The following is a 139,630-nucleotide window of genomic DNA, read 5'->3' on the forward strand; positions in this document are numbered from 1 at the left end:
ATACAAAATGTATCTTGTCACAAAATACAAAAATTTCCGTCAAATGCTTGTCACACAAGTGTTACAACTTACAGTAACACTAACAAAGTCTGGACTGATTAAATGAAGAGTGGCAAGCGGAAAATACCTCATCTGACACAGTGAGGTTGATCACACCGAGCAGGTTGTAACACATTAAACCAGCCTCGGAAAACAGGTCATTGGTAGGGCCCGGCTTTACTTTCATAATTATTAGCAACAGGGCTGGTATTAAATCAAAAATTTGATTTGCTGCTGCTAGACTGAAGTTACTGATTTGAAAAGGCAGTGACACAGTTGATGTCTTACTTGTGGGTAGTGATATAACAATGGGGCCTCATAAACCCTAAAAGTGGGTGTGTTTTCAGTGACTCTCTGATTTGAATCAGTTAGTATTTTACTATGGAGAGAAAAGTCTTTTGATTAGTGGAAACAAGGTAATGATTAACAGCACAAAAGTAATGTGACTACAGTGTGGAATGGGAAATGTTTGTTTCCCCACCACCAAAAAGTAAGGTCATTGCACTGCATTACAAATTACATGAATTTAATTTAATTACATTAAATAGTAAAATAGATCTATTTTTCATAATGGCATTATTCATTATGAAAAGTCTTCTCATTATGAGAGGTATATGAGAGATAGAAGTGTTTCTATGAAAAAGGCATTTCATAACAATGACTTAAGATTTTTTTAAATTTATTTTGTGATTTTACTCGTGTCAGTATTTCATCATGTATGCATGTATTGATCTGTTTATTTGTTTGTTTAATTTTAGTCTATCTGATTTCATGTTTATCCTCCATATGTCAGTATCAGAAATGCAAATCAGCACATGGTGAGAGAGACCTGTGATGTCTGTGCTGTCGTGTTTGCTAGTGGGTGCCATGCTGCCACATTTCACCAGCTGCTCTTTTTCATACATTAGCACAGAAGCAAGAGGGCGGGCTGGCAGACGGTCTGGGGGAGAGGGCGGGTAAACGGGTGACCTGGAGGAGGGGGGGGGGGGGGGGACCGATTGGGCCAGCAGAGCAGCGTGCAGCCTGGTGAAGGTGGTGACCTGGGGAGGGTGAGTGGGTAAACAAAGGGGGTGGGGGGGGTTGTCGGTGAGCCGGCACGCAGATGACATCATAAATGTAATCGACTGTTCAAAGCTGAATCTGACTTCATCCACTTGTTGCTCTCCTCGGTGCCTTTAACTTTCTTCCACTGTACAACTGCACTTGCTTGGCAGACACCTTTCCCCAAGTCAATATATCACGAGTTACAGTTTACAGACAGAACATGGGCACTGCCACAATTTGTAGATGCAGTTTCTGGACTGATATTTCTCAGCTGACTGCCAGACATGGCCCAGTTCAAGTACTGTGCTCAAGGTTACAACAGCAGCATGCTACATCATATTTCTGCCCCCTGCCCACAGTTCATGTCACAGGGGCAACACAAAGTAATACAAAGCACAAGGGACAGGGGTCCACTTAAGAGAAGAAAAATTTCCATTCAATTATTCATTTATTTTTTATGATTTACAAATCAGTTTTGAACTGAAATGTTGTCATAAGAAAACATCTTATAAGCACCATCTCCAGCGGCCCTCGATGTTTCACACTGACTCAAAAGGGCACTAAACCACAAAAGAACTCTATTTTAATGCTATTCCTTGCCTTATATTTTAGTTAGCAGCAAATTGTTGGCCTCTAAACCACAAACTTCCACAAAAACCACAAAATTTCAAATAAACTTGCAATATGGCTTCATTAAAAAATAAAGGTTCTTCATTTTGGATTCCGACTGCAGTAAAGGTGAGAAACAATACATACAATTTTAAGAAAAACATACTTCATTATACTAAGTAGTCAGAAGTCAGAACAAGGAAGCCTATACTCTGTATTTATCATAAAGGGAATTTAGGTCTGTCACTAAAATTCAAAGTTTTGGAGATGTGAGACTCTCATACTGACCTGACTGTGTCATTTTAGCTTTCATGATTTTACAGAGGAGGGCTACATGATATATGGGGGGTGCTGACAGGTTCGAATGTTCAAATACTATTATCGGTTTAAAACAACAGAGAAAACTTTGCAACACATACAAGTATAACTGTTGCAACATATAAAGAACGCTTACATAACTGCAAGTTAAGAATTTTAAGTTACTTTTTTATCTATTATATATTCAAGTGTAGCTATTTATTTTCATGTGTCTATGCTTTTGAGAAGTTTAGTCCTGATGGTTCACGTTGAATGCCATGTAAATCAAGGTTGTAGGAATACCTCAACAAGAGGCAATTATGGAAAATAGTATTTCACTTATTTCTTCCATTCCATACATAATTGCCTTTAAAGGTTAAACACTGCAGAAAATAATTGTGCACAATGGTGCAAACAGATGAACTAATGTGTGGTCTCAATTGCGCTCTCTGTGGAATTCACATTTGTGAAGCAGTGATGAGCATCAGGAACCAAGGGCACTGCCACAATTTGTAGATGCAGTTTCTGGACTGATATTTCTCAGCTGACTGCCACCAGCTTCTTGCCAGGAGGGTAACTTCTGCAGGACCCTTTTCATTCCACACTACCCACTTCATATTCACCAAGGTTTATGGTAATTGAGCCTGCCAGCCCAATCTGCACTAATCTGCAGTGTGTGATGCCATTGCATAATCTGCAGGGGAAAGCACGACGGATTTCTTGGACTCCAGTTTATTTTCTTTTTCATTTTCAAGTGACGAGTTGGAATAACTGGCCGATTACAAGTAACTGCTAACTTCATATGATGGAAAAATCAAAGCTACTCAGGTTTAAAAAAATAGATCTATCTCTCTATTATACCAATACAAAATACAAGATGATTCAATGAAAAATAAATAAATGTTTAGAATAAATCTGAACATAAATGAAGAAATAAATCAATGCTGTTTATTTATATCTACATTTATTTATTGCTGTTTGTCTGTGTCCAGTATGTTAATGAGGCGGGCCATCTTAATCTTTGGTCGAGTACATATGGCTAGGCCTACCAGACAAAAAGCAACCAAAAACGCGGATCAAGTCTACTGGTTTTGCTACCAGTTTTCGCTGCTGGCGATCAGCCTGAGCTCCTCCTTCTGCAGCTGTGGTACTCTGACAGGTAAGATGGAAAAGATGGCATGCACATGCCAACAAAATTAAACTAAAATCCCACTAGCATAAGTGAATAAGGGGTATGTAGCCAGCCATTATTGCTGTTCTCCTAGGCTAATTTAGTTGTTGAAGTATGAGGTTTGAGTTTATTTTAAAAGTCTGATAATAACATAATATTTTTGTAGGACCACTCGCTTCAGAGCCACAGGGGGGCAGCCACAGAGCCACAGGTTGCTGAACTCTGAGTTAGACCTACTCATTTTCTCAACAGAAGCTGCAAATTTAGCAAGTCCACCAGAAGCGTCACCTAGGACGAGGTTCTTCTGATGCAAAAACTAAGGCTTCTGAATAGCTCATTTCGAAAAGATAAAAATCTTTCCATTTCATGGACTGAGTCATGTCCAGCCATGTCGCTGGCTAACCAGGTAAAGATCAGTTTACTGCATATCTTTGAAAAATGGTGGCAGTGTAGCATAGCGGTAAGGAGGCTGCTGGTTCAATTGCCCGCTGGGGCACAACTGCTGTACCTTTGGCCAAGGTACTTAACCCACAACTGCCTCAATAAATATCCAGCTGTATGAATGGATAACATGTAAAATTGTAACATAGGTAAGTTGCCTTGGATAGAAGCGTCTGCTAAATGACAATAATGTAATGTAATGTCTGTATTGACTGCGCTTGCTCTCTGTCACTCAAAAGCAAGTTAAGAGTAATTAAGCATACCCTTGAGGGTTCAATAAACAAATAATGTATAAGACCAGCATACATTATTATTTCACTGAAGGCAGCAATACAGAAAAAATGAACAAATGGACTAACAATACCTTCCATATTTAATTTTGTAATAGGCTTAAATAAAAATGTAACAATTCTTTCAGTTAAGGCCAATTTTTCTTACGTAATGTGTAGAGTGTATGTAGATGGACAAAAATGTCTCCCTATCTCTAAGGCCAAGGTAACGCCCACTCTGCAAACATACGCAAAATAAAATAACACAAAAACGAAAAATAAGTAAATACAGTTTATCATTATTATGCAATAATGGCCAAAAAAGGTCTATATGTGGAGGACGCGCTGGTTGCTGTTTTCTGCATATGCACATGTTGCAGCTGCTGTATGAGTGTACCTTGCGATTGTCTTTCCCAACCATCCTTATGGTCACCTGTGGGGAGCGCTGCCAGTCCGCAGCGCGCTGCATCAGCCGGGACACGGGTCAGCAGAAACATGTGGCAAACTGAAGAAACGGCATCAAACGTGAGACAGAGGCACCTGTTGTGCCGTTTCCTGTCATCACAACGTCTGGCTGCATAGAGGGAACCTATTCAAAGAGGATGTAATCTTAGTATATGTCACCAATAGATGGAGAAAGGAACCAGAATCATGTAATTGCTGATTCAATACCGCAGATACTTTGAATGGGAAAAACTCCACGTTTCAAAAGAGTCTTTCTTTGTCCGGGGAGGAAAGGCACGAGGCTCTCTGTGACCACTACCGCTGCGGAGCTGTGCTGTTTCTATGGCAACAGTAAGCCTTGGTTTTCATTTTTCAACGTGACTGCTGATAGAAGATACGCCCTTATCCAGTGTAGCATCGTTAGCAAGGCCGTGCACCGACTTTCTAGAGGGCAGGAGCTCAAATTTAAAAAACGGTATGTCTTAGCAATGGTCGATCTGACAGGAAAGGGCACTTTTGACTTTAGGACCAAACAAGTCGAGCCCTCCTACCCCCCTAAAGCGGGGAGCTACCACAATAAGTGCAGTAAACGGGATTTTAGGTTGTCCAATGTTTTGCTTTTATATGGATGTTTATTACCCCTGTTTGCATTTCATGGTTAATTCGGATTTTCAAGTTAATATATCTGTGATTGTTGAAATCTATTTCTCATTTTTGTTGTAAGCGAGTGAAGTTGTGGTTCATTTTTACAGGAAGGGCTACATCTTGATAGAACCTGTGTAGAGTTGTGGTAATAAAGCCAAGGCAACCACCTGTGCAGAGCAGTTTTCTTTACTGCAGGCAATTTTATGATTATTGTCTATTATTTTTGTTTGCTTGTCAGTTAGTCTGCTTGTACACTGTACATATTCTGCAATGCTCCGTGTTGTTAGAGAACCTGTTAACAAAGTCACAGTTTACTTAAACCGTTCTTCAATCTCTGGTCACCATCTTTGCCTCCTTACCTCTGGTGCACCGAACATAAATTTGCTATTATGTTTTTTCATCGAAGAGGGCCTTCATGAACATTTCCATCCGCTTCTAATGATCATTTCTCAACTTACTAACACAGCACTCAAAAGCTGTACTGTGAGATACTGGATGCATTGGAATTTAAGACAATATATCTGGCCAATAGGGGTCATTCAACTTTGTGCAACAGCAACTCGTACAAACACACATGTCCCGTAAGTTGAAAACAATCGACAAAGGTGTTCATAGACTGGATAACCATGATGTTAACCACCAAAACTCATGTCTCTGTTGAAATACATATGATTCTATGTTTAGCTGCAGTTGATGTGAATATCTGAAAGTCATTTCCTGAGTGCATGTCCATTTGAGACGCTATACTTGATGAAGCAGATTAAAAGAGAATTGAATGCTGAAGTCCATTTAGCAATTCTGCATCTCTCCTCACTTTGTGCTCCTTTGCTTGTTAGCTCTCTCCCTCTCTTTGTTGCTAGCAGATATTTTTATCGAGAATGACTTGCATAGCTTACAGTTTTCACAACTTCAGGAATTCAGGTTAAGTACATGCAGTGTGCTAGCCAGGATTTGAATCTGGAACCACACAAGTCCAGTCTCCTAATTACATTGCCTAACTGCCAACTAAAATGACCAACAGAGAAGGGCCATCTTGCTACAAATTCAGTGAAAACAGTAAGTCGCTGCTAACTGAGACCATGGAGACAGGATATATGTGTGCATATAAAGGTCAAAATGTCATTGTTTGTCCCAGGAGAATACGGTGATTGGGGAGAGGGGAATCGGGTAAATGTGGATTGCCTGCACAAAGGAAAGCACGTGCTAAAGAGTATAGCTAATGCTAGGAAAGCCTGGGCCAGTGCCTTGTCTTTAATCTGAATTAACAGTAATCCTTTAGGTAATGACATCTGCTCGCAACCCAGGTTTAAGTCCTCTGGTCGAGATCACACGTGAGATAAAACTATTAAGTATGGTGCTGCTTGGCATTGCAGAGGTGGGTGTGTGGTCTCTGGCCTCACAATGTTCTGTTGCCTTGTCTGTCCTCTGGTCTTTAGATCCCTCCAGGTGTAAGCATGGACTCTTTCCAGCCTTGGTTGGCTGCACTCTCTGCAGTGCCAGACTGACGTGCGTCTTTTGGTTTTAACTGTAGCCTCTTGGGTTCAGAGAAGGGAAAGAATGCAGCTGACTCCCAGGTCTTTTGGCACAGTGGGCTGAAAACATCTTGACATACATGTGCTGGTGAAGGACAGATGCATTTAGAACTCCTGGAATTTATTTATTTAAGCAGGAATGTCAGCTGAGAAGTCATTTACCCCTTTACACTGATGACCTACAGAAACAAGATGGGTTACTGCATATTCAATCAACCATAGGAGGGCTGATTCAGTGGCCAGATTAAGAGAGACAGGTTACCAGTTTGCCCTTTTCTTTCTATAAGTGTTGTGGAAGTCCTCCATGACCACACTGAGACAGTACCTCAGTTTACTGCCCCACTGAAATATACTACCTTGTAGAGTATAGTTTTCCCATCACTACAATAGGGCATTGGATTTTCATTTGGTCCAGGTGGAAGACCACCCCTACTGGTTTCCCAATGTTACCTCTCGCAACAGCCTGGGACTCCAAGGAGGTCTAAGTGAAGTAATATGCTTAATGAGAGGCAAAAAAAAAAAAACTTTGCCCTACAAGAAAAATGGCTTTCTGGTCCATTAAAAACCTCAGCTATACACCTGTGGGCTGATTATGACAGGACAAGTTCTGTCATAATGTTCATTATGGCATGTTTCCTGAAGGCCCACATTTCTTAAAGGTAGATTATCCTTGGGTGTGTCAAAGGACATTCAATCAATAAACAGTGGCTGCTCTTATCTCACCGGCACGTTGTGTAACAATGACCACTTTGCCAAAAGGCATTTATAAAAATAGATTTAACAACCAGCTACGGAACTGATAAACTAAAGTAAGTAAATACATCCTGTTCCAACAGTTATTAAACTTCCTCTTTGAAGGTGACAAGTCAATCAAACTGCAACACAGAGATATAATGAGCAGTCATGAAAGTGTAGTTCCAGACTGACTGCGTTTTTTCAGATGGCCCCTCTGTACATCTATGAGCCAAACCAGTTTCTCAGGCAGCCAGGCAAGGGTTTACTTTATGTTCTAATGACCTATTTAGAAACAACAGGTGACCTAGCCTTGTCTGTGCAGGACCCTTAATTATTGATGGCGGAAACATTAGGACTACACAAACGGTTTCTACTCAGTCCCTTCTCGGTCTGTACTTACTGTACAAAGTCCCTTTTAGAAAGTCATTTAGTCAGCTTGGTTTCAAGTCTTTGTAACTCGTACTGATTTTTTATTCTCGTTTTATGACTTATTTATATACCTGCCTGTTTTTTTACCGTTTATACTTTTGCATTTGTGTGTGCATTTGTGTTTATTTCAACTGTTTTTTTACTACCTCTTAACTGGAAAGGGCCCTAAGCACTTTGCACACAAAAGTCTGTTGTATAAACAATGTTTATTATGGTTATTATTGTATTCCTTGATGTTATTATCTGATGTAAACCAATCAGCTGTTTCCGTAACATTGTTGCCCTGCAGCCTTTATCAGCATAATTAGAGGAGATAAGCTAAAAGGGAGATATGGAGACTGAATGGATTGTGGTGTATCTGCAGGAGGGTTAACACTGGGGAGATGTTGAATCACAAACTCACAGTCTCATTAATCATCCTTTGTGTTCAGAGCCAGAAACGTACAGAGCAGTGATCCAAAGAAAAGGTATGGCGCCATCTAGTGGTAAGCATGAGAAACTGCAACATACACGTTGCAAGAAAACCAGTCCCCGCACAAAGGGTGATTTAATAGTATTTCAACAGCTTGGTAGGCTAATATTTTCAATTTCATAATATCCATCAAACATATAAAAACTTGTTCAGACACTGTTTTAACACATTTATCCACAAACAAATACCACTCACAGACTGCTTTTCATTATGAATCTGGAAAGACAATGGTATGTTTTAAGAGAGGTAATTATGTCTGTACATATAGATGGAGCTTCAGAGGCAGATGGACAGTGGAAATACATGGATGCTCCTGAGTTCAACACTGATGCAACATAAGAGACTGGAGCACAGCCTGTATGTGGCTCTTCATCCTATCTGTACTGCTGCTAAGGGTGGAGATGCATTAAAATTCAGATATAATGTTCTTCTGCGGGATAATTCAAACATAGTATACTCTTTCCATCATCAGCCTATGAATTTTGAGAACCAACAACAGAGACTCACTTCTTGCCTTGGGCAAATGTGCACTCATACCTACCATTTTGCACTTGAGGCAAAACTCAATCCAGAAGTACCTATGTTAAAGTGTTTACCTTCTCCCTCATACAGATTCTAAAGGCTCTTTGGTCAGTGTACCAGTTTTTGAAATCACAGGGACTAAAACCGGTAAGTAGAGAGGAGTATCTGAATGATGTGGAGTCAGTTACCCCACAGCAAGTTCCACTTCACTCTAGGGGTGTTCATTAGACACTACTCTCAAAACAGAGGAAAGCACTGCAGTGTCAAGGACCCAGGATTGATACAGCCTGTGTGGCAAAAAGCCAGAGAATGGCTCATTAAAATGTTTCATACTGTTATCCTTGATTTATACAACATGTTATACATTCCTCTCACCTTTCACTCAACATGGAAACAATTTTCACACTTTTAAAACAGTAAAATGATTGCTATTGTACCACATTTGTTTCTAATTTATTACATATATAGAAAAGTGTTGTAAATGGCACTGTAGCATTTGTTAGTAATGGAGCGCCGTTATTTCCACTGGCACTGAAAATGTTTATTACTTTGGAGCATGTTCCTTGTCCATGGGTCCTGTACGATTGTCCTGTACCTGAGCCACACATTGAGAGAAGAGAGGAACACACAACAGAACTGCATTTTGGTGCACAGAAAACTTTATTATCCATTTGAAAATGAAATCGAACAGTGAATGTGTTTTACAGACAGGTGATATCCTGTCGCTCAGCTGCAGCTGAGCGGCGCCCCCTGGTGGGACAAAACGGCTTGTGTCCTCCTCCTGCTGCTGGTGCAGTGCTGAAGCCGTTTCACAGTGGTGTGAAACGAGAGGGATGTGGACATCTGAGAGGCTCACAGATTATTTCCCTGGAGAGACAGAGGCCCAGTATCAATAATGAGCCTCCCTCCTCCGCTCACCGCAATCCAATTATCTAACCATCCTCTGAAGGGGAACAGGCCAACAACATGAGTTTGGACTGTCAATGATTCAGTTCAGTGATGATGTAACTCCCCTTTGGAACAGCTTTACATTGTCCTTTGGAAAGGCGACGGCTGTTTCGCAACTGTTTTGGGGGCGTCACTAGGTAAACCTCCATGACTGATCCAAACTTGCCATTCTACAGCTGCAGAGGACCAAGATGAGTACAAATGGAGAATTATGGTCTGTTCATCCGTCTACTAATAAATCTCCTAAGTGAGCTAATTGGCTCTATGAGTTTGACCCTAATCCTTGCTCTTGCGTATGTGGAGTATCTCTGTTACTCTCTCTCATGCACCTGCACACACGCACACAGACACACACACACACACAGATACACACACATACCCCACAAACACTCTCCATGGTTTCCATTTTCTGTTAAGACTGAAAGCAGCTGGTCTAATGCACTTGTCCTTCCCTGACCCAGCTCTTGTTTGAAACGACAGTGCTGGTCTCATAGGTCGCTGTGCACAATTACCACTGCAACGTCACTGAAGTGTTAGTCCATATACAGTAGTGCCAGACCATTTCATTCTAATGTTAGTCCATGTACAGCTGTTTATATATACTCCCAATAAAGGAGTGATGTGAGAATGTCACAGCAGGTCACTACATGATAACATTATTATTACTATGATATTTATTATTATTATTATTATTATTATTTTCATACAGTACTTTAAGTACTAGATTGTGAGTTGTTTAGACTAGATTGTGGCACCTGCGTGGTCATATGGCAACACAGTGGCTCCCAGGCACTGAAACTGGCTTTGCAGGCTTCCCGACGTGGTGACACAAGGGTGAGAGCGAGGAGAACATGAAACTGGGACCCGCACCTCCCAGAGACAGCAGCACCCAGAGCCACAGATCCGCCCATGTCCGTCCTTCCCACGCGAGCCGCCATCTCCCATCAAACCCGGCTTCGCAACACAGCGGGCGACCTGCCCGTGTTCTGCGTTAGCGCCGAACGGCAGAGTCAGGAAACCCCAACGCGGCCCATTCCCCGCCTCCTCCGAAGGCCGGGCCGTCATTGGGAGATGAACAGGGGGAAATAAAAGGGATGGGGGGGGTCGTCGCCTCGGTTAGTTCAACAGGAAATCGGGCTGCTGGTAGCCGAAGAGACTGAAGTCCCCCTGGAAGCGGGCGTAGAGGCGACGGACGTCCCGCTTGCTGATCCCGGAGAAGTAGCGCTCCACCTTGGTCCTGTTGTAGCGGGTGATGCCGGGGGGGATGGTGGGGTAGGAGACCAGCCGGTCGATGCCGGCCGCCTTCAGGATGTAGGGGGCGTCCCGCTCCAGGGTCTCGTGGTGCCCCACCACGCTGTAAGAGATGTCGCAGGGGGCGCACAGCTCCGCGTACGTCACCCAGTGGATGATGTGGTCGCCGAACTGGCGGTCCAGGCGGCGGCGGCCCGGGTCGCCCAGGTAGCGGACGAAGTCCTCGAAGCGCAGGCCCGTGCCCTCTTCCCGGTGGCTCTTGCGGTACTTCCGGATGATCACCGGGGCGATGTCATGCTTGTACCAGGGCTCGAAGCGCGGGTTCTGCAGGAACTTGTCCTTGAAGGCGGAGATGAGCCTCTCGAAGGGGTCCCGGACGATGAAAAATTTGAAGTATGTGTTTAGTCTGGAGGGAGGCAAATCGGGCATTGAGTGTCAGCCCAGAAACACGCTTTCAGATTTCACTAACAACTACCTATTCGCTCTTCTTGAATCTGGTCCTAGAGGTCGACAGTGGACCTGGAGTGTCAACAGGGCTGTAGTGTCTACAGGGCCACGCAACCCTGGTCCTGGAGGCCCAGTATCTTTACAGCTACTCAGCACTAGACCTAGAGGATTAGAGTACCCAGAATGCAACCCAAAACTCAAAGGGCATACATGTAACCTCTTCCTTATCACTTCCTTAATTTAAGTAATTGTCATTATATTAAACCCAGTTATCCCCCTACCCCCTCATCAGCACTGACTGTTTATGTAATCTAAGGAGTACTGGACAGCCTGCATAGATCCCACTCGACGGGACCAAGGTTAAGAATCCTGATCCGATTAAAGACAGAGAGGGCACTGTTTCATGTATGTTTCATTTGCTGTATCACAACAGGATGTACCACACAGCTAGATGTGGGTTAAAATTTCATATTTGGGTACTGGTAACATTCATCCTCTTACAGAAAATCACACAAATTTAATTGTAAGTGATTATCTCTGTGTAGTTTTAGTTGAGTTGACAAGCCATACCTGCCTTAGAGGCACATTACATGCAGGTATGTGACTACTTCTAGAAGCTCACCATTTTGTCAGCAGTTTAGCTGTGGCCATGTACTCAGACTGGTTCTTTATTAGATTTTTTGAAATTATTTTTTGTACATTTGCTCCTTGTTGTTTGTGAGAAGCACTGGCCAGCTTCTCCACACACTCACTGACTCATTGAGTCCCACAGTGACAGCGTTTCATCACTACTGGCACCAGAGGTCAGTAAAGTTGTCACAGCCGGTATAAGCAGAGGCCTCCTACCTTTTGGTGATTTCCTGATTACTCAAGGACGAGAGGCGAGGCAGGCCGTTCTTCTCGTGGTCGTGAACCACGTTCTCAGGAATCTCCTCCACTGTAGAAAAGGCTCCTGAAAACCAGAAGGAGGGCAGGAGAAGAGGAAAAAGGAGTGGTTAATTCTGTGCAGACCAACAGGGACCATACCCACACAGCATGTCACCTCTCCATCGACCCACATAGCTATCCTGGTAAACTGCTTCCTCGTTACACTATTGCTGCTGCGAGGAATCTTCAGAGGACCTTGGGATATAAGATAGGACAGCCACAAGCTAAACAATCTACAGCAGGTCTGCATTCTAGGCCTTTCTTGATAACAAAGGAATCCTTGTCTTTTTTTGAACCTGGTAGACTGTTTGACTAAATGTTCTATATCACCTTCACTCTCACACATACGCTTCCTTTCTTGAATGGTAATCTGTCAGGAGGGAAGACAACCAATCATCTGCACTTCTGTAGAGAATTGTCACCACAAGGCCAGACCTCTTACATCTTATTCCTTTTCTACTGTAGAGCTGAAACACTACCTTGTTATCCCTGGGTTACTGAGGGTTGCCTCAGTAAATATCCAGCTGTAGAAAATGGGTAACATGTAAAAAATTATGTAACCTATGTAATTCGCTCTGGAAAAGAGCATCTGCTAAATGCCAATAATGTAAAGTAATATTATACCTGGGTCATTATACCTCTTTCCATTTTATTCCTGACTCCATTCCAGATAGAAAAAAAAGAAAAAGGGTGAACTATTTTGTCATCATTTTTGTTATGCAGACCTATGTCAGCATGTGGCACAACCAGTGAAAATGCTTGATGTTTCAAGTACAAGGTTGAGTACTACGGCCCGGGTTCAATCCAGCTATGTCATCAGCCCACGATGAAAGTGGTTTTGTTCTGCCAGGGGTACATAGCTTCTGTCATGAGTGCACACCACTCTGGATGGATATAAGAGTAGAGATAAGATAAGATGCACATTCAACAAACAGCGGGACTGATTCTGGGAACAGAGGAGCATAATTATCCCCAACAATAATAAGGGAGTGAGACAGAATATTCAATTATTCAAATATTTCATCCATGAATATTACTGATGAGTTACCTGAATTGGTGTTCCAATGCTTGCTCATGTAAAAAGAATTTAAGGAAAGTCCTGCTTTATTATTTATCAATATTCACCAAGGAGGGCCTAAGAACCCTACTGAAAGTAATTTAGAATGTTGTTCTTTATCCTGTCTGAAAGTGAGGGACAGCAAATCTCTTTGCAGTTAATATATCTGCACATAAACAACTGCTGTTTTATATAGAGCTTAGTCAGACAGAGCAGAGTTTTAGGGGTGGGCGATATGGCAAAAACATCATATCACGATTTTTTTCAGGCAGGATCACGATCCACGGTCTTATCACGATTCTTTTTCATGTTGGTTTTTAAGACTATTTTGCAAGTTACTGAACAATACAACCAAACTAATTTCCCTACCATAAATCAGCTGTTGTAGCAAAAAACTGGACCTTTTGAATTTTGTGTTGAACCTTGTCGCGGCATTCAGAGTACAGCCGTGGAATGGCCGTGTTGGAAAAATGTTTGCGGCTGGGTATCTGGTACTGCGGATCTGTCAGTTTTGGACAATCCAGACCAGTTCCATGTTGAATTCTTTTTAGGGACCAACAGCTCCGCGTTGTCATCCATGCCGCTACTTTGCCAAAGAGGGAATGTGAAGGTACGTCACGCGGCCTTGCATGTTGGGACGGGGGCACCAAAGGGGGAGGGGAAGAACTCCAAGGCACTACCTACTGTTTGCTATTATTGGTTTATTGGTGTGTCTAAGTGGTTTTGGCTGACAAAACAACTTTGTCTGTATGAGCCATAGAACTGCAACTGATAGAATGTGCACTGTAGCACGATACTAACAATCTCTTTGTAAAGGCAGATCGTGGAGACATTTTAATCGTTCACAATCTAATATCGTCATATCGCACACCCCTAGTTCTACTGTTCAAATATTTGGTCTTATGAGCCATGGGGTATTTGAATATCAAACTAATTGACATGCTCTTCTGTATAATCAAGTGATATTTGTAACATCCGAGATCTGGGCCCTCACCATTCAGAACAATGAGGACCTTCTTCCACTGGGTGTTCCCCACTTTGGGCGTCTGGCAGAAGAGGATCTTGTGCTTGTCACAGACGAAGATGCGGTCCAGGACGAACTTGCTGACGGGCGTGTGCGTGAGGTTCCTGAGCGAGGCGTTCCTGCACACGCTGGCGAGCAGCTCCAGACGCTCCGCCGCCACGGCCTGCCAGTCTGACTGCTCCGCGGAGGCAGGGTCGGCCGAGGGCTGCCACATGCAAATGGAGGTCAGACGCACAAAGTCACAATACACAGTCACTGTAACGCACGCACCCCCGCACACACACACACACAAAAGCGCTTCTCTTTCTATGTCTTCCCCACTGTGGATACTGCGAGGGGGGAGGGGGGGGGGGGCGTGGTCTTACCATGTCGGACGGCTGAGGTTTCCGCTCCGACTCCTGAGCTGCCAATGATTTGACGTTCTTCATGGCAGAGACTGTCCAGCTCAACATCTCTGGCTTACCCCCATAGTCTGAAACAGAGTGAGGGATCACTGTTATGTCCCTGTGTGAGGGATCTTACTGGCTGCCATCAGCATGTGATAGCAGTTATCATGCTGGACCATGGAGTTTGTCTCAAATGAAAAACAGCTGAATATATCAGTGATAGAATGTATTGACCACAGTGTGAGTTATCTCTTTTACCCAAAAGGCATTTTTTTCCCATGTTCTTTTTCCTTTTGAAATTTTCAGGTGTGTATTTGCCCCATGTATGTTTGATCGGGCCTCAATACCTCTTGTTAATTGGAGCAAAATAACACACCTACCTCACTGCCCACTAGCTGAAACACAGCTAATTAATGCATAAAGATAATGCGAATCTTGAGTAAAATGTAAAGTGACACCATACACCTAGTGAGCCAAAAGTTTTGAGGTGCCTGAGTCAGTCCAGAAACTTGCCCCATTATGGATTATGAATTATGTCCCACAGTGTGCCTTCCAGGGCTGATGCAAAATTGACTGCTTCATTCTGGTCATTTTTCTGCTGGCAGCCCGGCTCATGAAGGCTACCAATGGGTTTTTAGGGCTTCTTGAGAAAATAATTAGGACTTCAAGACATAACAAATTACAACACCCACTCAGGAACAAGCACAGCATATGCGTGTATGCATATTTGTCTCACACACACACTGACTCTCTTCTATACAGAAAAGAGTCATTTTTTGGGCCAAATCAGTGCCCTAACATGTGCCTGAGCAAGGCCCACCTCAGTGACACGGATGGCTCTACAAGCCTAACGCTTTATAATTACCTGACGCTACAGGGGCACCTCAGTGTCTCCGTCTCCAGCAGACAAATTGCAGGTAATCTCACAGAAGAGGGCCCATTAAAAACATGGAAAGTGAGTTCTGAACATGCAAGGCTCACCAGCAAGTTCCCCCCATTGCTCATTTTAATTGAAGCCACTGGAGCATGCTCAGAGGTGGTGTTTTGAACATGAGTCAGGGACTTACTGAATAATTCTTAAGTAGGTTCATACCTACACTGGAGTCATTGTATGTGAAATGGGACTAACTCTGGCATGACCATCTCAGGTTTTCTTTAAAGTTCTTTAATGTATTTGTAAAGTAAAAAATCTGAACAAAAGCACAATATTGAATTCCCATCCTAAACATTTTTTGAGATAGTTTATTGGAGTACAACTTCTCTGCCACTTTTTTTTTTTTTTACCTACCTACCTAGGTTAGATATTGTCATATTTTGATCTACACAAGATCCAGACATAATGTTGTCATATTAAAAGTTTTGATGTATCCAGAAAATCGGTGTATATCAATTATTCAAACTTCAAAAATGTGATAATGAACATGCAGCACTACAGACTGTATTCTATGAACACTGTGATTCTCAAAGTAGGATGTCTTGCATTTTTGGAGATATTGCCAGCATTATAATGAAGAATGAGATATCAAGGCTATCAACAGAGTATGATTGTTAATACTATGTACACTTACAGTAGGCCTCTCAATAGTAACTTCTGTATGTAACTTTTGAGTCGCTGTGATTGCTTTAGCATCTCTGAGTCTGCTCTTAAGCTTATTATATTAGCCTTCTAGCATTTACACTGAAATACATATATATTTCATGCCTGGTGGATTCTCTTTTTTAAAGCTGAAGACTTGGTGCCAAGAATTCTTAGACCACAGAAGACTTGCCTTTGCTGTAGTTCTTAACTGTGCCCCCAACACCATCACACATTTATCCATGAAGTGTGACAAAGGAATGCCACTGCCTCCGTGCCAAAATCCTCTCTGTGATGACACTAATTTGCAAGATTTTTTTTACAGTTTACAAGCTGCAAGGGAAGGCTTGTTCCAAATATCTTGGCTTTCACATTTGTCTGGGTGGCCACTGTTGCTTTTGAAGACATCAGTGTTTTTTTTTCCACAGTAGTATATGATAGAAAATGGATGGTGGGTTGCTGGTATAATGGAGCTTTTCAGGAATAAATTGGAGGTAAAATGAACACTCCTCTGCCAGCTGGGCCAGCTCAATTATTCTCATATCCAATAACTGCTTATATGAGATACGTGGGAACCAAGTCTTGAAAATGCAGCCATATTAACATCAGCTGGGAGAAATTACCATGCGTCTAAAGAGGACACTGGAAAAGCTTCACATGTTTTGCTCACTAGGACTGCACAATATGTTCAATGGATCTAATAAGTGTAATTATACAGAGCACTGGCAATCATATTATATTTGCTACATAGCCTTGACAACTCCCCCTTTTATGCAAAGGGAAATATCTCTAAAGCTATTATGAAACCTGCCATACTCATACAATGTAGTATCTAGTAGTATAGTATATAGTACAGTATACATTGTATATATCTTACCAAAACATTTACAACAAAGAAATTACTTCTTAAACACTCCTAATTGTATTTTTGAAAAATGTAAAATGAATGTATATAAACTCCCAACAAACCTCGAAAGACAAAAATGTATCAGTACACACTAAAAGCTTAATTATGACAACAAGACTGTGAATACACCTTGTATATCACAAAATTGACAATGATGTAAAGGATGCAAAAATAGGCCAAAATTTGCAAAAGACAAATTCAACATACCACACCTCAAAAGTATTTTCCATGACGTTTTGCTGATGTTTGAATTGGAACATGAGAAGTGCATGAGCCACCTTTCCAGTTAACACGCCAAAGTGGGTGACCTGACAGACTCAGTGCCTTCCCCAAGACTGAGAACCCACAGACTCTACATTATGAGGGTACCCACATACAGACTTGGCGCAGCCTCAGAACTCAGGACCATGCACCCACAAACAGGAAGCACCCTCAGAACTCTATGGTCCTGCACCCACAAACAGGAAGCACCCTCAGAACTCTATGGTCCTGCACCCACAAACAGGAAGCACCCTCAGAACTCAGGACCATACACCCACAAACAGGAAGCACCCTCAGAACTCAGGATCTGCACCCACAAACAGGAAGCACCCTCAGAACTCTATGGTCCTGCACCCACAAACAGGAAGCACCCTCAGAACTCAGGATCTGCACCCACAAACAGGAAGCACCCTCAGAACTCTATGGTCCTGCACCCACAAACAGGAAGCACCCTCAGAACTCTATGGTCCTGCACCCACAAACAGGAAGTACACCCTTTCTTCATCAGGAGTACAATTGTGTGAGGAGAAAGAGAGACATTTTACATAGATTCCCAACCTTTTTCATCATTATCTTATTCATCAAAGGGTGTGCCCATGCAGTGAAGCCCCTGACATTCTCCTGTCTCCTGTCCGTGAGCTGTTGCACAAATCTACTCCTTTCCATATCCTATATATGCCACTCTACATGGTCAGAACTGTAGCAGTTTCAACGTGCACACCCAAATGTGTTCTGCTCTTTACTAGTAACGTGAGAGTAATGGCTTCATAAACCCATGTGGAGCTATCATGCATTATCAGTGACACTGATTCAAACCATGCTACCATGCGTCCACAGTCTTTTCATCTGATTCAGTGTTTTACAGTAAATGATAGTTTCATTCAAGGTGAAGCCTCACTCTTCTATGACTACTCTTCACATTGCAACTCTTGAAATCAGCTCATCATTCTATGTCTACACAACATCCTCACTGAATCCTTGTATGAACAAAAAACAACACATAACCATATTTTCCTGCTTAGCCCTTATCCATACTGACATACATTTTATATCTTACATATACTGTCACCCATCTATACGGCTGGATTTTTAAACGGGCCAGTTGTGGTCAAGTAAGTGGCTGAGTCAGCAACGTATCCGAGTACAGCAACAATTACGCTGCACACTGCCCCAAGCATGACGGCGTGTTTGAACACGGACGCTTACCATCAGGGACTCTGAAATTGAAATTGATGAATTTGCTGGCGAACATGAGGATGAGCAGCACCCAGCCGCAAGCTCCGACCAGCAGCCAGTGGTGCCGCATCGTGTCGGACATCAGCCGTCGGCCATGAGCACCGCACTGACACCTGCGCGAGAATGGAACGAGATGAGCTGTTGAAGCAGAACTGCATCGCTAAACATTTGATGAGATACGAGATCTTAAATTCCACAAACCTATCTTACCATTTATTATATTATCGTTTTCAGTGGCAGTAATAATCTACTATTCCAGACACGAAAAATTTACACGCCCATTTTAATGTGCCACTCTTTTCAGAAGAATCCTGTTCATTCGTTTCCATTTTATAGTATTTGTTTTTTCACAACAATTGCAATGTGGTAAGTGCCAGTTACACCTTGCAACTCAATGGGTTTAAATTCGTTTGGATGGCTGTCAAAGCCGATTATCTGAAGCTAGCTTGCTAGTAGCAACGCGAGTAAACAGACATGGAACTGTAGCATGCTGCAGTCATGATACAACGAACTGACAACCTCACTTCCGTGCAGGATATTTCTATTGTCATTTCAGGTGTTTCAACTTAATACGCTGTTGTATGCTTCGTAAAACAAACATACTGTACCTTAGCTTGTCTAAGCAGTTAAACTAGAACATAGTCCGCAAGCTAATTTAGGTAACGTTACAGCATCTAGCTAACACAAACAAGGAGAACCTGACAGGCACAGCGGACCCAAAACAGAGAAATGTAACGTTGTTCAGTCCGAACAGGGATGTTTACAACAGAGCATCCGGGTGTATCGAGTCGCCCCATTGCTATCCGCGAAACGTTGCATATTACATTCTGAAATCTTGTCTTAATTAGGCCGGGCACAAAGATGCATTCGAGTCCACTACCCGTGCTTATTTTGGGCAAGGACAGCAACTCCAGGCCCTGGATCATGGTACTCAAACACGCGCGGCCAGTCGCATTACATACATAGCTAGCTAGCTAACGAAAATCCCACTGAACAATTTTACACATCGCAATAACGCGCATGCAAAACATAACCCACAACTTAACTCCCACCACATACCTGCAAATTTACTATATTGTAACTCTCGCCAAAACGGATCGACCCATCTTTGCAGACCCCTGCTCATCTGTAGCCCATTGCGGAGAAGACAACTCAAGCTCCGTTGCATTTACGTGAACATGACCCAGAACAACGTCTCCCCCTTGTGGTAGAAGCCTTACCTACAGAGCTCATGATGAGGAAAAACTTCGCGGGATCCGAGAGTCAGGGACCCAGCCAGAGACAGACAACAATCAACGATTTATTAGAACATGTATACGGAGACAAGCAGATACTGTCAGCTTACAGTTCTAAGTTACTGACTCCAGGGGTGCCCCTCCCTGAGCTCCCTCCTTCCCTGAGCACCTTCCAGTCCAATTGATCTTTTATAGACCAAATGATGGCTCCAAGCCCTCACAACCTTGGAGAATTACACAGCCTTCTCCCCGGGGATCTTTCAGCTTGCATGGCCAACAGGACAGAAGAAGGGATGCTACCTAAAACCTTTACACCTAAGACATCTACCTTTGTGGAGTACCTATGATGACCTGGTAATGAGTAAATTTAGAAAATTTGATATAGATAAACATATAGATAAAATGTGTGCTTTGCACACACACACACACACACACACACACACACACACACATAAATTAAAAATAAAGATCTATCTATTCATCAAGGATCTTTATTCCAACACTCAGAAGGAAGAGCTGTGATAAAAAATAATCTGTCTACTGGAGCCAGTCATATAGATAACTGAATCATTACAGCATCTAGTTAAGTTTGCTGTAAAATTGTATTTTATGGTTTTCTGGATTGAGATATATTTCTTTGCCAGGATGTCTTCCACTCAAAGAACGGAAGTCAGTACGACAGCCACTGACAGCAAACTGGAGTGGGATACTCTGAAGTGCGTTCGGTGCGGTAAATTTGAAAGTTCTAAGTTGTCATTATATTGGTATCAATGCTTTGAATGCCAATGAGTCAATTTTGCAAATGTGTATGTACTGAAATATGAAGAACATATGTGCATATATTTGAATATATATATGTTTGGGGCTTTGTGGGAGAGTGTGAAATCGATCAAAGATGGGCAATGGCACACAAAGAATAATGACATGCAGCTGGTGGACACTAAGGAATATTAATACCTTTCTCTCTAGCTATGATCTTCCTTGGAGAATTTTAACTCTGCTTTTTTCTGCTCATTGTCTGTGCTCAGTGTGGATTGGACCTGAATATCCCTCCCCGCTTTTTTGATGGGAAGACGCTATTCATAGTCCATCATACTCCACCACTGGCTTTCTCTCCAGCCTATTTTGATGTATATTCCCAGATTTTTTTCTTTTCCACTGGTTTCCATGACTATATCCTACCCACCTTTTCCGGGGGTCAGGGGATGACTTGGAAGTTTTCCTTCAATTGGCCTGGGTTTTTTTTCAGTTATGATTCCCACTGGAAAATGTACTCTGACCATTACTAATCAGAATGGCAGAGGTAAACTGAACCTGGGCACTGTTTTTTTTCCCCCTTTCGTAACAAAAGGGATTCACACGTAGTGAAATGAGTAAAATTTCACAATTCTCTTGCAGACTTGTGAAACCTAGTCTTGAGTCAAGGCTCTGAACCATTCGAAGGCTGCTTGATGCCACAAAAAGTGTTGGGCCATAATGATCACTGTCCTTCTGGGTGATGTGTGGCATGGAGTTCCTCCCTTAAAGCTGTCTACCTTTAACGGCCAAATCAAATGTCACCTGAGAGGGTGGTCTGACGTCAGCCTCATCCTACTTGACGTGTTACATGATACAGTACATACATCTTGAGAACAATGTTTAATTATAGTAGCCAGAGAAACAAAGACTACACGATTTTCACAGAACAGTTGATTGTCTCTTCCCATGCAATACCTCCAGGCATGGACATAAAGTTACAGTTCATTTGTCAGGAGGCTTGTCAGTACATTTCATGTAGACCAAATTAAGTAGACCATAGTTTACTGCAATGAGAAACAAAGTTACCCTGGAGTCAACCTTTCCAGTTAACCTTTTCTCTCTTTCAAATAATAATAATCATACATTAATCACAGGAGAAAAATATGGGTGAATAGACAAAAACATATTTTTATATATTATCAAAATTCTTTGTAATGAAACTTTGTACAAAGTCAGTGGCAAGACCCTGACCATCTGTTTACTGTCAGACCTGGCCCTCACCCTGTGTTAGACCGCTGTGTGCGGTAGAGGACTGACCACTATAGGGCTCTGTTTAGACAGCAACATGGTTCCAGATGACTGTAGGAAGGGATTTTAAAATTAAAAAAGCACCCCTGTTCAGTACAGAAGACATTGTATGTATGCTGTTCAATAATGCTTTAAAAATCAGCCCCCTCCCTTTACACACCTCACACATAAACAAAAAAAATATTCAACACAAGAAATGCCAAGAAGACGTGGGTGACAATATGTTCCCTGTTTAATGAGAAAAAATGTAGCAGCCCTTATAGAAGAACAGGGCAGCTGTATGTTTCCCTTGAGTGGACAATGGAATGGAATGGATATGCAAATACGAGGCTCGCGCTTGGTGATCTCTACGAAAGAAAGAAATCATTGTCTCTGTTGGCTCTGCTATGTTCTTTTCACGGTTATTTGGCTACTGTGGTAAAACACACATTTGAGACTGCATTTTTACAAGGAAAACTGTCCCTTAGCATTTGTGAGAGAGACCAAAAACATTGGCAAACTCTGGTCTCAAAAGACCAGCACACTTCCCAGCATGTGTCATATGCTGTGAGCCCCCCGTTCTGCTGGAGCCATGTAGTTGCCAAGTATGCCTCTGAGAAGCATCTTAATTGACATCATCAGCTCCCTCTTCCATCTCCATAGCCTACTGTGGATTGCCAGTGCTGAATGGCTGGGAAGCATCACAAAGCCACTGGGTGCCATTGGTGAATGAGTATGTTGGATTCCCGTTGTCTGGGGCGTACTGGCAGCCATCACAACCTGATGGGCACAATGGTTTTGGGAAAATAACAGATTTTAAAGTATGCTGAAATTTCAACTTCCTGACAAACAAAAAAATCCTTTGCGATTCAGTATGCATTAGTGTACACATATGTGTTCACATGCGTATGTGTGTGCATGTGTGTCAGTGTACATGTGTCGTTGTGTTTGTTTGTTTTTGCGTGTGTGCATGTTCCTATGCATATGTGTGTTCATTGAGTGTATTTGAGCGTTTATGTGTGTGTATTTGAGCGTTTATGTGTGTGTATTTGAGCATTTATGTGTGTGTATTTGAGTGTTTATGTGTGTATTTGAGCGTTTATGTGTGTGTATTTGAGTGTTTATGTGTGTGCCCTCTTAGAGATCCTGCTCATCTCCTCAAGTGTCTGATATTCACACCCATCCCAGCACACCTAGAAAACCAGGAATCAGTCAATTTGCTGTGAGCACAGTACCTCTACAGCCAAATACAAAGTGTCAGTCCTACTGTCTCTCACATCAACAGGTCCATAGGGAGTGACGTCTACTCAGATCCATGGGTTAGCTTAGGACCCAAAAGTCAGTTAAGTTTGTAACCTGACCAGTCAGTCCCTGTTGTAGTTCTTGTTGAGGGCATGGAAATTAACCCCAAAACAGAAATTTATAGCGAAATTTACGCAGGTGTCACAGTAGTGTGAAACAGAACGCTGAATAACCTGACAGATGTATTAATAAAGATAAATCAAGAGTTTATAACCGAGCATCCTCTATAACCCTGTGCGTGTGTGTGTGGGTGAGTCAGAGAAGTGATACCTGTGACGTCAGAGGGAGACTGTGAAATGCCACTTGCTCGGGATGGGCACGCCAGAGATGAGTCTCACACGGGTCACATGTGAGTCCATCTCACATGTCTCCCTGGATCTCTTCATCTCCAAAAGAGACAGTTTTTCCACGCAGGACTAATTGGAGCAGTACAGCTAATCCGGTGGAACCTAGGATTGACGCACCATGGTAAATGAAGAGTTGGGTCAGCACACCCTTCCATTCAGATGTAGCCTGCACACTGATTTGGTAAAGGACACAAACCTTCCATGCCCCTACTTATTCACTGTAATTATTAACGTATCTTAACGGATTAATGAAGGGACCCTAATGGAGACATTGCATTTCACTTATGTGTTAAAACATGTACACACTTGTAATCTCGGCAAGTGTGTTTGGCACCGTTTCCATATGCCTCATTGTGTCCTGAATTTGTATAACATTTCATGGTGCTTTGTTAAATGCACTGTGTACTATCACTTTGTAAATTGCTCTGGATAGGAGTGTCTACTAAACAACAAATAATGGATGTAAATGTATGGTATATGATACGAGGAATGGAAAGCCCCAGGAGAGGGCTGCAGTGTTACGGAAAGTCATTGGAATAACAGTCAGAGTGTGAGTGCAGTAAGGAGCAGAGGTTCTTGAGGAGGTGAGGAATAGACACAAACGAGCTGAAGTGTTCTGGATTTCTTCACAGCACAATGATATTACCATATCCTTAAAAGACCAGGCTTCCTGGGGGGACACTGACACATACTGAGAACAAGTTCTTCCCAGTGACATCACCCTGCCTGACCAGCGTGATAGCCGCAGTATGACGCCTTCAATCAGCCAAAGCAGTGGAAGAACTTTTATTTAAGAAAAAATTCAAGTGTGACACTAAAAGTTGGCGGCGAGTCTTGTTGGAGTCTTCTTTCCAAATCACCACAGCTGTATTGGAGCAGCATACTGTGAATCCTCCTAGCAGAACATTCATGACCCCACCACATGTTTTGACCTGTCCCAAATGCTCCACTATACTCACGTCTCTGACAAGGACCAAACATTACCAAAAAAAAAAACAAAAACACTCAGTTTTTGCAGAAAAAATAAAAAATTTTTTGATTTTGATCTTTGTGCCTGATACAGAGTAAATTCAATAATGTGATTGTGATTCGTCTGTATAACCTGTACAGTATGTAGTGATGCTGGATGCATGCGTTCTATATAATGTTGACGAACACTGTTCAATGACAGCATCCTATCATAGTCATTTTATCCTCGGATTTTTCTTTTGTTTTTTAATACCCTGATACTTAAATATTTTAGGTTATGTTACATTTGTGAAAATGTCAGTATTGTGCTGAACTGTCCCAAAGGAAATACACTGAAGTCATTTAATCGTGTATTCTAAGTGGACCAATTACCGAGACAGATGTTTTTTTTGGATGGAAATGGTCGCTCCACGGGTATAACGGGGAGCCAGGGAGTCCAGTGCAATTGATTGGTTTCCTCTGCGTGGGAGATTTTTTTTATAACAATCGTTTCAATCGAGTCAAGTTCAGATGCCGAAGAGGTTTCAGTGTGAAGGCTGTATGTCACATCACCGTGAAAACTACACGCGTAGCCGAGTCTCCAGAAGCCATCAAATCAAGCCGTACAGCAGTCAAGAACTTCTGAGGTCATGATGGGTGTCACACGTTCGCAACTTTATTTCATCTTTTTTGTTGCTAATTACTTTGCTGCATGGCCAGAAATGACCGGTAAGAAATATATGTGTTCTGTATAAGAGATCAACTGCCTGATCAAATGCTCATTTTTATTGATACCTTTTATTGTTTCCCATGTAAGTACGGCTCCTGTCGCCAGACGCTGATGCTGAACAGAACTGTTGAAGGTTTACTCTAAGTTTATCCAGTAACTTAATATTATTACTGACGAGCACATAAATTATAAGATGCTCGCACAGTTGCATGTTCTGTTTGGTAATTATACCTGTTACATAATTAATGTTAATATGTACATATTAATGTTAGTGATGTGGAATATTTATTGATGTGTAATGATTGTGTTTTATTTATTAAACACAGCAAACAACGTTAAATATTCTAACATGCTGAATATTACGTTCGATAAACTGTTGAATGAATAGCGACGAAAAGAACCATTCGGTATAATTGCTACATGCATTTTGTAAGAAATAATAAATATACTGTTCAGGGTACTAAAATCCTTTAAAAATTGGGTTACTCGGTCCTTAACACAAGCTGTGTTAAACTGAAAGTCATTTTCGGAGTGTGTTTGACAGGAGTAAGAAAATGTAACCCTACAATTGCCATCGATTTAGTTAAATAGAAACTTAGTGAAAGCCACCAACACCTATCGATTCTATGTCTGCCCGCTTGGTTTCATTGTTCTTCCACAGACTGTTTTCCACATCCATTCGCAGACTGCCTGGATGATGTTTCGTTACGAGAGGTAGGTACAGGCTCGGTACCAGGATAAAATACAGAGGGGTACACAAAAAGTCATAAATACTATGTAGACATCAGGATATAAGGAGAGAGCAGCGAAGACAACAGCGAAGTCCGTCTGGTGGTGCAATGCACCCCTAAGCACCCCCGTAGCGCCGGCCCTGGGTGATTACATACACTTACCAATTTTATATGTTGTGCTTCTAGCAGGCAAAATTTATTTAGATGTAAATTTGAATGTTTTTTTTTTTTTTTTTACAGTTTTGAGACAGTAGTTTTGTATGTTTTTTCGATTCATTAAAATAACGTCAGAATGTGTTGCACGTGCGTGTGAGGAAGCGCTAGGTTGCTGTGAACCCGCATACTGTGGAACGCCAAACGGGGTGCAGTTGGTTAAATAAATGTTTTCTCACTGCTGTGCTTATGTAAATCTTGTGTTCTCACCACACAGACTGCTAAGAAAACCTGTTTATTCATATCAAGAATGTAAGACCTTGTTTTACATGCTCTTCATTAGGAATACTCTCTGTTAAACTGAGAAATTCAACTTTGCCGAACAGGATCTCATTTGACTTGGTCTGATAATTGCAATAATCTGTAAAACGAAGGACAAATTCCTCTCTCAAATTAAGCAGCATTTTAGTAGAACGTAGCCCTAGTATGTCTGTAATCTTCTATCCCAGTTAGTGCAGTTCAGCCCATTGTAACGGTTTGTATTTTGGTCACCCATCTTAGGTGTCTGACTCGCAGACAAACCCCTGTCGATTGATTTGGCAAGACCGGAATAAGGTAGGTGTGCATTTGGATTATTTTTCCAAAATAACTGCTTTCTGAAATTTTTCAAGTGCGATTAACATAATTTAAATGTGTTTATATTTGTATTCCAGGAGCAAAATCAAGATGTGTACAAGAGAGTGAGTGCAAGTATATTTTAAATTGAAATCATAACTACATTTTTTAAGCAGTAGGATCTAAACCTGACTTGAGCTTGTTCACTCTCTTTCCCTCAGTTCCTATTTCATTATTCCAAATCCCAGGATTCCCTTCACTCAGTACAGAGAGAGGTAAGCAATTAGTCCTTAGTGAATAGCTATAGAATATTACAGGGCAGCATCAATTAGTAGTTGGGCAATTGGGTGTGTTTCCACCAGGTGGTGGGTTCAAGTCCCAGGTAGGGAACTGCCATCTCTTCCTTGATCAAAATACTAAGCCCGATCACCTACTTCAGTGAACAGTCAGCTGTATAACTGGATGATTTTCAAGCTGTGTAAATTGCCCTGGATAAGAAGGTCTACCATGATAACAGTAAAGTTGTGTATTGGTCTATGCTGCAGTTGATTTTTTCCCTCTCTAGTCTCATTTGGTGCACCCGTTAATGCGGCTCTCCCCAAAACTGTCACAGTGGAAAAAGAAACGGCTCTTCCTCAAGGTAGGAATCATCTCCTTTTCATTTTAATTCTGCGTTTATCGTCTTGATGTTATAAAAAAAAAGCAGGTAATAAGCAACAATTTCTTTTTCTTAAGAGAAGATGAAGAAAGCAAGCTGTCTTCCCGCAGCTACGCTGAAAACAGGTAGAGCATTTTTTTCTCTTCCCGGGAAAAAAAAAAAAAAAAAAATTCTGTCAATTTGGGGTTACAAGATTGGGTACTAAGTATGATGTTAAAGATTAAGAGAATGTATAAAGGCAAACGGTGGACTTGTGGGATTGGAGCACTTCACGCATTAGTAGATATGATGAATCCAAACCAATGATGAACTTGGTAATCAAATAGGGCTGACGCATGTTTAGACGTGGTCAGCTGTGTTCAGTGTGTTCCATTGACCCTGCAGCCTTAGTAGATGTACTTCTGCACGCCTACTTTGTAAGTTGGCCTGGATAAGCACATCTGCAAAATGACTTAATGTATCTAGCTAAATATAGCCAGTGTACTGTGCTGTTAAACTGCCAACATGGATGTTTAGAGGAGGAATATTTTAGCCACCAAGTCTTAAAGGATTTAGCAGTACATTTCATCTAGGAACAAATTTACTCCTTGAATATTTTCCACTTGTTCCCCCAAAGCCTATTGTTACTAATCACATGAGGACATCCTGTGTGATACTCTGGCCACAAACCACACCTTTGTAAAGTGGGAGGGGGGGGGGGCGCGCAATGCGTGGTCGGGGGGGTTCAAATCTTTCCAGAAAAAGTCAGCCTCTTTCTCTCTCTGCAGCAATCCTGTGTTCCCTCAAGAGATGCGATATTAACGGATGTGCGTGACAGGACCAGACAAGCCCCATTTCCTGCTTCTCTTGAAAACATCTGATATTTTTCAAATACTGTAACGCTCAGACATAAATTCTGTATTGCTGAACCCATGAATGACCTGTATATCAATCTCACACTGAAAACGTTAACGAATGAAAATAAATTTCTCTTAATTGATGCTTGTTTGATGAGATGCTCTTCCTTATAACCATTTTTACTTTTGCCACACTTATTCAAGATGTGGAGGGCTGGACACTGTGTTTGGAATAGGGAAGGATGAGTTAAAACAGAAGAAAAGGGAATGGCAGCTGTCCGTATTGTCAAATGCTGTTTATGAAATGACATAATCCGTGGTGAACACTAAAAAATGGCGGTTTTAAGTACAGTGAGCAATATATACATTTTTTTGTTTCCTTTAAAATGTATAATTTCCTTTTATGTATTATGGAACCTACAAAATTAAGGTTAATGCATGGAGGTGTGACTTCCTCATATCACCTGACATCATTTCTTTAAGAGGTGTGACAGAGGGACACAGGTTACAGTCTCTTTTTGGATGGCAACTGCATTAAAAAGGATATGGTCAATTGAACACATGATTCAGCTTTGGGGCCCAAAAAAATGACCACTCTGATTTTAAAGTAGTCCTCCCAGATGACCAGATAGTTAAGCTTCAGAATCACAAAAATGGTGATATTACCAGATACACTGACAGATATGCAGCAATCAAAACCCTCCTCTCTAGTCAGTTTAGTCAGTTTAAATGACAGAGTCAATAATAGAAAGGGGGGTTCTATGAAGCCTCATCCTCTCTGGGATGATATCATAGGTATGAAAACCCTTTTCATACAGGACTGGGCCTCAGAGGTAAATCATATGCCAACCTGATCACTCCCCTTCTGAAAAGACTCCTGGCCGCTGGAGAAGAATCTTATGTTGGTGTCCTTGGTGACCCAGCTGTGCTGCCATTAAAAAAAACCGTTGAAGGAAAAGCATGCAGCTTGTTTCACCACCACAAGAGGGAGCCAGCAAATCAGACACACACACACACACAAACTGTCCTAAAGCAGTCTGAATCAGATGGCTAGTCATCGTCCTCCTCAGACTCGCTGTCCCTCCTGCTTGGGATGGAGCTTCGGATGGATGACATCAGTTTATCCTCGATCTGCTTCCTGGGGTTCTCCTCCAGGTCTGTCTTCACTGCTCCAGATTCCGACAGCCTCCACTCCAGCTCTGTGTATCAGAAAGGATAAAGAAGAGACTGATTATGTGACAGATGTATGGCAAGGTTTATCGTTCATCCATGTGGTAATGTATGATGAGTTAACAATCCAGATGGAAGCGTCAGTATTATTTTAACTTCATAAGAGTGTGTGTTCCATTTCTTTGGCATAAAGCTTCTACAGATGGTTTCAATTCCCACTTAGACACCTGGGTCTTCTGCCTAATGTGCTAATGGGTTAGAAAACAGTTCAGTTCTGAACACAACATACAGAGAGAATACAGCACAATACAAGTTTCACATAGACAGGACTTAAATCTCATGAGAGAAACATGTTAAGACGTGATATGATTCAAAATTCCCCCATCTCTGAATGGCCTCACAATTTGGCCTAATTAGACCTGATTGTGACTATAATTACCAACCGCAGTGTCACTTCTGTTGACAGAAGGCTGCTGTATGTTTGAGGAAAATACTTAACCTGATAATACTTACAAATTAACACCTTTAACATCCTGTAACCCTTTGATACACCTGGAATCAAACTGTGAGGCATCAGACTCAAGAGGATAACTACAGCGGTCCAACTAAGATTTGAACCTGCAACCGTCAGGTTTAGATTCCATCCTTCTCATCACTACGTTGCACAGACCCCTTGTGGTTATGCAAGTCACAATGTAATACAGTACTATATAAAAATGCCCTTACCCTCAACTTTTAAGTTCATGCCCCCGAAAACCAGTGGCCCGATGTACTGGGCCTTCATTTCGCCCTCGAAGTAGACGAAGACGGTGGGAAGGTTCCGGTCGGGATAGTTGGGGATGCAGGTGGTGGAGATGGACTTGAGGAATTTGGTCTGAGGAAACTTCCTGGCCAGCTGAGAAAGGTGCTGGTTTATCAGTGTGCACAGGGGAATGCTGAGTAGGAAGGAAACATGTTATACAATTTAAAAAGTCATGCAGAGAGGTTGAGCTGGCTCTTGTAAATATCATCATAAACACTTGGGACAGTCTCCCGCCTTAACACACTGCCCAAAAATATTACTATTTTTAATCTTTTACTTAGCAGATGCTCTTACGCAGGCTGACAAGGCTAATATGGCACAAATTTGACAGCACTATGTTCGGCACTTACGCCTTCACGTGTGGTTAGTGGCGTCCTGTTTGCAACCTTTTCATGCCAATTTATTAGATGCAGTGCGTAAGCCGCTCTGGATAAGAGCGCCTTCTAACTAACAATGTAATCACATAATACATTAAGTACATATCAAGTGAGCAGCAGCAACAACATCTGTACAGAATAGCCAGAACCACAGTAAACTGACAAAAACTGTGCTTAAACAGAAGCACGCAACTGTAAAAACAATCATGTGCTTGCGGCAGAGAACAGTCCTTTATATTTATTACTTACACCTCTGCACACCAACACAACGATTGCTGGCACATCCCTGTTTCTAGGCATGCAATTGTTTGAACAACAGTATACATGACACCATGAGTATGTGCAAATTTGTATGTTTGTATATTTTTGTTGTATGTTTTTATGGCAAAATGTTTTTGCATGAGTGTGAATGTCTGTTTGAGAGGAACCCATTCACCCCCCAGCAATGTATTTACATTAAAGTAAATTAAATATATTAGTGTAAAGTTATAGTAATATATAACGTATCTGCACAATACTACATTGGACCTATGACCCATAAAATCAATATCTTAAAGCACAGTATTTATACAGTCCCAAACAATGATACATTAGAGTAACAATTTTCATCACATGATCATACTCATAGTGACTAATAATAACCTGATAATAACCTGAGGTACAATACAATATATCAGAAATCACTTCAGGACTCAGTAATTTTGTGTGGTCAAAGTACTGAAGTCAGACTAGATTCATATTTAGTCAGCATTACAAGATGGTGAGCAAATCAGATTTCTGAACAAAACGTACATTTAGCATTATGTGCAATATAAATTGAATGGAACATCACTCCAATTGCTACAATGTTTTGTGGTTTTCATGGCAGCCACAGATCCAGCTCACTGAACTGAGTTATGTATTTGGACAGATCACTAGTAAATCAACTGCAGGGTCTTATTTGATTGTGTATCCCAAAGGGAATTCTCTTGTGCAAAATTCAAACCTTCTGGTCAGGTCCTGCACTTTGATGAAAACTAAATACCTGAAGAAACACTGATGAACACTCACCCCTGTTTGTACAGATGCAGCACAACCCAAATGCCCTGACCGGCTTTGTTTACTTCTTGCACATAATCCTGACCGGATATCTCCACCACCTCCCCAAACACGTTCTTTATTTGATTGGCTTTCCACTCTGCAAGTCTTTTTTGCCTACGGAAAAACAGACACACAAGGCACAATTCAGAACAAAGTCATCACTGCTTTCCACAGCCCTGCCTCACCCTGAGGGGTCTCACAGTGAAACGACCCCCACTTAGACCCAGTAACGCCACAGCGCAGAAGTGCTAACTCTTGAGGACACAGTACCAGAGACCTGGGTCCTTACGCACAGGAGGTATAGAAGTTTCATGTTATGAGCAGACTAACTTCCCCCGTGTAAGCCTTCTCACATTAAGTTCAGTATGTGGATTCTGCTACTCTTTCGCTGGATGTTAACATTCACGTCTGATTCACCACTGGAATGTAGTCTGGCAAGGTCTGCGTTGTAGCGCTGGTGTAATAGAGACCACTGACCTGTACATCTCGATCGCTACTTCGTCCTCTTCATTGAACTCATCCTCGTTCTCCTCAAGCTCTTCTAGAGTCATGTCTTCATAGGTTTTTACTGATCGTTCAAACAGTGAAAGAGAGACGTTTACAGGCACTTCAAATCAGGCCACATGTCAAGCTTGCAGTAACAATTACACCAGTACATTAACATAATACTGTACTTGATATAGAGTGCAAACAGGAACTTACCAACAGACTGCTGAAGGATCTGCTGCTCCTCTTCCTCTTCCTCCTTCGGCGTCTCCTTGGGGGGAAGGATGCCCTTTTTCCGGAGAATGTCATTCCATTCTGTATCTGCGTTTGGATCCTAAAGAAACGCATCGAAACCGAGATTTCACTGACAAATGCATTTTCTCAGTCATTACGTCTCCAGCACCAAGTATACATGCAGCTAGCTAACTAGCTAGAAAATGTTAGAAATTCAAACACTGCTGGCTAGCGACCACTGGGAACTGAAATGTAATATTCTTTTCTTATAAGTAGCTAGCTAACTACTTCACATTACAATTCAGACAAAATACAGCAGCTGAGTGACTGAGCTAACTAACCAACCAGCTATCCGACTGTTACTTCTTGTAACATTAGCCGTTTGGCTACCTGGACAGCCAAACAGGAAATGCTGAAGACAAAGAAAATACTATTCTACCAAAAAGTAAAACAACATTTCGACAGAAACCTGCATTTTGGTGGCTTATTTCAGCTGAGCTCGAAATCCCGTTCCCGTCCACCCAAACACGAGGAAGTAGAAGGACCGTTGTTGAGATTCTTCCGACGGAAAACAAGGCTCTTGTTGTAAACTACACCTAAAATTTTCCGGTTACAATTAACAAGGAGAGATGTTCCCAATGTAAAAAAACAGATATTACTTGTATAAATATTATTCAAAGTCTACAATGATCTCGTTCTGCACGTATTGTGTTTAATTTGCTATGGAGTGAAACGAAAGGGGCGATAAAAAGATGTTGCACCAATATCCGGTTTGTTTCACGCTATGTCCATATTAGGTCATAGAACGTTACATTCCATTTCTAGCAGCTGGTAGTTAAGCAAACAACAGCTGAATGTGGACGTCAGCCACTGCGACCTGTCATTCAGAAAGCAAAAAGACCCTTCTGCGAACACATATGAAAGACACATCTATATTCTTTGAGAAAACTGTAACAGTATATTTTTAGTGAAGGTTTTTTTTGTGCCTATCACTCATGTGCACATGCTTAAATTCAGTGTCCATTTCCGTGGTAGATTTATGCCCCAATGTGCCAAAGCTAAATGTCTTCAGTTTTTTAGTTTGTTTTCAATTATATAATATATTGATTTTATATTATTGAGAATATTGAGCTCAAACAATATATTAAACAAAATTAAATTATTGTAAATTATTCCTGTTTTGGTGTATTGCAATACATTTCTGCTTTTATTAATACATTTAAATGTATTTGTAATATAGTCTTGGGCTGGGAAATATATTTATCAGTATATTACAATATATTTAATTTGAATATTTTTTTTATTCCTTTGATCTCTCCAGATTTACGAATTTACTGTGTGAGGTGCCCAAGAGAAATTATTTGACAATTGGTGGTAGCTGTTTGGGGGCTGGTATCTATCTGAAGAGTTGGAATGTGTCTGTCTCTTTAAGATTGTGTACAATTAGGCTGCATGGAAAAACACTGCATGCCATCCAGGCCATACTGAGCTGTATTTAGAAACGCTTTCAATATGTGGATAACCAAGAGTCAGGTGAAATATTGCACAGCAGTTAGCATCCCTCTTGTCTCTATGTGTACTGAAAGAGATGTGATTTAAAAATAAAACAACTTCTTGCTCTGTAACATCATCACTTGTATGGTCAGATAAGACTATGGTTCAAATCAAGATTTAGTGCTAGCACCAAGTATAATACCCAGTCATAGAATTTAAACCAGAGGAGTTATATTCAGCGAGTGAAACAGATTTACATTAGTTTAAGTAGAATGAGAGGTGATTTGCCAGACAGTTTCATGTCAAAGTGCACCAGTATTTTGGAGGAGATGGAATATGTATCATAGAAATAAGAAAGACAATGGGCTACTCTCCATTACTACATATTTGCTTCGCAGACTTCTTTAGCCAAAGCAACTTGACATATTATCCATTTAAAAAGATAGATGAAACATTTCAGGTCAAAGGTCAACAGAACAGCAACAGTGCCCCAGCTGAGAACTGAACCAGTAACCTTTTTCCACTATTGCGCACTGCCAGCACACTCACACTGTGTAATCGACAGTGTATGTAAGACACACCCCCCGCACCCCCAGTCTGGTATCTTTTACCAAAGGTAGGGGTAAGTGACAGCTTGAAGTCATCATTCCTACAAAATCCCAGTCTGTTATACTCCCAGGTGTGTCTAATTCACATTTTACAAATGTATTCAGATATACTATAAAGTATTTGATCACAATATTTAAGTACGTATTTATTTGTTTATACAGGAAAGCGTACAATTCATATATCAATGCGATGTAGCGTACCCATGCTACCCAACTACAGGCTAGTTTTCACAAGTAGTTCCACAGTAATCGATGCCAATATATTATATATAACATACAATTTAAAACAACCCTTTCATGGAATCGTCACATTAGTACAAGAAACCACCATCACATTTTATTTGAATACTCAATTGACAGCTACATCAAACCTAAAAGGTAATTGGAAAGAAGACAGTAAAGTATTAGCGCCGAGGGACACTAATGCAGTATAAACTTAAAATTTGAAATGATCTTGTATATCTCTGAGAATAGTTAACTCAGATTATAGACCTGTGAAATATTCATACAATATTGTAAAATATTCATACAATATTGTAAAATAACCTTTATTTGCCGGATTTGGCTACAAATCGAATCAATCTGAAGGGATAGTTTGTTCAGTCAATGGATAACTAAAACATGCGGTTTCTTATCTTAAATTGTGGCAGATTTCACATTATACGTAGGCTATATAGCATCTCATTGTAATGGGTGAATTTTAAGACTTTGCACACCGCTATCTACCGGCAGCAATGCTACTATTCCCGACTATGACTCGATTTCTCTCTCAGACCTATTTACAATGTCTGCGTAGTTTGGGTCTCATATTTATTCACGTACTGCTACTCTTAGTTTGTCTTAAGTGTCTTTATTTTCTGGGATACAACGCAAAACCAAAATAAACAAACAGAAATATCCAAGACAGTCGCCAATCACAAAGAGCCATTGAAATCAAACTTCCTCCATATTTGCCGGAACTGTGGGAAGGAAAGCTTGGGTAAAATGCGGAAACCAGTCACTTGCTGTATACATTTTCACTCGGGAGAGAGCGAGAATATGATTCATTTGCGTTCGCCGCTGCGAAACCGATGAGATCGACCATGGGCGATCTGAGAAATCCCTTTTCTCCAGAAACGCTCTGATAGCAAAGCAGCCACAGTGGCGTGCACCTGAACTACAGTGCTACAAAATACGTTTTGCTTTGTTGTTTTCCTCTCTCTTCGCTGGAGAATGTGGTTGAATCCCGAGGAAGTTTTGCTAAAAAACGCACTGAACCTATGGGTGACAGAAAAATCCAACGCGTATTTCCTTCTACAGCGCAGGAGGGGGCATGGAGATTCCGGGGGGAAAATATCAGGTAAGCCAGACACCTCAAGAGTTGCCATCGGCGGTTGGAAAAGCTTCTGACTGTACTGACCCCATAGCCATTTGTAGCGATCATCGGCATTTTAACAGCGGAGAAACTTCCTCACATTAACGCAGCCAACTGAATAAGCGGGTGAGCTAAAAGTTGCAGAGGGAAAGTGTAGCCGCCCATTTTCAACTTACTGCTTTATCATTGTGTACTGTATTCAGTAACAACGGGATAACGTCGGTTATTAGGTTTAAATATTCCCTTGCGCACTGAGCTAGAGTTGCGTGTGTGTATAAAACGTGTGTACGTCAGTTTTTTCATCATTTTACAACAAAATATTCAGCCGTATGAGTGGCTAATATTCTAAACCTGAGCTCTGCAAGTTTTCTTGGGCAGGGGTGTCTTTCAAGCAAATCCTTTATTCTTTCAAGCAAGTCCTTTATTTGATAATATACACGCTGCACCTCGTAGAACAAAAGGCAGAATGGAAACATCAGAATTCTTTTACTGTTACAGTGTATGTTTATCCACCACCTTAATTTTAGGGTAAAAATTCAAAGATGAGGCTTACAGTAATGGTACTGACACTGTTCACACAAAGCCCAACGCTATACAGTATACATCTCCTGAAAGTATAGGACATTTCTTCAAAAGAGACCGTGGCTGATATTTAATTCACAGATTGGTGTTGCACAAATTTTCGACAGCTGACGCCACAGTTTATTCTGAAAGGTCTGCAAGTGCCTTATTTATTCCCCAGGTCTTACTGCTTCCTCTTTCTTATTGAGTGTTTTCTGTGCCGAGAAATGCCAAGGTCTTAGATCATTTTGTTTACCGTCACTTCTGTTATAGTAAACATGTAATTGATAAGCCATAAAGCCAAAAAAGACAGACTAGAATATATAAAGGGACTTTAAACATTGTGGCGCATAGAGTTGGTATCATTCAGAACAGCTATAAAAGCTCGCATTTGAAAGATGTAGGATGTGGTTTGGTGTGGCTGTTGAGTGGGCTGTATTTCAGAAACGTCTTATTTGTCTGAGCTTAATTTACCCACTGTGTACACATAGCGGTATGCGCGAGAGAGAAGGCAGAAGATTGACTACAATCTCCCACAGTGGCCTGGAGCTATTAAAACATGCAGTCTTCTTGTTCATTCTGTTCTGTTTCTTTAACCCTATTTACCATTTTTACCATTTATCAATGTGTCTATATAAGGCTGTACCATTAGAAACAATAAATGGTAAGGTAATTTAAAAAATATATAACATTAAGGCTGTCGATGGTGATATTCAGTTGTTAATGTGACTTATGAATGTAATTGTGATTTATGTCAATGCTGAAGTGCATCAATATTGAAATAGGTTGTTTGTAATTAGAAAGGTGTGGTCCAGTCCCTGTTTTGACCTCTTGATACTGAGTAGAGGTTGCCTGATCGTTAGTTCCCCCCTGTTTAACTCCTACATCAATGATGATGTTTTAGGCTTAGGCATTCTGTCATTCTTGCATTATACTAGTTGGCTTTTGCTGCTCAGTCAGATTGCACAAGTTAACTTGTGGAAGGTCTTGAATGGCGTTATGCCCACACTCACTGGGCTGGGAGTGTTGTTAGCCTGGTCTGACACTGTTGCTCATTTAACTTGATTGGATAGACTTATGTTCTATTGTGGGTCGCTCTGGGTAAGAGCATCTGCTAAATGCATGTAATGTGGTGTAATGTAATGTATAAAGGTTGCTAACTGAACAGCATTCAGAGGTTTTTGGATTTTTTTTAACAGCATCGTTGAGGGTGGGTCTTTATCATGTATCGGCCTTCCTTCCTGCCCAGGTTAACATGTAGCAGTTTCCCCACACTGCTGTGATGGTGGAGTGATGTGATATTGGTCCCATGCTGCCACAGAATGTTCCGTGTGAGCAGGGTCACGGTCTCAGCGGTTTTCATTATATGGAACAGACGCAGTTTCATTATGGGGCTGCTGGCATACTTTGTCTTAATTTTGCTAGTCACCCCCACACTGTAATAAACAGCTGTTGCATGACATTACATTACATTCAAATCTGCAGAAGGCGGAACTCTTCTGAGAGAACAAACCCGTCATGTTAACCGAGGGGAAAGCGAGGATGTCATTTGCCATCTTGCTGTGGATTCTTTTACAAACCCTAATGGCTGTTCATGATCATTAGAGCATTGTCTTCATTGGCTTAATACTTGCTGGAAAATAAGTGCCGAAAAGCATCATGGATTGTTCTCATGAAACTCAGCGAATGTAATACCACTTTATGGAGAGAACATTTTAGATGCCTCTCTAAACTGTTTATAATGAGAGGTTAAAGAAGGACTTTCCTAAAGAAGGAAATCAGCAATTATACTGGGACAAGAGAGACTCGTGTTGGAACCGTTGACACAAACAGAAAACGCATGACTCTGATTATATCTCTTAAAGGGATTTTGTAAGAACGTGAAATGGCTTCACTGTGGCACATCTATGTCCATGTACACAGTCAGCTGTGGATATCCATGCCATCAAGTTTGTGTCACTGAATGTCATGGGTTTTTACAGTTGTGGGCTTTTTCTCTCAGACGTGTTTTGACTACCAGCTAGCTTGTACCTTATCTGGCCAGCTATTGAAAGTTGTTCATAGAGTGCTTTTAATATTGATGTCTCCTTATATGGCTTTTTGCTTGTGTTGTACTCTGCCTCACTTGTAAGTCACGTTGGATAAAAACGTCTGCCAAATGAATAAATGTAAATGTAGTTGTGCTGTTTTAGATCTTGGGGGTTTTGACTGTGGAAGTGGATGTGCTCCTTTTGTTAGAGTATTTGTGATTAGTGTATACAATAGACTGATTTATATCAGGAGCAAGGTTGTCCATTGGCCTTGGAATAAGGTTTGGCTCCAGTCCCTAACCTCTTTAAACCTGTTCTCTCAGTGCTTGGCTCTCTGCAGTTAAAAACAACAACCGAAATAATGACCCCCATCACCATTACTTTAATGGGGAGTGTGTGTGCGCATCCATTTGCTTCACAGAGCAGAAATGAGTCAAGCTTCAGTATGGCCTCCTCCCGGCCTGAAGATCCGCTGAGAGCTTTTCAGTCTCCTTATGTTCTGTGAGGCTCTCCATCTGCAACCCCCATCTCTCTCAGTTTTTTTCATGTTTGGGGATTTTGTGAGTTGTGGATGTGTCTTAGTTATTTCAGGAAAACAGTCTTGTCTTGTTTCTGTATATTTTTCACATTTGTAGAGAAAGCACAGCTGTGACCACAGCTCTTGACCACTATCTCTATATAACACCACTCTCTCGCCCACACTCTGTAATCTCTCTCACCCTCCTCTCATTCTGTAACATCCATTTCTGCCTCTACAGCCCCAGGCTCTGTCATTCTGTAACCCGCTCTCTGTCTTTTTGGGTCACGCCCCTCTGAAGGCATGCTGGTTGGTGCTCTGGACACAGTGTTGGACTCCAACGCCCGCGTCACCCCATTCCGCATCCTCCTGCAGGTTCCTGGGTCACAGGTCAGCTGGGTCATTGCCAGCGGTAAGGTTACCCATCAGTCTCCATCTTGCCCTTGCAGAGTTGCTGTTTCCTCGGCTTGATAGGTTTTAATATGGGGCGACAGTGGCTCAGGAGGTAGAGCAGCCGACTGGGGATTGGAAATGTCCCTGGTTCGAATCTGGCTCCCCCTGGCAGAATGTTGAAGTGTACTTGAGCAAGACACTGAACCCCAAACTGCTCCCAGTGTATAGTTGGTACCTTGTATGGCAGCCTCTGCCACTGGTAGGTAGATGTGAGGCATATAACTGTAAAGTGCTTTGAGTACTCAACATGAGTAGAAACATGCTATATAAATGCAGTCCATTTAATACATTCATGCACTATAAAAATGTATATTTTCTCAATGCTAGTCTTGAAGGGCACAAGTGAAATGTACTACCTAATTCCTGCACTGTGGCCCCCCAGGACCAGGGTTGAGTAAGTCTGCAGATGTGCCCTTACAAGACCTCAGAGTGATTTCCTTGACCAGTGTTTCTTGCTGACCAGGTACTGCAGTTGAAGAGGTTAACCAACACTGGGACTGGCTGGTCCAGAACCTCCTTCACTCCCTTTCAGTATTTGAGAACAAGGATGACGTCACCAGCTTTGTCAAGGGAAAAGTGAAGGTACCATCACGGCAAGAGATGATGCTGATTGGTGCAGGGATCGTCTGATTTAGTCTGGCCTTGTCGCAGCCCATAGAGAGAGTCAAATTTAGACTTGGGGAATAACTCCCGTTTTCGGTTCCTGCTCTTCTTGCACCTGTGCTCCCATAGTCAACCACCTTTCACAATTCAGCAGGCTATTGGTCCAACAAGATATCTCAAGTATTGCCAAAAGTATTGTCAGGATTTGCACTATACAGTTATCATTGTTATGCATATTGTACAACAATAACTGTTTTTCTACTGCACTTCATACTGTATAATAGCAGTAGCCTTACCCTTGTTTATTCTTGTTTCATAATTCATTATATACTATGTATATAATCATAGCACAAGGATGATAATTTCTCCATCTCACTATTCTCATTTATTTATTATATGACAGCTACAGAAGTACTGCACAACGCATAATTGCACAAACATCTTTCTATTTGCTGTATTTTATACCTCTCTATTTATTTTATTCAATTTATTCTTTTGTTGTTTTTGATGTGTGCCAGACGGTGCAGTTGTGACACTCAAATTTCCTTCGGGATTAATAAAGTATTTCTTATTCTTATTCTTAAAACAATATGATTATGGACAATAACATTATTGTACAATGGCATTAAAATGGATAGATGGATAGATATATGAATGGTTTCCCTCACTTTCTCCATTTTTCCTCTCATTACTTTTCCCTCCCATCCTCTCTCTCCTTTCACTCCTTCCTTTCTGTCATCCTCTCTCTCCCACTTTCTCAGGGTCTGATAGCAGAGGAGGTGAGAAGTAGGCAGGCAGTGCAAGAGGAAGACCCAGAGAAGTTCCGCGAGGCGCTGCTGAAGTTTGAGATGCGCTTCGGCCTGCCGTCCTCTGAGAAGCTGGTCACACACTACTCCTGCTGCTGCTGGAAGGGGCGGGTCCCTCGACAGGGCTGGCTGTACCTCAGCATCAACCACCTGGCCTTCTACTCCTTCTTGCTGGGCAAGGAAGGTCCGTCACTTAACCCTGTCGCCACCCACGCCCATAACAGGCAGCTGCTACATTTTCCTCTCACAGTGAGCATTTTACTTACCCCTCTGCCTCCCCCCTCCCTGCAGTGAAAATGGTGATCCCCTGGGCGGAGGTGGTCCGGCTCGAGCGGGCCTCCACCAGCTTCATGACGGACACCATCCGCGTGACCACGCGCCGCCGGCAGCGCGACTTCTCCATGTTCCTGAGCCTGGAGGAGGTCTTCAGCATGATGGTGCGGCTGGCTGACATCACACTGCGCAGGCTGCTGGACAACGAGGCCTTCGAGCTGGACCAGGTCCTGCAGCAGCCTGCGCACATCACCAAGAGGTCAGAGGTCATCACAGTGAACAGGACAGCGGGGAGAGGGGCATGGACTGGACAAAAGTGTGGAGGTGTATAAGTGTGCATGGCAACAAGAGTGAATAAGATCATGGGGTGGGGGGGGGGGTGTTTGTGTGTCTGTAAGCCCACAGTGGCTAAACTGATTTCTCAGTCCCTGAGAGCGAAACTTGGCTTACCGAGCCAGTTTTAATATCACATGATGCAGAGCTCGTAAAGACTGCTCTGCGGACTTTGCCCTGAAGTGGAGTGTGTTCTCAGGAATTTACTTCCATGGCAACCGTGCAATTTGGAAAGATGGTGGAGGACACCCCCCTCCTTATCTCTGCAACTGTAATGATTTACAAGTCCCCATCCACCTCTGTGCATGCATAATGATTTACCTGCCCTGCCTTCATTTACTAAGACGGGAAAAGTGGTAGATTCCTGTCTAGACAGGGCTGGTATTTTGACTCCTTCATATCTTAACCAATATTGAAATTTTTAGCTCTCATTTAGTAAAATGTGTCATTGGAGAGCTTTGTCAGTAAGGAGTTTTGGCTGTCTTTCTGTATGTGCGTGTGTCTGTCTGTCTGCCCGCCCGTCCTTCCATCCGTCTGTCTGTTTGTCTGTGCGTGTGCATGTGTGGCGTGCAGGGTCCTGGAGCAGCAGGCTCTGAAGGAGTACGTCCTGGCACTGTTTTGGCTGCCCCGCCGCGAGCGCCTGCAGGAAGTGGCGGTGTGCTCCATGTGGACGCCCCACGCCCGCTGCCACACCCCCGGCACGCTGTACACCACCGACAGCTACCTGTGCTTCGCCAGCCGGGAGGAGGGCCTCTGCAGCCTGCTCATACCCCTCTCCGAGGTACGCCCACCCAGACCAGCAGTGTGAAGCAGCAGACTGACCAGATGGCTGTGGGTTTGAGTCCCAAGTAGCCCTGCTAAGTGAGAATCTAAGCCTTTGCCACAATGGCCCACACAACCATCTGGATTCACAGCACGGAGTGCACAGTGATCTGGTGCATATCATTCTTGAAGATTCATAGATATTTATAGCAGCAGTTTATAAAGATCCGCACTTAAAGATTCAAACATTTTGAAATACTTTTTCAGTGGAATGATCTTTTTCTGTTTATATACCTGTCTCTAACACATCACCGTAGGTGTGTAAATATTATAAATGTACACCATTTCACTGATGAAGGCAGTATATTAAAGCATTTGAGTTCATTACAAAATTCAGCTTTTATGAGTGTAGTTACCAAAATTCTTAAAAACATCTTTTTTAATCTATAGGTTAAAGTTAGACCATAGTCTCATTAACAGTAACTGAATATGAAAACTCTGACACATCCTTAGCATTCATTTTATTGTGTTATCCCAGAAACATGTGTGATGCACATTATATGCTAAAATGCCTCTGTGTGGACATGGCTAAGGAGGTTTATCTGTTAACCTCCTTGAGAAGACAGACATATCCTGGAGTGTAGTGTAGCTTGCTGTAGTACATAAGGTGGCAGTGGAGCCAATCTTATTGGAGGTTTATGATATGGTAATTTGATACCATAAACTTTCAAGTGTTTGCTGGTGTAAAGGAGTCACAGGTTTTAATCAGGATTTTTTTTATTGTTTTATTGGAGTATGGTTTAATTGGTATGTTTACAAACTGAAATGTTAAATGTGTACATTTTGTTGAAAAGCTGTAACTGCATGTTTATTACATTACATTTAAATGTAATGTAATGTAATCTAATGTTCAGTGTAACTTTTGCCAGCAGATTCCATGTGCTCTGCACGCAGTTCACAACACGAGAAAAAAGACCCTTGATGTGCCTTCCAAAGAGTTTAGGATTGGTCAAGCTGTATTTGAATGAGTGCATCATGAAAAAGAACTCATTACAATTACACTTTTCTTCCAAAAGATGTTAATATCATATGAACATTATATATTATGCAGCATGCATGCTTGACTGACCATGTGTCCTGGTGGTGTTAAGTTTTGTTAGATTTCCCTAAGTTCGTATTTGAACTTAGTTAGTGTTTGAGTTCAGTTCAAGACAATGGCCACCCTATTATCTGAAAGCTTAATGTATGAGAACAATCTTTGAGAAGGTCCTGGAAACATTTGAGACTTGAGAGTGACATGCAGGTGTTTGCTGTAGGTATTTTTACACAAATTCAAACAGAGCGTGTCTGTGTGACTGCTGGCTAACGTATAAATTCTCTTGAATAGAAAGCAGGTATTGTGGCTGTATGCTCAGTCAAGTTTAAAAGCTCAGTGTTGGGTCTTTGCTTCATAGTGTGTTGTGGTTTTTTCTCCCATGTTTAAACTTTCTACCACTCCTTTCAGCCCAGCATGGACTAGTGCAGTTAGAAAGTTGACTGTGCTTTGCTCCCTGTGACTTGAAGTTTCAAGGACAATCCATTTTCCATGACCACTGATAAAATTGGCCTTTATCAGTACATATCAAACTAGATCTGGCCCTGGAGAAAGGTTTTCAGAAATTAAACATGGGGACAGGGTTTTATTTGGGTACACTGGGCATATACTAGCATACTGTCCTTATATGGCTGACTGGTACAAGTTTGGTATCCACTGTTTGACACATTCCCTCAGCTATTGGTTTATTTTGTTTAGAAAACTTCAGTTGCCATTGAATGTAGTCCATGTTAGTAAGATGGGGACCCCGGTTTCCCAGAAACCCCTGGGTCAGTGTCAGAATTGGTCTCTGTGTTTTTTTTTTTTTTTCCCACAGAATTCTGTGACATGAAGCATGCAAATGCACTATCACCCATACCTACTGTTATCCTGAGACGTTCAGTAGTGCCATCCTGTTTCCCCCGCTGTCCCCAGGTGGTCTCCATTGAGAAGGCGGAGAGCACGTGCTCACTGCCCAACCCGGTGATCGTCAGCGTGCGCAGCAAGCGGGCGTTCCAGCTGATCGAGCTGCGCGAGCGGGAGGAGCTGGTGGAGAGCCTGACCAAGCGGCTCCGCGCCGTGCAGTGGAGGCAGGCCGTCTTCCGCAACAAGGAGCCGCGCAAGAAGTCCCTGGTAAGCAGTCTTACACAAGCGTCTACATTTACACATGGACACACATTTGCGTGCAGTGTGCAGGCACATGCACACACATGCATTACACAACAGGAAAAACAAACACACACACACATGCATGCATGCAGACATACACATACTCACATACACATGCACATACACACACATGGACATATAAACAACACCAAAAACAGAGACTCATACACACACACACACACACACTCTGCTCATACTCTTAGGCAGGTGTCAGCAGTGGAGGATCTGTGCGGCTCTGTACTTGGAGGGCTGCGATCTAATTCCCCAGCTCCCAGAGTTTCCTAACTAAATTAATTCTGTCAAGATTATGATTTGTTGAATGAATGGTTCACTGCTTAGCTGCAGTGACAATATAGTTTTTTAGCACAGCAAAGCTAGGTCCTAGAATCTCTCTGGTAATATCCTGCTGTCTGGTGGTTTACATAAAGTGCTTACATGTGATGATAATGTAAACATCACAGAAAGTCTTTTGTTATCCTTATGTGTAATTATGTATGTGGAAGTGTACTTCAGGGTTATGTGTAATTATTTATGTGGTTCAGATGTGGTTAGTGGTATCCAGTTAGTGCAGCTTTCCATGCCAGTTTATTAGATGCAGTTCAGTCTGGATAAGAGCATCTGTTAAATGGCAGTAATATAATGTAATATCTTGTAGTGTATAAAGTTTCTTAATCCCCTCATTGTTTTTTTTTGGCTCAGATCAGCCCAATGCCATACTACACCTTCTACTACGACACCATGTACTCTGAGGAGGCGGGGTCTGCAGAGAAAAATGTACGACAGGAGATGACCACAGAGGCTCTGATATCCACCTTCCATAACACCCAGCCTGACTCCCCCAGCAACAAGTCTGTGAGTACCACGGGGCTGAACACCTGCTGTTGCTTTGGCCGTGAGTATGGCTATCCATTATTGGCCAAATCTGTGAGTATAGCTATCTGCTATTGGGGATATGGTTGGATATGTTGGCAGGGTTTGCTCATTTGGCTGCTCTCAGGCACCCTGTGACTTGACCAGGGACTGTAGCGGGCTGTGTGAGTTGTAGTGCCAAAAACGGCACTTAGGTGCATGCGACTGTATTAGAGGAGTGTGTTTGTCTCAGACAAACGTAGAAGTTGTTGTGGTGAGATGGTTCTTGTGTACACTTGGCTATTACAAAAACAGGGTTGCATAAAAGGAGAAAAAAAGAATACATTCAATCCCCTACAGTTAACACTGTTGACTATCGTGCACACTGGAGCGAAAAGCACTGACGAGACTGATGAGCTTTTGGGGGGTCACCATTTTTAATGCCTCTTGGGTTGCCAGTTGTATAGAGACCAGTTGGAAATTTGACCAGAACTCTGCAGTTGTCACCCTTACGTGATAACTGCCAGAAGAAGTCAGGAACTCCTCATCTGAAAAAAGCCACATACTACAGCACAGTGTAACTGCTCTGGAGCACTAGATTTACATGGTCCAAAGGGAAGACTGTACTCTACTGGAATACCGCTAGCTCCAGTTGTGTTTTACTTATCTCGGATATCTTCCTTCATTATGAATTGAATTTTTGATCGTGTTTGTTTCTAATGCTTGTTTTCAAGTGTGTATGTCAGCAGTAGGCATTCCTGATCCTAGGGTGCCAGAGATGTCTCTGGTTTTTGCTCCAGCCATCCCTTAATCATATAATTGGATTAATTATTCTGCTAAATTAATGCAGGAGACCTTTATGCCAGAGGCACTCAGCATTTCCCTATTTAAACTGAATCACCTGCTGTAATTTAGCATAATTGATCCAATTACATATTAAGAGCTTGGATGGAACAAAAATTAGAATCATCTCCATGGCCACAGTTTTACCCCTGATGTACATTTAGTGTGTGTGTGTGTGTGTGTTGGGGGGGATCCTCTGTGTTAGCGCATCTTTTTGGTGTGTTTCTTGCAGAGCATGGAACAGGTGAAGGTGCGTCTGTGGGAGGACCACTTCTCTGAGTATGGCAGGGGGGTGCACATGTTCCGCACTGAGAAGATCCAGAAGCTGGTCGCCATGGGGATCCCAGAGGCCCTTCGGGGAGAGCTGTGGATGTCCTTCTCAGGTGACGGCTAGTGGCTGGGCCGTGGGATTGAGGGGCGGGTGTTTGGCTGCCATGGGAACGTGGGGCTTTTGGGTGTCATGAGAGGATTTCAGTGGAGCATTGATCTGGAGTCTGCAGTCTGTGTCTGTGATCTCTCTTTGCTCTGACATAGTTTCACTTCCTGATATAAGTGTTATATTTAGCTCTGTGAAAACTAAACCAGAAGCTGTTTTTTTAACTTGGTGGTTTAATGGCCTGTTTAACAGCATTGGGGTCATTTGTGTTCTCATAATCTTTTTGATTCATGCACTTAATTCCCCAGTTCTTCCCATTAAATGCTGTTTGCATTTGACACTGTTTGCAGGGAAGCCAGATGCTTAAATATATTGATTAGCAAAGTCACTTACTTAGGTTTTAGCGCTTTGAGAAGGAACTTTCTGTCAGATTGCTCATGAATGTTCTCAAAGAGAGAATAGCAGGCAATCTAATCAAAGGCTTGTTGCGTTTGCCAAACTGATTAAGTTGAGCCTCTGGTTAACAGTTCACTGTCTTCTGGTGTTGCACTAATTTCATTCCTGATGGAAATGCAGATGCTGCCTCTGAGCTAACGGCTCATCCGGATTATTACGCCAAATTACTGGAGGAGTCTATGGGACAGAGCAGCCTGGCCACAGAGGAGATTGAGAGGGACCTCCATCGCTCCCTGCCCGACCACCCGGCCTTCCAGAATGAAGCTGGCATCTCCGCCCTTCGCAGGGTCCTCACCGCCTACGCCCACCGAAACCCCAAGATCGGCTACTGTCAGGTACCTTGCATCTGGCAGGAGAGACAATTTGTCCCATGTTAGGTCCCAGGACTTTAGTTGGCCGGCCATGTGTGTTTTAGTCTTTTATGGCATTTGAAGAGAACTGACGAACCAGCAAGGAAGGCACATTATCACCACCGGCTGTGCTGGAGTTGAGTGCGGATCAGAGGATTGGAATTACTACACTCTCCTCCTATTGAGGGAGGAAACTATCTGTCAATCAACAGGCCACCCATCATCTTTCAGCTGCACTGGGAATTCCAGTAAATGAAAATTTTCTTGTTCCTGTTCTCCGGATTGTACTGTCCTGTCCTTCTGCACTGCATAATTACATGTTGTATGGGTTTAGGCTTTTGACAGTAATTACCTGGCCAGCTTTTATTTAAAATATGGAGCGAGGAGTGACTGAGGCCAGTGTGTGAGTAATACCTCACCTTTTGTACATGCTCTGGCATGTATATCTCGTGTGTCATTCTTTTTCATGTAGTGTTGATGTTGATCCTTCACTTCTTTGTCCCACAGCTCTAGCTGTATCCCATACGATGGGCTTCCCAACGGTCACCATAGCTTCAGCTATACTGAGAATGTCTTCAAATAAAATGACATATGAGGCCATGCAGGACGTGCTCTTGCACGCGCACACACACACACACACACACACACACACACACACACACACACACACATACAAATACAGATACACATATACACACACACATATACACACACACATACATATACATACACATACACATGCAAGCATGCACACAAGCTCTCTTAAGAGCCACTATTTTCAAAGATAAGCTGAGCTATTAATGTAGTGAAATCAGATCAAGACTCTCATTTTTGATGCAGTTGCAGTATCAACAATTAAGTAAACACCTCCCAAAACTGACCCTGTTAAATAGGTTGGTGTGCTGTTAATGTCTGTACATTAGGGTCACTATCAATTCAGTTCATCAGCCAAAATACATGCTATGACAATGCCTGCTAGGCTTGCCTACATAGGATGTTGCTTTTCCTGGTGTTCTGGTCCACATAGTATTGACTCTGATGCCAGTGTCATACACAGTGACTTTGCTGTTTGTCTTCCCCTGCCACTGAGTTTTGGTCTATTAACTGCTGTGTAAATTTTGGTTGTTTGTTTCTTTCCTATTGAGGAGTCCTTAATGCTGATTTATAGTCTGAAATGTCTCTCTGTCTCTCTGCAGTCCATGAATATCTTGGCCTCCGTGCTGCTGCTGTACTGCAGGGAGGAGGAGGCGTTCTGGCTGCTTGTGGCCGTGTGTGAAAGAATGCTGCCTGACTACTTCAACCGCAGAGTCATCGGTGTGTGGTCAAACTCGGTGCTGCCTTTCAACATTCAAACGCTCTTTTTGAAGGTGTTCATTTGCTATTTATAGGGTTACAGAAAAAGGTGCAAGGCATATGTGTGTGCAGTGAGTACTGTGTACTGTATTATGAAGCATGTGGTGTGTGTGTATGCCTGTGCGTGGTGTGTAGAGGTGTGTGCACATCTCAACACAAGCTCATTGTTGTGTGGTGAAACTCAGGCTCTCACTTGGCTGTGTTTGACATTCACAAGGATCTACTCAGATGTTTGTGGAACAGGAATAGCAGACATCAGCCTGGGAATGGTTTTATTTGAATATTGATTTTCATATGCCACAAAAGAGCTGGTTTTCTCCTCTGAAAAGAGACTATGCCAGAAACCTCAAGGCTTTGTGAAGTTGCTGCTTTTGAGCTTGTGGTGTGTGAACATAATATTGCTGTTAGAACTCCTTGTGTTTTGAACCATGTGAGGAGAAACTATTCCATAAGTATACGAAGATGAAGATTAAGTGACTCATTGTTTACCTGTCTTTCTTTGTGTGTGTAGGGTAATGTAAAACACACACACACACAGGTACTGCATACCTAGTGCATTCTGTATGTGTGTGTGTGTGTGTTTGTGTGTATGTGTAGCCCTTGTGTGTTTGTGTGTATGAGTGTGTAGTACCTGTATGTGTGTGTGTGTGTGTGTGTAGTGCCTGTATAGTTCTGTGTATGTGAGTGTGTTTGTATGTTAATGTGTGTGTGTGTGACCTCTGTTCCCTGTCTCTCTGGTGCCCAGGTGCGCAGGTGGATCAGTCTGTGTTTGAGGAGCTGATCCGGGAGCGCCTGCCGGTGCTGGCGGAGCACATTCCCGACCTGTCCCCGCTGTCGTCGCTCACCCTCTCCTGGTTCCTGACGCTTTTCATCAGCGTGCTGCCCTTCCGCAGTGCCATCTGCGTCGTCGACTGCTTCTTCTACCACGGCATCAAGGCTATCTTCCAGCTGGGCCTGGCAGTGCTGGACGCCAACGCCGCCGCGCTCTGCGCCAGCACCGACGACGGCCAGGCCATCATGGTCCTCACCAGGTCAGACCTTACCTGACTGCCCAGGGTGAAAGAGAGTGAGGGGTCAGAGTTTCCCCCCCTTCATGAAGGCACAGGCCACTGGCTGTGTAGTCTAGTGCAGGGGGCTGTATTCTGGGAATCCTTGAGGATTCACTCAGAGAAAAATAAACACACCAGTAGGTAAAACAGGAAATGTTTGACACAGAAGTCACATTGTGTTTGTGTGTGTGTGTGTGTGCCCATTTTATAGTTTCCTGGACCAGGTGAAAAATGATGAGGACCCCTCCCCCTCATTGCAAGGTCAGAGCACTGACGCAGATGGAGAGTCATTACCACAGCAAATGCAGATTGCTGACCTCATCAGAGATTCCTATGAGGTAAAAGCATCCTCTGTGTCTTACCAGGCTATGAGAGGGCATCTGTGTAGGTCAGCACTTCTCAGACACTGGGTTATGAAACAGCACAAGCCCCCAACCAAATAAGTTTCATAATTAAGCCGTGGGTGGGCCTTAACCTTAAAACCATTTGAGAAACACTTGTATGGAGAAAGGACTCTGGACTTGAGACTTTTGGGTTCCAATCCTATTTGGGACAGAGAAAGTATCATAAAGGATGAATGCTGGCTATAAATTACCAGGCCCATTGCCATGGTAACTGGTTCAAGGCTGGAACAGAACAGAGGAGCAGAAAGGGGAGGTTCCAGAGGAGCTGCTAACTCCCTCTCTTCTTTTGCTACCCTCCTTCTATTTCTCCCTTTTTTTCCCCTCTCCCCTCTCCTGCTCTCTTTGTCTCTCCTTTTTCATTGTTGCAGAAATTTGGAGATCTGACGGTACCACAGGTGGAACAGCTGAGATGCAGACACAGGATTCAAGTACTACAGGCGCATGAAGATACCACCAAGGAGAATGCTGTGAGTGGCAGGCATGCAGAGACACTCAAGATTCACATTCCCTATGCAGCGTAAAACCATTCGCAGCTCTGTGCAAATTTAGCTAAACCCGTATGTGGCTAGGACAAGCCCTGATTTGTGGCCCCAACTCCGTAACGGCCAACTTTGTGCTCTTCCATTCCTCTGCAGCCATCTCCTATCCCCTTGTCTCTGTGTCTTTGTGCCCCTGCAGCTCAGGGTTGTGACCCCTGATGTGTCCGTCTCCCCAGAGGACCTGGCAGATGTCTATGACCTCTTCAAGGTTTGAGCAACATCTCATTTCAGTCACCCCATTTGTGTCACTGTGGGGGGGGGGGGGGGCTCTTGAATGAGCAGGCGTATCTATAGCTCTGTGTATTGTTATGCAGAAGTGCCAACAGTTTGCCTCAGGTGTTGCTGACCTGCTGCTAACTTCATTGGCTGAACTGTCACTGAGGCAGGTCAATGGGAATGCCTCCTACTGCTCGGCAAACATGTAAGCTTTTGCAGAGCAAAGACACCCCTCTGAAATTCTTTTACCCTTTGGATTGCAGACGGAGTACTTCATCAACCTGTACTGGGGTGTGGGCGCGGGCGGCTCGCTGAAGCACCACGACCCGAGCCTGCCCTACGTGGAGCAGTACCGGGTGGACCGGGCGCAGTTCAAGAGCCTGTACCAGCTGCTGGCACCGTGGCTGTGCGGAGTCCACACCGACAACGTCGCCAACCGCACCTTCAACCTGCTGGACCAAGACCAGCTCTCCCTCATCAACTTCCGACAGTTCGCTGGGTGGCTGGGTACGTTGTGTGGGTGTTAACGTACATGTCTCAGCCCGTGAGTGGGAAGTGAGGGAAGCGGGGGTGGACCTTTAAGCTGAGCGCTTCAGCGCTAAATTTGTATGAAAAGTAGAAGTAAAGCATAATGGGTAGGTGAGAATTACCCGTAAGCAGCTTATTCCCTTTTAGTTCATTGTGTCTAAAGTTGCATTACAGTAACATAGTGGGATAATAAGTATTTACACCATTTTCATTTAATACAACCCTGTTTTTGGAATCCGCATGCCTGGCATGTCATCACCTGTAAAAATGGGTCATGTTTTTAAAAGCATCTTTGTTTGTTCTCTGAAAAGAAGACCATATCAAAAATGTTACTACTCAGGCCAGAAAAAGTTAATCTGCTAGATACATTCAACCAAACTCTCCCCAGGTTCAAAGTACTAACCACTTATTAATAGGCTTACATTAAAAATAAAGCAACAGGCAGGCTTCTACCAACGTTTGGGTGCACCATTCGTTTTAAAATACTGTTTTGTCTCAGGATAAGCATTCTTCTGGTTTTCTCTTACAGACTCTGATCCCCTTTGATATGTCCTGCTACCAGATAAACATTGCAGAATAATACAGTGTGATGGGAGAGTGAGGCTTCATGAACCCTATAATGGGTGGAGCAGGAACAGGCTCTGAAACACATACTGGTATTACTCAATCACAAGACTTGGCTGTCCACAGCAAAACACTATAATTTGATCAGTTTAGTCTGTCATTAAATGCACATAATTGCTCCACCCATTTTCCCACATTATTGGAATGACGACACTAAGTGTTCCCCTCTGATCCAGAAGAACAAAACTCCAAACCTGCAGTAGCTGCTGGAATGGATGCTTTGGTGCCGTGCATGTGTCAGGGTGAACAAGGACAGCGGAACGACCCTAATGAGTAATCAGGAAAGCCACCAGAGTCCCTGCTGTAGTGTCCATCTGTTGAGTAGAGCCGCACAGCTCCTTTGAGATGTGCAACCGGGCCCACAAAGCTTTCATGGTCTTTTATCGAAAGCCACAGAGAGCTATTAGCGGAAATTGATCCCAGAATGTGGCATCGTTATTCATCATGTGATGCTCCCAACATCGGAGGAAATTACTGCAGTAGCTCGGAGACCTCAGTTTCACTTCAATTCAATTCAGGCTGTTTTATTGGGATGGTAGAAATATATTCCATTTGCCAAAGCATTTTTATGAGTAATAAGTATAACAAACAATGGGTGTATTTTTGAAGAAGATTTAACAAAACACTATTAATAAGAAAAAGTATGAACACTTCAAGATAACAAAGTGTAAAAATTATGTGAGGAGCCTGACTCAATATCTGTCTCTCAGATAGGGTTGCCAGGTCTGTTGCAGTGAGGGGTATAAAAGGATGCCAGTTCCCCTATTTCTTTGAAAGACACCAGCGCTTGTTTTCTCTCTCTGTCCCTTCACCCGGCCTCTCTGACAGGTTTCCTCTCTCTTAATCCATTTTCCAGTCCCTTCATTTCCCTCTCCCCAATCCCTCTTTGGGAAAGAAAGTGCCTTCCTGAACTTGCTATCATTTTGTGACCTGTAACAGGAAGTGAAGCACCATTTTTCCTCATCCTGAGCGCAGGAATTGCACTGCACACTGTTGCACTGTTTCTCTGCAATCCCAGCATTCTCTGTGCTCTCCCACAGACACGCTGTATAGTGGGGAGCTGAATGACAAGATCCGTCTGCTGTACCGCCTGCACATCCCACCAGGTGAGCCACACCAGACCTCCCATAATGCCCCTCTTGTGCCTGGCAGCACACAGTTACCTCATACTCTTTTTTTTTTTTTTTTAACTGAAGAAGAAGTCTCCCCTCTGCCTAGAGACGACCTTTTATTTCATTTTTATGGACTTAAACAGACTGTTGAGATCCATAAAGTGAAATGAAAATGGAATTTTCAATATCGTTCCTGTGTGGATTTTTATTTGGATTTCTTTTGACCTATTCTTTTATAAGTTGCTGCAAATTCTCGTGGCAGTGGCATGTCCCCCATTAAATTAAGCTGGAAGGAAAACTCAAACTTCCATAGGGTGCAGACTTTTAAATTTAACTATAAGTTTGTGTGTTTTTTTTCTTAGCAGGAGACAAGTGTGACATTTTAGATTATCCAGACAGTTTATAAATAGCCCACCCCAATGTCTGTTTCCACATGTGAAATGACAGGCCTGTTGTCTGTTTTATGAAGGCCTACTGATGAGTAATGCAGAGAGAGGAAATATAGAACGTGTTTTTTTCTGTGAGTGTGGGATTGCTGTGAGCGGAACTGGATTATTCCCTTCAGGCATGTTTGAGTTTCGCACACATACCTCAGCGTTGCGCTGTCTTACTGTCTACAGTCAGTCACAGAGTGCAGGTACTCTCCACCGGTTTAGAGTGGGGTCCTAGACACGAACACCACAGCTGCATTCTGACCGGCTGTTGGATTATTCCAGTTATCCCACATCACCCCCCCCCCCCACAACCTCTTTCACAATGTGTTGATAATTTTCTGAGGTTTCTCAATGTAAGAGACTGAAGTGAGTATAGGCAGTATTGAGATGCAATGAAGTGGATCATCTTTCTCAACAAATGGAGTAATTTACTCACCCTTATTGATACACTCTGATCCCTCTCATCCACACCAGTGCTATTTTATTAATAATTACCATTACTCATTAAAATGGCCAATTTCTTTTGTCATGTAGTATATCAGTGTCCTACTATCTTACCCCCTATTTTGTATGGTATTTACTGTGACCTTATGTGGCTAACTCCTCCATACTTGTTATTCACTTCACTTAAACCTCAATTTTGTTGTATTATTGTTTATTGTTTATAAATGTGAAAGTCAGTGTTAAATGGAAAGAACAAAGTAATCCACCTGGAGCCAGATTTGAAATTCTGACCCTTGTGACTGTGTTACCCTCAGCTCTAACTGAAAATGAGGATGATCCCTCCCCCCTGAAGTCCCCCCTGCTATCCACCACCAGGCCCCTGTATGTGGAGTGTCCAAATGGTAAGCCATTATTACATTACATGCATTTAGCAGATGCTCTTATCCAGATCAACTTCCAGCACAAAAGAACATAAGTGTATCCATTGAAGTTGAATGAGCAACAGTGTCAGACCAGGCCAACACTCCCAGACCAGTGAGTGTGAGCATAACACTATTCAAGCCCTACCACTAATTAACTTGTGCAACCTGACTAGACAAGGGAAGCCAGGTATACTACCATACATCAGTCACTGCAGGGGATGAAGCACTGAAGTACAGGACGGAAAGTCCTGTGTGGAAAAAGTATCGTTCCACAGAGCTTGTAATTATAACTGACAAACTACTGGTTTGATGGGAAACTCTACTGATGGGTGACCAAGACTTCAGGAATCTTTACATAGACAGTGTTACTACATCCTGTCAGTGACTCACTGATATATAACCAGTCACTACATTTTGCCCTTTGGTTGGTTCATACACATGGTAGCCAAACCCATTATATGGTTTGAAGCCTCATTTTCTCGTCACAAGTGCTCTGGCTCCACTTATGTCTGCTTATTTGGAAGGGGCAGATTAAAGTAGGGTTTGTCTGAGACATCTTTCATATGCTCTTATTCTGAAGGGGAGATGATGGACTATCAGGAGCAGCTGAAGCAGATGCTGAGGGATCTGGTCAAGGAGAAGGAGGGGGACGTGGAGAAGCCCCTACCCATGATGAACCAGGTGATTTAGTGTGCTCTACAAAGATTCGGGGTGATCACTATTGCTACTCCATTCCCAGTCATAAAGCAAGTCCAAAATCTCCTTCGATCGTTGTCTGAAAACATTAATGGAGAATAATCCCAGGGAAGTGGTGCCAGGGGATCTACGAACCCATTTATTGTTTAGCCTTGGTTGTGTTCTAATGATTTAAAAGCTTGCTTTAAGATCGCTCTATGTAGAGGAGTTAGCAGAGTAATGAGGTTTATGAAGATATTGATTGTAATTAATCAAAAGGACTTGGACTGTCATTGAATATGTTAGTGAATAACAGTTTGATGTGAAAACCACTTGGGTGGGAAATATTTAAATGGCTTGACAGGAAAGTGGATCAAACCAATTTTTTAAAACAAGAAGAAAAGAAATGTCCATTCAAACATGAATGAGCATCACTAGTACCTCAGCCCATTTCCTCTAACAGCTGTTCTAGTCCTATTCACTGACCCCACTGTTTCGCACTCACAGAGGGAGTTCATTCAGTTCTGCAAGACCCTCTACAGCATGTTCCACGAAGACCCCAACGAGAACGAGCTCTTCCAGTCCATTGCAACGGTCACCAGCCTGGTGCTGCAGATCGGGGAGGTGGACCACAAGAGCAGGTGCTCGAGAGAGGCGATGCCCCAGGAGGCGGCAGGGGCACAGGAGGGGGGTGCGGGGAGCGCGGAGCAGCCCCTGGGCGACACTGGCCCGTCCCAGGCCGGCGCCGTCCAATCGGAGAGCGAGTGGACGGTCAGCTTCGCCCAGATCCTGGCCTCGCTCCTTACCGAGCAGTCGCTGGTCAACTTCTTCGAGAAGCCCGTGGACTTCAAGGCCAAGATCGCTGCCGCCAAAACGAAACAGTACCATGAGCGGGTCAGCCTCCTGATGATCCAGCAGGGACCCGGCTGAACCGAGCTGAACCACAAGCAGAGACATCTCGGCCCCGTGTGGGTCGACCGCCTGATCAGTATGCCACCTTATAATCACTGGTTTCTGATTGTTGATGAGCCTTTAGCTGTCCATCCCACTAAGTCGGTTCAAGAAGCGTCTACGTGCCTATACTTAAACACTGACAGGCTATGGGTAGCAAACAGAAGGAAGGGCAAATAGGGGAAAAAAGAGGGATTGTCTCTTTAGATTTGGAACCCTCCCTCATTCGATGTAGCAGCCTTGACATATGTGAATTGACCGGAATTGGAAGAATCCAGCATGGAGGAAGCACACACACACTCTCCATACACAACACATCCTTCTGTTTGGATTTCTGCCGTACCTTCATTGCATAATGCACTACAAAATTACTGCAGCACGAGTGGTCTTTTTAAAAAAGATTTTCTTTTAAATGAAACAGTCCAACAGGAGCCGTCCCTCTTTCACATTGGTACACTTTCAGGAAAGAACAGTATTAAATCTTTAATTCCCTTAGCTTTAAGCTGTGAGACAAAAAATGTTAAATGGGGTCATTGTTGGAGAAGGCATTGCAATGTAGAGAGGGAAGAGAGACAATGAGGGCTGCACTATCTGGAGAGGGGCATTGCTGGTTCGAGTCCCAAAGTCACGTGCAAGCCCTTCATAGCCAAAGAAAGTAGTTCTTGATCCCTTCACCAATGTGACACAGGCCCAACTATGAGAACACATATATCATATGTCCTAATGTAGCATGCAGCACGTAGGCTGTTAGTATTTCATGGAAGGTGGTGCATCTCCTCATACTACAAAATAATTTCTGTTTACTCTTCTGACCAACTCTGCTAATGTGAGACGGCCATTTTTCCCCTTGGCACCAAGTCAGCTGGGCCGTGCCCGTATGCCGATTCGTCTGCAGGTGTGAGTAAAGGCTGATTGGAGGAGATGGTCATCTTACCTAGGTGAAGTCCGTCCCCCTCTCCCTTTTAAAACAAAGTGCCAGTAGGAACTTTCGCCAGAAGTCGTCCAAAGGAAGTTTACAATATACATCAATATGGAAGCAAGGAAACATTGAGTATCTGTTGTTAGTTGTTGAGTATCAGTCCATTGCCTTTTATATTGTTGAATCGTATAACTTTACATGGGAACACACTGCAATTGTGTAGCCTCACAACGCAGTTTTAAAATGCCTTCTTTCAAAGCAGAAAAGCATAGGATTTCTGAGGAACTCTTTACCTGAGAATGGACATGTGACATGCATATGTAACATGTTTTACGCTGTCTTTTCCTTCCTAACATGCACAGCTGCCTTATTGGAAAATAGTTTTATTTTAAGTCTGATGCAAATGGAATGTCATTTTTTATTTCTACTTGAACCTTTGAATTATGCAGCAGTAGTCTGAGACTGACAGAACAGTTTTGGGAAGTGACTTCAGGTGAAAGGAGTACGAAAGTTCTAATGCAGCCGATGCGTAACATTTTTTTCCAATGTAGGGCAGTCAGACTTGGTTTGTTAGCTAGGAGCAAATTGCTAAGTAGCGATTAGAAGTTCTGTAACTCCTCCCAGAATGTGAAGCAGTAGTGATGGGAGAGTGAGGCTTCATGAATCCCAAAACGGGTGGAGCCGCTATGTGTTATGGTGTTTACACCACCTCGTTCTCCCAGCACAATGCAGAAGCCTGATACATTAAACTAAAATCCAAGTCTGTATGGTCTCATGCTGTGACTGCCTTAAAATCCAAATCTACATCAGGACCAGATTAGTGAGATCCAATCAGGAGCCAAAGAATCACCTCTGGTTTTGCTGTGGTCACTTTATTTTCACCCAGATCGGTGTAGAATGGCATGTAAATTGCACAATATAAAGAGGTCTTGTGATTTTATTTTCAACGAGTTCCTTTTCTACAAGTGCTGTTTTTTAATGATTTACTTAACATTAAAATCTCTGCCTCCACAAATGTGTCCTCTTTGGGTTGGATCTACCCCCTCAGAGTTACCAATAATGCAACCATGCCAAAAGAGTATGAGTCTTTTAATTTAAATTAGTTCAAATGGATACATTGTACAAGAAATCCGCTAAAACCTGCAAGGTTGTTTAAGCCTGCAGGGCTGTTTGGTTGTGGTAAACATATTTCCAGTTATGTTGCTGTACAGGTTTTATCAGAGCTCCATTTCTGCTGTAAAGCTGATCTGACTTTAAGTCATCTTATAACTTTGTCAGTACATTCCCCAAACATGACGTGCCTAGTGATGTGCGACCCACTGCTCAAATTATACATGGAGAAAAATCAGGCTTGAAACAAAGGTTAATTTACACATTTATTTCATCAGCAGCGAAGACAACTCTAATTCTCATCAACATTGACTGTCTGCAGACCTGTTAGGATAAAATTAAAAAGACCATCAGTTGCCATCTATTTTTAAAGCAGAACATACCAAAAGAAAATGAAGACAGTTCTCACACCCACTGATATTAACACCTCCAAGACAGCATAAATTATTTATCAGGTTCTGCTGTCTATAACCAAAATCTGCTCTTTGTGGAACATGAATCAGTTGTTCACCAGTATGACCATTTTCACTCTACCAGACCCAGCTTCCAGCCCGGATATCACCACATAGTGGAGAACTAAGAAATCCAGACAAAACAAAAAGAGGACTATTTTTACATTGCCAGAGCAGAGATGAACCCTAAGAACCACAACTAATCATTGTGTGAAACCACCACCAAACACGTTAAAGCACATTTCTATCCCAGCCACACCATCTGGAAAGCAACATTTTTTCCCTCAAAGACAACCATTGCATTCCCCAATGACACAACTTTTATCCCTTTTGCATCTGTCTTTTATCCCCAAGGGAAGTATTGGAGTGATATATTTTGCAACTATTTGTTGAACGCTTCAACACATATACTGCTAAAATGAGTTAAACAAAATCTAAATAAAAGGCGACATTACTCTTAAGTTCAGCACATTGCTTAATTTCTCCACTGCTTACCTTTATATGTTGTGACAGGAACGTATGTGACAAGAGTGTACAGTTTGTTGGGAGAATCTTCATCTTCGTTGCGCTTCCTGGACAGACGCACGCGAATGCGGTATGGTACATTCCTGTGTACACATGCAGAAGAGCCCAGTGGTTACCATTAAACACACTGCATGCTCAGGAAGCAAAGTGAAGCTGCCTCTGTTGCTGTGTTTCCATTTAGGACACTAGTATTGTTGGGAAAAGCCAGCAAGACAAACTCAGTATACACAAGCATAGTTCCTTTGCAACTTTCAGATTAACTTCTCGAATTCTACCCGCCCAGAGAAGTTCACGTCAACATATGCATTTATGCTAACAATGCGGGAAACACAGCAAGTCTTCTATTCATAGTTTAAACCCCTTAACGTGTCCAACTCAGCTCAGATTTCCCGCAACTCCAACACATAATTGTGACCGATGGGTACAGTGAATGGCATGGAGCATCCAGATGATATGAAGATCAATCAATCTCAGCAGAATTTTGCAGTGTGATACTCTCAAACACAACCACCAATACAGACTGCTGAAGCAAAGAGAATCAGCAGGGGCACCTTCACGAGTTCCATGCACACGACATTAGCAGTGACATGGAAAAACTTGACACATTTAGTCACCCTCCTTGCGAGCACCCTAATGGTGTTTTCAGTCTGCATGTGTTGATGACCAACTAAGGAGAGATCAGTACAATTTAAATATGCACAATTTTCCCACAATTCAACACTGTGTGGGTTAAAGTTTCTTCCATGGCAATCCATGTCCAGAGATTCAGTGAATCTGTACCTCACTCCTTTGGTCCACACGGCCTTGTTCAATCGTGTGTCGATGCGCACATCAGGAGTTCCCATCTCCTTCATGGCGAACTTGCGGATTTCCTTCAGAGCGCGGGGAGCTCTCCTCTTGAAACCCCTGGGTGTGGTGTGCAGAGGAAGTACATGTCATTTCAGGTAGGTACTACTGCAGAAAGACAAAGTGGATAAAATCATACAGAGCAAATAACCCCATGTTGTTCCTTTGCTTAATCACCATCACAGTGACATTCTTCAGTCCAGACAACACTGGTTATGTATACGGATGCATGCGGTGTAGCTCTCTCATGCGTGTGACCCAGTAACTGGAAAGCCAAAGGGCCAAGGAACAGCAGGAGCTATCAACATATTATGCCAAAAGACAAGCACTGTGCACCAGCTCCGACAAGCTGACGTTACAAATAATCTCAGTGTAATTAGTTCCCTTCCGATCTGCAGAATTATTCCATGATGATTCCTACGGCAGGACTCACGGCCGCGTTGGGCCACAGAAACGTCACTCACACTCCATGGATGCGCTTGTGGATGTTGATGGTGTATTCTCTGGTCACCACCTCGTTGATGGCAGAACGCCCCTTCTTTTTCTCTCCTTTCTTAATAGGAGCCATCTACAAGTTACACAGAGTGACAACTCAGTTCTTCCTGAAAAGCTTTACCTGCATCTGAGACACACACAGGAATTTTCACTAGCTATTACTGTGGCACATTTGAAGTCACAGACACCCTTAACCTTAGCTAACTGTACACGAAGTACTTCACAGTACAATTCAATTTCTGTATTGTAACTCACGCAACTCTCTCGGACTGTTACCTTTGCATAGTCTGACAGTTGCCTATATGATTATATCAAACCAGTTTTTTAAGCGTTACAGCACCAGTGTCCCATGAATGATGCCAATAACAAGTGTCATATGTACCAGAAGTACTTCATATAGAAGCAGTCATTCGGGTTTGCCTGCTGGCTGGCTCACTATTTAGCCAAGAATAAATCCCAATTTTCCCCAAGATATCACGCAACCCACAGTGCACTGAATATTCTGCATGACACAAATCAACAGATACGATCCTAATTAAACAAATACTATACAATGGGGGTGTGTCATTTTACCACAAGAACTGCACAGCTAGAAGTACATTTGTCCACGGTTCTGTGTCTTCAAATCAGACCGTGTTTATCGGACAAATACATAACTGCCGTGTTTCCAAAATGACACAATACATTGTGAAATGCACTCTTTTGCTGTTGTGTCGTTCACAGACAACATTTCAACCGTTCTGGACTAGGATGAAGTTGGATTATTCGGGCGATGTATGAGGAAAATACTCACAGTGACAGCGGACTACCTGAAAGGAAAGATTAAAGGATTCTGGGTAGTACTAAAGCGAAAGAAACACGATTACATCCGGTTCGCTTATTAATGCTTTAGATTGATTTTAAATACATGCAACCATTACATGTTTACTGTATAAACTAGTGTAGAAGAGTGACAATCGCACGTCTGTACAAGAGCAGAGAAGTATAGTTTTAAACCTTGCAAATACATGCGGAAACGTAACTAGCTAACTACATGTTTTTAACTGTGTTTCCCATAACGCCCCGTCCTGGGTCTCTGTCGTAAAACACTGACTGGATTGTCGTACCTTACTTTTGCTACATTTTGAATCCATTCGCGCATTGAAGCTACCTAGATTCCAAATTTGACAGCTGGGTATGGGAATGTAACACATGGTGATGCGTCTCATTTTGATTTGTCAAGCTAAATGAAACTTAGATATATTTGGAACTATACTCAATCTAAACCATGCATTTGTAAACCTCCGTTGACTAGATATCCTAAATTTATTAATTTACGACAAGTCATTCATTGGGGAGATGTTGTGCTGTATTAGGTAGCTATTGCTAGCTGTAAACACTGCAAAATACAGAGACTGACTAAAATATGAGGAGTATTTGAACATATTTAAAAGATTCACCAAACCCGCCGCAGTTTATGAATTTGAGGTAGTTCGCAATTAAGAGAAGAACAATGACGCTGGCACCGAAGGAACTTTCCAATCTTTTGGGGATAATTTCGGAAGAGGCGTGCAGCAACACTTTCGAAAGTCTTTCAACTGCCTTCCATCACTATTTCGGGAAAGCCGAGCATTTCCGTGTGGGCTCGGTGCTGGTCATGCTTCTGCAACAGCCGGACCTCCTGGCCGTCCTGCCCAGTTCTCCGCAGCGCCTCACGGCTCTCTACCTGCTCTGGGAAATGTACCGCACAGAGCCGCTGGCCGCCAACCCCTTTGCGGCGGTCTTCGCTCACCTTTTAAATCCATCACCGGTTGGGGAAGAACAGGAGAAGCCACTCTGTGGTAAACTGTAAACATTTCTGCTGTTAGCAGTCCTATGTCGAATATTTGCTAGTCCTCAAGACTAGGAGTTTATGCACCAACAATGAATTGGAACATCATCTGGCAGTTCTCGTTTCTGGGTTTAGTATCCCAACCTCACACAACGGCAACCCAATAGGGTTTATTTACTTAAACTGTTTAGAATAACTTTATTTAACTGTAAATTGAATACTGAAACGGCTTTAATTAACTTGTTTTGTTTATCTGTGCCTCTACAGACGCCAGTAATCCACGTTATATTTAAGGGTTGCTCAATTAGACGAATTAATCGTTAATTACGATTAATTAGTCTAAAAAACAACTAGGTGCAGATACAAGATGTTTGTTTCACAATTTATATTGTACTTCTGACTGTCTTAAAGCATGGTTTTTAGTGAACCATAATGTCAGTAAACGACATGCAGTTTAGTTATTTGTTAATGGTTATTGTACTGGAAAATGCACTTAATGCTGCGTCGTGATACTGAATGATGTAGACATATGCTTTAACATTTCTAACACTGTTCTTGAATGGTGCAATGTTTACAGGCTTCCTCCCACCCATAACACAGCAGGAGAAGTTCTTCCTGTCCCAGCTCATGTTGGCGCCCCCTAGAGAGCTGTTTAAGAAGACACCCAGACAGGTATCCTGCATGGACGTGGGGAACATGCCCCAGTCTGTGGACATAAGCGGGCTTCAGCTAGCCCTGGCAGGTGGGTCAGTGAAGTTCAGTGGTGCTTCAGAAGCTGTGCTTGTAACCAAATGTTTCAGGCTCAATTTTCAGATGTGCCACTTCTGTTTTACAACCTCAACAATGTGGTGTAGGGGTTAAGGATCTGTGACTGGAGCCAAACATAACTGATTCCCTTTTTTATCATTATGCTAACATTTCTGCTATATAAACATATAATGTAATATAATGTAAGCAGAGTGTACTTTACCTGAATTTATTCAATACATATCCAACCCAATAAATATAAATGTGGGAAAAAGTTAGCTGTGCAAGTTATTCTAGTTTAGGGCATTTGCTAAGCAAATAAATACTGTGATATAAATTTGCCTGCCTTTTTCTTCCCAGAACGCCAGTCAGAACTGCCAACGCAAAGCAAGGCCAGCTTTCCCAGCATCCTTAACGACCCAGACCCAGACTCTTCTAATTCAGGATTTGACAGCTCAGTAGCCAATCAGATCACAGAGGCCTTGGTCACCGGCCCTCGGCCCCCACTGGAGAGTAAGCGAGTCTCGTATCCGCAGATACAGCGTATGTCTAGAGTATCATAGGGGAGTATGCAGGTTTGAGTCGTTCTGTAACTCCTGCCCAGGTCACTTCCGGCCAGAGTTCATCCGCCCGCCGCCCCCCCTGCATGTGTGTGAGGACGAGCTGTCCTGGCTGAACCCGTCGGAGCCGGAGCACTGTGTGCAGTGGGACCGCACCATGTGCGTGAGGAACAGCACCGGCGTGGAGATCAAGCGCATCATGTCCAAGGCTTTCAAGAGCCCGCTGTCAGCTGCGCAGCAATCACAGGCAGGTGTCAATGCGCTTAGGTCCTACCAGCATTCCATGTTTGGGGGAACTGTGCGAGACGTAATGTAACACCATCTTGGTTTTTCCTCTTGTCACCCCCACGCAGCTCCTGGGAGAGCTGGAGAAAGACCCCAAGCTGGTGTATCACATCGGGCTGACCCCGGCTAAGCTGCCCGACCTTGTGGAGAACAACCCGCTGGTCGCCATAGAGATGCTGCTGAAGCTGATGCAGTCCAGTCAGATCACAGAGTATTTCTCTGTGCTGGTCAACATGGACATGTCCCTGCACTCCATGGAGGTGGTCAACAGGTGAAGTGGTCGCATGTCACAGTCGTTCATGGTGTCGCTGTGGAATACAGGGTAGCATTGCATACCGAACAAGGTGCCCTGCACTTTGGGTCATGCCACGAGGTTGCCATGGTAGACAGTGCTGTAGAAGACATAGCCTTGCACATAGTATGAAAATTCTAAAAGGGGTGAGGCATTTTCTCACCAAATAGCATGATAAGATAGTAGTTTTGGAGCTGGAGGTTAACAGCTGGAGGTTAATAACCCAGGTGGTTCGATGTTGTAACTTGAAATACTTCAGTAAATACATAGCAATGTGGACAATATTCCAATATATGTAAGTCACCTTGTAAAAGAACATGTTCATAACAGGACCAGTTGACGTGCATTACACCATTGTGTGTATAGTACATAAATATGTAGTGTGTTTATTAACACTAATAATGTGACTAGTTTCATTGTGTATAGCTTTTGATCACCTTCGCTATATATGTTTAATTATGCTTTTTGCTGCTGCACAGGCTAACAACAGCAGTTGATCTACCTCCAGAATTCATTCACTTGTACATCTCCAACTGTATCTCCACCTGCGAGCAGATCAAAGACAAATACATGCAGGTAAGGAGTCCTGACAGAGCCTTTGATGATGGTAAGAGGTTCAGTGCCAAGCCTGACACTAGAAAGTGAAAATAGATCTAAGTTCTGGTACCCCTCATCCCTGTGTAAAGATCAGGCTGGATGTCAGACTGCTTCCTGCTGCAGAATGTAGGGTAAAGTCTGATCCAATGAGCTGTCCAGGTTGATACAGCTCCTCCCCCGTCCACCAGTTTTTTTAAAATCACAAGTGCACCTTGGTTCATTCAAAGTGTTTGTTTCCGCCACAGAACCGCCTGGTCCGCCTCGTCTGCGTGTTCCTGCAGTCCCTGATCCGAAATAAGATCATCAACGTGCAGGACCTGTTCATCGAGGTGCAGGCCTTCTGCATTGAGTTCAGCCGGATCCGGGAGGCCGCGGGGCTCTTCCGCCTGCTCAAGACCCTGGACACAGGGGAGACCCCTGCAGAGGTCAAACCTGCCAAATAGTGCCCAGCCTCTGGGCTGACCCACTTACTGACACAAACCTCCCCCTTTCACACCCGCCAAATAAGGGCCTGCGTTTGGAGTGACCCACATTGTCCTGCTCGGATCTCAATCCCTTTGTGTTTATTTGTGTAAAAAGATCTGTACTTTTTAAAATGTTCATTGGCCAGAGTTCTTTTTCTTTTTATGTATGGATGCGGAAGAACTGAGTTTTGCTGACTGATTAAAAGTTGTAAAGACCAGTGTCTGAGTTCATGTACTGTAAATACACTGTTGGCTTTTTCCACTGCTCTGCACAGTGCTGGCACAGCACATTTATGTTTGCCTTTTATGTTAATCATTTTTAAACAATTGTTTTTAAAACAACTATAAAGCCAACATGGCTTGAGGCGTTTAATACATGTCTGCAGACTGTTATATTGCTAAGATGTTTTTATACTATTCTGAGATTTGTGCAACCCTAATTTGGAATCGCCAAGTGTATACTAAGTTTGTCTCACTCGAACAACCTCAGCAGTTTTACAGGATTGAATGCATTACTCTGATACACTGGTATGCAGCCAGTATCTATTTTTACAGTGTCCTATGGAAGGGCACTCATTGGAGGATGGGTGCTACTCCAGTTCTGGTGTCACCCCATGTGACTCGCAGGCGCCTGATGAAATGAGGGGTGCCTAAGAGCAGTGAGACAGGGAAACCCTGGCTGACCTATCCATCCTTATCTCCAGTCGAAGGAAGCCATTTTCATTGGTCATTATTGGCAAATGACATGGCTGGTTTCAAACGGAAATACTGAAGTTCAGAAGATTTTTACAGCTTTTTTTCCCCTTTGTGGAGCCATGTTGGCAATCGACAGTTGTGTGTTAAGCACACCTCACCACAACAACTTCCAGTATGCAGAAAGAATGAAGCAAGACGAACGCAACCCTCCAGTTCATTTGACTTCACACGAGATACTGGTCATTGTCTGCTGATGACACGGCTGGGATCAAGCCTGTGTGGTAGGACTCAGCCTACACTCAAGGTGAGCACCTTACCAACCAAGCCACTGGGGAGCATACCCCTCCAGAGATATTGAGAGGTCTTGAACAGGTGAGGATATAGCCAGTAGGCAGAGTCTCTGTGTCGTGTATCTCTTGAAGAGAGATCTTTCTCTCTTGAGGGGGTACCGCCTGAATGCTCCTTCAGCATCATCAGCCTGTTAACCCTGTGTGAATGCAGGGCCATGTGGAGAATGTAACTGCTAACTTTTCTCCAGGCAACAAATTGGTGGCAAAGGCACTGTCTTCTTCATAAGTAGGGCATATTATTATTATTTTTTTTTTTTTTGCTTTTTCAACAAGTTAAATCACTTCACCGGCTGTGCCCTGTCATATCTGTGGCTAATGAAGTGATGTAATGATCAGAACACTCAAAGCCACTCAAGCGTATGTCAGTCATTAGGAAAATTGACCCCCCTCAAAATGTAACCAATATCCAGAATTCATTTATTTTACTGAAAAAACATACAAAAGAAATATGTTTCCTTTTATATTGTGGTTTTCTCACAAAGTTTTAAAAATAACAAGATCAATAAAATTTGTTGGACATCTGTTTGCGAAGGTTTGCACGGTTAACATTTTGCCTACCACACTCCTTGCCTACATTTCACAAAAGGTGTCTAGTTTCCTAGCATCTGTCCAGGTGCACTTAAACATGGCCATGCAGATTAACTTCTTGTGAATCAAAATAGCAGGGCATGGGAAACACAATTACCAGTTTTTTAATGTTACAGACTAACCAGTGTAGAAGGTTAGTGTTTGAAACTAAGTGAGCGCATGCTAATTTTTAGCTAGCTAGTTACCAGTTGCACTGGTTTCTAGTCCTTTACTGCCACAAGAGAGTTGGGGTGTAGATGAAGTAGATAACTGACATCCATACATTCTGTTTCTTTACTCCTGGGGCCATCAACCTACAACAGGCTAAAGGAGACAAAGTCTGTTGTACTATATGTTCTCTAAGCAGGATGGATTGAGTAGGCCGTGAGAGAGATGATCGATTGGATACAAAAATATCTCAAGTTTCACAAGTACAATTGGTAATATTTTGGTATAACTGAGCTGTACTGGGATTTAATTCATATGTAGCTTGATATTTTTAATGTTCAAATAAAGCCCCCTGTTACTCTGTAAAAGCTTCAGTGAAATTTGTTTTGGAGAGTGCTAGGGGGTTGTACATAAACAAAGGTTTAAGAAGGTTAAGAAAGTAATCATTTGCAAGCAGAGAAATAATACTGATCACAGAATACATCTGACCTGGACAGAAAGAGCGCACCACAGATAAAGACATTCCAGTCCAGTAGGATCTGGCCAGTAAACTATGGATTATTTCAACAGTTTCGATATTGTGGGATGTTTCTGGAAGAGTTGTATCCCATTTTAGTTTTCAGGACCCTGTGTGTGTTCGGAGAAGCTCACTGAGTTTTCTTGATGACACCCATGGCGATGGTCTTGACTGCAGTAAGGGCTTCATTGCAAGCTTTGGCGATATATTTGGGGGGCAGGAGGAAGCCGTACTGACCCTTATCCTGGAGCTCAAAAGTGAATGAGTAAGGGATGCCGAGGTTGTAGGCCCAGTCATCAGAACCGCCGGGGGCTAAATCTACAGACAGACAGGGGCAAACAGGTGTGTATTATTCCACCCGGAGAAGTCAAAAATGACATTTTCTACAGTCATGACATAGGAGAGGTATAGAAATAGAAATGAACTCAGCCTGTTCCCTAAAATATGACTGAAGGTTAAGTGCAAAAAAATAGTAGCTTCAAATTTCCAGGATACATAATTTCCAGGTAAATCAGATCAATTTAAAGAGATCTTCACCAAGGGGATGTGAACAGTTCTACAACTGATATAAACCTGCACCTACCCACTGGCACTGGAGAACAATTCCAGCCACACCTGTTGTACACAGCTAAATTAGGATGCATGAGGCTATATTTATATGCAATAGCACAAAGGAAACCTTTTGCCTTCAAACTTGCTGCCTTGACTCCTTATGCTTTTTTTTTGCTTGTGTTGTGTTCTGCCTCACTTGTAAGTCGCTTTGGATAAAAGAATCTGCCAAATGAATAAATGTAAATGTAAACTGGCAAAATAAATATCAGGTCACCTTTGGAAGATATCCATCAGGAGGATGAAATGAGTTGTTGAGTTGAGCTCAATGAGTTTGTTTAGTCAGGGAGAGAGTTTGCCTTCTGTGCACATGTGATGACAATATCCTCCCCTAGGTTGTCTTACAACTAAAACACGTGTGAAGGACTTACAAATTGTCTTTGCTCCTGGACCATACTTGTAAAGGTTCCTGTAATATCTTCTGATATTCATCGCTGCCTCATGAGCAAGTTCATTCTGACAAGGGAAAAAAAATGATTGGTGTACAGTTAGCTACACATCCATCAATCAAAATGTGTTGAACCCCTGTATAGAACCCCTGTCCCCCTAGATCCAGGTGGGAAAAACTGGGAATTCATTATTATACCCCAGGGAAAAGAAGAGGTGGCTAGAAGAAGCTCCTATAAAATGGGTGAATAGAAAAAAGCATATGTTTGTGAATGACAGTGTCCATGAATAAGCCAGAGCTCCAGCTTGATCTCCTAGTTTATGAAACAATTCACACATCCTCCTTCTTTTTGAACACCCAGCGGTCTCCCAAAATAGTGCAGCCAGCCAATTAAATATTGCACAAAGCTCTGGCCGACCAATTGACTTATAGAGCAGCTCACCAGCTCCTGGTGATTGGTCGCCTCTTCGTAGGAGCACGAGTAGGGGAAGAGCAGCATCTGGGAGTAGGAGTGGATGGAGAGGTAGAGCTTGATCACGTTCTTGTGGCTGCGCAGGAAGTTGGCCACGGCCATGGCCTCCGGCTCGGACTCGGGGAAGCGGCCACAGTACGTCTCGTCACACGGCCTCTTTGAGGCGCCCTCCGCTGCAGAAGGGGGCAGCACACAGGTCAGGGGTAACAGGGTCAGGGGTCAAGCTTGATGCTTTAGGATCCCAACAACGCGCTTTTCAGGTGTAAGTCATGGGTTGGGACAGAATTTCACCTGTTAGTCTAGCTTTTTATGTAAAATTGTGAATCTTTTCAAATAAAGGTAAGCATCTCATACCTGCCAACCCCTTTTGGAAAGCTATCATTGTCAACATCTCAGCTTGCATAAACATAGATTCATGGTAAACAATTGTTATATATTTAAACCAAAATATATTGTATAGTATAGTATAAACCTTTAACATCCATACTTGCCAAAATTAATTTCTGATCTACCTCAAACAGGCCCAGTCTATTTAGGTTCAAGTGTGCAATGCCATTTGTCTGAATATTGTTCATCTAAGGGAGGTGAAACTGCCTTGACTTATTTAAAAGAGACTAAACCCAGTTGTGGATAGGAATAAATCCACATTATATCAGGGCCCAACATTAATACAAGGTTGATTTTTATTTGAATGGGTCAATTTACTGGTTGAGGATTCTACTGTAATGAAATATGGCTACTTTGTTGTTATTCACAAGCAGTACTTTCATGTTTGCCATGTTTTAACAATAGGCTTTAATACGTAGAAAGTTTTAGACCCACATGAAAATAATAATAAAAGAGACAATTAGGTTATTCAACATTCAGTGTAGTACAGTTTTAGGTTTTAACACTTACTGCACCAGTTTGCATCAAAGTTTCTGTTGAGGTCAGCTCCAACACAAAAACTGTCTTCTTGCCTTGAACGATTTTTTCTCCACATGCGGTTCTAGTCAGGGAGAAAAATAGAGAGAAAATGAAAGTGATCTAGAAAACATGTCGGGCTTTCAGGCCAAGTGGCAGGCTACACTTTCACACAGTATGAAACTGACTCAGCATATGTTTGTGTTTAAGCCCTTACCTTGGTCCAGGTGTATTTATATCCATCAGGATTCATTACAGGAAGCACATATATGTCCATATTGTTCAGCATTTCTGTGATGTCATGATTCAGGTTGTAAAATGAAATAGCCTGGAACATGGGGTGGGGGGGAGATTAGAGGGAAAATAGTCATTATTCCACCATATTCTGTCAAAGGCCTTGATACTGTTCAAATATCAGATACTGCAGAATAAATGACCAGTGAGATTATTTAATTACGCTTTCATAGGTCATGTGCCCCATAAATTTTGCTCCTTCACTCAACAAAAATTCTACAATTTAAAACACTAATCACATCACTCCCAGTGACTCACAACGGGCTCAATCAAAACACGTTCAAACAGTACAACTTGTGATAAGAGTGGTGTGGCAGTGTGGTGCAATGGTAAAGCGCAGGGGCGGTACTGGAGGGATTGCTGGTTTGATTCCTGCTACTTTGCTGCTTTTGTATGCTTGGGGAAGGTACTTAACTCATAATTGCTTTAGTAAATGTTCAGCTGTATAAATGGGTGACGTGCAAAATTGTAGGCTATATAAGCTGCTCTGGACAACAGTGTCCACTAAATGACCATAATATAATGTATTGCCCTGTAATTTGAACAGTCACAGTGCTGAGACGTGATACTGACGTAATGCACAAACCACAGGCAGAAAGCTGGGGAGATCCACTCTCTGGCATGGATTCCGCAGTCTATCCACATGGCTCTCTTCGGGTGACTCTCCTTTCCTGACAGCTGTGGGAAGAACAAACAACAAATAAAACAAATAAAACAGGTAGTTCTCGGTCATTGATTCAGCAGAGGATTGCAAAATTAAATTACACCACCAAGATGCCTGTCCTCTGTTGTCACGATAATAAATAAAATAAGTGGTTTGTATCAGGATCACTGTCTATCCATTGGGAATTTTTACCTTCAGAACAAAAAGTGGCTGTTTCTCATAGGATGAGCCAATCAGAATAAGCTGCACCATCTCTGGGTGATCCTGAATGGTAATATTAATCCAGTCATAGATCTGTGAGGAAGGAATTGCATACATTGGAATAAATTCACAGCAGTTCTAGTTGTTCACAAATCTATGATTGCTGTATGGTTTTGTGTATTTATTTAGCATGTATGTAACCAAGAAGGTGATTCAGTTTTGGGCAGGCCTTACACCTCTGTTTGTTCAATTAGGGAATTCATCATTTTTGCAAGACAAGGCGATGGTGTGGTATGACTATACACATACAGTGTAGTGGTACAGTGTAGTATGGGTACAAGGTGGTGAGGCTACAGCGTACAGGTAAGGTGGCAGGGGTATATGACCAAAGGATGGTACAGTGTGATATGGCTACAGGGTGGTATGGCTATGGGTTGATACTGCATAGCTGCTGGTATGGCTGTTATGGTAGGGAGGATTAATTCAGCACTTATTGTTCACTGGTGGTGCAATTTCAGGTTTTATGGTAACAGAGGTTTTCTTACGTCCTCCAGCGAGTGGTATTTTTCATAATAGGTCGCGCTGCTCCGTGGGTCTGTGGAATCATTTCTGGTCTGCATCTCAATCAGCTCTTCAACATTACTCAGCATAACTCTGAAACATGCACGTGTATTCAGGAGCATCAAAGCTATTTGTGGAAAAATACCAACACAATTTTTTGACTGGATTGTGTGTTCATTTGACCTGTATTTATGGGCATCGCTTTTCTACAAGTCAATAAGCCAAAGGATGATCTTTCATGGCTGTCCCCTACTCACTGAAATAATTAGCATGTAATATTTTAGATTGTGTAGCTTGACTGACATGGCTTGGCGTTGTTTCCGTGGAAACCACATACTTGTGTGTCATGTGGTGCTTGTTCAGCAGGCCCTTTACTGTGGTCATGCTGGCTGCTGGGACGAAGAGGTGGACCTCCATATTAGCTTTGATGTGGCTGGGCGCGGCCGGCTGCCACAGCACAGTCTACAACAAGAGCACAGTGTGAGGCAGCTTTCGCACACAACAGCTTCGCTGCAGCACCGTGGAAATACAAAATATCTTTATTCGCAAGCTGGGTGTACAACTGTACTCAGCTTAAGATGCAAAAATGGAATCTCTAGTCATGGAATCTCAGCAAAGAGTCCACACTCCTACAATGTTGGTGTGCAATGTTGGTGTGACACTTTGGGTACACGGCGATCTCTTCCCAGTGTTACAGCTACGTTGTGATACATTAGCAAACACATGGGGTGAAAGATTTGTATCTGCGAGCAGTGTAAACAGTCTATACAAAAGAGCAGTGAGAGTGAGATGTATCCATAGTTACTTTTTGGTCTATAAACACACGTGAATAAATGTTCAATATGGTCACAGTCTATCCTGCAATTTTATCTGAAATATATTAAGTGCCCTCACAACAATAGATGGCTGCCTTCCTGTAGGGCTCAGTTTAAGTTCTGTGTTCCTTTGATTTCGATATATCCGAATCTCATATGGCCAGTAGGCCTGTGTGTGTAGTAAGCCTAAACCAGGTAATGAAACAAAGAGCAGAAGAGCCGAGCAGAACCTCATAGTCACTGGACACGTTTCGGAGGATCTCCACCTCTTCCTCTGTCCTAGCCGTGATTGAAAAAACCTGAGCCCTGCAAGAGATGGGAAAAAAAAAACATTCCGTTGTCAATAACCCCGAGGTAAGGTTACAAGCTGCCTCTGTGCTGCACATGGCCTGGGGACATCGTGTGCATTGCCACTTGAAGAGGAGAGTTTAGGGGTGAACCAGTTAATGAAGAGCTCAGCTTGGAACACACCTTTAGGTTTACACTTGAAAGCTTCATTCATCTTGAATCCCTCTGTAGTTCAGTCTCTGCTTGAATTAAACCAGCATACCTGCATCCCATGTAATGCAAGACATCTGCAGGACAGCCCCCCCCCCTTGCTTTGAAACTTACACCATTGCTGGTGAAGAGGGCATTCAGTTCAGGACAGGCCTCAGGGTTATTACCTTAACTCTACATTGCTGTAGTGTTTCCATGGACACAAAAGTATTTATTTGATTGATTCAACCTTTATTTAATCAGGTAAGATAACCGAGAACCAGTTATTAAGCTGATTTATTTCACTCTTGCTGGCTCTGGTTGGATAGTTTTGCCTGAGAGGCATTGAGCTGCTGCTGTATTACAGTCTGCTGTGCTGTGTTATTGTTGATGGACCGCTTGACCACAGAACAGGTTTTGTATGATACCTAACAATTAATAAATTATATGGTTTATAACGGTCTTTATTTTTTTATCAGTTTGACTATTTTCAGTACCGTATTTAAACTGGATTTGAGCATTTCTTCCTGATGCAAAGAATAAAATGGTAGAGTGTTGTTAACAAAGTGTAACTCCAAGAGTGTTGCTGTGTTTTTCAGTTTGAGATAGTCTCTGTTAAACATGTTGATCTATTTTAGGGTTTCATGCTGCCCATGACCTCGCTCAGATTTTGTGTGGATTCATTGATTTTTACAGGGAGCAGAGTTGCTGACAGAGTGGACATACTGATTAGGAAGAGCTATTTAGAGGAATCAAAAATCATTGCACCTGGCCAGAATGATGTCCTAAATAAAACCCATAGAATCTAATGCAGTGGTCATGTTAACAGTTGATCTGTGGTCAGGCCTGCCGACGAATCATCAGCATGAAGTCTTAGAAGTATTTAACACCGTTTTGAATGAGGGAAAATCAGGCAGAATCAAAGTCTGTTATTGTGAGTGGGATGAGGGGGAGGGAGTGTAGTTATATCTGTGATCAAGGTCATAACTGCTGCTAAAGGGGGTATTCTGTGTAGCTGGGCTTTGATTGTGTGTTCTGATTGTGGGAGGTGGTCAAGTTGCCCAAGCTGATGATGTCCCATCAGGAACCAAAAAAATGAAAAACAAATTAAAAAAATCAATATTTCTCAAAATTTCATAATGACTTTAAAATTACAGCTTTGGTTTTTATAATTTCTAAGTGGCTATGAGTCAGATGGACAGCCAGTGGTCATGATCACAATCAATACAGCACTTCTTCAAGGTCTCCAGTGAAAATTATGCTTTCCAAAACAATCATCAGAATCAAAGCATTTGTTATATTGTTATATTGTATAATCTTATATTGTATCACGAATCACGACAAGCGTACTTTGATCACGGTTTGCTGTTGTATTTCAGGTTTTTGTGAATCTGTAAAACAACAGTGGAACAATCAGTTATTCTTATGTGAACATGCACGTGTAACATGGCAGTCTGCTTTGGTTCCAGCATGTTGAAAAAAATTTAAAAACCGGTTAAAACGAGGACTTACTGTTCTGGTGTGCATTCTTGATTTCCAATCAGAATAGAAATCCAAAACCCCACTATTAGAAGGAACTTCATTTTTCAGCTTGACTCTGAGTAACAGATTTGTATACTACTTTACTTGTGTAATGAGCTGTTTTGCCAGAGGAAGCTGTATTGATTTAGAGAGATCTGTTTGCCTCGTGGTTAAAATTTACACACGATGAGTAAGAAGGCACTTTGCACTACGTCTGTCCCGGAGTGATTTTAATGTGCGCAACTTTTTCCATGTCAAATAATAACCATAAAACAATAAGCAGCTTCTTGCTGTACTGTATCTTACAGAAACCCTGAAATTTGATATCACATACTTTATTCAAAAATGGCTGGATCCAATCTGATTTGAAGGCACCGTATTGGGTTCAATGTGTAAGAGCATTGCTGGACCTGACAATAAGTCCTCAATTCCCTGTCAAACCCTGTTACCGAGATGTTACCTCGGATACCTCGACAGCATGGTGACACCACTGGATTTCATTTACTGAAGCTGGAATTTTAGTGTAAACTATTTGCAGTCATTAGGCTGCAGGTATTCTGTTGTTATGATGTGGAACGGCTGTAACAGGGAGCAAAGACGAAAGAATGAAGAACCAAGCAGGACAGATCCAGCGCAAATCATGGAGTAAAAAATTCACTGAAAAAGTTTATTTGGTATTGGCTAACATGATTCCAATTTTGCAGCATCCAGATATCTTCACAATTCATATGCCATTGCGTACATAAATGGATAAAAGTGTTCCTGGATACCAGAGGCGAAAAAGATCTTTGCTTTCCCAGACAGTAATGTCTAAACATATATCACAGTAAACTTGATGATAATGCTGGCAAAACTAGACATCAATAACCAGTTTTAGTAGGCTCTGAGCACTGACAATGTGAATAGCTTTCTAAAATTTGATTGTTTTTAAAAAAGCAATTATGAGAATATAATATTTTGTCTGTTAAAACAGATAATGTCATGTCTTTTGTGTGCGTGTGTGTGTGTGTGTGTGCGCTGTGAAGGTATGTATCTGTAGCCTCCTGTCGCAGGGTTGTTCACACATACACAGTGCCCTGTGTTGTAGGTCTCCTGGGGGTGGAGCCAGGTGCTGATGTGACAGAAGGAATGGAAGGGGGGGGGGGGGGGTTGGGTGGAGCAGAAGGGAGAGAGGTTGCGGGGGGGGCAGCTGATGACCTCACACCCTCTTCATGCCCCTTGCCATGAGGCAGGCGAACACCGTCATCACCATCTTCGGCTTGACCTCTACCAGGTCTTCGGGCAGGGCGTACACACGGGCGCCGATCTTCCTCGCCATGGAGATGGCATATCTGACATAGACGACAAACAAGCGACTCTTAACAATTCTGCTGTTTTGCTCTGAGCAGTGCTCCGATAACTGCTGTGGAAAATAGAGTTGTGTTACTGTGGATACTCGCTGTGTCCTGTTAGACTTCCTGTGTTTCACTGCATGAAACAAACATGGAGCTACACCCTCAGACAGAGGCACACAGGGACTTGTTTATTCTCTCTGTTGCATCTGTGATCTGAGCTGTGTCAGTGTGGACACTCTCTGCATCGCTGCTGACAGTGGTTAACATTGACATTTATTCATTTATAACAAGCTTTTATTCAATGCGACTTCAGGATTAGTGGCTATGGCTAAATGAACAGACATTTGAATCGTCCAGCAGACAGTCTCAGCACCAGAGAGGGTGGTTGAGAGCACAGATGAGTGACATACTTGGCATTGTTGAGCTTCTCCTCGTCAGACAGATCCTCCATCTTCAGCAGGTCATACCGGATGGATCCAGGCTGGATGGCGTCAATCAGGTCCAGGACTGGCATACTGGTGCTGATGGAGCCATCCTGGAGAAGTTAACACACACACACACACCACAGGGTGTTGTTGTTCTGCTTGAGAAACTGCCCTGGGTCACTTTCATCACATATCACTACTATGAAACAGACTGAGTTTGTTTAACTGCACCCAATGAATGTTTCAGTGCAGTGTGAAAATTATTTTGAAGAACTTATTTTAACCGCATTGGGACTTAATGAAATATAAATTTCACCCTCCCCTCTGTTAAAGGATAAGTGTGACCAAAACTTTTATTACCAATTTAAGATCTCAGTATAGTTCTCTAGGTCTAATTAGAGTTAAATGAAGATATTCCAAATGCTGGCTTTGACAGCCTGCTGAAGCTGTGACGATTACTTAGGGTTGTAGCAATGACGCCTCCTACCTTGAAGCCACTGATGGTGCTCTTGCCAGCTTGTGTCAGGGTCTCATTTACCCAGCTGACAATGGTGTCATCGTTGACCTTCTGCCCATCGCCCAGCTCCTCCAGGATGTTCAGTGTGTACCTAAGGGACAGAGTGGATCAGCAGTGAGCAACGATGGTCAGAAAAACATCACCAAAGATCAGTGCTGAAAAAACAACATGGTGATAGACAGCTAGAGTGAATCAGAGATCATCCTTAACAATAAAATAAACAGAATTTTAAAAGTCTAATTAAACCCCAATTCTATATTGCAGTTCTATATGGAATTAATTATGAAGGGCTTGAATAAAACAAAAGGAAACTACTGAACACCCTTTCTTTGTAATTAAAACTGGGAAAACCATATTCAATGCACAGCGTCCAATACCATATATCTAAACGATAAGTCCAGCTAGCGTTAACGTACAGTATGCTCATAGTAAACGTTAGCATGCTGCTCCCGGTGTACATTGTCCTAACGTTACCTCCTCATCAGCTGCCACAGCAGGGCGAGGGTGAGGGTGCGGTTCCCCGCGTTCAGGTCCTGCCCCGCGATCCCCACCAGAGAGAACTTGGCCTGGTTCTTCCCCAGCTCCACAGCATAGTTACAGTTCTCCAGCTGCCAATCCCAATGCCATCAACGTTACTGCTTTCACCATAGATATAGCTCCACCTCTGCACTACATTTACATTTATTCATTTGGCAAGGCACTTTTATCCAAAGTAACTTACAAGGGAGGCAGAATACGACACAAGCAAAAATAAGGAGTAAACAATATTAGAAGCGCAGCATGACCAAGTTTCCATAGTTGGCCAGACAAGGTACAAGGTAAATGGTAGAGATAAAAGTGCATGAAACCACTACACTACTGCAGTTTCCTTTCTGTACTTGCTACCAACTAATACACCATCAGCGTTAGGGTACACTGGAGCCCTGTTTGATGGAGGGGGTTGGGCATGCCTCACCTTCTTCATGTTGCCGCCCAGTTTCGGGTAGGGGGGTTTGTTCACTCTGCCCCAATCCACAGGGACCTTGATCTTCTCGTACAGCTGGAAGATGACCAGGGCGTCGTCCAGGTCACTGGAAGGAGTGATGGAGAGTAAGAAAGGAAAAAAGAGGGGAGGACAGAAAAAAGGACAGTAGAGATGAGTATGATGAGGAAACATATCATGTAAAGGTACAGGAAGAAACCTCCAGAGGTCTGTGAGGGCTCGGGGAGACTCACCCATAGAGGTGGTTGACACGAGGGTTGACACCCAGTGAGTTCATCCAGTTCCTGAACGTACGCTCCTCCCTGGTCTCACCTGAGGGTCACAGCAAAACAAAGTGAAAATCTCACAGTCACAGGAGGCTATCATTGATTGGACTGCATTGCTATGCTTTATGAATAACACATACTAATACATATATATTGAAACAGGGTAGAACGATTACTTTTGATGAGGATGGCATACATCCTCATCAAATTGCTTATTATTTACACCTAGTTTTATCTCTGAATTTGAATAAGCATACTTGTCAGCACATTGAAAGTGTTTTACTAGAGACTCAGAATTTCACTATTTTCAGCTGTAGTCACTGAGTCACACTCCATCAGGGGAAGTACACTTTTTTCCCATCTTTCCTCAGTAACACTGACTCCACACCAGCACTCAGTTCTCTAACTCTCTGCTCCCCTCAGTAACACTGACTCCAGACCAGCACTCAGTTCTCTAACTCTCTGCTCCCCTCAGTAACACTGACTCCACACCAGCACTCAGTTCTCTAACTCTCTACTCCCCTCAGTAACACTGACTCCAGACCAGCACTCAGTTCTCTAACTCTCTACTCCCCTCAGTAACACTGACTCCAGACCAGCACTCAGTTCTCTAACTCTCCGCTCCCCTCAGTAACACTGACTCCAGACCAGCACTCAGTTCTCTCACTCTCCACTCCCCTCAGTAACACAGACTCCAGACCAGCACTCAGTTCTCTAACTCTCTACTCCCCTCAGTAACACTGACTCCAGACCAGCACTCAGTTCTCTAACTCTCCGCTCCCCTCAGTAACACTGACTCCAGACCAGCACTCAGTTCTCTCACTCTCCACTCCAGCATCAGAGGATGCTGAGCGCTGATCAGGGATCATTGCCACTGGGTTTGGATTACAGCCCTCCTCTCACCTTCGATGGAGCTCCAGTCAATTTCCTGGTTCTCGGGCTTCTTCAGGGCAGGATACTTGTTGAAAAGGTTGGCGACGAAGGCCATGTTCAGCTTGGGGTTGCCCCTGATGACGTCTGTCGCAGTGACGAACTGTCGGCAGCCCAGGCGGTCGGCCTGCTCCAGCATGCATTCTGCCCTTTTCACATCCTCTTTCTCCTGCAGGGGGCACCACAGAGCACATCAGCGATAGGCATTATTTTATGAATTTTTTTCATTTGACAATGAAATCTATCACTGTGGAACCCCATCTGAAGCATACAGCCCAGATTCTCACTTTAAGATCATATGCTTCCATTATAACTCACTGGAACCACAGGGTTCCAGTCATTAGGAAATAAATTAATCTTTGTTCCCAGCATTTGGGTCTGTCTTACACTTAACAGCAAACCTTGGATGAATGCAGATATAATGTAGCGTAGCAGTTCAGTTAGTCGCTATGCACGTGGTATTGTTTTACCTGGTAGGGCAACTGAGAACCAATTCTCTTTTACAGCGTGTACAGATAGGCACTATGATTTTACTGTCATATGCTTTTATATTAGCACTGTTTTCACCTTGATGCCAATTTACTGTAATTCTGGCTAGTATGTATCTATGATATTGGTGTTCCTGTTTTCTCTGTGATGTCTACTTAATGAACCACACCATATTAGCCTTGTAAGTCAACCTGGTTGAAATCCTTTGCGAAAAACAAATACATAAATATATAAATAATAAGGGAATTATTTGATGAGGAGGTCTTGTGGAAAATATAGTGGGCAGGAGAGAGGGGACTAACCCTGATTCCTGACACGTCGATGGGAATGGCCGGGATGCCCTCCTCATCACCTTTGGGTGCCACCTGATCCAGGATGTTGTAGTAAGCCTTTGAGTCCTATAGAGGGGAGGAAACAAAGCCATGTTAAATAAACCCATGACTCACCTTATGCCACTGCCTGCACGAGCGTGCACACACACACACCCACACACACATACACACACACACATACACACAAACAGTCACCACACAAACATAGTTATTTCTGTGCCAGTGCCTGGACATATCACACACTAACAGCATACAGTATATTTCTGTGAGGGGGCGTGCAGGCTCACAGAGATGTAATGCTAACATGGCATTTGTATAATTCTCCTTATGATGTATTTATCTTTTGAATAAAGTGTGGATTTAACACTCTGTATGTGGGTAGCTTGGGGGACACACGGAATGAAAAGGCTGTATGGAGCAGACAGACAGGGGGCTGATAAAGGCCGCACCTTTATGTCAGAGCTGAAGTTGTTGATCTTGGGGCAGCCTGCCTGCTCCAGGTGGTAGTTGGCCCAGCGCAGCAGCAGCTCCTCAGGAGAGAGCTTCATCAGGTCCTCAAGAGTTTCCCCATCTCTCAGGAGAGCGATCAGAGCTGGGGGATACACACACACAGAGTCATATGCGTACTGACACAATCCAACATACAGTCTCTCTCTCTCACTCACTCACACAAACACACACACACGCACACACACGCTCGCAGTGTGCACCTTCGTTCCTGCTGATCTCGATGTCGGCGAACAGGCCGATCTTGATGACCTGCCACAGCAGCCCCAGCACCAGGTGCTGTCGGCCCTCCTTCAGGTCCTCCGCCCCGATGTTCACCACATGGCACCCGATGGCCGACGCTGAGTTCAGGGCCAGGTTCAGGTTCTCCTGTGGGCCAGAACATGATGCGGATTGGCATTGTATTAGTCATTATAAAGGTTATTCACAAGTGTTAATTACTCAGAGGTGTTATTTCCAAAACCTTCAGCTTCCCCCCTCTCAAAATCACTAACTTCCAATGAAAAACACTGTAAAAAACTTTAAAGATACATAAAGGGTAGCCTGCACATTACAGCAATTAAATGTGGAAAACGCATACTACTGCAACATTTGGACAATGTTTAAGTTAGGTAAATTAATGTTTTGGTTACATTGTTCAAGAGTTCTGGTGGAATTGTCATGAGGGAAACCTCATATTAAAATTTGTTTAACCTGAGAAGCATGACATCAATAGTATTCAATACTACTCAAATGATGTCATTATCATTTATCAAAATCACAGAGATGAGCAATCAGTCTGTATTACCTGTATGGTGAATGGCGTGAGCTTCTTCTTGTTGATGGTTCTTTCATCAATTGTATCAGGCACAGAGAGGTTGATCATCTTACTGAAAAGTGGAGTCATGAATTCAGAAACGATTCAGTAAGGTTAAGACAGGGAAATCAGGAACAGCTTATAAGAAACAACCAGGTCAACACTGTTCTGTAAGATGAGAAATTGAGGGTCACGTTCAGTGTAACTGAATAAGAATGTGAATATGCCTGAAGAAATGTCTCTTAAATGACCACATACATGACTTCTGGTCATTTAAGGGGAGCCTTATGCCTGTTGCCACCGACCGCTGAGCTGAGCTCAGGTTTCCACAGACTCGAGGAAAGAGGAACGTACCAGAGAACGATGCCGTCGCCGACAGCTGTGAACAGGTCGTTCGTGTTGGGGTCCATAGGAATGACATGCTTGCAGTCGGGGTCCTTCTCCAGGGCCTTGTTCACCCAGTTAACGAAGGCGACCTTCTCCTCCTCTGATGGTGTGACAAATACAGGCAGAGTGCATCACTAGCCTGCCTGTTTTTTAGCAACAGAACCAGATGTGCTTCTCACTGTGTCGTTAAAAGAAAAAAAAGAACCCTGCCCCCACATCTAAGAGATATCTACATTTTGAATATATAGTTAAAGGCTGTCAAAAGGTTACAACCACTAAGTCCCCTTGGTGCCCATCCACTTACGCGCCCCCACCCCTTAACAGAGTAGAGGAGCAGCAGAATACTGGGAACTTGACGTGTAAGAGGAGTGTTCAATTCCCACAGGAGGCACAGCAGTTGTACCTGTGAGCACGGTCCTTTGGCTACTTCCCTGTATAAGTGTGTGAAACGCCTAGTGCAAGCCGTGTGTATGTTGCCCTGGACACAGGCCTGTGCCAAGCGTGCAAAAGGTGCGATGCAAGGCAGCCTCACCGGAGTAAGAATGCTGGGTGCCGGCGCTGGACTGCTCTGATGTGCCCACCACGGCACAGATGCCCTCTTTTTTATTGATGGCCTTCCTGAAGGTCTTGGCAACCTCTGTGCTCTTCAGTCCATGAGCCACCTGGGGAGGAGGGAGACAGAGCGAGGCGGTGGAGGGAGAGAGGGAGAGTGGGAGAGAGAGAGAAGGTAAGAGAGAAATTAATTCTGTCATCTTTTGATTTGGAGATCAAAGTCTTTTGATTGGTTCGTTTCTGTCAGTGACTGATAGCAGATGGTAGCTCCACCCATTATGGGGTTCATGAAGCCTCACTTTCCCATCACCAGTGCTGACCCATTATAATATGATAATATGATGTTCTGTGACAGAATTTAAGCTTATATATATGATATAACTTCCATTAATTAACCATTAATAAAGCATTATTAATATTTATTAATAATATTTATAATATGTAGCTGATCTGCACTGTCTGTCCTAAAACAGACACTAGTCAGACCTTCTTAATGAATGCTAATGAAACATTGGATGTCATTGGACAAAGACATTTGAGAGAGGTGAGTGATGTCTAATTTAGGACAGGCAGTGCATTAAGTTGCAAAAATGTTTTACTGATGCATTACTAAATGCTTGATTAGTGGGACAATAATACAAAGTTTTGCCAATATTTTATATGCAGTGTTGGAGTTGTTGGATTTAATAATTTTTTTATGCATTATATCTTCTCTATAATATTGTCACCTAATTATGAATCCTAGCAGCAGTCCTACAGAAAGGGATGGATAACTCCTCATGTTTTCAATTTGACACTTGTGGCTGGGCTTTTGATGACCTTTGACCCTTTGCGCACTCACCTCGACAAACTCATCAAAGGTGACTTTGCCGTCGTGCTGGTTGCCTGTGGTGGTGAGGTTCTGGATGATCTCTCTGACTCTGTACCCTGGCAAGGGCAGGTTGGCCGCTTTGAAGAGATCGTTGAGGTCACCGGTGCCGATGTGTCCCTTGGAGTCCACATCTGAAAAGGGCAAAGGTCAGAAGTCAGAGATGCACAACAGGACAAACACGGGCATCAAGGAGTGATGTATATTATCACTTTGGTGATATACATCAAATACAGACACACAGAGTAAAAGCAGGTATAGTCAGAGGGTGGACATTAGTGAAAGGATCGAGATGTGAGTGGGGCAATATGTGGATTATGGGCCACACACCCAGTCACCTCATTCAAACCTTCACACTTCTCACTGGAGATTTACCACTTGTGACAATATTTATAAAACATTTAAACAACTACAAGTGACACGAGTTATTCTGTTAAGTGTGATAACATGTCTTTGTGAATGATCACGCCTGTATTTGATCATATTGCCTCTGTGACAGACCACTTCTGGTTTGGGAGATGAATGGGGGGGGTTGTTGAGAGGGGAGGTGAGAGACAGATTGCATATATAGTGTTTGACTCACTTAACTGATGTCATCAGAAGCTAAATGTGTGAGGCAGGATGTGTGGGGATGTGTGAGGGTGCCTCATGGCTGTTTCTCTCACCGATCTTGGCAAAAGCTTCCCGGAGGTCCTCCAACTCTTCCTGGGAGATCGCAGCCATCTTGTGACACGCTTAGCAGTTGGAAGCTAAAACAATGACGTTGCAGGTGTAAAGTGTAAAAGGGTGGCATCACACACAACAGCCTCACTCAAGATTCATAGCATGTTACAAAAAAAAAAACACTCTTCTCAGTCTCACTCATTCTGATGAAGCTATATCTCACAGCTTTCAGATAATGTAATTTCCCTAAAATACAATATTCCCTGTTTCTTTGACTTCTTGGAACTTTCTTTCAGTGAGAACATGTTTTTGCTTATGACTCTAATGCTCTGTGTCTAAGCTGTGGTCATGAGTTCCTCCCACCGCTTTGGAACTTCCTCTCTCACAGCCTGTTCTGATTCAGTAGGGCACATCCACGCTTCCGCCCCCAGAAGCAAGTTTATGAACACAAACATGACTTAAAATGGTATCAAGATGAGAGACATGAGAGTCAAGACATGACCCTGTGTACATGTTGCACGGCCACAACCTTTGGTCACAGCCAAATCCTGGACAGCATTACAATGCTTAATTAGTTTACCCTGGTCCAAGACAGCAGTAAATCCTTTCAACATTCCAATATAACATTACTGAAAAATATGGATTTGCTTTACTGAGGCCCCTTTCCAGAATGACTTATATAGCATATATATGTAAATATTGTGTGTTTATCTGGCTGAATATTCACTGCAGCAGTTCAGGTTCTCAATCTTGTTCAAAGGTCACAGAGCAATCACAGAGCCCCTCCACCTGAAAGCTGGAATGGAACTACAACCTCGTGGCTGCAAACCCACTTCCTTAAACATTGCACTGGGTAGCTGCCAAATGTCCAACGCTATTATCAGCGAAATAATACAGAAAAATTCACACAGGATCAAAATGGCAGGTATAGTTTATATGTTTAAACTTGACTAAGATGTGCTGTGGAAAGGAGAAGCAGGATGACAATGTCCACCACAGAATATAAAATTCCCTGTTCCTTTGGGTGATTGAGACAACACACTTTTTTGCTAGTGACTCTAAAACAGTAATGTTTTGCGTAAAAACTTTGGTCATGAATTCCCCCACCGTTTTGAAACTTCCCTCTGTTCTCCATTTCAGTGTTTTACAATAAAGGTCTTGATGTTTGAAATAATGAGCTTAATGACATCTTGGATAATTTTTGGATTACAAAATATGATTGCAATGTATTTAAGGACTGTAATGTGAGGAGAAATCAGAATTGTGGTGTAAAAGAACCCATAAGTTTTGACCGGTCACTCATATAGCAGTGACTGTGTTGTCCTCATACAGTCATTAGTGTTCCCTTTGTTGGAGTAATCAGCCAGGAGGCACGCTATCCTCGCTCTCTGGCTTCCAACCATAGCTCAGTGGGCAGAAAGGAAGAGGATAGGGATTTTCCAGTGCTGGGTCTGAAACGTGGTCTACACCAGAAGCAGATACCGAACAGTGAACAAGATACGTGAAGATATCGCTTCTGCTTCCTTAAGCTGGCACGCAGCAGCAGTCTATCAGTACATCTTAAATACACAGAGTACACTAGGCTGAATGCTCAAACGTACCTACAGTGTTCATTTATAGAAAAATACTTACACAGTGAATATAATCTTATCCATATGACACATATATGAATCATACCAATATGTATCTTTGCAGACTGACTTTAAGATGTTAGCAGTATACAGTCTTCAGGACAGAAAATAAGTGGCCCTCCTGGACTGTGTTTGGTATTAGTTGCTGTACTCAAAACTAGATGGAGAAAGAAAACATTTTGCAGAACTAATTAAAAGTATGAATCCACCATGTTTCATATTATATATATGAATCTCGATAAAGACTTCAAAGTCAAAAATAAAATTTGGTGACACATGATAGTCTTTCCTGATCAAAGAAGATGGTTCTGTTTGCCAAGTCTATTTAGTGTTCAGAGAGTGCTCACAGGTAAGCTGTTGAATCATCATCAACACTGAGGCAGCATTAATGCAGTATGATGTCACCTGGCATTATTGTTTAAAGCAGTTTCTCTTCAGCAAAGGATCAAGTGTTTTTGGCTTTTGTAGCATCATGAAATTTACAACAGCAGAACAACCAAAGATTCCACTTAAAATATTTCTAAAAAGCTCTTCTGTTCAGTCCATCCATTTTGAGAGTGTTTCCGACAAACTCCGTCAGGCCAGAATTCTTGGTGCCCTCTGATTTTGGGAGTCAAACTTGGAGTTACAATCCAGAATAAATGCGAGGAGACCTGTACTTATGTTCAAAAGAGTCAGACATACTCCAGAACAGAGTTGCTGCGCTGTAGGTGACATCATCGTCTTTGAATGTTCACTCTCTTCCTCTGTGCACACTTCCGTTTCTTGGCAACTAAGGGGCCAGACTGAGGTATTTTCTCAAAGTTCCTCCTTCAGTGCTCTTTAAAGCTCAGCCATTAAACAAGAGCTCAGGTGCCATTTTTACAACAAAAGTATAACACCTTATTTTCCAACATTGTAAAGCAACTGCTACTCTTTTCAGTTATGAATGACCTAAATTTTAATTAATGTAGCACATCCTTCCTTTTTGTCTGAATGCAAATATAACATCCTCATATTGGTTCAGAATTCGAATAGCACGGGGATTTGAATGAGAGCTTTATAACCACTTTCCTTTTAATTGTATGGTTGATTTCCACATAGCACATAAGTCTCCTTGAACTTAAAGCCTCATTTGTCATCATTGCTAAGCTTCTGTGTCTACTTTAGGTGAATCCACAGTCAGTAGTTTATCCCAAAATCTCTTAACATCTCTCTGGCATCTTGCACATCTAAGATATGTTTTTTGTTATAGCATCATATCAGATCATGCAAAATTATGCTCGCTTTTGGAACACAGCACAAATCTGGGCTGCCTAAAAATATCACCTGGCATGATAACATTGGATGAGATAAAAAGTGCTCTTTTTAGAACAGTCCTATGTAATGAATACTGAGCAAGTTCGGATTGGCATCCTTCATGAATTCAAACCCTTTCTCTACCCAAAACCTGCAAGTAACCCTTAGTAGCTTTTCGGTGCTGGGGGAGAAATACATCTCTGATTGATCACAGAAACAGAGCGCAAAAGTTCCGATTCATGCAAAGCTTGAACGACAGACAATATCTGTAAGGTTGATTTTCAGACGCTGCTTGTGATTTGAAAATGGCTGACAGGAGCCACGCCTAGCACTGTTACATGTGCCCTTCTTTGTTCTGTGCTCTGCGTGCACCAGCACGATCACTCTCTTCCACCACAGACTACCCCGAAATCGTAAATGCACACAAAAATGCACTTTTAATGTGCAATGATCCTGTGTAAACAATGCACAACAGAAAAAAAAAGTCATTTTAGCTACTACGCATATCCCACTATGGAGACGTCTTTGCAATAAAACAGGAGAGGACATAAGAGTCTAAGAGTCTAAGGTACGGCGCTGAAACATACATAAACTCTGGTTGGGATGGCTAATTACGGGGAGAGTGAGCTGGTGAAACAAGAGAGAAATCAGACCCAGCCATGAGTTGAAGCTGCTTGAGCTTGCCTCTGAGTTCAGTGCTGCAGCAAGGCTCAACCACAGTTTCCTGCTCAGCTCCAGCACCGCGAAACTGTGCACTGGTGTCTGCATGCTGGCAAGTCAACATCACCGCCGCCTCCGTGTCGAACGCTGCCCCCAGAGCAAGCTAACGCTAACGGCCTCCTGCCACGCCGCGCCAAAGCAGCACGTTGCAGCGGCGTTGCGTCCGCTCTGTGAGGATTTTCGTGGGGTTAGCAGGGATACGGGTGCCCCGACACGGACGCTTAGCACCACACGAGGACTGCCCCCCCCCAAATCACTCGCCACGGTGACAAGCACAGCAGCGCACTCACCAAAGACCAAAGGGTCCACGCAAAAGCAAGCAGCTGACCGGCCGAGGCCAAGGGTCGCGAGTTACCTTGTGTGAGGTGCGGGTCTGGGTTGCTCTGGGTTCGAATGGAATGCAGGAAGGGCTCTCTCTTTCTTTCTCTGTGTTTCAAGCGTGCTGCTCGACAGTCAAGGGGGCCCGCCAGGAGAAGACAAGCGACAGCGACAACTGAGCTATTCAAAACGCATGAACGAGGAAGGAAGTGACATTCAGCACACTTCAGTACTGCAACGAAGGTTGGTTTTGTCTTTATAAGGTAATCCGCTGCCGTTCGCCAACAGGCCATCGAGGTGTCATAAGGCCGGGTGAAAAACTCACCTGCTTCTGTGCATGCGTGGAGGTGATAATAATAATTCTTATTTTTGTACTAATAAAATCACATAGCTCTTTTAGAGGGGGACCTTTGAATTATGTTCTTGATAAATAAAGAACTTCGTCATCTTAAGGACCTGTAATTGCGTTGGTGATCTTATTCCTTAGTCAGCACTGCAATAGAAAAACACAGAATAAGCATTTCATTGACAACACAAGCATTATGAAACCACAGATCTGAATTATGTGCAAGCTATAGGCAGAATTTTTTACTCAGATTAATTTTTTTTAACCAAATTTTCAACAACCTTTTGAGGATAAATTCAATATTCATCCTCAATGATTATTTTTAGTGTGGCAATAGTCAAATTCTCACAAATGAATTGTCTAAAGAAAAGATGGGGGAGACTTATTACTTCCAAAATATTTTACACTTTACACAATATTTTACACTGTGTAACGATCCACACTCTTGGAGGTGGCCACCAGTCACAGAAGACTTTTGAAAGTGGGCAAGGTGTGAAAGCTGGCCTCTTTTTAAACAATATCAGCTCTAATGCACTGAGGGAACCCTATAAGTATACACAACCATTTGTGTATGTTGATATTTTACCCCTATTTTCATAGGCCTTTTCATATTAGATAAGGGTTTCTGTAAGGGAAACAAGTCATGTATAGGGACTTTACATCTTGTACAAAGAATATTTCCTGTCTACTCCTGGTATTGGTGGAAAACAGGCTTAGGGCTCTCAGATGAGTAGAGCCAACAGGGTATAAACATTGACTTGACTGACAGGGCAGGGCCCACATTGATCTTTCTCTAAGGTTGAAAATCACTCAGAGGAGGAGGTCGTTCATCTTCAGTATGGTGTCATCTGGAGATAAATAGTCATTACTGCTATGGTAATCATGCTTCCCCTAACAATTCTTTTTTTGTGTCAGCAGCTCCTAAAAGGGTGACATTCTTTAAGCTAAAACCACTGAAAGCTTGCTTTGCATGTGGTAGCACAGTCACCAGGTTCCACGTACGTGCAGTAATAAAGTTAAAAACTGTTTCTGAGGGGAAGCAGAAAAATATGACAAATCGGTGAACACAACTGTCAACATAAACAATCTTTTGGGAGACGATGGGGCGCAAGGCTACAGGTAAGGTCAAAAGTCATTTCAACATGGTATAAATGACACTGCACATTGAACATAAATGTCAGAGCAGAACCGCTCTGAGTCAACGCTCCTTACAGCGCCTGCATTTGGTGTCCTCATCGTGGCTATTTCTGCAAAATGGTTGGCTAGGCCTTGCAGTGGGAAAGGGGAAGGAAACATTTGGCAAGATGTTGTGGTGATACTGCGAACTTAGTGCAGATCGTCAGACACGCAGACTGCAGTGAAATGGAGGGCCAGAGAAGCGTCTCGTGACTTCTCGTCAGCTCTCTCATGTTGGTCAATGGCGAAAACACAAATGTGTGAAAATTTTCTTTGTTGTGACACCTGGGACAGATTCTGAATGGAACCCTTGCTCTCAGACTGGGTTCCAGGTCAGTGAAATCAGGAAATCAGTCAGATGAAGCTCTGCTTTCCTGATCAGAGACTCCCTGCCTAAAGCCAGATGCCAACTGTACAGTAAGACAGAGGAAGCTGTTACGCAGTTATAAGAACCTTCTGAATTAAACCCTACAGTAAAGTCTAGATTACATCTGCATTAACACCAACTGTGAATGAAAAAATGAGCAATGTATTTTGGAGCAAGGATGCAGTTTAAGTCAAAAAAAAACATTATTTTAATGACAATGATAGTGGGTTTGTTACAAACTCATGAGCATAGAGAGGACCTGATCATGATTAGAGATTCTACTGTAGCTACAGTAGTAAGTATATGAATCTATTCCGTATTTGGCTCTTTTTGTGGTCTGGCTCCCCCCCCCCACCACCACCACCACCACCACCCAACAAGGGAAAGATTCTAACCAGTTTCCGTCTGGATTTTTCATACTAAGCGTTGGTCAGCAGTCAAAAAGCCGATGCAGACTGCAGTGCTGTGCAGACTCACCAATCTTTTCAAAATGTGGAGAGGCTGATGTAATAGGTGTAGTGATCCAGAAGAAGTAACAATCAGCCCTCACAACACTAACCCATTAGAAATGCAAACTTCTTGTGACTCCATGACTATAGGTCACATGACTATTATGGTATGCAGACTAAGCGCTACCAGTCAAATGTATTCGAAATTTAAACAAAGGCCATAAAGAGCACCGTGGGAGACACTTCTTAATAACAACCACATTCTAAATTTGATCTAACTTTGATTCTAAAAAACCACACTAATGTAAGAATTAAGCTGAATAATTTTTTCACATTAAAAGCAAGTTATTGAATCTTCATGCCATGAGACCCTTAAGGACATTGTGTTTGTTAGCTGCTATACATTTGATTTGCCATTAGAGTCACTTACTGCTGAGCTGCAACCATGTGACCTGTAAATGTGACCATTAGGTCATCAACTCACAAAAACACAGCCCCATTCTATGGACAATTTAAAAATGTCCCATCTGAAAATGTAAACGTGAAAAGACTGTCTTATGACACAGAGATGGTGTTCTATCAAAGAAAAACAGTAGAAAAAGTTGCACTCAGTGCTTCTGTGTTGTAAGGTGTTTACCCAGCACATATGCACCTTCCCTGTGCTTTAGAAACTCATCTGCAATTTTACAGCTTGAATCTTGGGGAAAGGGTAAACAATGAAAAGGCCTTGGGAACAGTGTAATTTGCATACATGATCACACTGAAAAAACAACCTTATTAAATTTGTTTAATCACATAAAACATCTACATAAGAGTTAAATATTGAGGTAAAATGCTTGGCAGTCTGTCTGAGGTGTGAGTTGTCCATTGGTGGCAGTGTGATTCAGGCTATCCTTAGCGATGGCAGTGTCACTGTGTGGGCTTGGGTGAGGTATGTGTGTGTACATGTCTTGGCAGTGGTGAGGTATATGTGGGTGCAGCACATGTTATTTCTGTATGTGGTTGAGTGTGTGTTGGCAGTGGTGTTGCGTATACACTGGCAGTTACGGGATTTAGGGGTGTGGGTGTGTGTGTGCGTGTGTGTTCCCGTCAGGATCTCCAGGTGTAAGAGTAGTCCTTCATGTGCAGTTGTCTCAGTGCAGCCTTGCCGAGGGTGGATGGCTGCACCAGCTGCGAGACAGTGCTGGGGTGCAGGCCGCACCCAGCCAGACCCTGAGCCGCTCCGTCCTGTGGAGAGAGCAGGGTCAGGAGCAGGGACACACACAGGCTTCCCCCAACAGTTCTTAAAATGCCACTTAGTCTATGATAAGCATCTGTCTTCAATTTCTAACAGACACTAGGAGTACGTGAAGGGGTACATGAAGGTTAGGATGATAATGATAAAGTCGCCTAACCTGTTCGTTCTGCTCTGATAATGATGATGATGATGATGATGATGTTGGCTGACTGTGCAAGCTGCTCTGAGGGGGCCTGGGTAAAGGTATATTGTAGTGGTGGTGGTGGTGGTGGTGGTGATGAAGCTGACTGACCTGTTTGTGCTGCTCGGTGGGGGAGCAGGCGGGGATGTTGAACACGGTGGTAGGCTCGTGAGTGTACAGTCCCGTGGAGAAGCCTCCTCTCTGTGCAGGGCGGAGCAGCTGGGTGAGGCTGTGGAGGGCGTGGGGCATCACTGGGCCTGTGATCTCCAGACTGTACACGTCCTGGTACCCTGCCCGTACCTGGGTCTTCACGTTCACGGTGCGCGCCTGGGACGGGACAGGACAGGGGTCAAAGGTCAGCGTAGTGCTCTAGCCTGTCCTCACCAGTGAGAGCTGAAAACCCTCTACAACCACCATCTCCCCTGCCATCAGGACACTGACCCCCAACCACTGACACCCCAAGACAAGGGTGTTTCACTCGCCAGACACCCCACAGCCTACATCTGATTGGCTGAGAGGCTTCACTAGTCTGCCTGATTGGCTGAGTGCCAGAATACGGAACCGCACAGCGCATCAGACATCTCATCCTGCTGCCTAACTGTGGGTGGTGCCAGCGGGGGGGCGCAGCTCACCTTGAGTGTGTGCAGTGTGGCCCCCCTGAAGGCGGTGGGGGCCAGCAGGGTGGGGGGAAGGCCCGCCTGGGAGCCCGTCGCTGCCACCAGGCTCTTGCAGTTGATGAGGAAGTTGAGGAGAGTGAAGGTGTTGGACCCCTCCACCAGAACCACTGACTCGGGCCTGTGGTCCAGCCTCACCTCACTATGTTCCTTACGACTGCGGAAGGAGTCAAGGACAAACAGGTACATGTGCACATGTACACACACACTCAAGCTCCCACACATCCTAAACGTAATTTGATGGAGATAGTCAAACAGCACAGCAGTAAAGCATGACTGAAGGATACAGCTTGATTGAGATTGAATCTGGTTTCTTTATTTTGTCCTGTACCCCCATTTCCTTCAGCCAGGAGAAACCACCGTCTTCATCATCATCATCATCCTCTTCCTCTTTGTGATTGTTGGTCCTGCAACAGCAATGAGGCTCCATATCACACTGGCTGTCAGAGGTTTTACGGTGAGTTACAGAGTACAGTGCATGAGTGTATGTCATCTGTGCAGTTTATATGTGTGTATACAGTAGGCTGTGTAGCACAGTGAATCTCTTACTCAGTGAGCTGCTGTTCCTCTTCCTCAGTATGATGCTGTGTGGACCCCTGGTCCTTGCTCTTCCTCTTCTCCTCCAGCAGGGGGAGTGTGAACTCAATGCCTGCACACAGACAGGAAATGCAAATCACTTCCGTCTTCATTTGTTCCACAGACACCCTTGTAATGGCAAATATTCTTACTTTGTGAACATTAATCATCACAGTTGTCCCAAGTGCGGGGTTGATAAAGGGTATTTCCAAAGGTACAGAGCTTAAATCACATTGCTGTCCAATGTACACCCACAGTTACTGTACATCCTGCAGCACTGTCAGTTCCTCACTTGGTTCAAACCCACTGGGGTGTCTAAGTGTGCAGGACTGCCGGTTCAAACCCGCGTTGCTTGTTTTTGAGTGTGTCGGAGGATGTGAAACTCACCCTCAGCTCTCATTGCCTCACGGAGCCCCCTGGTGGTGGGAGAGAGTACCGCAGTGATACCCTTGGACCCACTGAGTCCAGCAGCACGGAAGAGAACGGTGAACTGGTAGGAGCACAGGTAGAAGTAGGGGCACAACTTTGCCTTCAGCATACTGTACAGAGAGGTGATGCTCACCGACCTGTGACCCCAACAGACAAAGACAGGGATATCAGAGGCCATTCTCTCCATTCTCGGTTCCAGTGATGTCTGTGTTGCTGTGTCCCATATCAATGTTATGTATAACTACACCCCATTCATCAATGTTCACAATACAAAAAACCTGAACGTTTTAGCTCAACAATGGCACAGAATTTTCAGTGTGAAACACATGGAACTTAAGATCCATTCTATAACTTCACTAGTCGGCTTTTAACTAGCTTGTTAGTTTTGGTTAGGTCACAGACAGACCTACAGTGTTAGCTGGCTAGCCCCAATCCCTCTGCTCACAGCCACTCTCTCTACCAGAACTCACCATTCGCTCATCAGACTCTGCTGCAGCACCTCGTCTTGGGCCCAGGGGGCGCTCTTGCCAGAGAACTTCCTCTCGGCACCAATTCTGGGGAAGAGGGACAGCCAGGGCAGGGAGGGGTGCTGCCAATACAGCAAACACTGCTGGAAGCCACAGCGCAGCTCCGAGCTACAGCGTGGCTCCTTGGGAAAAGCAACCAAACAGACAGAGTTATACACACAAAGCAGCACACGGTAGAGAGGAACATGCACAAATGCGTGTGCAGAGACAGGATAAATTCCATCTCAACTCTCTCCATTCAGGAAACTTACTGAAATTCATTTGCCAAGTCTACATAGAAAATGTTAGGTGAATTTCAATTTATGAACTGAATTTCATTCCATTTGAATTAATTCACTAAACTGACTAAACGAAATGAATAATGTAATGAATGGAATGTAATTCTAATGGAGCTGACTCTTCTTTGCTTGTGTACACGATCTGCGTGTTTGGGAGCGAGTTAGCATGGGTGCATTATGGTACCTGTATGTGCTGGGGCAGATTAGCATGTGTTGCCCGGCAATATTGGGTCAAACCCTGTGCCTCTTCCTGAGCCTTCAGGTGCTCCGCCCAAGAGAAGGGGAGTGGAGAGGTGAAGAGCAGCCGGGTCTTCAGGCTCCAGTCGGCAGGATACTCCACACATACAGCAGGGGGCGCTGTTTCACTAGGGGGAGGGCCTTGAGGGCTCTGGGACAGAGAGAAGGTGACAGAATGCAAGTCTATTTATACAAGTCCTTCAAAGTCAGACTGGCTGGTTTTCCTTTCATATAAAAATAATTCAAAATCTGAAGATATACAAGTTTCAAAATGTGTGACACAACAGCAAAAAAACTGAATAATCCCTAATTCCATTGTGCTTCAAAACAAATGATTAGTATACCTCACTCAAAATATCCATAGCAAGCTAGCATATTGCTTTCAACCGCTGTTTTTAGTCAATCAGTGAGGAATTCATCTTCCACATATTATACCTGGGATTTGTTAGCAATAATAAGATACTGACATATGAAGACCCGGACGATATTACACCTTCCCATTATTGTCATTTAGCAGATACTCTCATCCAGAACGACTCAAGGCAAATCTAATAAAGTAGTAGGGAAAGTATTATAAATTAGTGCACCACTAACCACATATGGACAAACACCAATGCCAAACATAATGCTGGCATATTTGTGTCTAGGTCAACATGTGAGTACAGTGCTTTACACACCACAGAGGGACTGTACCATTTAAGCATCATGCTATTAGGGAACCCCAAAAAATGCTGCTGAGATGGGTGTTGGGAAGTGTAAAAACATTCGCTGACCAAATGTCGGGTGTGCGTGTTGCACAACAAGAGAACACACAAGTCATGCATGTCACATCATCACAGAGCCCATGTTGCACTCTTGTGGAGGGTAGAAACTACACCAAAAGCAATGAAACCAAAACCTTGTCTACCTTAGGGGAAGACGTGGTCCTAACTTCACAAATATGATATGGCTGTACAACAGAATTAGAACATACTGTTTGCAACTGCCACCGCGACCCCCATTAAACCTTGTTATTCGGCAGGGGAGCTGCACACTTCAAATTGGCGCATTACATTAACTTTCAAAATGTACAGCAACCTAACTTACAATGCTAGTTACCATTCGAGCAATCTTCTACTTATCCTATGCTAAACTCCTCCTGGCAGCAATCTGCAGCACTCGATTGTCATATGCGAAAAAAACATACTGTTAATATTGAAGGAGTTGGTTTATCATCAAATAGATCTTCTTCAAACAGAGAATCGTCCTCAGAGATAGAATGGTGTTTCTGCGAAGGAAAGCAGAGAAAAATGTAACATTAGAATAATAGCATATGTATACTAGCTAATAATATCGGACAACCCCCCAACAGACAAACAAAGCATACTGCAGGTAATTCCATGGGTATGGCTGTATTCGATGCTAAATAAATGCATTCTAGTCTCTGTCAATAAACACGTGAAGCAGACAGATGACAACACAGTTGAGAGTGAAAAAGGTAAAGTGCTCCATGAAAGATACGTCAGCTCTGCCTGTAACTTACCCTGTGGGTCGCGTCCTCTTTGTCAGCCTGGAGGAGCAGCTCTGTAAACTTTGGCGCATCCCCTCGATCCGGCTCCTGCGTACGGTTCTCACTCTCAGCCTCAACGACCGGTTTACAGCCGAGGGAGTCGACATCCCCATCGGACCACACCGCTGGTCTCTTCTTCGGGCTGTTGTAGGTGTTCTCGATGCTGGCGAACGGGTTCCTCCGCTTCACGCCGCCGGACCGAGACTGGGCGCTTAGGAGAGGCCCGGGGGAGAAGGGGCGAACGCCGGCTGCGGACAACCCCGGACTGGCCGCGGAACTCCGGCCGCCGGACCCGACTCCCTCGCTGCGGGCTCTTTTCCTCCTCATCCGCAGTATGTCGGACGGCCTCTTGAAGCTGGGAGAGTAGCCGGCTTGTTCCGACATTTTAAGTTTTTCTTTTTTTTAAATAAAAACTAAAAAAGGTAACTCGCTAACCCGCTCAACTTTTTCCGCGTTCCCAGGCAGACGGCTCTCCTCTCGCAACAAAACAAATTTGGCGCGTGAGCGACGTTACGCCCCAATGACGTCAAACTCCTATGACAAATGAGGGCGGGGCTACAGAATGCGCGCGGTCTTTGCACGGCTGTCAGGCTGGCGCTTCCGGTTTCTTGCGTGCGCATTGCCTGCGTTGAATTATACAGAGGAAATATAAAAGTCAAAACCTGCATGAACATGATATTTACTGTACTTCCAGACCTCACTGTGTCAGACTTGTGCTCTTCTGGTGGGGGTTACCGAGGGATTATCACATGAGATCCTGCAGTATCCCTAGCTACCAAGTTACCCGTGCAGCGATTTCCAGAAATTATTGTTTCTGATTTTGTGGCTAGTCTTTTTCTTCTTTATTTTACATTCCAGTGTATCACTTTTTTAAAGAGTATAATATTCAGTGCGTCGCTTCGGATGATATTGCCGTGCCGTGCGCAAATTCAAATGAAGTATTGCATGTCTTCATTTGATTTAGCTGGAAAGGACAAAGGACGACAATCAACAAACATACCAGTAGCGTCAATGCAAAGTATCAGTTTAGCCGCACAGCTAATGTTCATCTGTAGTCATTGGAAGATGAACATATACACACACCGTGAAAAAATATAGAATATCAGTATATAACTTTAATTTTATTGGATTCAGCTTCAGGAAGATAGTCACGTTAGATGTTGACAACGTATGGTAACTACAGCCCGCTTTTAAGTTTAGTAATGAAAGCACAGTTGCTGGCACGGTTCCTCATTTCTATGATTTACGTTTTCCTGGAAAAGAGCGTCTAACTGAGAAGGCAATTTGGCTAGACTGACTTTTTCTGTACTGCAAATGGCTATCACTTCTCTTAATACCAACAGAACATACACTATACCGCACCTGAACTCACAGCTTTAAATTAAAAAGTCCACTAGATGGAGCTGTTGCCCTGCATTTACGAAAGCAATGGCAGTACGTTGTTGCACTGTACCCAAGCTGTTTCAGAGGCCTTTGAAGACACTGTTTCTTTACATGTGTCAAACGATACACAATGACATGGTGTAAGATTTTTTAAAAAGCAATCAAACCACCGGCTGGTCGCTACAGGTGAGTTACAGCAAGGGGAAGTAGAGAACTTCCCTTTATTTGATGTGAATTGCAGGTGAATTAAAAGAATGATAACCCATTAACTGACGATTCCTTTTTACCTTATAGTATCTGGTGTGATAGTACTTACCAGCCGACTCTATGCCAAGCTCCTTCATGGATGAGGTGCAAGTTATTGAGCATTAGTGTAACTTAGTCATAAAGGGGATGGATATGGACCCACAAAGTCGCATCCCAAGTTTGAAAGCCAGTTTAGGCGCTACTGAAGCATTGAAAACAGACGTTTTAACCTGAACTGCATATAGTGAAATAAAGACATTTCAAAGGTAAGCTGCTGTATGTCAGTCACCCAACCAAGTATGTAACCAAGTAATAGAATCTTAAAGGTTTTCACGTCCATAGTCATAACCCTGAAAGACCACAGCTACAGGTAGGTGCTGTTATGAAAACGGTTGTTGAGGTATTACATGCTCTTTGAATTTTACTTTGAAGGTCATTCACACCACTGGAGGTGTCAGCAGGCTGAGTTTACTTGTTAATGCCTGTTACACACACACACACTTTAAACACAACTTAATGCTTACTGCAGTACTGCAGCTTATTGTAGTACTTAATGCTCAGATAATTCTAATTGGTCTTTCTGGAGTAGGGGATTGAACAACTGCGTAGCTAAGAGACTCACAGTGACACACAGACCTAGTATCTAACTAGTATCTAGTATCTAACACATACACACAATCACACACAACCTTCAACGCATAAACATGCATGAATGTATACACAGGCACAGAATAGAGATTCATACACACAGACTGAATACAAGCATCCATATGCACACATCCGCTCACACAACATACAAGAAAACAAACACAAACAGGCACAGTCACACATATACTCAGAACACAAAAAATATACTACTGTCACTCTGGTGGGTCAGAAGACAAAACACAGACAGTAGAAGTTCACTCCTTCTGTCCATATGTTGGTACAGTGTGTGCACAGTTCCTGTTGTCACTACCTGTTGTTACTACCTGCATATGTGTTTGTGTGTGTGTGTGTGTGTGTGTGTGTGTGTGTGTGTGTGTGTGTATGTGCGTGAGAAGGGTGTGGCAGGCACCTGGCCTTTTGTGATACACCCCCTCTAAGGTGAATCTAAAACATATTCAGGGAAAGTGAATTAACATGCTGTACCTGCTTTGATGTACATATGGCTGGTGCTGCTCCAAGCCCTCTGGCCTCTTAGTAAATTTGCCTCAGTTGAGTGGTCTGACTCCTGAGAGGAGATTAATGCTAAGGCCTCGGTGTCTCCTCTTGATACTATATGTCAGGATAGGTCAGGCTCTATTTAGCACACTGCCCCCTTGTCCTGATATGGTACATGGAGCCCACATCCATCTGTGTGCATGGATGTGTGTGTGTGTGTGCGCGTGTGTGTGCAAGTGCATGTGTATGAGTTTGTGTGTGTGTGTGTGCACGCGTGTGTGCAAGTACATGTGCGTGAGTTTGTGTGTGTGTGTGTGTGTGCGCGTGCGCGTGCGCGTGTGTGCAAGTGCATGTGTATGAGTTTGTGTGTGTGTGTTAGTGGCCAAGAGCAGGCTGCAGCTTGTCTTACCAGGTTGTGTAAATTCCTCTTAGGTCATGAATATAAGGGGGGTTAGCCTGGCACACATTGAGAGCTTTCAGCACACAATGATATTACTGACAAAAAAAGGAGACAGATAAACAGTTGGATGAGACCAATCAAAAATATATGTGTTGCGCATGTTGTTGGTGGATTCTTAAATGTTTTACATCATTTTCCAGGACAAAAATAACAATTCAGGGTGGCTTAAGACCCTTTCTGTTGTGAAAATGAGAATGTACACTTATAAACCGAACATCAACACATACGCCATTTGTTAAAATGGCAGCGTGTGTATTAGTACTGGTCTTAATGTATGTTTCTGTTTGTTGTGAGCATGTACTCTATGTCTGTATGCTTTTGTGTGATCACCTCAAAAGGTCCCCCAGCTTGTTCATAAATAAAACAAAGGTATACTGGTCTGAATGAAAAGGGACACACCCTGTGCAATGTATTATAAAAAAAAACAGACTACTGATATCAGACGGCTGTTGCTATGCAACAGAATTGGCACTCAGAAAATAAGACAAAACTCCAAACAATTTTTTGGTTTGTTTGCTTTTTTCTCAAAATGAGGATGCACAGTGTTGTAGGCATCAATGACATTAGCAAGCTATTATTTACAACAGAGAGCTATTTACATAGAGGTCTGTGACACAAGCATCTAGCACTCCCCAACAAACGCAAGGCAGAACACAAGACAAGCTGAACGGCAGTTTGAGCGAAAAGCCAGGGAGAGTGCTGTTTTACATATCCATGTCTCAACCTACTGCTGCTGGTCTTTCAAGCACCATCACTAACACAATTAGGACACAATAGCTTGAGAATGATTACACAAAGTTAAATACCATGAATGAAATAAATTAGAATGTCAAATAAAAAAAGTTCCTCATATTTAAGGTCAGGGAGGGGTGGAGCACAGAGCAGACGCACAAAGTCAACAGCGTTGTGCTTGAGCCCCTGTTTGCTTTTTGACACTCATATTCAGTCTAGAATTGGCTCTCACAAATGCTGTCAGTGTGTTGGCTCAATACTCTCTCTCTCCGTGTTCGCTGGGATAGACACACTGACTTGTTACATGAATCCGCCCTCTTGGTATGTAAGCTCTCATCCTCCTATTAATGCAGAACTATTTGGTACTGCAATCTGTATGCCCTCTGGCCTCACAGTCAGCTAATTATATATACAACCTCACTAGCAAGTGAGGATGCCCAGGCTGTGGGCACAAGCATCTGATCTAGCATGGAAGTGTCTCTGAAGTTCTCTGTCTTAGGAGTAGACGAATGGTACAATGACCCCCTCATCTGCACTCAATTGACAGTTGAGGTTTTAGGTCCATAGATTGTGGTGTTTGAACGTGACCTGTATCATGTGCCGCTGGCTTTGTTGACCACTCTTGTCCCCAAGGGCTTCAGACTCCACAGAGAGGTGAGGACACGGTGAAGGGTTAGAAGTTGTGGGTCAGAGGTTGAGTTGGCCGTCGGAGAGATGCAGAAGGCCGGGACATGTGAACAGCAAAGAGTGTAAACCATACAAAGCAGTCTTCTTTACTCCATCCAAAATGGAATACATTCACTGCTACTGACTTCTTTTTTTCTCCTCAGAATCGGGCAGGGGGCCAATTATTCAAAACACAGACATCCATGTCAGGACGGGCATATATTAACAATTTAAGAATCCTTAACCAAAGGGAAATGGATGACTCGAATGTTTGACTTATGGTTTTTCTCTGGCCCCCTGGCCTGTACCACTAGGTCTCTGCTCTGAACAGTCTTCTTCACATAAAGAGCAAGAGTTCAGTACTGAAGTGAGAGGCGGGAGTGTGTCTCTGCATCCACAGGTCTGAGCCTGTCATTCAGGTGGGATGAAGTGACACAGGGTGGTGGGTGGGGTATCAGTATGGCCGCCATACCACCTCCTCCAAGCGTCCGGCTCCAGCAGCCATGTTGGTAGGGGAGCTGCTGTGGCTGCCCTCTGCCTCCACTACTTCACTCTGATTGGGTAAGGAGGGGTTGAGCAGGGTGGAGCCTGTTGAGGCGTTGGTGCAAGGTGGCAGGATGCGGGGGGGAGAGCGTTCCCCCCCGGACACCATGGAGAATTGGTACGACCCGGCAGCGGTGCTATAATAGAGGTGGTAGGGGGAGGAGCCAGTCTGGAAGGGCCCACCCTGCCCCTGGGAGGAGCTGCCAGGGTACGGAGGGGGCAGGTAGGCATGGTAACGAGTGGGGCCTGTCATGGCCGACATGCCAATACCAATGGCACTGCTGACAGGTGTTGGGGTGTAGGTAAAGGCCCCGGCAGGGTAGTGCATACGGGGATCAGAGAAGCGGCCGTCAGGCAGGGAGGGCAGGGAGGGAAAAGGACGCTCGAGGCTCATGCGTGGATCGCTGAATGCTGTCAGGTCAGGACCTGTGGGAGGGAAAGAGTCAGAGGTCGACAGCAGAACAGGATCATCAGTAATGTCTCTACGTTAAAGATATGCCACTCTGGGTCTACCAGCTCTCAGAATTTTGACTTTTTCATCAGTAACTGATTAATCTCAAAGTACAAGTCTTGAAGGAATACTGAACTAAGCTTCTGTAAACTGCTATGTCCTGTAGACAGGACCTTGCTATAATGTATATGCACCTTTAATACATGGAACTAGGTGTAGAACTGTGGACAATATAGTCCAGTAGGCTCTAAAGCCATTGAGAACTGGAGTTTGGCATCCAGACATGTATTTTTGGCTAGTCAGCTGTCGAGCCAGTTACCTGAGAGCCGGCTGGAGAGGTCAGTAAGGGTGGACATGCCACTGGCTCGGCCAGGCGAGATGGGTGTGGCAGGGTGGACAGTGGGTGTGGAGATCTGTCCCAGGTAAGGGTAGGGCTGCTCGAATGACCAGGAGGGTGACGTCTGCATCTGTCTGGAGTCTGAAATCAGAGAACCACTGAGGGTTATGATCACACATAAAATCAGCAGTGTGAAGTAATGCTCAAGGCTCCAGTGTGGAGCAGGAGTCGGCACAGTAGGCTAGACAATTAACCAGAGGATTATGGGTCAGGACTTGGGTAATTCTGGATAATGTGGACTGCAAAAGATCCAGTTAACGCTTCCGCTGAGTTTGTAAGCTTCTGATATCCGTCTGTCTTTCATTTCACTCCTATACCATTTCTAATTTTCTAAGACTACATGACAGTCAGACTCCATACCTGTGAAGCTCACAAGTTTTCACCAAAGACATCCAATTAAAATTGAGGCCGAGAATCTGGAAAGTGAGTGAGTAAGATAGGCAGATTGGAAGGAGAGGGGAAGGGGAAATGGAGAGAGTTGGAAGGCAAATAGAGGAAGATGGAGGGATAAGAGAGAGAGAGAGAGAGAGAGAGAGAGAGGGAGAGGGAGAGAGAGAGTGAGAGAGAGATGAGAAGTTGTAGATGAAGAGAGAGGAAGTGATTTGGGGTGTGTGGCGGGGGGGGGGGGGGGGGGTTGTGGTTGTGAGGGATGGATGGAGCAGACAGACAGCCCTCCCTGTAGTCTAATAAACACTGTGATCGGCTGCAGACGTCCAGACCAAAGCAGACCATCAGAGAGGAAGCAAATTATGCACAGCAGCCCAGATGCTGCCTTTAAGTGCAGCCAGCTCTCCCAGCCCAGAGTGAGGCCTGCTGCCAAGCCCTAAAGCCCCTTCCTTTCCTGCCTCCCTCCCCAGGGTCTGACCCTCTGATCAGGGCTAGGAGTCACACATGCCTGGTTGTATGGATGCCGCGTCAGTGTATCTTGGCACGTACCTCATTTTTATTGCTCTGCACCCCCACACAGTGTGTCCAGGAAATCCACACCATCTTCCAGTCATTCACTGATCGATTCATAGCTTATGAATGGCCATGAATTATTCATGTTCCAATAACGTAATTGATGTTATTTTTGTAGTTTTGTTCTTTGTGGTTTGCACTTTGTGGTGTGTTTGACTCTTAAAATGAGCAAACATGGCTTTGCTCCCTCTCTGTGGAGCTGCTTAAAACTGCTAAAATGGAGATGGGTTTAAAGTTGTCTACACTATCTAGAATGTCATCCCTTATTTTCAGTAATTCATACTAACCCGAACGCAGGGGCGGCTTTGCAATAGCCTTATCCTGACTAATGCAGTGAGTTTGAGGTCATATGAATAAGGCAGTATTAGGCAGGGGAGAGTGGGGCAGCATCTAATAGGGTCAGAGAGGGTAAAAGTGCAGGACAAGGTGCATCATGATGTTGAAGTTACAAATAAGGCCAAGATTAGCTCACTGTGGGACAGTATGAAGCAGGGTGGGCTTATCGACATGCGAGCGTTGCCAATGCTGGTCTCCCAGCACAGCTGCTCCTGATTTTCACTAATATGCAGCAAAAAGTGGAGGAGGAGAGAAGGAGGTCCTGAATGGCCGAGCAGCGGCATCCCATTGGCAGGAGTCCTGCTGCTATTTCTGGATCAAACAGAGTGGCATGCAGCAGGATGTGTTCTGTGCCATTCTGCCAGGGCATCCCCATCTCTTTCTCTCCCCGTCCTTCTCTCTCTCCTTCTCTCTCTCTCCTCTCTCTCTCTCTCTGTATATATATCTCCCTCTTTCTCTCTGTCTCCCTCTCCTGCTCTCCCACCTTCTTTCTCTCATTTCACTTCTCAGGGTCTGTAAATTTCATTCAACTCAGAATGTTTTACTGGCACAAAATGCAAGAAAGCAGATGCCGGAGCAAAGGCCTCTGCAACGGAATAGACTAAAATAAAATGAATTTTATGAATGAACTCAGAAGGCAACCTGCATAATTAGTTTTAATTAGTCATGCTTCGGACGTGCCATGTGTTGGAGACGCTTTTTGAATAGGGGCTTTTAAAGTATAGCTACTTCCTGCCAGCTGTGTCTCACTTCCTCTGCTCTGTAACCCACTGTAGCCATTAGGAGCAGTGCAGAACCACGGCCTGCACACACACCCCTCTCCTCTCACTCCCACGTCCACCAGCAAAGAGGAAGAGGAACAAAGCAGACAGAGCCGAGCCTCTCCGGAGTCCGTCTCAAAGAGACCGCATCCACCACAATACTTGCCCTGCACTGTCTGGAACTAACAGTGCAACGAACAAAAAGATTTTCTGTTTAGAGCTACGATCAGTCTTGGTGAAGCAAGGTTAAACGAACAGGCTGATGACCATGAATCAGTTGTAGGAGATGTAAGAGATGTAGCAGATTTTCATACAGGGGAGGAAGGAGCTTTAGTTTGAGATGTAAGAGAAGTATAAGGTTCTGATATGTCAGGTTAGAGCTGGAATGTGATAGCTATAGACCAATGGCAGGGTAAGCTTTAATGTAAAAGGACTAGGACTACATTCTCAGTAACTCAGGGTGTGCAGTGCAGTATAATGAATCATACCTGACCCTCATCCATATCTGTGTGGTGTAGCAATTTGTGAGGTGTTGCTCAACCAAACATACGCACACACACACGCAAATGCATACAAACATACCCACATACACACATGCACATATATACACACACACACGTGCGAATGCATAAAAACACACCCACACACACACATATATGCATGCATGCATACACGCACACATGCACATATATACACACACACACATGCGCATACATACAAACACACCCACACACACATGAACATCTATGCACACTCCTTGCCAGTGCAGTAACTACCCTACCCTACAGGCTATGGCCCTCATTACTCAGCATGCATTATTTTAATGAGAAGCGTTAGATCGGTCAAGCTGTCTTCAGCACTTCAGCAGTCACTCACCGGAGATGTGGGTGGGGCTGCTGAAGGGGGTGCCGTTGAGGGCGGGGCGGGGGTTGGATGTGGGGGGGTGGTGGGGGCTGCCCCTCATCACACTCCGCCTCAGCTGCTCCAGCTCGCTGAGCCGCTCAGAGAACGCTAGGGCGCCTGGCTTTCCTGCCTCCTCCAGCTTCTGCCTGTGCCCTGCAACGACGCGCAGACACACACAAACACACAGACACGTGTCACAATGGCTATCATGCACAGTAATGCACAGTAATGGCTATCATGCACAACTTCTGCTTTCTGTGCGATTTACATTAGAGGCCTGTACAAACACTCCTTGGCTCCTTTCCTAACTGTGAAGAAACTAAGACCTTCTCATGTTGATTGAACATTTTCCAAAGCATAAACCAAGCTCTTTTGACAAACGAGCTGAGACCACCTCTTCAGAGGGATTTGTTAAACAAACTGAAGAATCCGCGCTACTCTCCAAATCAAACATATTCTGTCCCGAAACAAAGCCAGAGTGTGATTGAGCCGTTACCTACTGTTTGCAAATAAGGTTAAGCACCACGCTCAGTACCACAGCAATATCAACACTTAGGAAGAGGGTCAGAACCTGTAACCTTCCACCGTTTGGCTAGCTGACCTATACACTCCACTGCTATCCATATTATATTCTCTGAAAGCTAATCCAATAGTTTGTAGGCTTCTTGATATTTAAGCATGTACTCCCTATCACAAAACCGAAGTAGTACACAAGAAATAAATAGAGGAGGCAGAAAACTTATCTTCAAACTAATAATATAGTATAAAATAATACATTTTTGTATTATATGATCATAGCTTTTCATAATTTCATAATCTTGAACAAAGTAACAAATACATCCCACATCAAATGTGTGCGTGCATATATGACGTAGTTCTGTGTTTGGCCAAAGGTCGCCTCGACCGCAACTGTGACAGGACTTCTCTGTCTGTGTGGTCAAGCCAATCCACTTGTGATCAGCAGATGCACCAGACGCTCAGACGAAGCGGTTCATTTGTTCCCAGCCGCTGTGTCCACCCCTGCGTGCACCGTTCTCTTTCAGCCTGACCGTTTTCAGTTCCCATTTCCCCTCGGCCCGCATGTGTGTGATTGAGGGGTGGCGAGAGAGGAGGGGTGTAGTGGCCTCACACAGAGACATTTTCGGAAGGGGGGAGCTTTAATGATTCAGGGCGGTGTGGGAGAGAGCAGCAGCAGTCCCCGCGGCACTCAGCTGTGAGCAGCCGTCACACGCAAGGCTTGCAGAGAGGAAGTCTTGCTGAAATCAGAGCTCCTGTCTGGGCCTTTGAAGACGCGGCCAAGCGCCCGACCCGCGGATGGCAGGGCGCCGCTGGCTCCCCAGATTCCCATCCGGAATGAAGGGCTGATCCCAGAGCAGCTGCGTGACTTTTACAGTAATAAGCACACCCCCGCGCTGCAGCCGCACAGTGACACTGCGCAGATCTGAGAGAGCCGGAGCAGCATCACGCAAACGCGACCCTACCGCCGTGCGCAGCGAGACCACCACAAACCCACTCACACGTACACACTGCGCATCCACAAACACCCCTCCCCATACACACCTACCTCACACCCTCATACACTGCCCCCCTGACACACATTCATCTCCCCTCATACACACACAGATCTCCTCACAGACACACACCTTCACACAATACCCCCTTGCAAGCTTACACTATCCCCCATACACATACATACACAGGCTATCCTGTTCCACACACACATAGCCCTTCTCATTCACACACACACACACACACGCACATACACACACGCACATACACACACACACACACACACACACACACACACACACACACACACACACACACACACACACACACACAGATGGTGGTGGTTCTGCAATGCTGCAGCCCGGCCTGTTTCTGATTTCCTCTATTCCCTTTCATTTCCTCTCCCCTTCTTCTCCTCTTCTCCCTCCCCTCTCTCTCCTCTCCTTCCTCCCCTCTGTCTTGTCCTCCTTCCCCTCACTGCTGTCCTCCCTCCCTCTTTCTCCTGTCCTCCTGTCCCTCTCTCCTGTCCTCCCTCCTCTGTCCCCTCTGTCCCCTTCCTTGAGTAAACAATGGTCAAGAAGAATGGCTTCAGTGGTCGTGAACACACTGACACACCACTGTAATAGGACCAACAAAGGTGTGCATTACTGCACCATTGCATATAACAAACCAGCAGTGTTCCATCAGAATCAGTGTCCTTTGCTAAAATATGACAAGGATAATTCCCTCAGTTTTGGACGGACCACAGAGTTCTTACACGCACTGTTTTTCCGTGCTAGCTTTGTGCATAGCGGTCACTAGAGCCATCAACATTAAAGTGTCTGTCTTTTTATCTGAACTGAAACGTACGATCAAAGGTCAGGCTGCACAGGAGAGAGAGTAGCTCGGGAGGAGGAAGGCTGTGGGACTTACGGCGTGGTTCTCTCGGACCGTCCACTGTGATCTTGATGGCTCGCTGGTAGGTAGCCACTTGCGGCGGGTTGGTGAAGACAGTGATGGTGAGAGTAAAGCTCTTCCCTGTTGACGGGGGGGGGGGGGGGGGGGGGTGGGATGAGGGGGTGTAGAGGACAGAAACTCCATCAGGACAAACAATACACAAGAAGCTTCTTTCAGTATCAGTCCAACCTGGTGCTTTCCCACACCCCGCCCCCTCCTCTCTGTAAAAACAACCATAAAGTGACTCATACAGAAAGAGGGACACAGAGGGAGAGAAAAAGACCCTGAAATGTCAGGCGAACAACCCAGAGTACAGTCCCCTCTGCCTGCTGGTCCTGGGGCTGACAGCTCTATCCTCCATTAACATCTCAGGTCTCAGGACACAGCTAGTCAAAAAATTACTACACAACTAAAACTACAGGCTGCATGTGCAACAGATCTCCTAACTCCTCAGAGCCAGAGGACATGAACAGAGGAGAGAGAGTGAGGAAGAGAAAGAGAAAGAGAAAGGGAGACAGCGCAGCATGCATATACTTCTTCATAAACGCTCATCTTTCTACCTCACTTCCCCTTATCTGACACCATCACCTCTATACAGCCTTATCAGGGGGAGTCATGTAGTTTACATTTTTCTGTTACTTTCTGCTGTTGTTTTTTTCCGGAAAGGGACTGTAATCGCCCCTATCAGAGAAACAGAACACACACAAACACACACGCGCATAAACACACACACACACACACACACACCTAGATTTTCTTTCCTCCTGTTGACGTGACGAGCCTGAGCATGCTGGAGTTCTACCTGCATGCAGACTCTATTGAGCGATGTGGCCGTATCGGCCCCGCCGATCTGAGGTCAGAGCACAGACACATCCCTGTGCGGGTCTTTTCACAGGGAACGAGCGGCGGCCGAAGCAGCTGTTAGCGGATTCCCTTCTCTCTCAGCGCGCAAGTCTCCACATCCCTGAGTAAACAGACTCATGCACCCTGTTCACACAGGCCCGAGTAAACACTCACAGTCTGGAGTATTTAAAAAGATAAGGCGTGGTATGCAACTGCACCTGGCCTGGTCCGGTTAGCCGTGCACTTAATGGAGGAGCACTCTGTGTGCATTATGCAGTGAGCCAACAGACAGAAGCGATGCATGTCCAATGTACACATTTAAGCAGGGAGTTACAATAATGCGATTACTCACTTCACCTCCTACAGCTTTAGGGCTCTGTATATAAACTACCCTCATCACACACATCTGGAGGCCACTTTGATCCAGACCCTTGAAGATCGTGGGTTCAGTCCTACAATGGAAACCACTGCTTTTCCATTCTTCTCTATGGCTCCAGTGAGAATGAAGACCCGGTTGTTTTAAATTGTGCCTGGATGAGTGTGATGGTGATGAGAGGATCGCTCTAGGCTGAAGAGCAGCCCTCAGGGGGTGCTCTTGGAACTGCCTGTCTCAATCCCCTTCTAGTGCTTGGATCTTGGATGACAGGAGTCACTTTCACTCCAGTTTTAAATGCTTGCTCGCTAAATGCTATTGCTATGTAGCTTCCCCCCTTTAACTGTGATCTGTGAGCTGGGTTTCATTCTTCTTGTTTTGATAACTCATATATGCTCTATCAGGCAGAGCAACGGTAAGTGAACTTTAGGGGTTTTTAGGTGTTAGTAGGTGTTAGGGTTTTTCCTGATCAGACACGAACATGTCAAGAGTCTAACACCACAGGTGCTCACCCCCTCCGGACTTCTGTCACTGTTGACACATCTCTCCATGCTGTGCTCTCTGTGGAGTCTTGGTAAATTATAGCCTTCCGGGAGGCTTTTTAAAATTTGTAATGGCTGGGAAGGCTCTGTCCGCTCATGCCAAGTCATCTGTCCCTACGCCCCGAGCTCTTTCTTGAAAGAGTTAAACTGTCATCTGAAGCAAGGGGCCGAACACTGACGCCGTTAATTTGTGTCGGTCTGAGAGCACAGCTCCCCGATTGTGGTCCTGTTTGTGAACAGGATGTTTACTCTGAATGAACCTCTTTTGAATTTCGTACACAAATGCCCTTGGGCCCTGCAAGGAGACGGAGGTGGGGAGGGGGGCGGTGTATGCTTCTGCCGAGTTAAATTACAGTGTTCCCGTCCCGAGAGAGTGACGTCAGAGACACGGAAGGATGGGGACTGATGGAGACAGGGAAAAAGAGAGGGATGGAAAGAGCATGAGAGAGAGAGAGAAAGAGAGAGAGATCGAGGGGGAGTGGGAGAGTGCTGAAGTCACTCCAGCTGAATCGTATCCAGTTTTCTGCAGACTTCCCTCTGTTAATAATTCATGTAATATCAGTCCACCACAATTAAGTGACTCCATCACGTAGCTAAGAGACCCCCTGCAATCACCATCATCGCTGCCTCACTGGATCCGCCACTCACGCGGGACGAGTCATAACCACGCCGCCGTCTCACGATGGGACATGTCATCACCGCTATGCTCCGTCTGCCTCGCAGACGCGTCATGACATCACCATCCCTCCCTGTCTTGCATGCAGGACGCGTCATCGCCGACGCGCACTTTCCGACCCTTTACGCTCCAGTGAGGAATGTGCCCCTACGGTGTAAACCACTCAGCCAAAAACCACTCACCCCTCTCCCCTCTCCCCTCTCCCCCTTACCTCTGCCGCTGCGACCCACGAAGCGCAGGTCGTTGAAGCGGGCAACCTGGTTCTTGATGGTGGCGGTGGCGTTGCGCAGCTCGGCTGAGTAGTTCTCGTCGTTCCCCGCCATCACCGTCACCAGGGTGCCGTCGGGGATGTCGCCGAGGGCAACCACCTGCCAGCGGGGGGCGGGGGGGAGGATGGGGGGTGTGTATGTGTGTGTGTGTGTGTGTGTGTGTGGTGGTGATGGGGGGGGGGGGGGGGGGGGGTGAAATGAAACCACTGAGACCGCAGCACCAGCAGTGACACACACACAGCAGACAGATTCTCATACAAAGTCCTCCTCTACAGGGGCAGGGTGGGTGCAGGCCTACATGCACAGTCAGCAGGCTGTAAGCTACGCTGCAATACACTGTCTTCTTCCTAAACAAAATGACTCATTTTTTATCAGCACATTCAAAGTGTTCACCACCTTGTGTGTGATCTGACTCATGACTGAAGCTTATTTGCTGTCTTTATTTTTACTCTGCGCTTGTAGGTACTTGTCTCTTAGATGCTGTAGGGTATTACAGCATATTTACAATTAGAATTATTGTTGTCATTGTGCTGCTTGGTCAGTTATATTTTTGTTGCGCCTGTATCTCTAAATTCACTGTGTGAAATGTGTTCCTTCTAAAAATATATTTTGTATACTTCAAGAACCATCATGCATCGTTTATATATACACATTATTATAATTTCAGTGACCATAAAATTAAATGATCATGTTTAAAAACTTGCTGACATTTTTATAGAAAGTCAAGGATAAAGCAATGATTCTAGTCCATACCTCAAAAGTTATACTGTATGAAGGGAAAACAAATTATTTCTGTAACAATAACCTACAGTCGGTACTCGGTTATATGTCTGAAGTGTTTTTTTTTTTTTTCCTGGAAAAAGGGCTCTTTTTAACTATTGAAATGTCAGCAATGCGGGAATTTTATGGCTCGCATCAAAGCTCGCATAGCTTTATCGCTGCATGAGGCTGCACGGGTTCAGCAACAGCATCGAAGCGCTTGGCTCCACACCCTGGGTAAATAAGTGCTCAAGGTGGATCATTTTCATATAAACCGTAATCGGTTCTCAGTGAAGCCTTGCATTATACATGAGAAACGTTTACCGCAGTAAAGATAACCGGCTCAAATCCACATGAATAGATTAGCGCCATGTGGGCACGCTCAGAACGTCCCATAAAACTCTCCTTTAAAAAGAGAATACGGTTTTGGCACAAGCTTCCATTTTCGACGACTGTTGGAAATAGCGGAAGTGTGACAGCGTCTGAAGTCATCCGTAATAGCCAGAAACCAGACTCAATAATAAAGGGAAGTAATTAACTTCTCGGACAGTGGCCCGTGGTTCATCACAGCAGAAAACCGCCAGAAAAAATACCTTTTTTTCTAACTATAAATTTCAGTCGGTCGCAGCTGTTTATGCAAATCTTGGAAATAAATGTGAGCAACTGCGCTGCATTTGCTTTGGACGTCTGTCCATCCCCAAAATAATACCATGAATTACGGAAATTCAACGGCACAGAGCGTAATAGGCTACTGCTATGATGCTACTAGTACTCCTACTACAGCTTATTTTCCTTTCTGTGTACAACTTCAAATGTGAATATCACATACTAATTAAATAATAGTTAATATTTTTGTTGTTTTTTGTAGCTTGAATCAATAGCGGTTAACGATATTTGAGAGGAGACATTGTTTTATTAAAAAAAAAAACAATAGCCATTTTTGAAGTGGACATTTGTATCAGGCTACAACGAAGGGAGCGGTCAGAATTTGGTATAACAATAAAGATAATAATAATGCTTTTTAATCCTGTTTGTAAATGGACGTACATTTAATACACAAATTTGCTGAGAAGAAGTAGAAAAAGCAGTCAGTTTTCTGAATAACTGACTACATTATTATTCACTTGGCTCTCTCCTTAACAGACTCATAAGACCATGTGGCTTAACATTAATATCATTAAATTACTGCTGTAGTGTGTCAGAGCTTTTTATGTTTCTGTCCACCTTTTACTAAGATGAGAGCACAGGACACACAATGAATTACCGCTGTATAGTGACACAGCAGCTGTACAGCTTTCTTATTAGTGCATTCAAAAGGGAGAAGTATTCATAAGCAGTTTTCATAATTAATATTAATCTGTTTACTGTTTTGGGAGAACTTTCTTGGTGGGTCTGGGATGTGCTGCATAACCCTATGACTGTGTGAATCTTTCATCATTTTGAGGAAACGGTCTTTGAAGAAGCACAAATGAAGTGTTCTTCCAGCTGGCCAGAAACTTTCTCATGGCCGTGCTGTGGCACTATGAGAGCATTGTGTGTCACAGTGGTTCTAGTGCAGCATTCATCTGAATGCACTTAGTCATGGTTTGACAAGAAATGGAGAATGTCAGAGCTAAAAATGGAGTTCTCTCCCAGCTCGCACACATACACAAAATTGCCACGGCTTCGACGTTGAGTCGGCACCGTGACAATGGTGTGTGTGTGTGTGTGTGTGTGTGCCGGCTCTTATGCAGCTGGTACCTTGAATGCAATGGGCAGGGTCTTGTTGCAGCGCCAGTGGGAGGGCAGGACGGAGCAGAGGAAGTTGGGACTATCCGTGCGCATCAGCTCCCCTGATTGGTCAGACAGCATTTCCACCATGTTCCTGTCCGTGATGCGCATCTTGCCCACCAGGGCGGCGCTGCTGTCCTGGGCCCCAAGTGGCAGCCCCTCGTTCATCTTCCCCGGGCTCAGGGTGGTGGATGGGGGAGTGAAGCGGCGCCCAGGGGTGGGGTCTGGAACATATACAACATGTACAGGTTAAGAGAGACCAAATGAACACAAACGATACAGAGAGATGTGATAAAAAAGATTATTTCTCAAACAGAATGGACCCCAAAGAAAATTTGCCTGTCAACTTAGTGTGCGGAAATTTGGAAGGTCGTACCGGAAAATTGAGCCAAAACGTCTCCATTTTTTTTTTTTTTTTACCAATAAACTTCAATGAAACCTCACATCAATTCATTGCGAAGGGATACACAAAACCGCAGAACTTCTGAAAAGGGAAGCGGCAATCTGTCATTCCAACAACTCCAATCGATGCCACATGAACGCCGGTGTAGGGTTTATGGCTCCAAGGCTCTGCTGTAGACTACACCAGCAATACAAACACATATCTGGCTGCCAAAGAGGCAGAGAGAGAGAAAGACAGCGCGCGCGCACAAGTGTGTGTGTGTGTGCGTGTGTGTGTGTGTGTGTGCGTGCGCGTGTGTGTGTGTGTGTGAGTGTGAATGAGTGAGTGTGACCAGGAGAGCGAGCGGTTTGGCATCTGTCAAGAAACATCAACAAAGGAGCACTAACAACAGCAACAGTAACGACGTACATTCATTCTCCATCCGGAAACCTGCTACCGCGTCAACCGTGACTATACCATATCACAGTGACCACACTGTGAAAGCGAGGCATGATCTCAGCATCTTTGAGAAATTACTTTGCAATGCATACAGAAATGACAGGCTGTCTACACACGCGTTTATTAAGCTATTCAAACGAGAGCTTGATGTCAAGCTTTGGAAGTACACATACATGTGTTGGAACCTTTTATCTACAACATTAAAAATTAACGTACCGTATTTTGCGTCCCAAGGGAAAACCATTTGTGCTCTGTGAGAAATGAGTGTTGTGTTCCAGAATTCACTCGGGTGAGCTACAGTTCCGATTCAACTTCAAAACACGCAAGATTCGAGAGTCGCTGGGCTGCGAAGTCTGTTCGCTTTATTCAGGCGCTCTGTGTAAGGTCCGCTGGTCCCTGCTGATGAACTGCTGATACCAAAGTCCCGTGGCTATCCCAAACATCCCATCAACGATTGGTCCAAGCGATTATTGTTTTATTAATCAACAGAAGATGAAGGAGTGAGGGAGAAAAGTGTCCTCTCTAAGGTAACCTTATCTTCCTCTCTCACGATGAACAGCCCGGTCAGGTCCAAGTAGCTCACTTCGTGACTGCCTGCGAGCAGCGATAGAAATAGCGGCAGACTTCCTGAAACTGCGAGCCTGTGGTCAGGTGGAGTCGGTGCTGCGTGTGGAGCATGTCCAAGATACCCTCAAAGGTACAGACGCCGCTCTCTGTACCACACACTGCTAGAACACGGCGCAAGAATCATCCTACTCTTGTTAGGCTATAGCTGGAATCAGAGTCATTACATTAAAAGAAAGGGAAATAAAAACATTCCGAAAACACGCCCCTATACAAAGTCACAGTGGAATTGATCGAAGAACAACTTAAAAATGTTATTAATATTAAACAGAAAATGTTAATATTTTATCAATGAGCGCTGTTAAAATCAGGCTTTCTGATATAATTGCATTCGCAACGATTCCTCAGGACTTAAAGCGGAACAGAGTAAAGTTTCCTTTCACTCTTATTAAAGGCTACTATAAATTAACAGCCGACGATTAAACTAATACTGTCGAAAGTCTAGAATGGATGCCTAACATTCCCGTTCTCTTCGCCCGGTCCGCTATGGACACTCCGTCCAAGCCCACGCAGTTAATCGCATGGTGTAACATTAGAAACTTCAACAGCTGTGAAACGTCTGTTTCCAACGTCAACCTCCATCGCTTTGCAAACTTGGCCGCTGTAAGGTAAAGAAAAACAGGTACACGTTGTATTCGCAGAAGTCAAGACACCACCCTTAAAACTTTAACTCAGACAGCGCGGCTGCTCATCTAATACCGTGTGAATGAGGCTCCAGCGAACACGCTGACTTTACTGGCAGTTGGTAGCCTACTGCGGTAACGCAGCCCGGAAAAACACATTTGCATAGACGGAATTATTGTCCAATAGGATACCTCTGTGAGAACGGTTAGCCAATCATAGGAGCGCCCACACGGCCGGTGGCTGGACCGCTCCGCCTAGGCAGTCAATGGAATTCCACAGGCTCGACGCGTGCGTCGGTTAGACTTCCTTTTATTGTGGTTTACGACGGCTAATTGCGGGCGCAAGGACAAGATTAAATAGGTAGCCAACTAACAGACAATATGAGGGGACAAATAAACTTTAGTATGCCGGTAGGATCGAGACTTCAAATACAAAAATCGGTCTTGACAGAAAACGTTTCGTGCTTGCCAGCCTGGCGCACGCACTGTAGCTATTATTGGTTCAGTTTGGCAAATGATCAGAGAGATTATTACTAACCGGTATTTCCACCTGTTTACTGACGTCGCTTCGCAACACAGAATATCAAAGGGTGAAACTTAAGTAGCTTTTCCCGAAAGAGAATCCTTAACATATTATTGTTGATGCTGTATGCGTTACCTGTATCTTTCCAACAGCATGGTATATGATGGGAGACCTGTCAGTGAGCGCATATTATTTGTTCAACTTTGTTAAACTATACAAACAGAAAATTGACGTCTTCCTCCACCAGCCCAATCGAGCAGCAGACAGGAACGCCCTGAACTATAATCCCGTGTTGGTCATTCTAGGGAAGTGTAGACAATGGAAGCGTTTCAAACGAGTAATTTGTTTATGACATCGAAACTAGAATATTTTTGTGAGTCTCGGGCTATAAAATTAACATTGTTTATTATGATAGGGCAATCCTGCGGATTTGTTGGGATCACCATCCTTTAATATTGTTAAAAGCTACAACGACATATTGCGCTGTTGCTGAATAAGGCCGGTGCGAGGATGTCGAAAACGGTGCCGTCTGTCCATGCAGGCATGACCTCGCTTCTCAGGTGTTCATGCTTTTGCTACATAATACCGACAGAGGGCAGCAAATGACCTGAGAGGAGGTACGAACTCAGGCAGAGAAGAGGTGTTTTGTGGCCTACCTTCGTTTTTTTCCAGACTTTTAGCGTTATAAAGGTAAAACCTCGCAAAATGTTTTGCACAGTTGTTGTAGATGGAAGGGAGTTCACATGTATTGAAAACCGTATGTGAAACATTTAGGTGTGGACTTTACCTCCTACACTCACTTCTACAAAAACGTTGCGCAACGTTTTGCTGACTAAATGCATTCCCAAAGAGGTAGGAGAGCTTTGCCGTGCAGAACAGACGTGAACGACGCTGTTATTGTTGTTTTACACACTATTGTAGGAGTGTTATGTAGAAGGAGGATACAATGGGGATCCACCATAAACTTAAAACAAACCGCTCTCGACTAATGGTAACCACGAAATCACGAAGGTAATTTAATGTGATAAACAGGAAATTGAATGCACGTAGAAGAAGAAGAAGAAGACACAGAGTGAATACGTGTATGCAGGATGTAATGCAGATAATGGGCCTTACATTGCCATGTGGGGACGTGTTCATTTAAATTTACATTTTGTCATTTGTATCGGTAATCTCTTAATCACACGACCTAAATTCTAAATTCATGCCTGACACATGAAGGGTTTCAATATTTGTTTTTTTTTTTTGTAATTAGTGCTCATGTGTTTGAATTCGATGTCTATGATGTATTTTCATGGTTGTTTCAGTGTTTTAGCCTATACACGAAACCATATTAGGTAGTCCTGGCTTCCTCTACTTTTTTGACTACTCCGAATCGAACAAGTTTTGAAATGACAATTTAGTTCACTTAATGACAACATTTTCGTTAAACGTTCCTAAAGTCATTAAAATAAAAAGTGTTATGAATGAAATTTTCCATCATATTATATATTTACCACGATGGTTTCAGCAACACAACGCACAGACTGCCCTCAGATGAATTAGTGTAACAATCCTACATCATAATAAAACCGCTCAGTTTGTAGAGTTGTAATGAAATGTTTACATCTAACGCAATGTTTTGTCAAAGTGAATTTATTGCTTTGTTATTCATTCGGTTAATAGCCCGATTTATTCGCCAGCCTGCCCATCATTTTATTTCTTGCATTACAGAACCTTCCGATTCATGTATTTGTCTTGTATATCATACCACATGTCTCTGAGCAACACATTTCACACTTTCCCCCTTCTATTTGCAGATTACAATGTTATTATTTTCAAAAAAGACATATCAGAAGGAGAACTGCCGGTTACTTGTATGCTTGGTCGGACATAAAATTGTACAATTCTGTGCTTCCCATAGCGGGTTTCTTCTAAGAGGCGTTCAGAGTGGATGAAAGATCTGTCCTCTAAACTTTCCGTGAAACCCGGAAAGGATAAAGTCGTACACCTGCTGCAGGAACGAAAAGGTTTTCGGTCGCTTTTTTCTGTAGTGTTCCTGCTGTGCAGTGCAGGTGCGCGACTGCAAACATGCCGCATCTAAATACTGTAATTCTAAACCAAACCTGCCAGTATCACAATAATCTGTCGTCACTCCACCCATACAGCGTCTCTCCCACACCCTTCACTTTTGAAGTGGTTTCTGTTGTTTTTTATGAATTAAAACGATTTCTGACGACAACGGAGATAACGAACAGAGTGTCGTTCAGGACGGCCAAAACGCGCCAGAGGAAGTAGCTATATTTTTCATTGCCAGGACTACAATATGATGTATTCTTGTAAGGGGTGACGTCATTTAAAACGAATCTTTTGGCCATATTAAGTTCTAAGGGTTTGCTGAATGCAACGGGAACTCATGGACTTCAGTTATATTAAAAATATCACAGTATATGCCGTCATAATAAAAAGAGTTTAGAGAGATGAATCTAAATGTGTACAGATGAAATATGATTTTGGAATTCGCAAACACATTTCATTATTGAAGACCAAATGTTTAATGACAATTCTTGACGGATAAATGTTTTTTTATAACTGCTGAAATCGTTCACTCTTCGGAGTTCTGGAACCTGCAGACTCTAATATAAGCCACGTATAAGCCCCAATAATTGACTCTTCTTTTGAATCGTCTTCCCATTTAAACACATATCAACAGCTAACCTCAAAACGGACGACAAATAAAACTACATCATTATTAACCAATTTAGTGAACTGGAGGTGGTTTTTAGAATGCATATCTCGACGGCCACACTTAGTAGTGCTGTACCACGATTCCAAGCGCTCTTCTATCGAGAGACAAGCAACTGCAGCTGATAGCTTCTAGAGAATGGAGAGATTAGAGAAGAATTTTCAGCCACGTTGAATCATGTTGAGATCCAATTGAGCACATGTGGGAAAGACAACGACCAACATTAACAAAAGAACAATGAAAGTTTTTAAATGAACATCAGCATCATATTATCCGTTTACACTTTCGATGGTAATGTGATACAAGGGTTTGCCAGCGATTTAGTTAAAATCTTAAAATTAAGGATCCATAGTTATATATTGTAATATATTTGCATATATCTTATTGTAAAGCAGCACAAAGCGGATCTTTCTCAACAAATTAAAGAATCTTTATGGCTCCTTCATGCCTTCATATTAGATCCCCCCAATTCCCGAGAGGCACTTATGCAACAGTGTTTTCATCTTCATTTATTCAATAGATGTAAAACTGACGACAAACTTGCCTTTACAGGACACTGATACCGGAAGACATATTTATTCATGAGTGAAGTAATTCATTTTAAAATGTGTCATTTAAACATACTCAGATTGTATTATTTAAAGTTCATAGCAACGCATGATTGTTAGGTCTAACCAAACGAACAAAAAGTTCATCCCGACTTAATTTAGTTTTCCTCAAAATTATATTTCTAATTGCCAGATTTGATTTAGCACTCATGTATGTATCCGCAATGAAGCTTTCAGTGGCTGCAATTGAGAAACTTGTTAATTTGTTAATTCATTTAGTTAGATGCACATCTGGTGGCAGTTGCGGCATGGTGAGACCAGTGACATTAACACTATAAACGGCCACATAAACATTCCTATTATTCAACCCCGCTGTAGGCTTATCGCTTTTTAAAGATGTTCCGATTTTTAAAATTACGCAGACCGAAAATGCTGAATTCAGTCAACTTTCTTTTTCCATAGAATGACGACTTCGTAATAGCTATAACAGAAAGTAATACCTCTTTTAAATACATGTGCACTGTTATGAATCAATTTCTCCAGTTTATTTTTGTCTTATTTTCTCTTATTTTACTCATTTTCTCTATGTACTATGTGCAAAATATCACTTTCAGATACAAACTGTAAATAACAAAGAATGTGGGTAGGCTACGCTGAAAAATATTAGTCCACGATATTCCACACATTCGAAACGTTTTGATGTGTCAATTATAATTGGTTTAATGATTCAGGTTTCATCCAATTTCACAGGAAGACACAACAGAACATACTGTGTTATAAAAGGAGCGGGTCGTGCGGGCTATATATGTTTCCAATACCCTTTGATATTCAGTATGTCGGGGTTTGGGAAATTAATTTACATGTATAGAGGGTGGTAGCAAATAATTTGATACATTTGGCAAAATTGCCCGTTTGTATACTATACTAATATTTTAAGTGTGCTTAATGGCAGTGTTAATGATTCGACGGTGGGTTTGAAGCAGTTTTGAAAAGGCAATAAAAGACAGCCAGACAAAAGGAACATCGTATTGCTTCGTCACCGACGCAAAGACCTCCCCAATTACGAAATGCGTTAGGCTGCAGTTTGAAGCAGACCTTGGTCTGTAAGAGACACTTGAAATAACTGAATAGGCAGTTAACAAACATTAAATGCGTATGTACACCGCTTTATTCGCCCGTGTTCTTATCATGTTGCATACTTTCAACCGTCTTAACGACGTGCGCTGAGTATCTGCACCTCATTTTATGACACATTCGCAGTTTCTGAACTGAGGTAACAAGAACGCTTCACAGAAAAATAAATAAATAAATAAATAAATAAATTGTCAATGAGACAGCACGTATTCAATATAAACTGTTCACATCGAAAGGCGAAGTCACCCTGCGTTCCAGATGCACTTAGATGTCTATCCAAATAAGAATCGCAAGCACCCAGATTTACTGTGATTCAGTTCTGTGCCTGTGAATTTTTTTTTTATATTGTGATGGGAAAAAAATCAAAAACAAAAAACAAACAACAACAAAAAACCCCAAAATCAAGTCTTATTACGCACAAATTATAGCCTACTTGTACCTATTCTAGCTATAGCTATATGTGTAAATACTTTCTTAGGTGTCAGATTGAGTCATCCTAAATTTGAGTTCTGTAAACCAGGTCCTTTACAGAGGAAAAGCCTGTTGGATGTTGCAATGCCAAAATGGGGAAATCACTTCATGTGTTTTGACAGTTCCTCCATATTTTCTGAGAAGAGGTGAAAGAGCTACACGCAAGGAGGACGAGAAGTAGAAGGACTGATGAGGAAGAGGAAAAGGACCAGCATTGAAAAGAAGAAGGTGGGGGGTGAGGAAGAAGGAAAGGAAGTGAGCAATACTGTGAGGATGGAGAAGAAGAAGAAGAAGAAGAAAGGTGCTACTGTGGATTTTACTGCTAGGTCACCCTTTTCTCATCACGTATTTAGCCCTGCACACCGGGCTGGTTGTGCTGAACTGAACAGAGTTCATGTCTGTGCTGTTCTTCAGTTGAACAGGCAATGTGGGCAGGTTTGTTTGTACTCTTCAACAGTCAGGACAGATTGTCAGAGCTCTTCTCACACTCTTCTCCCTTTATTAAAACACCATTCCCACCGTTACATATATTAGTGCCAGGAAACTGAATTAAGAAGCCAGGCACTGTAGCTAAATATATTGTTTGCTCTAACTATGGCCACAGGAGACAGAACATTAGTTTGTCAGGGGTGTTTTTAACCAGGTAATGTCACGTAGTGGCTCAAGTGATTTTTCTCTTAAATAAATATAAAATGATAAAATTGGTAGTGGGGGGGGGGGGTGCAAACGGAAAGTTTTCTTGAGAGAGCTGGAGATGGCTGTGGCAGGCAGTAAAAAAAGAATGGGATGAGTGTTTTTCACCCTTAGTCTATTCCATCCAGCAGACTAAACTTTCCCTTAAAGGGTAGGGGTATGAGCACCGGGGTCAAATTGATTTTTCATCCCACACACATTTGGTAAAGAACTTCTTATGCAATGCTTCAGTATAACCACAGCTGACTGTATTAGTTACAAAGCGAGCCTATTTACATTCTAGCATTTGAATTCTATTATGGTTAAATAAAACTCTCTGCAACAAGACCTCCTGGAGCTGAGGGGCCACCCACGCTGATTGTCCCTGGTCTAACAGGTCGGTGACTGCCACCACATTCAGCTGGGGCACAGGCTGCAGTGCCTGCTGGTAGAGCAACAGTGCTACAGAACCAAAACCCTGGGCACCGGGCACTCGACTCACTCATCATTGTATACACTGGTCATGCAATGGCCAGTCCAGGCCTGACACTGTGCATCTCTCTTTCTTCCTTCCTCTCTTTCTCAGGTTTCAGTTGCAATGTGTATTATTAACATCAAATAGGATGGTATTACATTTTTTTTCAATTTTTGCATATCATTTTGAGTTTTGCAGGCCCTGAAATACACAACAATGTCATATGAGAACCAAAAAGAATGTAATGCCGAAGTCATTACTGAAGCACCATAGACTGAATGGACTTTTCATTGATGATGGCAGGATATGAGATCATAAGCTGCTGATGGATACTTGTGGCTCATCAGAGCTGTCATTTGTGTTGTCTTAATTTGCACATGATGTGAGAGATATTGTTGACATCTCACCTCTGCCAAGATCATCAACCCTTGTGATGCTGATATTTTTTCTTATCTGAGATGCACTGACTTTATTGAAAATAAAATAAAAAAGGCTTCTCTGCTTTAGGAAGCTTTGAAAGTATGTCACAGAAATGCAATTCTGCACAGATTTTCCAAACCTTGAAGCACTCGATATTGCAGAGACTCTAATGAAGATGTTGCTGTTTTTGCCCCAGGCTAGTCTGCCATTTCCGTGTCTCCTAGGGCAAGACACCCTAAGGCCACACCCCCCCTCTGGCAGTCACTCCAGGACTGAAGATCAATAATGTCCCATCTCTTCCTGGAGACTAGATTCGATTAGAGATGGGCTACCTCACATTCCCTCTGTAGAGACAGAGCCTAGCTTTCCCTCTCTTCACTACAGCACCTCTCTGTGGCCAGTGTAACCTTCTCAGTGCAATACAGGTCTCCAGAATCTGAATTCAGGTGGCTGAAAAACTTAATAACTCACACGGTTCTACTTCTTGAAAGAAAAAATAGTGCTTTGATAGCTAAATTAATTCTGTCATTACAGTGCACGTATTTCCATTTTTTTTTGGTTCTGTCCTCTATGAATCAACAATGGTGTAAGATGTCTCTCAGGATGATTGACTTAAATACAGTGATGTTCAGTATGTTCAATAGGTATACAGATGAAAAAAGGCTTATTGATTTTTTTCTTTTTTACTTATTAAGACATGATAGAGTCTTGAGCAAAGGATAAAGTAAAAGATTTAAGACACAGTAATGTTTGGACGTAGCAACACATTCTCCTGCAACATCAACAGAGTGAGTTTTATGTCACTGAAAACAGACCGCAGTGAAAACGTGTTATTTATTAACTCATATATTTCCCCTTTTATTCTTCCAAGGATTTCATCCTTCCTTCCCTGTTGTCTTTTCCATGTTGGCTTGTGTTGCAAAGGCACGTACACATTGAAAAAATACAGAAGAAACACTATAACAATGACCTAAACTGTTAAACTGAAAAATATCCCTATCTCCCATCCCAAAACACACCCAAGTAAAAATGAGTTCATAATTAACTTTTATTCATAATCATTATTTTCCTCTCTTGTGCTATGACAGGAATAGACTAATTGAACTGCCATCTCCACAGTTTCAGAATCTTCCATTAACAGTATTTACAGTATTTAACATCTCTCCTATATTACAGTGGTTAATAAGCCTGCTCTCTTTGGCTCACCAGTGTTTTTTAAGGGAACACTGTCAATGGCAAGAGAGTGGTTTCTATTCATGGTGCAGGGCCATTCCATTTGCTGTTTAATTTTGTGTCTTTAAGACCAATTAGAAATGTTTATTTTTGTCCTTTGACTTCTTTTGACTTCTTCATATTTTGCGGTTGTAATTTTTTGTCACCACTCTTTATGAGTTTGTGCCTATGAGCCAGTCGTCCCAGGTGGCTTTCTCAGGTTATTTTGACTTTAAAGCCTTGTGCCAGTAGCAGTATGTATTTACAGCAGTGGTGGCTGGTGAGCTGGAAACAGGGGAGGCTGAAACATTGCCTTTAAATCTATCATTACTTTCGACCTGTTCGCCTAATTAAACAACCTCATGCTGTAGCTTTTGCAATAGTGCACAAACTACAGACAATCTGCGCTGTTTCGCGAGCATAATCATTTACTCTATTTACGCATTGGTGTCAATTATTCTGTGAATTATTTGTTTTATTGTTAATCAAGGAGGATAGAGGGGAACAGGTTGAAAGTAATGATAGATTTAAAAGTAATATTTCAGCCTCCCCTGTTTCCAGCTCACCAGCCACCACTGATTTAGAGTGTACAAGAAGAAATTTTTAGATCTTGCTCTTCCTCTCTCTCTTTGACCTTCTCTGTCCCTGTGTCTGTCTTTCTTTCTTTTTTGCTTCGCACTTTCTACTTCTCAATCTTTTTGTCTATTCTTCCCTTTCATTCTTCCAGTCTCAGCCCTAGACTGGCTCTACTTGAGGTAATTTTGTATTTTGTCCCTTCACACTTCAGTGCTGTTTGTTAAGAGAAGCAGGAAGAAAATACCTCGGAGTTAGATCCTCCTCAATAATTCATGGAGCTGAATTGTGTGGATACCTTTAACTGCCGCTTAAAAGTAATTAATTGATTTTCTGACATACCAGCTCGCAGCACGGTGATCTGACACAGCAAGGCACGGCATGACCCTCTTCCTCTCTCTTTCTCTCTCTCTCTCTCTCTGACACACACACACACACACACACGCACACACACACACACACACACACACACGCACACACGCTAAGACCGACAGCAGCTTTCCATATAAGGACTAATTTTCCCAGGGAATTTTCAAACTCTGGCTGTGTCCAGGGCTGTTTTGGACTGACAAATGAGCTGGAGTGAGAGGTAACAGGCAGTGAATGCCTGCTAAAAAAATAAGCATTACATGTGTGCCCAATGACCGCTCTGCCAATAGATTACAGAATTAACTGCACAGCTGGAGTGCTCTTCACAGAGAGGGAAGGAATGACCAACACAAATAATCATATATCGAGAATATATTTCAGAGAATGTATTTTTTGTATTTTTAAAATTAATTTTTATTAATTCTTAAGTGAACACACTTCGTAATCTGTGTGCTAAGTGGCTTTCATGATCTTGGTTCCAGTTCTGGAAGTGGAGTGTGGGTTTTGATCATTGCCCTTTAAACATAAGTGTGTGCCATTTCTCCTCTTAAGCTATTAGAACCGTTAGAGCCTGTCGTTAGATCCTGCTGTTAAACCCTGTCGTTAGAGTGCGTTAGCCTGGTCTCCTCTACTGTATGTTCACGTCGCTACTTGATTCTGATAAGAGGGTTAAAACACTCGGGAGAGAATCTTTGAGTTACATTACCCCTCCTCCATCCTGTCAGGGGGGACATAGCTCAAATATTACACCCCTGTGAGCTGTAAATACACACAGACGCACCCTGCTGCTCCCCGGCTCCTTTCCCAAAGTCCTGCTCTTTCTGAACTATGAAAGGAAAGATGAAGGAGCTCTCCTCATCCTGTGGGAATGTGGTGACACCCCCATAAGCCTCAGAAGGAAGACTTGACATGCGCAATCTTATTCTGTCCCATTAGAACAAGGACACAAGCAGTTCCGTCCCATCCTATTAGGGGATTATAGGACACAGTTCCATCCTGTCCCATTTAACGATATAGGCAGAAGTACTTCTGTCTCATTAATTGATTAGGAAGGACACAAGCGGCTCCGTCCCGTTACAGGATAAGGGCATGAACAGCTCTGTCCCGTGAGAGGATGCGTGGCTGTGTTGCAGACAGACAGCCCCACTGTGACTCATGATCACCTCAGGGCCCCATTTTAAATCTCTTCTCATCATCATTTCCATTCAGGAGCAGATGGGGACCCACTGATCTCTGTATCAGCGCTAAAAAACTTAATGTATATTCAAGAATGTTGAAGGAGGAACTCCACAAGCTCTCTGGCAATATTCATGTCACAGTCTTTAGTAAAACAAATGTACTTAGCATTTAGAAGAAATATTTAAAAATTTAAACAACTTTACCAAGGCTATATGACATTTAATAGTGTATACTACAACTAACAAAGATGGCTAATTTGTGAAATGCTCTGTATGTTTAGCTTTAATCTCTGTATGAATAAATGTTTGGTCTTACTTTATTTTCGCAGCCTTTTTGAGGTGCCTGTTTCTTAGGACATTTTGTAATAAGCTGATAAGCACGTTGATTATGATTTTTAAGTGATTAACTAACAAATAGAGAGCAGGTATTAAATGTGTGATAAAAGGTGAACTTCTTGTATGTTTAGATTAGATGTTCTAAATTAATGTCAGATTATAAAGTTAAATACAAGTCACTTCCTGACAAACCAGCTTACTATGTGTGTATTAACTGTTAGAAAAAAGCTTAATTTAACATAGGAGTAATTTATTTATTACATGTTTTCTAGCTGTAGGCTATAAACAGGCCCTTAAGATAAATTGTGACCAAATATTTTCAGAGGACATACCTGGGTGCTCTTTAGTATATGGGTTATGACACATCCACCTCACTCTCCAGTCTGTCATTAAAAATAAAAATGGATATTCACACCATCTGCTGCCTCGCCAGTCTGAGAAAACACAAGGGCGAGTGTTCAGCCGTCCACCTCTTACGCATGCCTTAAAGACAGCTGGCGGCCTTGACTCAACCCACCGTCAGCTAACTGTGTGCCTCTGAGCGGAATTACTCACTCTGGAGGGGCGAGCGGGGGCTGCGGAGAGAGAGGCATCTGCGGAACACGTGCAGAAGGCTCGACCGGCGCACGCTCCCGCTCACGGTGGGCAGACGCCATGCGCCGCCGCGCCTGCCGCACCTCAGTGTCCTCTGTCTCAAAACCGTCCTTTCTATTAATCCTGTGTATGTTCCCCTTTGTCTTCCACCCCTCTCTGTCCTCCTCTGCCCCTCTCCCCTCTCTGCCCTGCCCTCTGTCACTGTGTTTGCACTGCTGTGTCTTTAATGACATGCAGGTAAAGTGGAAATATAGGTAGAGGAGCCAACGCGCTAGGGTTTTTTTTAGCGCCTAGTGGAAACGCATCTTCGTAAGGGTGGAAATAAAACACTGTGTCAGCGGACTGTGTAGGTGACTAGCAGAGAGCTAACCAAAGACCATCATTGACTATCTGTCTTATGCCAGAAGAGGCCGCTTATCTGAACCAAAATCAGAATTCTCACTATTTTTCAAATGTCAGATAAAAGGAGTGGAAAACGAGACTGTGGATTTGTTAGGGCTGAAGTCTGTACTGCTCTGTATTTCTCACACATTAGGGTTTGCCATGCTTAACACCACGATGTTGTGCGGAAAACGGGAGCTGCTGTTTCACACGTCCGGGTTCCTGAATGTTATCGCGGTAAGACGAGCAGGGAAAGGAGCGACAGGATGTGCCCCCAGGCCCTGATTATCGCCGTTTGAATGGTTGAAAAGGAACATTGGCGCAAGAACGCACACACAAGCATGCAAATACACACCCACATGCACATGCGCACAAACGCATGCACAAACAACGCAGCTGAAACCCTCATGCAGACGCACACACACACATTTGCGTTTCTAGACGCTATATAAGTTGACCTACAGCAACCTCGCACTGCGGGCACGGATAGCCCAGAGAGGCCGGGCAGGTGTCTGTGTGCTGTTAGGGAGGAGGCCTCTCCTCGGGGCAGGAACAAGCGGATAAAGGAGGGATTGGAGGAGGAGATCTGTGTGGAAATTTAAACCAGACGCCGGCCGATGCCCGAGGAGGAAGAGGAGCCCTCGCCCTTCCTCGGCTTCCTTGCACCCTTCCTCCTCCTCCTCATTTACATACAGTCACTTGGCAGATGCGGCCGGACAGAACAAAGCAAAGGTCCAAAAGTGTATATTACAAGGCGGTGCAAACGACAGTGCTTTCAGAAAGCAACATCCCACATCTGAGCATGTGTCAGTCTGTCACACAGTGCTATAATAACCAGCACCATGCTGAACACAGAATTAGTACAATAATAACAGTTCAGCAAGTAATTATTAAACATTATTGACATTTAACAGATGCTCTTATCCAGAGCAACTTACAGAGGGTACAGCTTTTTACGTGTTATTCATTTATATAGCTGGATATATACTGAGGCTATTCTGGGTCAAGTACCTTGCCCAGCAGGTACAACAGCAGTGCCCCGACAGGGAATCAGACTGGCAACCTTTTGGTTACGAGTCCTGCTGTGGTCCCACTGTGCTAAACTCCCTCAAGTGAAAAAATGCTCTGCAGCAATGTACAAGAAAATGAAAGATTGTCCAACACCGAAGGAATAGTCACTGCCTCAGGACTGCAAAGGCTGCAGGCGGCCCACTAAAAGAGCGTACTGTGATCTACGAGGTGCGGAGAGGAGAGGAGAGGACCACCGTGCCTCCGAAAGAACCAGCCCAATCGTGTGCTTCCAAACCTGCGAGCTGTCAGGAGTCAGATGTAAATGTTGCTCAGAAGACACTGGTGATGTCACTAGCAAAGCTTCTGTGGTGTCTTGGGTCCCTCTGTGCATCTAAGTTTCCCATATCCCTGTCCTTGCGTGACCATAAGCATGTGAGATCAGGCTGCGTAGTAAGCCTTAGGGGATTGGTCACCCTCTTTCATGAGACTTCTGGAATGGATTTCCGTGAATGAAAATACAACCATTTGTTCAGAAGCAACTCTTTGACAGAGCATGGTTCAAGCTGAAAGCCTTGTGTATGTAAGTGCCAAGGATTGCTTCCCTCACATAAAATTGCAACAGCCTTCTGTTAAAGCTATTTTCTCATCTGCCGGGTCTGTTGAGTCCATTCAAACATACCCACTCCTTTGCAGCAAAAGACAGAGCAGTGACATCACTGTCTGAACGCTCACAGACACAAACTCACAGCAGAGGTTCTGCCTGCTTATAAAATGACATCAGAGGAAATCCCCTGTGCTGAAGCTTGCCAGTATTACAAAAAACATTAAATCATTCCTAAAGTATTCCTATCGCAGATTATTTTCTGAACATCAAGACTAGTGAATACTGCTAATACTGATTACTGATTGATCACACTTAATCCAGACAATGGCCTGATGGCACAGACTTGCCAGTCACCTCGTCAACATTGGAGAGGATGCTGCTCAATAGTCATTAGTTACCTATGAAATCAATTATGCACTCATGGCAAACCAAGCCAAGAAACCTCCAAAAAGCCTCATTAATCATGTATTGCCCCCCCCCCCCACGTCCCCAGTCTATGTCACCTCCCTCCATGTGCACCCCCAAGCTTTCATTCAGATGAAGGGCTGCCAAATTATCCAATGGAAGATTAAAAAAAGCATGGATATCACTCAACCTGACAAATGAATAACTGTAATTTGAAGCTTCTGAGCTGAATAAACCCAGCAAAGACTGTGGAAGCGAGGCACAGACAATGAATTTAGCTCCATCATGAATGTGGGAAATGTAGCAAGAATGGAGCTAAGGCTTCTCCAACATTTCTTTGTCCATCTCAGAGCCCCGTCTGTCTGCCTCAGAATCCCATACTCTACTGAATCTCTCACTTGAAACAGAGCATTGCACTGCGCATCACTTGTCACTGGCTAATCATGCTAATAATCAGCTTTTAAATTACATTATATGCATTTAACAGATGCTCTTAATTAGAGCGACTGTCAACACAAGAGAACTGAAGCGTATCCATTCATGTTGAATGACCCACAAGTGTCAGGCCAGGCTAACGACACGACTAGACCAGCGAGTGTGAGCATAACACTATTCAAGCCCTACCACAAGTTAACTTGTGCAACCTGACTAGATAAGGGAAGCCAAGTATACTGCCATACCTCAGTCACCAGATCATATAATCCAAAACACATCATGATACTACACATAAAATAAACAGCAAGTAATACAAGTAGCATTTGTTAGGGGGTGGGGATTGAGGTGGAACTGAGATGCAGTCTGAAGAGGTGGGTCTTCAGTCTACACCAGAAGATGGCCAATGATGCCACTGTCCTGACCCATGTGGGGAGTACTTTTCTATGCTTTTCTATGTGTACCATCAGACACAAGTGTATGCAGAAGCCAGATACAAGTTTATTATTGTTATTGCCAAACAGTTTAGTAGTGAAATGGTGATATTGATCACTAACATATATTTATGTATCTTGTACTGTCTGACTGAGGGAGTCATGAGGCAAAAGAAATGGGAAACTGTGGGTGAAGAGGTAGGCGAAAGAGCAATCGGACACACAGAAGGAGAGGAGGAAAGGAAATAAAGTGAATGGAGCTGTGAGGGAGAGTCTTCCACTTTGTTGTGGGGACCTGCGGGACCTGATCAAATAGCAGAGCCGTTCCTTTGAACCGCAGTCACGAGCCGTGTGGCGACTCCCCCAGGGGCAGCGGGTTGGGGAGGGGCCAGGATGGGGCTCATGCCCTTGCACTCAACTCCCAGGCATGTCTGGGCCTACACAGCTAGACAGCTAGTGAAGTAAGCCGTGCGTCCTGATGCACTGTTACTGCCAGTGCAGCTGGTTCAGTCAGATAATCCCTGAGGATAGCCTCAGACTGAAGCCTACATTACAAGACATTATCTCTTTACTCAGCAGAGCTCCTACTCATACTGGCGTAAAATGCCTGCTGTTTCAGTCCGGGGCAAATGAGGTAAAGGGACCCTGCTACATGGTGTTCAGCCCCACCAGCTGCAGGTCCAGAGCTCTAACCACTACTACACACTGATGTACCTCCAAATGCAGAGCCCAGCATGCCAACCACTGCTCTATACTCCACACTACCCCTAAAATGCAAGCACTCACTCGAGCTGCTGAACTCTGCTACAGAAACATAAGGCCCCATGGCTCCCAGCATTGCGCCTTCTCAGCCTACAATGGGAGAAATACAGAATGTCTGCCCTTCTGCATAAGCAGCGACCATTGTTCATAACTTTCTACTCACGCTGTGGGTTTTGTATCATCCATTAACCCAAAGCATCTTACAGAAGATCCATTCACGTGGCTGGATACTTACAGAAGCACTTCATGTTAGTTCCTCTTGTCAGGTGCACAACAGCATCACCTCTTCTGTAAAATCGAACCTACAACCTTCTAGTTACAATTCCAGTTCCATAACCTCCACAGCCGGTGTGTTGTAGCAGTGTCTGTACAGTACTACAGCTATTGCCCTAATGCTGTTTGTGTGATCTGTGTATTTATTCTGGTGTCTCAAAACTGCTGAGGTCATCACAGTTACAGTATATTTAATCTGCCTCCATGGGAGTATTGTTTCCAGGCAAAAAGGTTTCCTTTTTTCTCCTTGGTGCACAGAGAAGATTTCCATGGTGTGAACATCTCCATTTGATACAGTGACAGGGAAAAAACAGCCCTGTTTTGGTGGCTGAAGGTTGGCGTAAGTATCTGGCTGAATGAGCCTGCGGTTGATAACTATCTAGGGCTGATTTTGATTGACTAAGACTAACTGACACTAATGCATACTGTTTAGGATTGGCTGAGGCTGACCAAAACTGTTGATCTTTTATCTAGATGGTAATGATGAAACTCATAGAATAGAGAGAGCAGATGATTTAGATATGTGAAGTAAGCACAAAGAAAGATGAAAGTTTAACTGGAAATTATGTAAATTTTGAGTAATCTGTACATCTTATCACCTTTCCACTGCAGTATTTGAGAAACACAGGAAACAGGCAGTATTTGAGAAACACACCCAGGGAAACCGGTACACAGACACAAACACAGACACAGACACACACACAGACAGAACCACACAGACACAGACACACACACACACAGACACACACACAGACATATACACACACATACGTGTGCTTTGCTAACTGTCAGTTGCTTCATTTATAATATCAGGTCCAGTATTCATTACTAATTACAAGACAGTACACAGTATTCACACGTACTAATGAAAATACACAATACTGACATGTACAAATGATCTGATAATTCAAAGCGAACATCTCACACAGCATAAAGTTTGTGGGTGTGTATATGTGTGTGTGTGTGTGTGTGTGTGTATGCTGTACTGTTGTGTCAGTGAGTAGGTGTCATGGCCCCTCTTGGCTTAGAGTGTAGTCAGCACCACCTGTTAAAGTGCGGTCTGTCAGGCGCCTAGAAGGCATGCTGAGCCACCACTGTATTTGAAGTCTGTGTGTGTATGAGCGTGTGTGCGTGTGTGTGTGTGTGTGTGTGTGTGTGTGTGTGTGTGTGTGTGTGTGTGTGTGTGTGTGTGTGAGCATGTGTGTGTTTTTGATCTCCCTGTGACTGGTTTTCTAGGGACTTTTCCAAGGTTCCTGAGCAGAGCTCGTACGAGACAGAGAAGGCTTTGTGCGAAGTGGGAACTGCTGTTACTGGTATGAAAATGAGTGGCTCGCCAGCGCTGGCCCTGTCCTGTGGAGGCAGGCTGGTCTAAGCTTTGTCCCTCTGCACTCATCTGCATGCTTCTGTATGGCCTGAAACTGAGCCTCAAAGTCAGACAGCCTCTAACTGGGCCTCAGAATGGCAGGCTGTATGGGCTCCGACTGGGCCTTCACTATCACACTCCACTACCTAAAACTGGTCCTCTGTTTCATAGTCGGTACACTATCAGACTGGGCCCTCATCTCACATCCAGGCCATTTGGCCTCAAACTGGGTCTCAGGACGATGTTACATGAAGCAACTTCAACGAAATTTTATTGGTGGCAGGAAGGTTGAGTCTTGATTGCATTGTGTAATACCCCCTGAAACTAACTCCAAACAAGCTGCCCAAGGTTGATGGCAATCCAGCTTCACACAGCTAGTTTCATGCGATAGCCAATCTCCATACAGATACTGTTCACATTTCACTTGAGAACATGGTATTGCATTCATGACTATTCATTGAATTGCACTAACTAGCTAGGTCTTTAATTCATAATCAGCTATTGACAGATGGAGGAGAGACACACCGTGTGGACTGGGGAGACAGAAATTGCACTCATTGAGTTTTTATGGAGATTTGTACAAGTAGTGAAAAGTATTAGATAGCTAGATGCAGCAATACAGATGGTCAGATACCAGCTGTTTTTCTGTATCTGACCACGTTTTTGTAAGTTAACAACCTAATTCAGGGTCTGAAATGACCCTAGCTAATTCATTAGCTAGTGAAATATCTTTTTTCATTTTTTTATTATTTGCAAAAATCAAAGTACTAATGCAAGTGGTGAAGACCAAAATACTTTTAAAATGAGTATCATATAACAAGTTAAGAGCTGATGGACACACTATCGAATAATATATACAAGAATATATTAAATGTGATCAGACACTGATTGAAATTTAAATTGCATTACTTTGTGAATTTCTTTGTGTAACACTAAAGTTACATGTAATGACATCATGTGCAGCTAGTCTATACAACTAGTTGCGTGTAAATTGCTACATGTAACATCAGTCTCACATCCAGATTATATGGCCTTAGAGTGGTTTTAATTCTGTTGTTCTTCTGTCATGCCAAAACCAAATGTTGCTGCCAAAGGCATGGCTCTGTTTTTTTTCCCACTGTACTTGATGTACTAGACGACCACCGACCACACTGAAACTCTTGCCCTGCAACTTCTCTGCTGTTGGTCAGATTACGAACTCACTGGAGGTGGGGCAAGCACATTGCACAATGACGTTGCCTCTGTCGGCATCAAAGCAGTTGGAAAGAAGGAAATGTTACAGGGGGTTGATGTTCCCCCAAGGTTTAGCATGTCTATGACTATTGACAGTTTCTGTTCGATATTCAGTCTGTAACATTTTTGTGCTTTCATTTGTTCTTGTTCATTCTTGTCCTCTCTAGCAATGCAGGTGGTATACAACTTCTGAAGAGGTCTGTAATGTAATTTATGAAACACGAAAGATGAACATGACTGTGCAAAGTGAGGGAGTGAGAACTGTTTGGGGGTACACTGCTGCATGACCTGTATTGCACCTTCTCTTCATAATCACACAGCATATCATAGACTGGGCTTTGCAGCGGAAAAACCAAACTAGCCATTTCAGCCAGACCAGTTAAATTCTGGCAGGGTTTGGCTTGGCATCAATGGGAATAAATGGAGATAGGTGTATAATTAACACTGCATAATTTTAGGTGGGATCTTTGTTTGATTTGACCAGCCAGGCTTTTCGGGGTAAATGTAAAAGTCCTTTTACCTCATGCACCTAATTCAGGATTTACCATTTCAATTTATGTGCATTTTGAAACATTCACCATAAGCACAAGTGGTGAAATTCCCTTTAAGTCTGTGTACCTCGGCAATAGAGAGGTGTTTCTGTTGTGCAGCTGTGTGAGTGGAGAGCAGCAGCAGGAAGTGCCAGCTGTCTCATGGTTATAAATGTACTGCTTATATTTAACTGAAAGCGTTGTGACATCTTAGCTAACGGACACACTGGAACAAGAGTTAAACCAACAGAAAAAAACTGCCTTGGTGCTCGATTGTCAGGAAGTTTCTTCTCTAACTGGTGTCATTGCAGAGACATCTCAGGAAACAGTTCTCTGAACAAGCATCCAAAACAGATTATGCTCTAAACTGACAGAGAACAGACCTGAGAGTTGTTGACTCCACTGTGTATGAGTGTATGTGTGTGTATATATATATGTGTGTGTTTTTGAGTAAGGGTGTGGCAGTATGCTGCCTGTAAGTGTCAGTTTTGTGTCTGTTTATGGGTGTGTGTATGTGTATGTGTATGTATGTGTGCAATCATCTGCTGTATTTGTGTGTATATGTGTGTCTGTGTAGTTCTCTGTTGTGTGTGTTGTTAACTGTTATAACTTGTATGTGTGTATCTGTGTGTCTGTGTGAGTCTAGCGCACAGTGTAACCATGCCTTGGTCAGATTATAGCCACTCATTGTGTGTATCGGTAACAGCGGGCAGACTGTGGTAGCAGCGCGGTGGCTGTGGGTTGCCCTCTGCCCACACTCTCTACCCACATGCAAAACAGGCATGTCTAAGGCTGGGTGAGCCTGTTGCTCTTTATTGGAACACAGTATAACACTCACTATCAGAGGGGAAAAGTGCTTTACTCTTTTAAACAGAGAAATACTTCACTGTAGAGAAATAGCCCCCTTTATGATGTAGAGAGACTCTTTATAACAGCTTGTTGTTCGTTGTTTAGGTAGATTCTGAAGCTGACTGTTGGGTTTTAAAGTCCTGCACCTTTGAAACACTAGCACAGAGGCTTCAGTTCTCAACAGCAGCAACCACTGTGTTTTTGCAGGCTGTCTGTTCCCCCCACCAAACTAACTTCTCAAGGGTGTCTTCACACCCCCCCTCCCCACCAAAACGGATGTGAAACCCATCCACAGGTAACGGTAACTGCACACACCCCGTACACCAGACATGTTTTCCTGTACCGAGGCTGAGAAAAAAATGTATTCCTTTTTGTGTGTAAAAAAAGAAACACTGACTAAAGTAACAAGCGATGGGGGCCAGGAACTTTGGGTGGGGTATGTGAGAGTGGGGCTGGGGAGTTGTGTGGGGTGGTGTCATGGGCAGGACCCGCACTGCACTAACGGCCACGGTTACTTTCATGAAGTGAAAGCTGGGACACATATAACTGCCCTCCCGGCCAGAGGCCAGACCTCTTGACAACAGGAAAGAGAGGGAGGGGGTTCAGGCATTATCAGGCCCGGACAAACACAGTCTGTGGTTTCATATGTTCTTGGGGAATCTTCCCTCCTTGTAGTCCCTCCCCCCAAAAGCCCCCTCCACAACTGACAACTGAGACCTGGACTACACTACATTACTATCCTTACACAAGGCAGATTTATCACTGAGCGAATCCACACTGACTCCCCACAGAAACCAGATACTACAGAGTAAACCCACACTGAACCCACCTTGAAATGACACTGACCTTAAACTGAATTCACTCTAACGCCAGATACCGGGTGAGTGGTCACTACACGCTGAATCAATTCTGAGGCCAGACCCACTGTGGAATGAATCTGCACTGGAACCAGTATCAATGCTATATAGCCCTTGATCAAGTAAAGATGGACAGTGAAACCATTAACACATATATCTGCTTCTGTCTTTTAGGGTCATTGCAGCCTGGGCTGACATTAGACATGGACAGTAGGCCCAGAAAACCCACTTGGTTTGCCATGTCTCATAGTTCAGGGGCGTGCCTTCCACTCCTGCGTATGACCACCACATTCTTATTCCAGTAGATATGAATTTCCATGCAATCAAAGAGCGAAGGCTGCAGGTGATGTGGTTATAGCGGTACTTTTATTTGGCTTGGAGTCAAATGATGGGATCATTACGCCTGGCCGTGAGGTTGTCGGCCTTCTGTGTGGATGTGAAAAAAGAAAGTGGGGAAATGGGGTGGAGATGTGAACAGCTGACACATAAAGGAATCGGTAAGCAGGATTTTTCTTATCTTGGACAAGACTGAGGTGTGTAGGTGTGGTTAACTGTGTAGGCATTGTCTGAAATTTTTCCACCAGAATCTTTGTGTGGAACTTCAATTACACACAGTCTACAGCAAACCTCTCTCTGCCACCTCTTACGATTTATAATGAAACAAAGTCCCATAATTCTCTGTCTTATTGAGGAGGTGATGGCAGTGCACTGTGGGTCTCATGCTAATGCCCATTTTTAAAACAAGAAATGACAAATCAGCACCAGTGCTCTGACATGGAGGACGGTTTCCCTGGCAGGATATGACAGCACAGCACAGCACAGTGGGGCTCATATCCTCTGTGGTCAACCACTCTCACATGAGCACACAAGTGCCCTGATACCACCATCCTTTAGAAACATATTATAATTTCTGAAGTTTTTTTCTGTCCATACCTGTAACTTACTGTGTCTGAAGCCACTAAGATCTGTCTGATGGTGAACACAATCACCAGAGGTCCCACCTTCACTTAGAGGTTCAAAGAGCTGCGTGTGTGCATACACGTGCCTGTGTATGTGTGTGTGCATGTGTATGTACGTGTGCACGTGTGTATGTGTGAGAGACGGAAGGAGGGATGGAGTGCATGTTTGAGTATGGGTATTTGTGTGAAGGGGTTCAGCAGGTGATCACTTCGACCCAATCTTGTTGTTTTGCTGTGACCGGTTTTCTGTTTGGCTCATACCAGTCAGTGAATTACAGCATGTAGTAGATCCTTTCTGTGGGGCTCATGAAACCTCACTCTCCTTTGACTGGTTGTCTTTGGACCAGAAAACCACTCTGAAACAATGGGACAGTTCAATGAACAGGTCACCTGTGGAAATGTCTGGTGGGCTAAAGCTGTGTGCTGTGGAGAGGCTTGGGTCAAAGGACATGAAGTAGAAGTGCATATGATTGCTAAGAGGGAGGCAGTGTGGTGTAGCGGTTAAGGTGCTGGTCTTGTAACAGACTTTTTGGTTACATTTTTCTGAATTCATTCAGTAAGTATCAAGTGACATATATGGATAATATAGTACATTTCAGTGATGTGCAATGGCACTTTTTTCACTCAGTCCAACAGAATGAAAGTCACATGACTGTATTCTTAGCTTTCTAGTGGTTTACCCAGTCAGGTGACACACTAAGCCAAAGGTAGGGTCTACAGACACTGTAGAAACCGTGGCCTAGTCTTACTGTTTACACAAATTGGGATTCCATTCTGGCCTGAAAGCATCTGACGTGATCTCCAGGATTTTCATGTTCAGGCAGTGGCTATTAGTAGTAAGTAGTAGTAGTTGTTAGAAGTAGTTATTTCCCTGTTCATTTCAGCTTTCTCTTATATGCTCAATAGGTGTTTAAACCAGAATTTGACTTCAAATAAGCCATAAATAGCCTCAGTTAAGAGATGTTGTAAAATCAATGCTGACAAGAATTTCACCCATAAACCTGGCTCAAACCTTGTGTGGTAAGTTCCACTTGTTGGAACACTCAGCAGTTCCAATCTAAGGATGATACTCAGAGATAGGAGTTTTGGGCTTGTGGGTTATGCTCAGAGATGTTTGTACCACACTAGGGGAGATACTCAGTGATAGAGACTTTTGACTTGTGGGTTGTGCTCAGAGATAGAGGTTTTGTACCACACTAGAAGAGATACTCGGAGATAGAGGCTTTTGGACTTGTGGGTGATGCTTAGATGTTTTGTATCACACTAGCATTGACACTCAGATATATGGGTTTTGGATATTCAGGAATAGAGGTTTTGTGCTACAGCAGAGGAGATGTCAGGGAGAGTGACTGGTTTTGGGCTAGCCGTGGAATGTCAGATGAACATGTGGGTGGACTACAGAATGTGGGAGCTGGTTTTCAACAGCTGAGTCTGATAAGGAAGCACTTTTCACACAGGCTGAAACTACTCCACACATAGTTTTTCACCAATGTCTGTGGACTAAAAACAGCCCATAACTCCATGCAGATGGCAAAGTAACAACAGCACATTCACCTCTATAAAAAATATCTGTACCAACATTATCTTCTCTGCATGAGATCACTAGCCTTGTACATGCTCACACGCATGCACCCAGGCATGCACACACACACGCGCGCGCAGAGGAAGGAAGTCAGGCACAGCTCAGTCCTCTGTCTTCTGTAGGGACTGACGTTTGTGCACGGATCACAAACAAGCTTCGCCCCGTAAGCTCGAGAGAAGCCTCGCAAAGCTCACCCGAAGACAAAGCTCGAGCGCGGTTGAGCTCAGAAAAATAACCTCGAAGGCTGCTGTTATCAAAAGCGTGCTAACACCCTGTCCGTCTGTGCTGATAAACTTCCTGTGCTAACTGATGTTGACTGTCAAGAGTGCAAACCAGGGAGGAAACCGAAGAAAAAAGTGAGGCTCCTTCCAGGTCTCGGCGTTTACTGAGAGAGAGAGAGAACGGTGGCAATGACACCACTCTGACACACGCGGACATAGAGACGTAACGGCAGGCGCACATATCTAGACTCACATGTACCTCACCAGGGTGACGTACGTGTCGTCAGGGTGACACACGTGCCGAAAGCCACATGGGCGCGAGGCTGCGTGTGCAGGGGCAAGTCTCGAAAGCCTGACAGCGCCACGGCGTTTCTGAGTGCTGACTCGTGGGATGGTCGGCTCAGTTAGCATGCTCCCACAGCGTTATCGTAACACTGCATCAGCAGCGGAGCAGAGACTGAAGATTCGATAAGCTGCTGTCTTCAGAGGATTAAGCCCGTCTTTTGTATTGGCAGGGAAACCCTGCACTGGTGGTGTGACGGGGGATTCACAGGAATCACAGTCAAACAGTTGCTTTTTGAGATTCAAATTGTGTTTCATGGAATCACCTGAATGATTCAAAGGCCTATAATATACTCACACAGCCAATAATATTTAATAATTTCATTATCACATCCTGTGAGTAACAGCCTCATTGTTTGAATAATATTAGTTGACATTTCAGATGTGTCATTTGACATTTCCTTCAGGGAGGGCAGGCATTCTGAAGCAATTCTTACCCACGTGACCCTTATTGCTAACAAAGGTGAAAGGCTCCAAAATGCTGAACATCTATTAACACCAGACTACCACTGCTTTCATGCAGCGTAACACCGTGGTCATCTACCGTGGACACTTGTATGCAAACAGCAGCTGTTTTCACACTACAAGTCCCACAGTGCACCACAGTAAAAGCTGATTGGAGTTCATCCTCCAGTGCCACTGATGTCATCCAAGCCACTCGCAGGTGTCTCACAGGCCACTAGAGGGTTCCATGGCGGCAAGGTGAACGAACCCTGGCCGACGAAACCCACCCTACAAGCAGAACAAAACCAGCAGGCAGTCTTTGTCACTCTCCCATCTACGGCCATGACTCCTTTGAAGTGCAGCTGCAGTGGGCTCCATGTATGTGCTAACCATGAGAGAGGAGAGGACTGTCCTGACCCTAAGCTATCGCTGTTCACTCACAGGGTATACACTACCGACATTACTGATGTTCAGAATGCTCAGAAAATCTGAACCCTGTGCAGGCCAATGAGGTCATCATCATCATCATCATCATCATGACAGCCTCTCAGTCCCTCCCGCTTGACCTCGAGTAAGTAGTCTAGCAGCAGCGCTCCAGACACACCCAAAGACAAAAATTCTCTACTGACCTCAAACAAACCTCCACCCTGCTCTAGGCCTATATGCACACCGAGCCCTGGAAGCACGATGTTGTAAAATGGGTTTTGTCAATAAGGGATTATTGAGTCAGAGAATAAGCCTACTGGTAAACTAATAAATCAGTTTAAAATTTGTGTGTTGAATCCTGCAGTTGAACCCTGCTCTCATGAAGTCACAGGTTATTATTGGTATTTTTGTAGGAGACACTGTCATCCAGGGTGACTCACAGTGCATACATTGTCCAAATTTTCCATTTGGACAGCTTTGTAATTACTGGAGGAATTCAGGTATAGAACTGAAACCAGGTACCTCACATGGGAATAAAGGCTCAGCTCCCATTCAGCCATAACAACCAGTGGGTGCTGATGTGTTTTACCAATTGGTGCTTTAAAAATCTTAGGATGAATGCCAGCATTGATTCAACCCCTCACATCACCCCCACCCTGTCCCCATCCTTCATCCAACACCCAAACACTTTGCCCACATAGTATCCGTGCACCCTGGACAACAGATCCCCCCACAATGCCCTGACTGTCTGGATCCTGCCCACCAGACACTGAAAAGCCCTGCAGCACGGAGCCCTGTACTCACCCCTGTAGCAGGGCTGGTAGGACGCGATGGGCTGGAATATGTTGTTAGAGGCCATGTGATCCCTCACAGCGATGACACTCCGAGAGGCAGGGGCCTGCTCTTTCACAAGGTCCTCCAGCTTCCCCTGTGCTGCCCATGCAAACACACACACACACACACATATTCACAAATTAGCAAACACCTTACTGAGGCACACACACATACATTCATTCACAAATTAATACACACTGTTTCCCACAGTGGTGATGCAACACACACGTTCACAAATAAACACCTCGCAATTAAATGCCTTACTGAATTAAACACACACACATACATAGATAAAAAGCAAAACGTGGTCTACATCTGCAGTTGCAG

At 43.5% G+C, this 139,630-nt stretch overlaps 9 protein-coding genes across 10 annotated transcripts; 2 read left to right on the top strand and 7 right to left on the bottom strand.

Annotated features, from left to right (window-relative positions):
• Positions 1–9,299: 9,299 nt before the first annotated feature.
• Positions 9,300–19,820, bottom strand: chst10 (carbohydrate sulfotransferase 10). Its single transcript, XM_036544688.1, has 6 exons — positions 19,729–19,820; positions 18,640–18,782; positions 14,669–14,775; positions 14,274–14,508; positions 12,142–12,247; positions 9,300–11,254 (listed from the first exon to the last, which is right to left on the bottom strand). Exons 2-6 carry the CDS (start codon positions 18,749–18,751, stop codon positions 10,714–10,716), a joined length of 1,101 nt encoding a protein of 366 aa, XP_036400581.1. The 5' UTR covers positions 18,752–18,782; positions 19,729–19,820; the 3' UTR covers positions 9,300–10,713.
• Positions 19,821–28,526: 8,706 nt separating this feature from the next.
• On the bottom strand, positions 28,527–33,066 carry pdcl3 (phosducin-like 3). Its single transcript, XM_036545270.1, has 6 exons — positions 32,868–33,066; positions 32,381–32,498; positions 32,156–32,246; positions 31,649–31,792; positions 30,146–30,354; positions 28,527–29,448 (listed from the first exon to the last, which is right to left on the bottom strand). Exons 1-6 carry the CDS (start codon positions 32,871–32,873, stop codon positions 29,300–29,302), a joined length of 717 nt encoding a protein of 238 aa, XP_036401163.1. The 5' UTR covers positions 32,874–33,066; the 3' UTR covers positions 28,527–29,299.
• A 2,440-nt stretch (positions 33,067–35,506) lies between these two features.
• Positions 35,507–58,042, top strand: LOC118788781 (TBC1 domain family member 8). The gene is made up of 20 exons (XM_036544845.1): positions 35,507–35,839; positions 39,264–39,374; positions 39,879–39,997; positions 40,780–41,008; positions 41,116–41,356; positions 42,004–42,211; positions 44,201–44,398; positions 45,134–45,286; positions 46,359–46,509; positions 47,079–47,293; positions 48,505–48,622; positions 49,407–49,692; positions 49,922–50,048; positions 50,483–50,581; positions 50,793–50,861; positions 51,133–51,376; positions 53,062–53,127; positions 54,326–54,412; positions 55,014–55,114; positions 55,616–58,042. The coding sequence occupies exons 1-20, from the start codon at positions 35,713–35,715 to the stop codon at positions 56,036–56,038; spliced, it is 3,372 nt and encodes a 1,123-aa protein (XP_036400738.1). The 5' UTR covers positions 35,507–35,712; the 3' UTR covers positions 56,039–58,042.
• Positions 58,043–58,341: 299 nt separating this feature from the next.
• On the bottom strand, positions 58,342–61,271 carry rpl31 (ribosomal protein L31). Its single transcript, XM_036544847.1, has 5 exons — positions 61,200–61,271; positions 60,376–60,479; positions 59,846–59,971; positions 59,036–59,148; positions 58,342–58,412 (listed from the first exon to the last, which is right to left on the bottom strand). Exons 2-5 carry the CDS (start codon positions 60,477–60,479, stop codon positions 58,381–58,383), a joined length of 375 nt encoding a protein of 124 aa, XP_036400740.1. The 5' UTR covers positions 61,200–61,271; the 3' UTR covers positions 58,342–58,380.
• Positions 61,272–61,472: 201 nt separating this feature from the next.
• On the top strand, positions 61,473–65,301 carry cnot11 (CCR4-NOT transcription complex, subunit 11). The gene is made up of 7 exons (XM_036544846.1): positions 61,473–62,226; positions 62,794–62,958; positions 63,324–63,476; positions 63,568–63,770; positions 63,877–64,079; positions 64,580–64,676; positions 64,943–65,301. The coding sequence occupies exons 1-7, from the start codon at positions 61,899–61,901 to the stop codon at positions 65,138–65,140; spliced, it is 1,347 nt and encodes a 448-aa protein (XP_036400739.1). The 5' UTR covers positions 61,473–61,898; the 3' UTR covers positions 65,141–65,301.
• Positions 65,302–67,258: 1,957 nt separating this feature from the next.
• On the bottom strand, positions 67,259–74,490 carry cpb2 (carboxypeptidase B2 (plasma)). Its single transcript, XM_036544686.1, has 11 exons — positions 74,356–74,490; positions 72,597–72,672; positions 71,889–72,013; positions 71,536–71,644; positions 70,982–71,083; positions 70,699–70,803; positions 70,049–70,159; positions 69,826–69,916; positions 68,899–69,101; positions 68,440–68,524; positions 67,259–67,777 (listed from the first exon to the last, which is right to left on the bottom strand). Exons 1-11 carry the CDS (start codon positions 74,424–74,426, stop codon positions 67,590–67,592), a joined length of 1,266 nt encoding a protein of 421 aa, XP_036400579.1. The 5' UTR covers positions 74,427–74,490; the 3' UTR covers positions 67,259–67,589.
• Positions 74,491–75,510: 1,020 nt separating this feature from the next.
• On the bottom strand, positions 75,511–87,549 carry lcp1 (lymphocyte cytosolic protein 1 (L-plastin)). Its single transcript, XM_036545142.1, has 16 exons — positions 87,397–87,549; positions 83,415–83,498; positions 82,723–82,883; positions 81,862–81,991; positions 81,297–81,429; positions 80,934–81,015; positions 80,350–80,515; positions 80,089–80,231; positions 79,610–79,705; positions 78,792–78,987; positions 77,856–77,934; positions 77,596–77,710; positions 77,115–77,248; positions 76,611–76,731; positions 76,109–76,233; positions 75,511–75,695 (listed from the first exon to the last, which is right to left on the bottom strand). The coding sequence occupies exons 2-16, from the start codon at positions 83,470–83,472 to the stop codon at positions 75,563–75,565; spliced, it is 1,872 nt and encodes a 623-aa protein (XP_036401035.1). The 5' UTR covers positions 83,473–83,498; positions 87,397–87,549; the 3' UTR covers positions 75,511–75,562.
• A 2,994-nt stretch (positions 87,550–90,543) lies between these two features.
• On the bottom strand, positions 90,544–95,769 carry LOC118788678 (protein downstream neighbor of son homolog). Its single transcript, XM_036544677.1, has 10 exons — positions 95,359–95,769; positions 95,023–95,103; positions 93,784–93,987; positions 93,265–93,443; positions 92,753–92,931; positions 92,339–92,438; positions 92,077–92,229; positions 91,748–91,946; positions 91,227–91,442; positions 90,544–90,924 (listed from the first exon to the last, which is right to left on the bottom strand). Exons 1-10 carry the CDS (start codon positions 95,767–95,769, stop codon positions 90,787–90,789), a joined length of 1,860 nt encoding a protein of 619 aa, XP_036400570.1. The 3' UTR covers positions 90,544–90,786.
• A 4,155-nt stretch (positions 95,770–99,924) lies between these two features.
• runx1 (RUNX family transcription factor 1) lies at positions 99,925–113,924 on the bottom strand. Of its 2 annotated transcripts, XM_036544952.1 has the most exons (7): positions 113,101–113,924; positions 112,014–112,267; positions 109,457–109,613; positions 106,788–106,892; positions 104,340–104,519; positions 101,329–101,487; positions 99,925–100,984 (listed from the first exon to the last, which is right to left on the bottom strand). In XM_036544952.1, the coding sequence occupies exons 1-7, from the start codon at positions 113,126–113,128 to the stop codon at positions 100,470–100,472; spliced, it is 1,398 nt and encodes a 465-aa protein (XP_036400845.1). In that variant the 5' UTR covers positions 113,129–113,924; the 3' UTR covers positions 99,925–100,469. The 2 variants fall into 2 exon arrangements, with proteins under 2 accessions (XP_036400845.1, XP_036400846.1); XM_036544953.1 differs by lacking the exon at positions 104,340–104,519.
• Between the last annotated feature and the right edge of the window lie 25,706 nt (positions 113,925–139,630).

The sequence above is a fragment of the Megalops cyprinoides genome, chromosome 14 (assembly GCF_013368585.1).
Source record: "Megalops cyprinoides isolate fMegCyp1 chromosome 14, fMegCyp1.pri, whole genome shotgun sequence".
Classification (NCBI taxonomy): Eukaryota; Metazoa; Chordata; class Actinopteri; order Elopiformes; family Megalopidae; genus Megalops; species Megalops cyprinoides.

What these genes read in the sequence shown, in the direction of transcription:
- chst10 (XM_036544688.1), bottom strand. Translation starts at nt 18,751, where the DNA reads ATGTCCGACACGATGCGGCACCACTGGCTGCTGGTCGGAGCTTGCGGC. An exon ending in GGTCCTCATTGTTCTGAATG is followed by an intron (nt 12,248 to 14,273) that starts GTGAGGGCCCAG and finishes TCTGGTTTTCAG; the next exon opens with GAGCCTTTTCTACAGTGGAG. An exon ending in AATCAGGAAATCACCAAAAG is followed by an intron (nt 11,255 to 12,141) that starts GTAGGAGGCCTC and finishes GCCTCCCTCCAG; the next exon opens with ACTAAACACATACTTCAAAT.
- LOC118788781 (XM_036544845.1), top strand. Translation starts at nt 35,713, where the DNA reads ATGTGGTTGAATCCCGAGGAAGTTTTGCTAAAAAACGCACTGAACCTA. An exon ending in TGCTCATACCCCTCTCCGAG is followed by an intron (nt 42,212 to 44,200) that starts GTACGCCCACCC and finishes CGCTGTCCCCAG; the next exon opens with GTGGTCTCCATTGAGAAGGC. An exon ending in ACAGTTCGCTGGGTGGCTGG is followed by an intron (nt 51,377 to 53,061) that starts GTACGTTGTGTG and finishes GCTCTCCCACAG; the next exon opens with ACACGCTGTATAGTGGGGAG.
- rpl31 (XM_036544847.1), bottom strand. Translation starts at nt 60,479, where the DNA reads ATGGCTCCTATTAAGAAAGGAGAGAAAAAGAAGGGGCGTTCTGCCATC. An exon ending in GTGTGGACCAAAGGAGTGAG is followed by an intron (nt 59,149 to 59,845) that starts GTACAGATTCAC and finishes ATGTGTACACAG; the next exon opens with GAATGTACCATACCGCATTC. An exon ending in TCCTGTCACAACATATAAAG is followed by an intron (nt 58,413 to 59,035) that starts GTAAGCAGTGGA and finishes TTATCCTAACAG; the next exon opens with GTCTGCAGACAGTCAATGTT.
- LOC118788678 (XM_036544677.1), bottom strand. Translation starts at nt 95,769, where the DNA reads ATGTCGGAACAAGCCGGCTACTCTCCCAGCTTCAAGAGGCCGTCCGAC. An exon ending in CAGAGTCTGATGAGCGAATG is followed by an intron (nt 92,932 to 93,264) that starts GTGAGTTCTGGT and finishes TTGGGGTCACAG; the next exon opens with GTCGGTGAGCATCACCTCTC. An exon ending in CCACCGAGCAGCACAAACAG is followed by an intron (nt 90,925 to 91,226) that starts GTCAGTCAGCTT and finishes CTCTCTCCACAG; the next exon opens with GACGGAGCGGCTCAGGGTCT.
- pdcl3 (XM_036545270.1), bottom strand. An exon ending in GTAGCGATCGAGATGTACAG is followed by an intron (nt 31,793 to 32,155) that starts GTCAGTGGTCTC and finishes GTTTTTCCGTAG; the next exon opens with GCAAAAAAGACTTGCAGAGT. An exon ending in CATGAACTTAAAAGTTGAGG is followed by an intron (nt 29,449 to 30,145) that starts GTAAGGGCATTT and finishes TCTGATACACAG; the next exon opens with AGCTGGAGTGGAGGCTGTCG.
- lcp1 (XM_036545142.1), bottom strand. Translation starts at nt 83,472, where the DNA reads ATGGCTGCGATCTCCCAGGAAGAGTTGGAGGACCTCCGGGAAGCTTTT. An exon ending in CGAGATCAGCAGGAACGAAG is followed by an intron (nt 80,232 to 80,349) that starts GTGCACACTGCG and finishes TGTATCCCCCAG; the next exon opens with CTCTGATCGCTCTCCTGAGA. An exon ending in GCACCATCAGTGGCTTCAAG is followed by an intron (nt 76,234 to 76,610) that starts GTAGGAGGCGTC and finishes TAACTTCTCCAG; the next exon opens with GATGGCTCCATCAGCACCAG.
- runx1 (XM_036544952.1), bottom strand. Translation starts at nt 113,128, where the DNA reads ATGGTTTTCCCTTGGGACGCAAAATACG. An exon ending in CGGTCCGAGAGAACCACGCC is followed by an intron (nt 104,520 to 106,787) that starts GTAAGTCCCACA and finishes GCGTCGTTGCAG; the next exon opens with GGCACAGGCAGAAGCTGGAG. An exon ending in CAGCCCCACCCACATCTCCG is followed by an intron (nt 101,488 to 104,339) that starts GTGAGTGACTGC and finishes CTCTGATTTCAG; the next exon opens with ACTCCAGACAGATGCAGACG.
- cnot11 (XM_036544846.1), top strand. Translation starts at nt 61,899, where the DNA reads ATGACGCTGGCACCGAAGGAACTTTCCAATCTTTTGGGGATAATTTCG. An exon ending in GCTTCAGCTAGCCCTGGCAG is followed by an intron (nt 62,959 to 63,323) that starts GTGGGTCAGTGA and finishes TTTTCTTCCCAG; the next exon opens with AACGCCAGTCAGAACTGCCA. An exon ending in TCCATGGAGGTGGTCAACAG is followed by an intron (nt 64,080 to 64,579) that starts GTGAAGTGGTCG and finishes GCTGCTGCACAG; the next exon opens with GCTAACAACAGCAGTTGATC.
- cpb2 (XM_036544686.1), bottom strand. Translation starts at nt 74,426, where the DNA reads ATGAAGTTCCTTCTAATAGTGGGGTTTTGGATTTCTATTCTGATTGGA. An exon ending in AATACCACTCGCTGGAGGAC is followed by an intron (nt 71,084 to 71,535) that starts GTAAGAAAACCT and finishes CCTTCCTCACAG; the next exon opens with ATCTATGACTGGATTAATAT. An exon ending in CGACCAATCACCAGGAGCTG is followed by an intron (nt 68,525 to 68,898) that starts GTGAGCTGCTCT and finishes TTCCCTTGTCAG; the next exon opens with AATGAACTTGCTCATGAGGC.